Here is a 144,179-nt window from a genome sequence, read left to right on the forward strand (position 1 = left end):
CCCTATCTAAAACGGATAAATAAATGTCATCCTCATAGAAGACCTCAGTGAGTAAAGTGAAACCATATCATTTGTGGTATACCCAACACAAGTGTGGAGGGTCACCTGCTTGTGAGAATCACCAAAGTTTAACTGCTTGGATTTCACTGGTGAAATTGAAAGTTGCGCCCCTGAGTTCTCTGGAAAGTCAATATGCACGATGATCTCCTCTTTCCGCAGATTCTCTTTTAATTCTCTCAGTTTGGAGTATTGGTGTAGAGTGTTGTACACGTGTTTCCCTAACTTCTCTTTCAATACTTTGGAGAAGTCCTCCAGTAGAATATGCAGTGTGCCACACACCTTTTCTTACACTGTCAAATGTACAGTGAACTTTCCCTCTTTGTTTTTCCTTTTCGCTCTCTTCAGCTTTGCTTTTCCACTCAAACCACCATGTCTGCTCACTAGCATCAAAGTCAGATGTTTAAGCTCTTTTGCTTGGCGAAGGGAGCACTCTGTGTACATGCACTCTTTCTTCAGGTTCTCACAGCACAAAGACTCAATAAGGTTCTCATTGTTGCTGCAGCTGATCACTCTGTGATGCTGTAGTTTGTCCACCGTGAACTGGAGGTTGGCGTGGGTTTTGCAGAGTCATGTGTCCCTATCCTGGACTGTTGGCTTGACAACCCAAAAGGACGTATTTTGCAGAATTCATAGTAGGACATCTTAATCTCTGAATATTCCCTCTTAAAAGTCTGATACAGTTTCTGAATTGTGCCACACAAGAAGCGCTTCTGCTTCTTTCCCTTGTGTGTCCTTTTTCCCTGTTGTTGCTCCACTGTTGACATCACGTTCATATAATCTAGTGATTTTCTCTTCTTTGACTGTGCTAATTATGTTACACTGCTTTTTCCTGGAGTATTGAAGACTTGTTGGCCTGTTTTCATTTGCCCTCATTGCTTTTGCTGAAAATGAAAATTCTCGGTTTACAGCTTTGACCAGGCCATACTTTCTCAGGATGTTGCCAATGAGCATGTTTGACCTTTGCACTGCACATTTATGGATACTTTTGCTTTAACTCTGCAATGATGGCATTTTGAAATAATAAAATTCTTCTCAAGTTCTTCGGAGTTCCCTTCATTTTCTGTTTTTTTTGTCTTACTACCTTGTCTCTTCATTTTCATCATCAATAAGTCTACCTTTTTTGTATTCCTCAGTTTTCCATTAAGCTTTATCAAGTTTGACATTTGTCATGCAATACACAACCCAACCAAGCCGCACTGCTTCTTAACACAGCGCGCATCCAACCCGGAAGCCAGCCTCACCAATGTGTCGGAGGAAACACTGTGCACCTGGCAACCTTGGTTAGCGCACACTGCGCCCGGCCCGTCACAGGAGTCGCTGGTGCACGATGAGACAAGGATATCCCTACCGGCCAACCCCTCCCTAACCCGGATGACGACACTAGGCCAATTGTGCGTCGCCCCACGGACCTCCCGGTCGCGGCCGGTTACGACAGAGCCTGGGGGCGAACCCAGAGCCCTTAACCACTGCGCCACTAGGGAGGCTAGATCTTTATGTTTTTGAGCGACCTCTTCCAACCTTTTTCCTTCCAGCAAGTATTCGACTTCTCATTCCTGTTGCAGATGGTGAGGAAGGGGTATCAGGGCGTGCATCAGGGGCAGGTATGATGGCCTCATGTTCTGCCGGCAAGTCAACTGGTGACTAAGGTGTTGTGTTGCCTGATAGGTAGGTCTCAATTGCAACTGTTCTCTTTAAAGTCTGTCTTCTATTACGTTGGTTGCATTTCCATTGCCATCTCTTGCTTCTTTGTTCTCGCTTTGTAAGCTCAGAGATAGTGAAATCTATCTTCTCTTTTTTTCTTCCAGTATCTCTCTCTGTCTTTTTGCAGATGTTCTTTGTATCGTGTAGGATAATTTATTTTGTTTCTATGTCTGTGACATCTGTGCTGTTTTATGTGGCATCTTCTAAAAACAAATAAAATACTACTTAAGTCTTCCAATTGTGCACATCTTGGAGCATTTAAAGATTAAAACATGATTAAATAAGTCTAAAGTTTAAAAAAAAGTCACAACAATGGATTTTTTTTATTTCCACCACGTTCTGTTATTTCCACCACGTTCTGTTATTTCCACCACAGTTAAGTTTGTGATGGAAATGACGATTCTACTATTTCTGGAGAAAAATTACAGACTTCTTAGCATGCTTTGGCTAGTATTACAGAAACCGCACACTGCTCTTGATAGTATCACTGATATTTAATAAGCTTACGTATCGGCCTCACGGCCTTCGTCAGAGCTTATGTGATAAAAAAAAATGTTTCACCCTTATGTAGACCTAGCCCCACCCACATCCGTTCCACACGTCGAAAGGGGTTGGAGTTAAAGGAAAAACAAATAGTATTATTAGTATATGCTAGTATTACAGCTAGCATATAGTTTACACTAAATACAGTGCCTTGCGAAAGTAATCATCCCCCTTGGAGTATTTCCTATTTTGTTGCATTACAACCTGTAATTTAAATTGATTTTGATTTTGGATTTCATGTAAGGACATACACAAAATAGTCCAAATTGGTTAAGTGAAATGTAAAAAATTACTTGTTTACATTTTTATTTTTATTTTTTTACGGAAAAGTTGTGCGTGCATTCAGTGGGGCAAAAAAGTATTTAGTCAGCCACCAATTGTGCAAGTTCTCCCACTTAAAAAGATGAGCGAGGCCTGTAATTTTCATCATAGATACACTTCAACTATGACAGACAAAACGAGAAGAAAAAAAATCCAGAAAATCACATTGTAGGATTTTTAATGAATTTATTTGCAAATTATGGTGGAAAACTTTTGTTATTGAGCAAATACTTGTTTATCTCAATACTTTGTTATATACCCTTTGTTGGCAATGACAGAGGTCAAACGTTTTCTGTAAGTCTTCACAAGGTTTTCACACACTGTTGCTGGTATTTTGGCCCATTCCTCCATGCAGATCTGTGATGTTTTGGGGCTGTTGCTGGGCAACACAGACTTTCAACTCCCTCCAAAGATTTTCTATGGGGTTGAGATCTGGAGACTGGCTAGGCCACTCCAGGACCTTGAAATGCTTCTTACGAAGCCACTCCTTCGTTGCCCGGGCGGTGTGTTTGGGATCATTGTCATGCTGAAAGACCCAGCCACGTTTCATCTTCAATGCCCTTGCTGATGGAAGGAGGTTTTCACTCAAAATCTCACAATACATGGCCCCATTCATTCTTTCCTTTACACGGATCAGTCGTCCTGGTTCCTTTGCAGAAAAACAGCCCCAAAGCATGATGTTTCCACCCCCATGCTTCACAGTAGGTATGGTGTTCTTTGGCTGCAAGTCAGCATTCTTTGTCCTCCAAACACGACGAGTTGAGTTTTTACCAAAAAGTTATATTTTGGTTTCATCTGACCATCTGACATTCTCCCAATCTTCTTCTGGATCATCCAAATGCTCTCTAGCAAACTTCAGACGGGTCTGGACATGTACTGGCTTAAGCAGGGGGACACGTCTGGCACTGCAGGATTTGAGTCCCTGGCGGCGTAGTGTGTTACTGATGGTAGGCTTTGTTACTTTGGTCCCAGCTCTCTGCAGGTCATTCACTAGGTCCCCCTGTGTGGTTCTGGGATTTTTGCTCACCGTTCTTGTGATCATTTTGACCCCACGAGGGAGATTATCAGTGGTCTTGTATGTCTTCCATTTCTTAATAATTGCTCCCACAGTTGATTTCTTCAAACCAAGCTGCTTACCTATTGCAGATTCAGTCTTCCCAGCCTGGTGCAGGTCTACAATTTTGTTTCTGTGTCCTTTGACAGCTCTTTGGTCTTGGCCATAGTGGAGTTTGGAGTGTGACTGTTTGAGGTTGTGGACAGGTGTCTTTTATACTGATAACAAGTTCAAACAGGAGCCATTAATACAGGTAACGAGGGGAGGACAGGGGAGCCTCTTAAAGAAGAAGTTACAGGTCTGTGAGAGCCAGACATCTTGCTTGTTTGTAGGTGACCAAATACTTATTTTCCACCATATTTTGCTAATAAATTCATTAAAAATCCTACAATGTGATTTTCTGGATTTTTTAAATAATTTTGTCTGTCATAGTTGAAGTGTACCTATGATGAAAATTACAGGCCTCTCTCATCTTTTTAAGTGGGAGAACTTGCACAATTGGTGGCTGACTAAATACTTTTCTGCCCCACTGTATGTATTCACCCCCTTTGCTATGAAGCTCCTAAATAAGATCTGGTGCCACCAATTACCTTCAGAAGTCACACAATTAGTTAAATCAATTCCATCTGTGTGCAATCTAAGTGTCACATGATCTTTCACATGGTCTCACTATACACCTTTTTCTGAAAGGCCCCAAAGTCTGCAACACCACTAAGCAAGGGGCACCACCAATCAAGCGGCACCATGAAGACCAAGGAGCTCTCCAAACAGGTCAGGGACAGCGTTTTGGAGAAGTACAGATCAGGGTTGGGTTATAAAAAATATCTGAAACTTTGAACATCCCATTTAAAAGAATATGGCACCACAACAAACCTGCCAAGTGACGGCCGCCCACCAAAACCCACGGACCAGGCAAGGAGAGCATTAATCAGATAGTCAACAAAGAGACCAAAGATAATCCTGAAGGAGCTGCAAAGATCCACAGCGGAGATTGGATTATCTGTCCATAGGACCACTTCAAGCCATACCCTTCACAGAGCTGGGCTTTATGGAAGAGTGGCCAGAAAAAAGCCATTGCTTAAAGAAAAAAACAGCTTTTGGTGTTCACCAAAGGGCCTCTGGGAGACTCCCCAAACATATGGAAGAAGGTACTCTGGTCAGATGAGACTAAAATTGAGCTTTTTGGCCATCAAGGAAAATGGTATGTCTCATCACCCCGAGAATACCATCCCCACAGTGAAGCATGGTGGTGGCAGCACCATGCTGTGGAGATGTTTTTCATCAGCAGGGACTGGGAAACTGGTCAGAATTGGGTGAATAGTTATGCACGCTTAAGTTTTCCATTTTTTCATCTTATTTCTTGTTTGTTAACCTGTTAGAGCTCTAGGGGCGCTATTTCATTTTTGGATAAAAAACGTTCCCGTTTTAAGCGCGATATTTTGTCACGAAAAGATGCTCGACTATGCATATTCTTGACAGTTTTGGAAAGAAAACACTCTGAAGTTTCAGAATCTGCAACGATTTTGTCTGTAAGTGCCCCAGAACTCATTCTACAGGCGAAACCAAGATGATGCATCACCCAGGAATTAGCAGAATTTCTGAAGCTCTGTTTTCCATTCTCTCCTTATATGGCTGTGATTGCGCAACGAATGAGCCTACACTTTCTGTCGTTCGCCCAAGGTCTTAGCAGCATTGTGACGTATTTGTAGGCATATCATTGGAAGATTGACCATAAGAGACTACATTTTCCAAGTGTCCGCCTGGTGTCCTGCGTCGAATTCGGTGCGCAATTGCCAGCTGCTTCTACTTTACCATTTGATTCAGGGGAGAAAGCATGTGTCCAAGAACGATGTATCAATGAAGAGATATGTGAAAAACACCTTGATGATTGATTCTAAACAACGTTTGCCATGTTTTCAGTCGATATTATGGAGTTAATTTGGAAAAAAGTTCGCGTTTTGAGGACTGAATTTTCGGATTTTTTTTGGTAGCCAAATGTGATGTATAAAACGGAGCTATTTCTAATACACAAGGAATCTTTTTGGAAAAACTGAGCATCTGCTATCTAACTGAGAGTATCCTCATTGAAAACATCAGAAGTTCTTCAAAGGTAAATTATTTTATTTGAAGGCTTTTATGTTTTTGTTAATGTTGCGTGCTGGATGCTAACGCTAATGCTAACGCTAAATGCTAACGCGAAATGCTAACGCTAGCTAGCTACTTTTACACAAATGATTGTTTTCCTATGGTTGAGAAGCATATTTTGAAAATCTGAGATGACAGTGTTGTTTACAAAAGGCTAAGCTTGAGAGATGGCATATTTATTTCATTTCATTTGCGATTTTCATAAATAGTTAACGTTGTGTTATGCTAATGAGCTTGCTGATAGATTTACACAATCCTGGATACAGGGGTTTTTTCATAGCTAAACGTGACGCAGAAAACGGAGCGATTTGTCCTAAACAAATAATCTTTCAGGAAAAACTGAACATTTGCTATCTGAGAGTCTCCTCATTGAAAACATCTGAAGTTCTTCAAAGGTAAATGATTTTATTTGAATGCTTTTCTGTTTTTTTGTGTAAATGTTGCCAGCTGAATGCTAATGCTAAATGCTACGTTAGCCATCAATACTGTTACACAAATGCTTGTTTTGCAATGGTTGAGAAGCATATTTTGAAAATCTGAGATGACAGTGTTGTTAACAAAAGGCTAAGCTTGAGAGCTAGCATATTTATTTCATTTCATTTGCGATTTTCATGAATAGTTAACGTTGCGTTATGGTAATGAGCTTGAGTCTGTATTCACGATCCCGGATCCGGGATGGGGAGATCAGAAAGGTTAAATAAATTATAAATTATAAAATAAATTATAGCCTGTTTGGTAATGACTGACAATAACAATATTCTATGCACAAGCAATATTTACCTAGATTTTTCTTCAACTTCTGTACATCACTTCTGGAACAACTGTCTGCTGCAGCCATGTGCTTCAGTGTCACAATAAGTTTCCATGGTAACTAAGTTAACATTCTCTTTACAAAACTTGAATTTGCCCTCAGTGGTGGCAATGACACCACTACCAAAGGAAAGGTATGTTTTGTGTAAATAACATAAAGGGCATACTCACAGTACATATTGATATAGATTTGATTGAATTGACTCTTTCTCTAAAAGGTAACATTTCATAATGTGTAGTTATTAATGTTTTCTCATCGTAGTAGCTCAAACGTCTGGGTCAGGGACAAGGGCGAAAGAGTGAAATGAAGGTATAAAATGCATCTGAAAAGTAGCTAAAATACATGATAGAGAGGTGATAAAGAAATATGGGGTGATTGTTGTGTGAACTTAACATATAAAGAATAAAATCATAAAAAATATTTAAAAAATCCCCAAAATTGACTCTGAGGACATAAGTTCCCGCAGTTGCAGAATCACCCAACTATGCAATATTGCTCTTTCATGTTTGGACATTTTCTGACATTTCCAGAGGCCTGGAAATTGTGTTGAGGCAGGATAAAAGACAAAACTGAGGATGTCTTTTACTTTTGGCAAGAAGAATATTTATTTGTATTTCCCCAAGAGAGTGACACACATTTCAAGATAACTGGATGTTTGAGAGAGGCTTGTATACATGCGACTGTACATAAGGGTTCCTATTCATTCAAAACCAGTAACCAAGTTTACAGGATAAGTTTATATAATACATTATTTTTGTATCACATGAATGCATGTTTGTGTGTTTATTTCTGTAAACACAGTCAATTCTCAGATTGTCATTTCAAACATACTTTGTTACAGGGCAAAGATAATATATTTTAGACTCATCCCAGAAACCAGGTTGGGAATCTTGACTGTACAGGATCTATTGTTTCCAGACACCAGTTGAGGCAATTAGGGACCTCAGAAAAGGGACCGCTTTTATTCAGATTCCACTGAGACGGTTAAATTAAACTACTTATGTAATGCTGTTTATCAAGTCCATCACCATGACACAAGCCAGCATAAACCAAAAACATTCTCAAACAGACTGCGAATATTGTGGGTAGCCAAGAAACTTCAGATGAAAGCAATACATTATTCGTAGTGAGATTTGATTGCTACTAGGGCAAAGCTAGAGAGCGATAGAGAGAGATAGAGAGGTTTATGTATATATATATGTATAGAAGAGCTTTTAGAAAGGCATGCTTGGGATCTACACATAAAGATATATTATTCTACGTTCATAGCGACAGACTTAAAGCGAAAGAGATACAGTATAGAGAAAGTTAGATTAGCACAGAGAGGACAGTTGCAAGGCAAGATTAGCATGCTTGCTGACCGAGAAGCTAACTTTGTACAGGACGTCAACGATACATAAAGCAGCTGTTAAAGGCTAGCGACAGTGCACACTATAGTATAAGATAAGCTATTAATTTGACGCTAAAGCTATTAAGAGGGACTACATGGTTGTCACTAGTTACCACAGCCCAAAATACATAAACCCTGCCTATTTCTTAAATGTATCTTCATAAAATGTGGTTTTAAACCTTAACCCTAACTTTAAACACACTGCTAAACGTATGCCTAACCCTATCCTTAAATACATTTTTACGAAAAAGCCAATTTTGACTTGTGGCTATGGTAACTAGTGGAAACCGGACTACACATACCGTAGATTGTATTTCACAAGCTGGAAAGGCAAGGCGTTTCATGCACATGCAAAGGAAGTAAATCTAGTAGCAGCAGCAAGAGAAACAAAATGGCTGACTTTCCGACTACCACAGTGAGATTCCTATTTTTGTTTCTATGATTCAATACCCAATGTTGCTTGTGTCACAGTGTGCTTGACAATTTAAATAAGGCATGGAAAGATAGAATCACTTCAGAAAATAGATTTAAGGATGCAGCATTTTTTTGTATTATTTTTTAAATATTTAAACTTCCATTGTTGAAGACAGTTGATGGACTTCATAATATCTAAAGATCACTCCAACTACAAAACAACGGAACAATAAAAGCAAGCATTTTCCAATCAAACCCGGTACTTCCAACAGACCCTTAAGTCGCCACACATTCAGACTATTGACAGTTTCCATTTTTTGTGTATGTCTTTTAACATCGAACTATGAACAACCATTGGACATTGCACATTATTAAGTCATCTTATGCGTTTAGTCTAAAGTGCACAATCTTCCCTTTGAGGAGAACTAGACAATACTGGCGATTGATACTAAGGCAACACAGTTACAAACACACAAAAGTACACATTGGCACATACTGTCAAGTACTGTATCACTTGTACACAAAAACCACAGGGCTTGAGTTTTGAAATGGCTTTGCGTACTCATTTGAAATCTACACTGTACCATAGTCGTAATCTGAAATGGTTTCCAAGATGAATTCGGAAAATTTCCTTTGAAAGCCAGTCCCTGAACACATTTATCTTTGAAGTAGCTATCATACACTAATCAAGTCAAGTATTTTGACATAAAAACACAGGAAGAAGCAATATCAACTAACAGGGATGAAAATACTGTTCTTTCAATAGAGAAAATATGAATATTTTTTACCTCACAAATAGTCTCTGATTATATGCCTTTTGTATACACAAATGCATACACATAGATATGTACTACAGTTATGGTATCTAAAAATTCTATTTACAACCTATGATTAAAAGGGATTGTACACTGACAAACCATGTTGAGGAAATTGTGCTTTTCTAACTTGTGTTCTAATGACAATGCTACAAAACCCCTGCTTATAGTGAAGCAGTGCTTGCCCTCTGCTGACCTATGCAATTGTCCATAACTTTTAACAATGTTTTTGCAAGTTATACATTTTTTTTACACTTGCATATGATCATCTAATTTTGTAGACTATTGAGTTGACCAAAACGATGCTTGTTAACTTTGTTTATTGGCCAGATAAATACGTAATTGCTTGAGAATTAATACACAGTAGATGCCTCAACCACAATGATAAGGGAGGCACCTCTCTTCCCTATGCTTTTGTGCAAGTGATGTCAAGTATAGCTGCAAGCCTGGTGAAGTGCCTATACTCAAAACAAAATTCTATCAGTTTCTACATGTAATTAATCGCTCATTGGCCCCATGAATAAGCAGTATATTGACCCAATCTCTTCACTCCACTTCAAATACAGGTTCTCTCCAATGAAGACTGCTCTAAAAGGTCTGATGTCTATCCCAAGAAGGTGACACTGCCACAGAATTACACTGAGTGTACAAGACATTACGAATACCTGATCTTTCAATGACATAGACTGACCAGGTGAACGCTATGATCCCTTGATAAATCCACTTCAATCTGTGTAGATGAAGGGGAGGAGACAGGTTAAAACTCCATATTAAGAAGGTGTTCCTAATGTTTGGTATATTCAGTGTATATCAATTTACTGAGAGGTACAAACAACATGGCTGACTATACAACTTGGCCTGAATTACTCCCCGTCATGTGTTTCGGTCACACACACCTAAACTCAGCAAAAAAAGAAACGTACCTTTTTCAGGACCCTGTCTTTCAAAGATAGTTCGTAAAAATCCAAATAATTTCACAGATCTACATTGTAAAGGGTTTAAACACTGTTTCCCATGCTTGTTCAATGAAACATAAACAATTAATGAACATGCACCTGTGGAACGGTTGTTAAGACACTAACAGCTTACAGACAGTAGGCAATTAAGGTCACAGTTATGACAACTTAGGACACTAAAGAGGCCTTTCTACTGACTCTGAAAAACACCAAAAGAAAGATGCCTAGGGTCCCTGCTCATCTGCGTGAATGTGCCTTAGGCATGCTGCAAGGAGGCATAAGGACTGCAGATGTGGCCAGGGCAATAAGTTGCAATGTCCGTACTGTGAGACGCCTAAGACAGCGCTACAGGGAGACAGGATGGACAGCTGATCGTCCTCGCAGTGGTAGACCACGTGTAACAACAGCTGCACGGGATTGGTACATCCAAACATCACACCTGCGGGACAGGTACAGGATGGAAACAACAACAACTGGAAATGCACAATCCCTCCATCAGTGCTCAGACTGTCCGCTATAGGCTGAGAGGCTGGACTGAGGGCTTGTAGGCCTGTTGTAAGCCAAGTCCTCACCAGACATCACCGGCAACAACGTCGCCTATGGGCACGAACCCACCGTCGCTGGACCAGACAGGACTGGGAAAAAGTGCTCTTCACTGACGTCAAAGGAATGAGCGTTACACCGAGGCCTGTACTCTGGAGCGGGATCGTTTTGGAGGTGGAGGGTCCGTCATGGTCTGGGGTGGTGTGTCACAGCATCATCGGACTGAGCTTGTTGTTATTGCAGGCAATCTCAACGCTGTGCGTTACAGGGAAGACATCCTCCTCCCTTGTGTGGTACCCTTCCTGCAGGCTCATCCTGACATGACCCTCCAGCATGACAATGCCACCAGCCATACTGCTGGTCAGCAAGAACTGACAAATCTGGTGCAGTCCACGAGGAGGAGATGCCCTGCAGTACTTAATGCAGCTGGTGGCCACACCAGATACAGACTGTTACTTTTGATTTTGACCCCCCCCCCCTGATCAGTTTGTCTCAGTTGTTGAATCTTGTTCTGTTCATGCAAATATTTACACATGTTACGTTTGCTGAAAATAAACGCAGTTGAAGTGAGAGGACGTTTCTTTTTTTGCTGAGTTGATATCATCTTGCACCCACTACACACCAGAGAGAGAATTGAAAGTGACATTAAATGAAAAGTGCTTTTGCTGTTGAGCATAAACATGGCTGCTTTGAAGAGCATTACTGTGGCGCTACTCTTAGAGCTGCTTGGTGTTAGTCGATTGACATTGTCTTTCTCCTTCACTGCTATGAGGCACGACTCTTTTCATCCTTCAGATTCTTTGGAAATGTGTTTAAATTCAGATACTACAGTTATGGGATGTGTTGGATTTGGAGACTTTGTCATTGTTTTCTAATACAAGTAGAAGTGAGTCAACCAACATTTGACCAAAACCACTGCTTGAAGTATGCAAATGTTAAGGCAGTGGACTGAGTTGAGATAAGTCGGAAGTGTTCTTTTAAACATGAGTGAGACTAGAATGTAGCTTACAATGGAATGTAACCACGTCTGGCACTTCCAATGTACCTTGCAAATGAGAAAACAATTAGAAAATAAACTCTTCCTCATCAACCTATTGCACTAGCATTTCATATCACAAAAAATACATATAAAGTTACATCAATTACACTACTCTACACTAGGAAAAACTTTTACAGAACCCCAGACCAAGGAGGTCCACGACAAAGCTGCGATACATAAATATGGATATATCTATAGATTATTTTTTTCTTCTCAAACATACCTTGTTATAATATATGACTTTGGAAGAAAGAAAAATGGATTACCAATACATTCACAACAAACATTTCATCCGTTTAGGGAAAAGGAGAGGGATATTTGGGTGACACAAGTCTTATAGATCCTGACCGAGCCGCTCGATTTCCTCGATAAGAAAGTCGATGTCCTCAAAGGTGGCCGCGGGGTTGGAGATGACCATGCGGAAGAAGTTGACCTTGTCCCCCTGTGGTTGGTAGCTGACCATGGTTGTCCCATACTCCATCATCCTGGCCTTGATCACTGGAGCCACCTAGACAACAAGACACATACAGTTGGGTTAAGAAGAAAAAGTGTTAAGTGCTTTTCGACTATTACGAGGAAATACTATTGTAAAACAAGGTCACATGTATTTATTTAAAAATGTCAAGCCCCTTTTTGTGAAGCCTGGATAAATTGACAATTTCCTTTGACAAACAAATGGACACGAATCAACGTTTTATTCCCTAAAAAAAGGAAACTTCCAGTATTAAATGCTGTTCACTTTATCAAACCTCTGTGTTTTCAATGTGCGACACATCCCTGTAGTCAAGCTATAGTATCTACAGATGCACAAATTACATTCACTCAGTGGACAGGCCGAAAAGACAGCTACAGACAGCTGGGGTGACAAATAAATCTAACACCAACAAGGTTCACAAGAGTTCAGCAGAAACTGTGATGTTGAGAGGCTATCTTGCAATAAAACTTGGTAAAAGTCATTTATTTGTTGTTCAGTACAGTCTGTCTGGCTTTGTGGATTACATTCTCTGATGTGCAGAGGCAGATTCAATTACATGTTCTGGAGGAGATAGTGAGAGTGACACAGGCATAGCCGTGGGAAGTAGGGGCGCTGAGGGTGCTGCAGCACCCCCTGAAATATATATATATACAGTTGAAGTCGGAAGTTTACATACACCTTAGCCAAATACATTTAAACTCAGTTTTTCACAATTCCTGACATTTAATCCTAGTACAAATTCCCTGTCTTAGGTCAGTTAGGATCACCACTTTATTTTAAGAATGTGAAATGTCAGAATAATAGTAGAGATAATTATTTATTTCAGCTTTTATTTCTTCTATCACATTCCCAGTTGGTCAGAAGTTTACATACACTTAATTAGTATTTGGTAGCATAGCCTTTAAATTGTTTATCTTGGGTCACATGTTTTGGGTAGCCTTCCACAAGCTTCCCACAATAAATTGGGTGAATTTTGGCCCATTCCTCCTGACAGAGCTGGTGTAACTGAGTCAGGTTTGTAGGCCTCCTTGCTCACACATGCTTTTTCAGTTCTGCTCACAAATTTTCTACAGGATTGAGGTCAGGGCTTTGCAATGGCCACTCCAATACCTTGACTTTGTTGTCCTTAAGCCATTTTGCCACAACTTTGGAAGTATGCTTGGGGTCATTGTCCATTTGGAAGACCTATTTGCAACCAAGCTGTAACTTCCTGACTGATGTCTTGAGATGTTGCTTCAGTATATCCACATAATTTTCCTGCCTCATGATGCCATCTAATTTGCAAAGTGCACCAGTCCCTCCTGCCGCAAAGCACCCCCACAACATGATGCTGCCACCCCCCCACTTTTCGCGCCAAAGTACGTTCATCTCTAGAAGAAAGAACGCGTCTCCTTCACAAGCAGTATGGCGGCTTGGGAAGTGCTCAAGAGAAATACAAAGGATAAAAGGCTATTTTACATGGGTGTACAGTATTTTTGTAATTCACATTTGGCTTAAAGGGGCAAGGAGGTACTACCAAGAGGTAATGCTAGGTGACAGTTTGTGAAGCTCAACTTTTCAGCTTAGAGCTTTACAGTAGCAGTGCTTTACAGATTCAAATCACCTGCAGGTCCACAGTAATCTTCAATTGACTTAGAATATATCTGGGGTATTAAGTTACACAAGGCGAATGGAACTTTGGAAACTTCTGCAAGTTTAGGCTTAATAAGGGAAATGGATATTGTCTTTAAAGGGAAAATCCACCAAAAAAACGATATTTTGGTATTTGTTTCGTTAGTGCACTGTTGATACGTTGAATGTTTTTGCATGTCAGCAGTCGAGTTTTCACCAGCCACTTCCTCATGCAACATGCTAGTTAGCTTTTAATGTTTGATCGCTTAATTTGTTTTAAGTCTATATGTTGAATCAGCAGGTCATGTTTTGATGTATTGTGGTCATTGTTTCTCCTTACTGATGTATTGATGCTGTTTTTTGTTTTTGCTTTCTACCTTATGCGCATTGAGCATGGGAAATGCGCTCTACAAATGTCATATTATTATTATTATTATTACTATTATTACTACAGTCATTCCACACAAATCTGTTGCAGGTGTCCTGTTGTCATTGGCAACCCTGCAAATAACAATAAATAATCAACTCTGAATTGTGCCTCACTTGAATCAGTCCTTTGGCAAAGGATTTTGTGTCCAATTGTTTCAAAGCACTGTTGAAAAACACTGGTGGTTGAAAAAAAGCTAGTCAACATGGATTCAGAATATCATGTCTTCCAGCACAGTCCAGCATTGTCCCTAATCACCTCTGTCTGCGGGAAACGCAGAATATCAGTCCTGCTAAATATCTATACCCATAACGGATGAGGCATGTCAACACTGTTTTAATCGGGATGTTATCATGCATGTGTGAATGAGACAATGGCATAGATTCAATCAGATCAAGCGTTAACCGGGCGATAACAGACACCCCATAGCGCAATGTTTCGGCGGGTCAGAGGTGGAACTGCATTGGAGCCTTCAAACCAGTGAGCAGCTGCTCTTGCGATCATTGTCACAAAGCCACACCAGCCCCACTCACTTTAGAAGTTCACCGTGAGAAAGTGAAGGCTATATAAAAATAATTACGCTAAAATGTAAAAATCGTCAAATAAAATAATGAGAATTTCTATCAGCCTAATCGAGGTGTAGATTACATCTCACATTACAGAGTTTGAACTTGTAAACAAGGCTGGATGGGATTCCTGCAGCCAATGGCAATGTCCACTTTAGGTGTAATGCCACTTGTGGATTTGACAGCTCTAACTCAGTCCCACCTCTGACACTGCCAAAAGTATATCACGGCTAAAGTATATCAGATTTAATAGAGCCCCATGTGTGTTTGAGAGAGAGAGAGAGAGGTCTCTATATATGGCTGGCACGTACATCATCTGTTCATCCTAATTGCAGATTAGAGGACCCCTGCTGCTGAGTGGCTGCCACAGTAACAACCCACGGCCAATGATTGAACTCATGGACAGTAGCCCCTCCCCCCCATATTCACTCCCTCCCTCCTCTCACATTCCACAGAAACATGTCTGTCATTTAAGATTCTCTCATTCCAATTGTGCTATCGAGGTTGAGCGATTGAACTCTATTTACATGCTTAATGACTTCCCAAACGCCTTCCATTTTTAGGCACAGGGGCTTTTCTACAAATGACATCAGAGGACTGCCATTTTGTTTCGGGTGAAGGAGACATGATGTGGACAAACGTGAGGCGTTTGAGGCTCGGACAATAAGGACCGGACTAGTCCTTTACGTCTTACTGCTCACCTTGTGCAGGCGCTTCTTTTTCTCCTCTTTGTCCTCCATGTACCGCATGCCAGGAGGGAGGTACCAGAAGCACACGTTGGTGTGTTGAGGCTGGGACAATGCAAGATGGGAAGACGAAATGATTCATCAGTCAATCATTATGCTTTACACATGGACGCACACACACACACTCGCTCGCACGCGCGCACACACACGCTGGTGCACACATCAAATTGAGCTGGAAAGACAGGCGGGAAAAAAATCCATTAGAGAAACCATGGAATATTGGAATCCACTCAGGTTGTACAAAATAGAAAGCTCTCAAAGCAATCATGGCTGTCAATTTATCAAGCCAGCGCAGTGTATACTGAGCAATTCACACCCTGACAAAAGAACTCTGCTGTGAGTTCTGCTGTGTCGGGTGGTGCTGTCGGTGGCAGTGGTCTGAATAGTAAGCAGGTAGAGAGGCTCTCATTCATAGACCCTCTAGCTATGTCTGAGTGTCTCACATGTCGATCTCCTAGTACCAGATGTGATGGGAGAAAAAAATTCTGTCTGCTCACTGGTGTAAAGCATTCATTACCAATGGTTGACTGACCATGCATACCAGACTCATTTATTTAGCGGCAGTGTTGAGTCCCCGACTGCACTGATGTGGTGCTATGGTTCCAAGTTAACACCTGGACCAATGCCCAGGGGATTTGGACTATTCCTGCCTGTCACTCTATTGTGTTATAGTGGTTTCTGTCTTTTATATGGCTGTAATTATAAGCATAGCTAAATAAAAGTCATTTAAATGCCAGGGTGTCCATACTCTACCGCAGGGGTATTCAACTCTGACCCTACGAGGTCCGGAATCTGCTGGTTTTCTGTTCTACCTGATAATTCATTGCAACCACTTGGTGTCCCAGGTCTACATCCGTCCGTCATTAGAGGGGAACAATGAAAAAACACACAGAGTGGAAATGGCTTCGAGGTTGAGTGTTGAGGGCTCTATGGCATGGCTCAGCCCTACTCTATAGTATAAAATACATTCCAATTAGATTTGAGCCATTCACAACATCCTCACATATTTGGTTTGTTTTTTTGTGTTATCATTCATGTCGTTCAGTGTCTAACCATACAGCACATTTAATATGAACATACCTTTCCATTGAAGACCATCTCATATCCTTCCCGGTCCTTGATCTTGTTGTACAGGTACTCCGAAAGCTCCAGACACTTGTCAATCTGAGCCTCGAACCCGATGGTGCCCTATCGGTGAAGAGGAAAATGCTGTCAACAACACAGTAAAGGTAACAACAAAGATGGAAAAAAAGAGAGCTTATTTTAAAATCATACTAACGATAGCTAATATTTTTAAGTCCCAATAACTGATAGCAGGAACAAATAATGCTGTTTTCCTGTGGTGATTGACATTTTCCAAGAATGTTTCATAAATGTCTTAATTAAATTAAAGAAGACACTTGGTACACTAAAACCCATAGTCCAAATGCAACACGAGCAAAAACAACTCCCTCCACACATCGCTGTCTTTGCAATGCAGGTTGATGTCAGTTCCCATTGTAGCACTGTGATAAGCAATTACCCCACTAGTCCTCAACTGTCAAGCTGCAGGGGTCAAACTAACTACTTGAAGACCAGGACAATCTTTACATCCCAGCCACATGGTGAGAGGGAATCTATTTGTCTGGGATGTCCAGCATCACAAAGCTCACTATATTATACTTAACAGGACCATTTGTTGACTGAAGAAACAGAAGGCTACTAAAGGTTTGGAATTCATACTGCACACAATGTAGTCAAACAGACGTCACCAATGCAATCAAAAAAGCAATACACTGTACATTGTACTAGGCTGTAAAAGGCTTTTGGAATATATATTTTGAAATATACATGAGATAGTCCCTGGCAAAGAGAACTATAATATCATTTTTTTTAAATACCAAAAATATCACCATCAATGTTATCTAAAACAATCTGTTTTACAATTAATCAAGGCATGATGAAAATCTCTAGAGGGGATCTTTATTGAACTAAATGATCGAAAGAGAACTACATTTGCAATCAGTACTCTACCAACCTTAGCTCTCCACATGAGCCAGAGCTTGAAGATGTCCACATGACGTCCACACTGCAAGGCCTTGTCCCCAGTGTCGTAGGACAGGTCGTAGTGCTTGTCCTGCTGGAACAGGTAGCAGGCGTGCATCTGGTTGCAGTTTTGCATCAGCCCCTGGAGAAGAGAAAATAATCACTTAAACAATAAGGCCTGAGGGGGTGTAGTATATGGCCAATATACCACGGCTAAGGGCTGTTCTGAGTGGTAGGACTCAACCCTTAGCCGTAGTGTATTGGCCATATACCACAAACCCCCGAGGTGCCTTATTGCTATTATAAACTGGTTTCCAACATAATTAGTAGTACAAATAGATGTTTTGTCATACCCATAGTATACGGTCTGATATACCACGGCTTTCAGCCAATCAGCATTCAGGGCTTGACCCACCCAGTTTATAATTCCGATTATACAACAGTGACAATAGCTAGTTAATACATATCCTATAATCTAATTCGCTACAAGGTCATTTAGGATGGATGTGTAACTTAGTAATGACCTTAGTCATGTAGGAAAATACAGTAGGCCTTTTATTCTGAAATGTAACAAAAGAAGACATTGTGATGAATATATATGTAAAGGGGACTTTGACCCCTTACCTCCTCCCGGACCAGCAGGGCTGAGCATTGCAGTGGGACTGCCATCATCTTGTGAGGGTTCCATGTCACTGAATTGGCCCTGTGAATTGAAACAACAATGAGTACTTTTTCTGAATATTGATTTAAAAGATGAAAATTCATCATTTTAGTACATTTCAGTACGGACCTCTCAACTCCATCTAGCTTCCACTTGTGCATCCTGGACATGATGAGACTGCCTCCCCACGCACCCTGAGTAGAGAGAGAGATAGTGAGATGACCAAACTACAGAACACTTTGTAGCATGAGACTGAGTCTCAACATGAAGAGCCCCATTACACCACAGCATGTCTGAACTCAACCAGCCATATGTAATAACATACAGTTCATATTCCCGGAGTGACCGGAGTTTCCTGCAAATACTGACGACTAGTCTCTATTTCATATTTTGTGGAAAGGGAGCTCCTAAACCTAAACCTCACCCTCACAGTTCTATGTTCGAAAATACAAGAATTCAACGTAAAAAGGCCCTAAACAAATCTAGCATGTCTGCAGTTTGACACTGATGGATCTCCTTTCTTGGTCTTAATAGAGGTGTCTCTATGTCATGCCTCAATCACCTCCATTACACAGAGTCCTTCGGTGAGAGAGGCCATGATGGGGAAGTCAGGGGAAAGGATGATTTACAGCCCCTGCTCCAGTTTCCTTAATCTCCAGTGTTACAGAGGAAACTGGCTGAGTGGCTGTCTCCTATCTAGGTCAGCTGAAAGCAGCAGAGGGGACTCAGATATATTACATGAATCAAACTCTGACTGGTGAGCTCTGTGTGCCCCTGTCCCTGAAACACCCAAAGCTAAATGTTATGGACTTACCATCTGATGAGGTAACAACAAAGGTATTCACCTAAAGTAACTTGAGTGTGTAATAGCCACTTGTATAGTGTAACTTAATGTAATTTTCCACCATAACAGGATTCTTGCTCTGTATATCAGTTGGGACGATTCTTATCAGTCAGCTATTACAAAATCAGCATGTAAAAAAAATAATGTTTTTTTAAGAGATAAAGTACACGTGTTTCTACTTACATCCACGTGGAACCAGACTTGGTACTTCTTACAAATATCTGAGATGGCAATGAGGGGGTCAAAGGCTCCGTAGACTGTGGTGCCAGCCGTCGCACTCACAAAGAATGGCACAAATCCCTAAACATAAAACATGAAAAGAAATAATTCGCATGTACAGTGTCACATACCAACATTATAACTATTTCCCATTATACACATGACATTACCGATGATATATTCTAGATAATAGCACAACACATTCCTGATCATCGTTGGGGTAAATTTCCATATGGTTGCACAGTATGAAGGGAAAAAATGACTTAATAGCCATTGCTCTTCAACAGGGATATGGATGGATGTGTCATGTGTGTATGAAATTACCTTCTGCTTGGCTTCCAGTATTTTCCTTTCAAGGTCAGCTGGTATCATTTTACCACTGTGAAGAAAGAAAAAAACAGGATTTCATTGCTTGAATGCTTTTGCCATTAAATGACATGTTCTGTTTTATTCTGCACCTGAGGCCTACTGTGTAGTTAAAACACTACAGTACCTCTCATCAGCTTTGATGCAGATGACACTCTCTGTACCAATGCCAAGGGCTGCTGCTCCTTTCTTGATTGAGAAATGACTCTAAAAGACACAGAAGTAGAGAAATCCCTCGCACAAGCTCTTCTCTTAACCTGATTACATTTCCTGTTTGATGCATTTCATTGAATGCTGCTATAAAGGGAATTCAAGACCAAGGAAAGAACAAAAAGAGGTGAGCTGTAGTAACGTTGGAATGTTGCTGTCCAAGGCAAAGCAACGGCTTTTGGGAGTGTTCTATTTGAGCTGTTGTTTGCCCGAATTATTTAAATGTCCTGGGCCACTGCAGGGGAGAGGAGATAACAGCAAGTGTCCCTGTGTGCTGTACTGTCATGCAGAATGTCAGCAAATCAGCCTCACATTAGCTGTGGCTGCATGTGAAGGTGATGTCAGTCCCTTTTCTACAACATGAATGCATCAGTGTTGGAAAATGTGACCTGGCTTTATATGGAACAGCTGGCCCAGCAGTATGCCAAAGGGATTTCATTGGGAATCTGACGCCCACTTTGCCAAACATTACCCTCTTTAAGTAGTGAACGCTGGATCCTTGTAATTTGACGTAATCTAAGAACAAAGCATACAAATTATACTCCCTCACCAAGACATTGGGGTAACATCACTATGAAGCAGCTAAATGAAATGCACAATAAATAAACACACACAAAAAAGGAAGTCAAAGCAAGAAATGTATAAAACGATAAATGAACGAATTAACAAATTAAATAAAGTGAAAATGAAAGATAGGAGTAAGGGGAGGGAGGCCTACATGCTCGGATGTGAAGGCTGCCAGTCTGGGGACTGATGACATTCCTTTCTCCTTCACTTCAGGAAACATCTTGAAGCGAGCCAGCAGCATGGCATACATATTGGAAATGGCACCACCTAGGGGAGAGAGGCGACGCACACCACTCAATCACTTGTGTTGTGTCACGATCATTTGGTACAGCCATCAGATGTCAAAACTCACATGAAGATAATGCTTTGGCTATTCAATAACACAGGACTAAAAGTAAATGCAATGGTTATGTATTGGTAACATACATGTCTCGGGAGAATCTGTCTTAAATGTTTTGAGGAAATAATCAAAAAATACAATGTTTCAATGATGATAACATATATTTATTTACATGTCGATGTAATTGTGAAAAAGCATCAGTTTGCCTCGGTTATTATAACCTCCTATGTTTTTTTGTTTTTGTTATATGTCAACCAAGAGTCCAGAGGAGAAATGAAAGCAACCGTTATGTTGTAAGGGAGGAAGTGGTTTTATGCTAATTGACTGTGGAAAGTGTTCCATTTTAGTCATCAAAATGCTAATTTACACATAGCTGGAGATGGGCCAACCAATTTTCTGTGAATCTGATGGGGGGGTTATAATTGGCGTCACCTACGCACCGGGAGAGAAGATTCCATCCCCTCGGCCATCCTCCCAGCCAATGATCTCCCTCATTTTCTTCAAAGTGACGTATTCCAGCAGCACGAACACTGGAGCCACCTCGTAGGTGAACCTGGATTGCACAAGAGAGATCACATGACTGAGTTACACAAAATATGTAATGGCAGACAAATGATTGAGCATCTGTCTTTTCTCCCCTCTGGAGGTTCACAACCGATTTGGCTTGAGAAACAGTTTATCATGGGCTCAGGTTTAGCATGAGGGATGGGGTTATATAGCTCATAGAAGCTGACAACGTATTTCAAAGTCAAGACAGACAAAGCAAAACTTTGGGTTTATTGGAATGCACATAGCAGTAGATGTCAATGTACAACGTTGCAATTCAACCACAAACACAGTGGAATTTACAAAGGTCATTGCAGGTTATGTAGGTTAAATGCATTACTCTATGTATGACTCTTTTCTCTACATTACAAAACAGTTCAACATTCTCTGCATCATACAAACGCTACACTGCAGCATGTCTGACTCCAAATTGATTACAAATGTATTCATTTTGGGGATTCAGTGCATTTAATTGTGCTAGCAGAACCCTTATTTCACTGAGCCATGACTCTCAGTATATATCATCCCCCACTCAGCCAGAAATTAACTTCCGATTAGCCTGAATCAAGCCAAAATGCTAATTTTTTCCTCTTGAATTGCCATGGGGATAGCGAAGGAGGGAAGGCGGCGAGGGGTGGGGTTAAATTAATACGGGATTGAATTATGTGCTGCCTTTCCTTTCAACCTTTCACATGCTCTCTTTGAGTGAGACTCCACTATCAGTGTGAGAAGTCGCAGCAGAGAATGCCCATGGATGGACCGGAAATGGAAATGATTGTTATTCTGTTTTATCATACTAGTCATACTCACATGTTGGTGTTTGCGGTGGACGTTAGCCAATCAGCTGCAAGACCAACCATATCTAATCCTGTTGAGAGCTGATTGAAGTATCTGGGGTGGGCTAGAAGCAGAGGAAATTGTGTGAGATTACAGAATTTAGTTGTGGTCTTTTTGGAAATGTCAGGCATATTTTCCTGTATTTCTGTTTTCCATACTATGCTTTTTATGTGATTCTGGTGCCTATGCCACTTGGCACAGCTTGGCATGTAAGGCTGTATGTAGCTCCTTCATAGTTGAATTCAGTTGTGGTGTGTTCTTGGAGTGACAACTATTAAGCTTGTATGGTCATGCTAGAACATTTTAGAGAGAAGGTGATTTCAAAACGTTTCCGTATTTTTTGACATTTTACCAGCCCTGAGGGGTATTCGTTTTAGTTTTGAAATTGAACATGGTGAGGATAATAGCATGGCATATATGGAACATGTTAGTGATTTTAGCATTGATACTGTCAAATTCGTTTGGAAATTGTATTTTGGGGAAGGACATCATGTCATTTCCATTTTGCTCCATATATTATGCCTTTCTTCATCCCGAATAGTGCGGCACGGGGGGAAATGACCTAGCACATTTAACAGATTATGATCTCAAAAACATTAGATTTCCACCATCTATACATACCATCTACAGTCATTTGCTAAATAAAAACATGTAACGAAAACACACATGTAGGTCTGTTTTCTTGGATATGCCGCTGGATAGGCCTGGTTTATATTTTAATCTAAAACCATTAATGTATCTTTTTAAAACAATCTGCCTGCTGTACTTTAATTTTCGTCTGGGTAGCCCCAGGCCTAATTTATGAACAGGAACAACTCTTCAGAAGAAAACATTTAGCAATTAATTTCGTGTATATTGACCCAAAACGAATTTACAAAAAAAACATATAGATAGCTGAGTAAAACAGCAGACAGACAGGCAATATTGATTTTGAATTGTCCATTTCCTCTCATAAAAAAATCTGCGACATTAGCATTTTGTTGCAATAAATATATATCTTATAATACCTGTTTTGATAGCGTATTTCAGAGTTGCACGACAGCTTATCAAAATATCATCCAGTGTTTCTGGCTCATCCTGCAGTTCCCAGTTGTTTCTCTGGAGCAATTCATTTGGATAGTGGAAATCAATGACTTTCGTTTCCCTATCAAACGATTCCGTGATATATGCCAGCAAAATATCCACAACTTCTTGGAGAAAAGTCATTGTCTTCAAGTCACCATCCAACGCAGGTAGTAGATCTGTGAATCAATGTAAAAATGCAGGCAATTTGAATTTGAACTCTAAAGTGTCATTTTAACCTTGAAAATGAAGGACAGAGAGGCCTAGATTTAAGTATGGAGAAAATGCGTATAAAGTGTAGATTTATTGGGAAATAATAGGCTACATATTTACACCAGATACATAAGGCCATCGACTATTTTATTATTTGTTTCGAAGTGATAATGACTAACCTAAATTAATTATATGTAAATCAGAAAACATAACACATTTTTCAGTTCAAAATAATAGGTCTATACGTCAGTATGCCTACGTGGGTTTTAAATGGGCTTCTTGTTGAATTAGTTGAAGGTTACGCTGTTTTTCATATGAACGATGCATCATGCGGGTAGGCCACTCATATCACGATTTCGTATGTGAAAAATGTATCAATATAGGCCTGTCATGTTTATAGGCCTACCTGTTGAATATAGATCTGAGAAACCAACAGTCGCCTCAGTCGCCTTTAGACAATTGCACGGTTTGTTGCATCCGCAGGTTCCAACCGTTGTCTCATCCAGTTTGGTAGATGTCGGCTCGGATGTTTTCTCGCCCTCTCCAGCAACACTGAGTAGAGCTTTAAATGTTTGTTTCAGTTCATACAAATCAGAAAAGGAGGAAACAATTCAATGCACGATAAGCAATGAATATGTTGCGACACTGTTATATTGCTTCATATAGGCTATGCTAATATGCAAATTGGAGCTGTTTTTTCCAGAACCAACCTACCACACAGTTTCGATCCAATGCCTCCAGGTAGTTTTTGGGCCGCCGCCTGGCACCATGCCCTGGCTGGAGAGAGCAAGTCAAAGACGGATGAATAATGGGCTATATTCAGGCTGTGTAACTTACAAATATTCAGGAAAAAACGTGCTGAAACAGGGTGAACACAACCTCACATGAACATAATACGCTGTATTGGGCTACCAAATTCACAATAATAGGGCTACTAGCAATTTATATAATCAACATTTTTTAAGTCGTCTTAACCTTGACTAAGCCCATTTTGTCTAGGGGCTATATGCATGACATAAAAACAATATGTGACATCTTCTACCGGTCATTGTTAAGCCACATTTATCCTGGTAGCCTGAATACATTGTTTATGCGAGTTAGGGGTTGCAAGCGTTAAACGTTGATTTATCCAACCAAATAGGTTATTTCATTTTCCCTTTAGGGGCTCAAGCCGATAATACTCACGCGTAGTGGGGCTTTGGTTGCTGGTATTATCACCAGCATTCTCTGGCGCGCCAAGACCCCAAAATCCGTGTGATGCCATTGCAAACAGTCAGTCGCCAGCAGTTAAGAGCTATATGAAAGACGGACAAATAGCGCCCATTCAACCCGGGGGAAATGTGCGGAAGGGAAACGGGAGCTGTTCAGAGACGTGGTGCTGAAGCTGTCTGTCGACTCTTTTCCAGCTGCACAAAATCAAACTGTGCATTCAACAGAGACACAAACGAAACTGCAAAAGTGCTCAAAACGTAGCGCTCTCTTCACCGAGACTCTTCTCTGTACGCAGGCGACCACAGGTATACAGATGGAATGCCAGGCATTGTCTTCTCAGAGAATTCGGTAACAGTTACCCAGAGCCCCTCGCGATTCAGTGTAAAGCGCAACCTCTCACCACTGGGTAAAATACAAGGCTATGTAGTATGGCAGAGTGTAAGAGTATGAATATATCCGTATTGTGAAAAAAGGCGATAAAAAGGCGATTTCACTAAGGCCACTTTCAGGAATAAGCACTACTATGCAGAGTATAATCCAGCGGTGAAAAGTAGAGCGCAGGGTTTGCTATATTAATGGTATAAGCAACTTAATAAAACAAACGTGTCCCACCGTAGTGTTAACCTGGTTTCACGTCACGAAATAAATTCCAATGTGATTCAGTTCATGACGAACTGGGTTGCGTCATGAGTCGTGACCACACATCTTTGTCCCCCTCCTGCTGTGTGCGTGGAACTCAACATCAGAAACAGTCTCATTTAAACTGTTTTACTCCAGCTTGGCTGCCCTGATAATTCATTGATCCCAAACTTTTTTATGCCTTGGCGCCTCCTATCATTGCCCCCCTCCGGTCAAGGAAACGTAACGCGGTGTGGAGTGGGAACGCGTGGGTCCCTCTCGCTCCGCTAGAGTTCAAACCGAGTGCTCCATGGAGAGTGGCGTTCAAATCCGCGGTCCGTTTATTGTGCCTGGCTCTACGTCGGTCATGGCTAGAAGGGCTCCAGCTTTTGTCGAAAGTTGAAATGTTTTGAATTTTAGCTAACCCTAACCCTTTTCCTAAACTTAACATAATTCCCCTAACTTGCTACGTTAATTCTGCTGCATAAGTTCTCCTAACTTGCTATGAAAAGTCAAATCTGACGTTTTAACTTGACAAAAGATGTAGCCCTTCAAGCCATGACTGTCAGTGCTGTTCAAAAGCCATGCATCCAGATCCCAGATCCCAGATGGCTTTACTATATAGTAAAGCCCCAGTGCACTACTTATGTAAAAAAATTATAATAATACCGTAACAATAATAATATATATATATATATATATATATATATTGTATTAATATTTTTTTATAATTCAGATTTTTCAGCATCCCTACTTCCTGTGGCTATGCACAGACCTACAACAAGAAGAAACATAGCTATGAGGTCATCTGGGAAAATAGGGATGTGTTTTGTTTTGGGGCAGACTACATTCTGTTGGATGCTATCATCAATCAGTTGTGCTGCTAGTGTGACCACTGAGAACACATCACAAGTGAATCAGTAACAAACCCTGTGGGCTTTTCTGCTTTAAATGTCACACTTAAAGGTTACGGATTCACTCAACAACAAAAAATGCTAAGTTAACATAAGGGAAATACGTAGGAAAGTTGAATAACACTGCAGCTCCGTGGTTTGCATTTACGTAAGTGGTAATATATTTGGACAATTTATTAAACAGCGTTCAAATTATTTCCACATTATTCAACCTGAGCATGGGAAGTAGAGTGTGTAAAGTCAAAACAATTCACAGTGAATGTAGGCAGACCTGAACACAACAGTAATGTTGAAAGCCATTCTCAATCTACATTAGGCAATACAATCTACACTGTTAAAATTAAGTGCTTTGTAACACCAAAACGAGTGGCAACTGAGCTGCCACCAACACGAAGGAGATAAAACCTTAAAGTTTCTGGAGTATTGAAACACATCATCCTGAGAAGTGTTGAAGCAATACATGGTGTCAGTGGTGACCCTATTCAGGACTGCCCCACCTGTTTTGAGCCCCACCTGTTTAGCAAAAAAAAAAAGAAGCCTGTTTTGCATGTTATTTTGGCATTAATACGCATAACATATCATTTTGCAAACAATGTAAAAAAAATAATAAAAATGTAATTAATAAAGCCGCATACAAACATGGTCTCCTTTTTTGCTTTCTAAGGCAGCTACAAAATGCAGGTGTTTCAGCCAAGCTCAGTGCTTTCTGTGGTGGTGGGGCAGCCAGCGGAACAGACAAAACATAGGGGTTGGTAATGCTCTCTAGCTGTGCCATGATTAGTTCAGTGTTCTGTCACTCATGGGGACACTTCGTCTCTGCAAAATCTACAGGGAGAGCTAGAAAGTTCAAGCCCCGTAGGTGCTGCCATAGATTTACAGTAGAAGTACCCATCCAAGAAGGCTCAAGGTCATTGGCCACAGATAAAATTACATCGGTTCACGGTTTATGTACCGAAGCTTTGATTAGACTGATCATGTCAACATCATACTTTCAAAATCTTAGCTAGCCAGCTAGACAAGCAGTCATCATCATGAATCAAGTTGACAATCTACTGGCAAATCCTTTTCAGTCCTTGTCATATGACGAGAAATTATAGATAAAACGTATTGTGCTCATCGGCCATTGGACATAAACATTACACAACAAGTTGGAAATCGCAAATTCACCAATGAGTGGCTTGGAAGCTAACTGCAAGCGTTGCAAAGTAATTACTAGCCTGCTATTAGCTAGTAATTTAGCTAGTAATTACTAGCCTGCTATTCACTGCTATTCAGTGGAGTGGGTGTGTGGTCCAAGTCTGGGTTTAAGGGTCTCTTTTCCAAACTTAAAAGGATAAACATTCACATGTAACATGGGCCGGAAACGGTTGAATACATTGAATACATTGGCCATGCTGTCAATCCTGCATGACTTCTGCCGCGTTCAAAACAACTGGAAACTCTGAACTGGGAAATCTCAGATTTCAGTGAGTTCATGACAACTGGGAACTTCGAAAAAACAAGCTCAGACTGGGAAAATACTTTTTGAACGGTCATCCAATTTGGAATTCCAAACCGGGAACACATGACACTATCTAGAGCTCCGACCTGAAGATCACTGATGCCATGATTCAACCTTGTATTTTTCACAGTTCCCAGTTGCCTTAAAAGCACTATAAATCCAGAGAATGCCAGACTTTGATTTTAAAAAATGATGACAAAATTTGCACAAGAAGGACCCCCACACCACCTTCCTGTTCAAGTGAGCACAGCACAACAAGATGAGTCCAAAAATGTCTTGTATGCTGCTGCATAAATTATGTAATCTGCCAGGGAGATATGTATACTGTAGCTAAGAAAGTAATACTATGTGTATATTATGTAGTAAGCTGTTAGTAGCCAATGTGTCTCACCCTAATAATTGGGTCCCTTCCCCACTCATAATTTAGCTTACTGTTCTGACTTGGTGGTGCACATGTAGCCTATAGCCTGTATTTGAGAAATGTAATCATCGAATATTGTAAGAGCTTTCATTGTCTGCTTATATGCCCCCCTTTATTTTTCCTACGGTTCTGACTTGGTGTAACAGGGAGAATACTGTAAGATCGACCCATGTTCTGAATTTTGTCACTGTACATTTCAAAAGTGCTTAACAAATAGTTATATTGTCTACGTTCGTCTTAGCTCGCTCATTAAGGTCTCAATCGAATTTACGGATTGCCTCTTTTCCGCTCATCGTTCCCTTATGCCATAGTATGTACATCTCAATTGCCAGTAGAAACCACATTTGTTGAAGAAAGTCAGCCATATCAACTTTTTTTTAAATATAAAGGCAGTAAATAAGGCTGAATGAACTGTTTCGGTGCCAGACAAGTCTTCTCTGATAGCCAGGTGTAGCAGTGGTAAGGATTCATTCCATGGTTCTGAAAAGAAAACTGCTGTTGGGACAGCAGGCCCTAACCATTTGCAGGCCCTAACCATTTGTGGGCACCGTTTGTCACCGTTATAGTGCAATTCATGTATTGTTTAGTATCGTGTTGTGTAGTGGCTTCCCTGTCATGCATCCCCATGACATTTCTTTTGTTGATGTTTTCCCCACCAAGATTTACATGCTAAAATCACCACTGCATGGTGTGTTGTAACACCACTTAATAAAGTGTTGCACAACACCTTGCCAAGGACTGGGAGCCCTACCAAAAAAGGTTGAACAAACTATATTGGTATTTCGTATTCTGTTTAGTGCAGAATTAGATAACTTCTCTTTTGGTGCCGTTTCCTCTCTCTATAGTTTCTAAACACTATAGAAACTATAGAGGGAGGAAACGGCACCAAAAGAACACTATTATGGTTTTTCAAATCCTGTCTAGAGCAGAGTATTTTATTGTTTAGCATTCATTAATGTGTCTGTTCATTTGCCTGTTTAACCCATTTTGGCAACAGTAACTCCAGGTTTTGCAACATGTTTTGCAATTTCCTCTTCCATCAAAAGTTAGAAATGTGGGAATGGGTTTTCTCATCATTGAACATTAAAAATGCCGTTTTGGATATCCGTTCATCATGATCCATTACACCTTATGGTGCATCAAGCTGCTTAATACTAAACTATACTGTAAATATACTTTTCTTTCTTCAAACATTCATACACCATTGTGTAAAATAAGAATACATTCTAAACACTTTTGAATTACCCATAATCCTCTAAAAACAGAGCCATGTGGCACGATAGGATTCAAACCAATTAGTTAAATATCTCAAATTTCTCAGGCTTTGGATCTCCTCATAAAATATCTTAACTTTTAAGCCACATGTTAAGTTGGATTTATTTTTAAATTGTTGGGTAAAATTAAATGAACAAATCATTGAAATGACTTGCAATCATTTTTAGTAAGTATACTGTATGTTTTTAGTTTTTTTATTATACATTTCAATTCACCCTAGAATCTTTTTGTGGCGGGGTGGTTGAGTTTGTAAAACTTCAATAAAATTCAAATGAAATGTACCATTTTACTGCCCCAGAATTCGAGGGTTCAATTCTTACTTCTGCCTGTCCCACTTTCACTCCTTCTCTATCTCCTCCTGTTTCCAGTCTAAATAAAGCATTGAAAAAAGGTAGATTCCACAAAAAATATTCTCCACGGGTCCTCATCAATCAATATTTAGGCTATAAATAATTTGCATTTCTTAACTGTTTTGATTGTGTATTTTTTTATGCTGCCTTTTACATGCACTAAAACCCCCAAAACTGTTTTCACAACACCAATATTCAGATTAAAATAACCACTTTGGGTGTTTCAGAGTACTTCTAGTCTGTTTTAAAACCCTTTCTGTGTATCAGAACACTTACATTGGGGTCGACATTCAAACCCCCTCCTAACATCAGATCCCAGGTAAGGTGCACTACTTTTCACAACTCTCCCCAAAAATGTCCATGTCAGGGCAAGCTGTCAACATCCCCAAGGGCTCTCTTAATTAATAAACGGTTAGAGCCACATGGAAGGTAAACCGAAGGATGGGGCTTGGCAGACGGACGGACAGTTACTCTTAAAGACGAAAAAAATATGGACAGGAAATGCAGAAAGTGACTGATAGTTTATCAGGAAGTACAGCAGCCTATCTGCCCTTCAGAGGTTTCTGTATGTCACACCAAGGAGAGCAATGACATATGCACACACTATTTGATCAATTATAAATGATGTATTTTAAAAGACCCAAATATGTAGACAGCCACTTAATTAAAGTTAAACAAGATAAAGTACTAAGCGTGGTTGGTAATCAACTGTAATAACACACATTGCAATTGAAAGACAGATCATTGCAACCTCAAATCGTGCAGTCATTGTGTTAAAAACCGATATGACATTACATTTGGTCTGATGGTACGACATACACTACGGTCTACAGGTCAATTTATGTATTCAAATTAGCGTTGACCTTTTACATGTATCTGTATTGCTTTGTATATTTACACTTCACAACAGTAATAAAATGATGTTTGAGTTGATAATATTGACCATTCAAGCAGCAAAGAAGCATTCATATCAACATACTGTACATCACAAACCCATACACTAATAAACAGTGGTAGTGCCAATGCAGTGAATTTCAGGAACGTAAGCTGCCTACAGCCAATGATCACCACGAACCCTTGTTTGATAACCCACTGTGCATCACCATAAATGACATAGGACCACATTTTCCTTCCAACTTTATATTCATGGACATCAATAGTGGTAACCCTGTTTTAAATCGATCACAATACACTGAAACAGATCCTAGAGGTAGAGCCTTCATGGCTTGCACCACATACCACTCCATTTCTATTCTCTATCTCTTTTGACATTCAATTCCTTTCATATACATTTTGAAGGATAAAGAACACATTATCAGCTCACACTAAGCAGCGAATGAAGCTTACCAGCATTGTTTAAAGTAGATACAACAAATCTGCTTCTTAGAAGAGCCTGACACAAGTATTTACAGACTGACAAAGTTAACTCGTTCGTGACGCCATCTGCTATGTATAGGCCCCAAACTCAACGTGGTAACTACAGGGAAGTGGCTTGGCGCAACACCGTCATAACAATGCCATAAGCAAAACATACCAGCTGTCATGACATTTTATGAAAACCAATGTTAGTTTATAACAGCTGACACAGCACTATCATAGAACGCAACTCATTAGACATTCAAATAGGGTTTGTCAGATGTTAACAAAAGTCAACAGTAATGAACTATCATGTCGCATTATGTCAGATGTTATGGCATGCTTCTGGCGGTGTCACATACAGGGAGGTATTATGCCATTTTGCTTTAAATGGAGTATGCCGTTGAGAAGAGCACTGCTCAGTCTCTGTACTGTTTGATGAGCCTTCTTCTCTGGGAGGTCTTTCTCAGGAGCTTTCTGTAGTCATAAGGGTTGTCGTCCTGGCCCTCTGCAGAGGGCAGTCTGGGAACGGAGTGCCTGTCAACACAGCAACACAGGAGATAAAGTGAGACAGGGCCAGGCAGGAAATGAACAGAGGACCAAATAGTGAAAGAGGGAAAGAGATGCAGTACAGTGAGAGATGAGCAGAGGGATAAAGATGGAATGATAGATGGTAATAGATGAGAAAAGATCAAGACTCATGGTGGAATATTTAGGATTTGTTTGTTTTCTCTCTGCAGTCTCTCTGCGTCATCATAGACGTTCATGCTATGGACATACACTATGTATCAGTGTCTTGTGTCTGTGTATTCACACGTATTCCCAGGCGTATTAACAATAGATATGTGAGTATATGCATTTGTCTGTAGTGAATGGATTACACACCTTTTATCTGCTGGCTCGGAGACTGCCCTCTCTCTAGACTGTCTCCTGTCTGGAGTTTGTCTTCTTGTCTGTGGACTTCTGTCTGCAGCTGTTGACTGCCTCCTGTCAGAAGACTGTCTCCTCGCAGAAGACTGTCTCCTCTCTATAGAGCGCCTCTGTTCGATAGACTGCCTCCTCTCGAGAGATGCTCGTCTGGTGAGAGAGGTGCGTCTGTCTCCGGCTATGGCACCGGTGGACTTACTGGTGGGGAGGCCCTGGTAGTACTGGTCATCTACGTCCAGCAGCTTCCCAGGACTGGAGCACAGACAGGAGAAGGCAGTTATGGTCAGTCACTTACTATTTGACAATAAGTCAAAGTGGACATTTCATATGCCATACATAATTTGGCTCTCCGAATATGGCAAACCGATCAAATCAAATCAAATCAAACTTTATTTGCCACATGCACCAAATACAACAAGTATAGACTTTACTGTGAAATGCTTACTTACAAGCGCTTAACCAACAGTGCAGTTCAAGAAGAAGAAATTATTTACCAAGTAGGCTAAAATAAAAAGTAATAATAAAAAGTAACACAAGAATAACAATAACGTGCTTCTACACCTGCATTGCTTGCTGTTTGGGGTTTTAGGCTGGGTTTCTGTACAGCACTTTGTGACATCAGCTGATATAAGAAGGGCTTTATAAATACATTTGATTGATTGATTGATATACATGAGCAACCGGTACCAAGTCAGTGTGCAGGGGTACAGGCTAGTTGAGGTAATCTGTACTTGTAGGTGGGGGTGAATTGACTATGCATAGGTAACAAAAACAAACAAACAGCGAGTAGCAACAGTGTACAAGTAAATTGTCCGGTGGCGATTTTTATGAATTGTTCAGCAGACTAATGGGGGTAGAAGGTGTTGTATTGCTGTATTGTGTCATGGCGAGGAAATATCAACGATACATTTGCTCGGCCATTGATTGGCATTGAGGAAGTTTCTCTAGCCAGCCACGCTGTTCACCCGATGGCTACAGTAGCCTTAACAGAGTATATTATTTCATAGCAGGATGAGCATCAATATGAACTCCATTACTCCACTTCCTCATTACACCAGCCTTGTGATGAGCTAGCTGGAGCTGTGCATAATGTGAACCCAGGACCTTTAGTTCTACAGCCGAGGCGGAAGGGCCTTCCTAGTTCCTGATTAATCACTGCCTCCCCTCCTCTTCTATTGACAGACTCAAATGGAAATTTCCCCTCTGTGGGTTTTCATATCCCCCCTCTTCTTTCCGGCTTATTGGTTGAGTTATGTAATAGAAACAGTAATCTATGTCACAGGCAGAGGCTGTGGCAAGCCTCAATGCCTACGGACTCTCTAACTAACAGGATTCTGCCGCTATTATATCGTTCAGTTAGACCGGCCACACAATGGGTGCTTTTCAGTCAAAACCGCATAACGGGTTTCCAGGTTAAAACTAAAAAAGGTGTTCCTCCAGCACTGAAAGTTGAGTTTTAGTTGGGTTTGCATTTTCATTAACACAGGAAACACGTTTTATTGTTGAATCCGAATGCTTATTCTCACAGCGCAAGGGGAATCGTTTGTGTCATTCTCTGGAGACTTGATTACCAGTATTAATTGAATAGGACCTGCGTCTCAGGAGCCAAATGGGATTTATTGAACCTGAATGGGATCTACTTTGCAGTGGTATAGGGCTTATCTCTTTCACTCTTTCCATATCCCTCCATCATTACCAGCCCAATCGTTCTACACCAGGCTTGGAGTCTCTCTCTCTCTCTCTCTCTCTCTCTCTCTCTCTCTCTCTCTCTCTCTCTCTCTCTCTCTCTCTCTCTCTCTCTCTCTCTCTCTCTCTCTCTCTCTCTCTCTCTCTCTCTCTCTCTCTCTCTCTCTCTCTCTCTCTCTCTCTCTCTCTCTCTCTCTCTCTCTCTCTCTCTCTCTCTCTCTCTCTCTCTCTCTCTCTCTCTCTCTCTCTCTCTCTCTCTCTCTCTCACACATTCTTCTGTTCATTGGTTCCTTCCACTTCTCTGTGAACCTCTCTTCTTTCTTCTTTGCTTTTCTAGTATTCACACCCCTTGAATTTTTCCATATTTTGTTGTGTTCCAGCCTGAATTAAAAGTGGATTCAATTGTAATCTTTTTTTTGTCACTGGCCTGTACCACTTCACCACATAATGTCAAAAAATGAAATTATGTTTAGCAATTTTCTTACCAACTAAAAAAAACAAACATCTGAAATGTCTTGAGTCAATAAGTATTCAATCCCTTTGATATGGCTAGCCTAAATAAGTTCAGGGGAAATGTATTTCTTAACAAGTCATGTTTAACATGATTTTTGAATGACTACCTCATCTCTGTGCCCCACAGAGGAAGGAAACCGCGGGTTACTGGTGACATTAAAACAGTTACTGAGTTGAATGACTGTGACAGGAGAAAACTACGGATGGATCAACAACCTTACAGTTACTGAGTTGAATGGCTGTGACAGGAGAAAACTACGGATGGATCAACAACGTTACAGTTACTGAGTTGAATGGCTGTGACAGGAGAAAACTACGGATGGATCAACAACGTTACAGTTACTGAGTTGAACGGCTGTGACAGGAGAAAACTACGGATGGATCAACAACGTTACAGTTACTGAGTTGAACGGCTGTGACAGGAGAAAACTACGGATGGATCAACAACGTTACAGTTACTGAGTTGAATGGCTGTGACAGGAGAAAACTACGGATGGATCAACAACGTTACAGTTACTGAGTTGAACGGCTGTGACAGGAGAAAACTACGGATGGATCAACAACGTTACAGTTACTGAGTTGAACGGCTGTGACAGGAGAAAACTACGGATGGATCAACAACGTTACAGTTACTGAGTTGAATGGCTGTGACAGGAGAAAACTACGGATGGATCAACAACGTTACAGTTACTGAGTTGAACGGCTGTGACAGGAGAAAACTACGGATGGATCAACAACGTTACAGTTACTGAGTTGAATGGCTGTGACAGGAGAAAACTACGGATGGATCAACAACGTTACAGTTACTGAGTTGAATGACTGTGACAGGAGAAAACTACGGATGGATCAACAACGTTACAGTTACTGAGTTGAATGGCTGTGACAGGAGAAAACTACGGATGGATCAACAACGTTACAGTTACTGAGTTGAATGACTGTGACAGGAGAAAACTACGGATGGATCAACAACGTTACAGTTACTGAGTTGAACGGCTGTGACAGGAGAAAACTACGGATGGATCAACAACGTTACAGTTACTGAGTTGAATGGCTGTGACAGGAGAAAACTACGGATGGATCAACAACGTTACAGTTACTGAGTTGAACGGCTGTGACAGGAGAAAACTACGGATGGATCAACAACGTTACAGTTACTGAGTTGAATGGCTGTGACAGGAGAAAACTACGGATGGATCAACAACGTTACAGTTACTGAGTTGAATGGCTGTGACAGGAGAAAACTACGGATGGATCAACAACGTTACAGTTACTGAGTTGAATGGCTGTGACAGGAGAAAACTACGGATGGATCAACAACGTTACAGTTACTGAGTTGAATGACTGTGACAGGAGAAAACTACGGATGGATCAACAACGTTACAGTTACTGAGTTGAATGGCTGTGACAGGAGAAAACTACGGATGGATCAACAACGTTACAGTTACTGAGTTGAATGGCTGTGACAGGAGAAAACTACGGATGGATCAACAACCTTACAGTTACTGAGTTGAACGGCTGTGACAGGAGAAAACTACGGATGGATCAACAACGTTACAGTTACTGAGTTGAATGGCTGTGACAGGAGAAAACTACGGATGGATCAACAACGTTACAGTTACTGAGTTGAATGGCTGTGACAGGAGAAAACTACGGATGGATCAACAACGTTACAGTTACTGAGTTGAACGGCTGTGACAGGAGAAAACTACGGATGGATCAACAACGTTACAGTTACTGAGTTGAACGGCTGTGACAGGAGAAAACTACGGATGGATCAACAACGTTACAGTTACTCCACCACACTAATCTAATTGACAAGAGTGAAAAGAAGGAAGCCTGTACAGAATAAAAAGATTCCATAAAGTAATGCTGAAGAGGCAAAACCTGGTTCAGTCTGCTTTCCAACAGATAGAATGATGAATTCACCTTTCAGCAGGAAAATAATCTAAAACACAAGGCCAAATCTACACTGGAGTTGCTTACCAAGAAACCTTTCAGCAGGACAATAATCTAAAACAGAAGGCCAAATCTACACTAGAGTTGCTTACCAAGAAGACGGTGAACGTTCCTAAGTGGCCATGTGGCCGTGTTACAGTTTTGACTCATTCGGAAAGTATTCAGACCCCTCAAGTTTTCCCACATTTTGTTACATTACAGCCTTATTCTAAAATGGATTAAATCTTGGTTTCATCAGACCAGAGAATCTTGTTTCTCATGGTCAGAGTCCTTTAGGTGCCTTTTGGCAAACTACAAGTGGGCTGTCATGTGCCTTTTACTGAGGAGTGGCTTCCGTCTGGCCACATAAAGGTCTGATTGGTGGAGTGTTGCAGAGACGGTTGTCCTTCTGGAAGGTTCTCCCATCTCCACAGAGGAACTCTGGAGCTCTTTCAGAGTGACCATCGGGTTCTTGCTCACCTCCCTGACCAAGGCCCTTCTCCCCTGATTGCTCAGTTTGCCCTGGCGGCCAACTCTAGGAAGAGTCTTGGTGGTTCCAAACTTCTTCCATTTAAGAATGCTGGAGACCACTGTTTTCTTGGGGACCTTAAATGCTACAGAATGTTTTTGCCACCCTTGCCCACATCTGTGCATCGACACAATCTTGTCTCGGAGCTCTATAGACAATTCCTTCGACCTCATGGCTTGTTTTTTTTTCTCTGACCTGCACTGTCAACTGTGGGACCTTATTATAGACAGGTGTGTGACTTTCCAAGTCATGTTCAATCAATTGACTTTACCACAGGTGGACTCCAGTCAAGTTGTATAAATATCGAAAGGATGATCAATGGAAAACACGATGCACCTGAGTCTCATAGCAAAGGGTCTGAACACCTATGTAAATACGTTTTTTTCTTATTTTCTTATTTTATTATACATTTGTAAACATGACGAGAATGACGAGGGTTTAAAAAAAACAACATTTTAGAATAAGGCTGTAACGTAAGAAAATGTGGAAAAAGTCAAGGGGTCTGAATACTTTCAGAATGCACTGTACTTGAAAATCTATGGCAAGACCTGAAAATGGTTGAGTAGCAATGATCAACAACCAATTTGATGGAGCTTGGATGAATTTTGAAAAGAATAATGGGTAAATGTTGCACAATCCAGGTGTGGAAAGTTCTTAGAGACTTACCCAGAAAGATACAGCTGTAATCAATGCCAAATGGGCTTCTACAAAGTATTGACTCAGGGTGTGAATACTTATGTAAATCAGATATTTCTGTATTACATTTTCAACACATTAGTTAAAATTTCTATAAACATATTTTCACTTTGTCATTATGGGGTATTGTGTGTATATGGATGAGAAACATTTTTATTTATTCAATTTTGAATTCAGGCTGTAACACAACGAAATGTGGAATAAGTCAAGGGGTATGAATACTTTCTAAAGGCACTGTATCTATCTGTCTTCCTTCATTTTTTCACTGTGCTGTTTCACCACTGCTTTTCCTCACTGACACAATCCACCTCTCTCTATCACTCTCTCCCCTCCTATTTCACTCCCTCTCCCCACCCCTGTCCCTCTCCCCCCTCTCTCTCAGCTGTCAGCGACAGTTGGAGATGCTATCTTTCCTCCTGACCTTCTCGTTCTTAATGATGCATGTAAACTGTTCCTGTCCATAGCTGGCTTTATTTATCTGCTAACAAATTATTACCCTTGATGTGTACAGTCTCGTCGTCTCACAGCCCAGTGTGTGTGTGTGTGTGTGCGTGTGCGTGTGCGTGTGTGTGTGTGTGTGTGTCCAGATTATTTTGATAAAGTACCATACCCCTTCCTTGTTCATCCAGACCTATCTGTCTGTCTGCCAGCCTAGGGGAACCTCTATCATCACCTTTCTGGGAGCTACACGCACCTCGTGGCCCACACACACAGACACACTGGGAAACACACACAGACACACTGGGACACACACAGATTCACATCAAACAAAAAACAGACACGAAGCAAAGGAGGCTCACATGGTCTGTCTATCATGTATTGCAACATATTAGGTTTATTGTAGATCCTAAATAATTGATCACTGCATCTTTCATTAAATACTCAACAAACACACAGTAAAAATACTGATGTTACTATGAGTGCATTATATTGGACTTTGTCCACATGGCACTTGTCATATAGTTAGATTTCATTAAGTAAAACCATTGTATAAGGAGGATGAAGGATAAGGCCAATTAAGTCCATTGTAAATGTGTAAGGCTACAGGCCGTTAAGTTTGGACCCACACCCTGGCCTTACAGTTGGCACTGTCCCATATTCATTACTCACAAGCAGAGGTCCAAGATCTAACCTCTTAAAGGCCTGCCAGTAGCTACAAGTGGCTAGTTAAAACAGGGTGAATGATGGGCCGTTGACTTACCCTTGTTTCCGTGGCCTGCGTTTGTCATCCTGGACAGACCTCTGAATGTGAAAGACACAGGAAGTCGTGTTACATGGAAATAAACTAGGATTCAAATCTGTGAATATGTTTAGCTCTATAGCCTACTTACAAGATGTATTGCCTCCAATATAGCCTTCGAGACTATGTAAAAACTTAGAACTTAAAGCCGGCAGGTGATTAGTCCAGTAATCAATCGATCTGTTGGTTGACTAACAATTAAGGTCAGCTAGCTTGAGATCAGCTGAAGCTGAAGGGATGAGGTTGGAACAAACCTGCAGGGACTCTCCAGCCCCTACTTTGTGCCTTTCTAGTGCATACTGAAATTATTAGACAGAAATATTTCAACAATATAACACATAATGGAGTGCATCAAGGCTTAACTTCTTTGGGACAGGGGGCTGTATTGAGGAACTTGGATAAAAAGGTGCCCAGAGTAAACTGCCTGCTACTCAGTCCTAAAAGAATATACATATAGTTAGTAGATTTGGATAGGAAACACTCTGAAGTTTCTACTCTTTGCCTATCCAAGATACAGTGTCTATGGGGTCATATTGCACTTCCTAAGGCTTCCACTAGATGTCAACAGTCTTTAGAACGTTGTTTGATGCTTCTACTGTGAAGGAGGGGGGAATGGGAGCTGAATGATGAGCTGACCACGCACGTGAGAGTTAGCTTGCAGTCCATTGCATTTCTGAAGACAAAGGAATTCTCCGGTTGGAAAATTATTGAAGATTAATGATAAAAACACCCTAAAGATTGATTCTATACATTGTTTGACATGTTTCTATGGACTGTAAACGGAATTGTTTGACTTTCGCCTGCTCGCGCCGCATGCATTTGGACTGGGCTAAACGCGCGAACAAAAAGGAGGTATTTGGACATAAATGATGGACTTTATCGAACAGTTCAAACATTTATAGTGGAACTGGGATTCCTGGGGGTGCATTCTGATGAAGATCATCAAAGGTAAATGAATATTGATAATGCTCTTTCTGACTTTGTTGACTCCACAAAATGGCGGATATCTGTATGGCTTGCTTTGTTGTTTTAGTGCTGTACTCAGATTATTGCATGTTGTGCTTTTTCGGTAAAGATTTTTTGAAATCTGACACAGCAGTTGCATTAGGGAGAAGTGGATCTAAAATTCCATGCATAACACTTGTATCTTTTAGCAATGTTTATTATGAGTATTTCTGTAAATTGATGTGGCTCTCTGCAAAATCACTGGATGTTTTGGAACTACTGAACGTAACGAGCCAATGTAAACTGAGATTTTTGGATATAAATATGAACTTTATCGAACAAAACATACATGTATTGTGTAACATGAAGTCCTATGAGTGTCATCTGATGAAGATCAGCAAAGGTTAGTGATTCATTTTCTCTATTTCTGCTTTTTGTGACTCCACTCTTTGGCTGGAAAAATGGCTGTGTTTTTCTGTGACTAGGTACTGACCTAACATAATAGTTTGGTGTGCTTTCATCGTAAAGCCTTTTTGAAATCGGACACTGTGGCTGGATTTACAACCAGTTTATCTTTAAAATGGTGTGAAATACTTGTATGTTTGAGGAATTTTAATTATGGGATTTCTGTTGTTTTGAATTTGGCGTCCTGCACTTTCACTGGCTGTTGTTGAGGTGGGACGCTACCGTCCTGAATATCCCAGAGAGGTTAATAGCATACCCAATAGGATTCAAGTTGAATCTATGCCAGTTGAAAGACTTGTACGGTTTTGTAATATGCTTTCCTGCTTTCCATCGAAGCACTTGAAGTTGTCATGGACAGACCTTGGCAAAACTACATTAATGGAAAACTTTAAGGTTGGAAAACTTCTAACAACAGAGATTGTTACATTCCCTTTGATCTTGTGTCTTAATCACTCTTGGAGAAAAATGGCCACATCAATAATGTAGTGCGAATGCCAATAGATAAAAATGCAATTATTACAGTGCTGTAAAGGTGACAGAGAATGTATCACTACTGTATGGATGTAGTCAGACTCACATGGATGAGGTTGTAGTACGTAGAGTCCTCAGGGGTGTTGAGCGTCTTTGGCTGCTGGGTTCTGCGAGGCGTCCGACACACTTTCAAATCGACTGAAACATCACAACAACAAAAAGACCCAGATCAGCAATAATGCTTTGATTTCCAAGTAGCTAGAGAAAGTAGACATAGGTGTATTGTTATCCAGGTTTTTCATTTTTTCTACAGTATTTATCAATTGTGACTTGACAAATCCCTGGTTCATCATTTTTAAAAGAGTGCTATGTAATAAACAGAGACATTTTGTGTCCTTGTGTTTTTTTTTACACAGGAACTGAGTGAAAACAGTTTTTTCATGTTATGCTTGAGAAAATGGCTTCCAAAAGACTAGCATGAGGAGGCGATTGACCCCCTGAGGGCAGCGAGAACACACAATGACTCCCCTGCTGGTTAACTCTACTCCACTTCACACTATTCTGCACTATTCTGCACGCTCTAATATTTTAATCACTGCCTTTAAACATAGCTTCCGAGAGGACAAACATTGCTACAATTGTAGCAATACCTGAAGAGAATATTACCTGGAAATAATTTTGAAATGGGAGGGTGTTTTAATAATGGTGGCTTCAGGAGATTCTATTCTACCAAAGACTTAAAGATTTTGTTGAAAATCATTATCCTAAGTATAAATATGGTAAAGTACACACATTAAAGGGTAAACATTTTTTTTTTACACAACTGCAAACTGCAAACTTCAAGGAGAAGGGCATTCAAGGAGTTAGTTTGATGGTAATTTGTGATGTCATCGCCAACCTCACTATTGATGAACAATAGAGGAACAATGGAGAACAAAAGAGGAAAGGTCCACCTGCCCACTTGTTTCATGTCATGAGACACCTGGACTACCTATTGAGATGGGTCTTTTGTTAAGTAAATCAGGTGATAAATGAGCTGAAAAGGAGACTGGAGTAGGACTTTAAGTTTTGAGAATTTTACAAACTTAAATGTCCCCAAAAATCGTAAGCCTTTATTATTCAGTTAAACTAACCTCATGGGCTTAGGGTTTGGATGCTATGTAGCCTACTTGAAGCTGATATTTGGCCTACAGAGCTGTATGGAAAATTTACTTAGGCCGTTATGTTAGACCCTTTTTTTCTAATGACTTACTTAAGAGGCTTTGTGACTGGGCGTATGATCACTGGAGAGGCTATCGGGGGTGAACACATGGTTTCCAGGTGCCATTCCATACACTCTGTTCCATAAATGATTATGAGCTGCGCTCCCCTCAGCAGCCTCTACTGTGTTCCATATTATGGTGACCTATAGGTCTCAGTAATGTATTGAATAACATGTGTATGTGTGCATATGGATGCAGTATGTAAGGTAAAGGCTGTATTTCATGCATGGGTTGGCATAGTTTTTCATATTATTGAACCTGTCTATTGAAAGGTCGTCGGTGATTCTGTATTGCTCAAAGGAGAAAAGCTCATTTGAAATCCCCATATTAATGGTTGTTGTAATTGCCACAGCGGTGCCTTATGAAACGTGATTAGCATTTAATGACCTTTTCCATGAAGTGAAATATGATTGGCATTCTAAGAAATGTCCCCAACTTTCTTTCTGCATATAAAAATTTGTATTTTAATTGAAATGTAGCGAGGTATGAGGACAGCTTATTATTGGATCAAATCGAAGACATTTTGGAGGATATAATGTCTCTGGAAATGAATTCTGCTCCTCAGGCAATGTGTTGCTGTTAAGAACACCTTGTAAAGGGCACATAGCAGGCATCTCAAGAGATTGCAGTTTGGATTTTATTGTTGTGGTGAGTTGTTATTGTACTAATATAGTGTATATCTCACATTCAGAAAATGCAGGTCTGATACCAGGTTACCAATTGTGTTGAGCCGCCGCTTATACACAGCACTGCAAGCAGCCACACATAGTCCCCAAATTCTAGGCTTGGCTCTCACAATCCAATATGAGAAAGTCACCCATGACACCAATAAAACTAATCATGGATGACACAATAATTATATTTCTTCCCGACACCTGGTAAACTTATGATGATAATAACATTTCAGCTGCCAGACGGATTTGACACACCAAGCACTGAGATGCTGAACTTTCACTCTGCCAGCTCCCTTGCTCATCCTTTCAAAGCAATTGCACATATCACCGGTGGGAATCAAATTCATTTTCTGATGACGCATCGCGCCGAGAACCGCTTTCCGGTTTTGGCACTTGACATCCCCAGTTTTTTTTTAGATACAATCTAGCCTTAATGAGAGAGAAAACAGAGCTTTGTCCGCTGATAAAATCATCAGCTAGTGCGAACCGGAGACATAACAAAAGCTGTGCCTTCTTTTCCCCATCTTGTTTCGCACCTGAGGCAGGGATGACTGAGCATAGGCTGAAAGTAGCACCTGAAATAGGAGAATGATTTCACAAAAAGGGGGAAATGACATAAGACATACAAAAAAAAACGCGATAATATCTGTGCACTTCACACATTGAGAAAGCTGCTTCGAAAAATGTAAATACTAGGAATGTGTTTGACATATTGTCTATAGGGCCAACCTGACACTCAAAGAAACACTGGTCATAAGTTCTCTTTACAAATGAAGGAGTTGGTTATGGAAGTAAAGGCTATTTGCAAGTGCACTCTGTCTTATTTCAATGAGTGTCAGTGAACTCTATTCAGCTCTCTGTCTGCGAGGGATAGTCTTGGAGCTGTTTGACCAAGCAGACGAGTCAGGAGCCCACTGGAATGATGGATAGACCAGAAAAGAAGGATTTGATTGCTTCTTCAGACAGGAAATCATACGCAACACTGCCAGAGTGACTCGGGATCACCATTAGTACTTCCAGTTGTTTTTTGTATAAAATCAGTCTACAATATTTAAATTTACTTATTCTCAAATGTATTGAATTTCATCCATGTCTGTACTCTTGTGTCTTGTCGTTTTCACAAAAGTCAGACTTACCTGATTGCTGATGGTTGGCAGCAAAGCCATTGACTGCCTGCCCTTTGACAAACATGCCGTTATTGGCTGGGTTTATCTGGTGGGCCAGGATGATCTCATTCAGCTTCTGCTGGAGGCTCATGTAGTTCTGGGAAGACGTCGTGACCTGTTGTATAGACAATGGACAATTGATACATATAATCAAAAAGTTGGGGGTTCAGAACCCCAAGAAAAGCTGTTGGCAGACGTATAAAGTGGGTTATAGTGGGTTAGTACTAGATTACCTCTTTAGAAAAGACCTCCAATTCCTCCATATCTCTCTGGGCTGTGGCCTTGGTGGCCTTCAGGTTCTTCCTGTCCTTGTAGCCCCTGAACTGGCTCTGGATCTTCACCGCTGCCTGCTCCTCGTCATACCTATCCCCTCCCTGAGACTCTGTCTCCTCTGTCTCCTCTATGCGAACCAGCTCTACATCGGTGAGGTCCACAACCCTGTCCTCAACCTTCAATCCTTCCTCCTGTTCCTCAACCATGGGTTCCTCCTTGCTCCTTTTGACCCGTTCTCTCTCCTCCTTGAATTTCTTTCTATCCCGGTGTCCTCTGAAATTGCTCTGCAGAACGGTGGCAGCTTTTTCCTCGTCTGGCTCCGACTGGCTTGCGGTGGACGGCTCTGGTTGGGGTTCTAGCGTTGGCTCCTGTGGCTGGACTAGTTCTTGTTTGGGTTGTTCTTTGGCCTCTTTCGCCTTCTTTTTCTTGGGGATTTTTCCTTCCTCCTGCAGGCGTTTGCGCTCCTTGTGGCCACGGAAGTTACTTTGAATGACCGTTGCTGCCTTGGCCTCATCTACTTCCTCCTTCTCTTCCACTCCTGCAGACACGGCTGCTGTCTCTGGAACCTTTGACATTCCTTCTGGTTTTGACATACCTTCTACCTTTGCGGTCTCGTCTTCAGTTGGGCTCATCACTCTCTGTTTCCTTGCTGGGATCTTGCCTTCTTCAACCAGCCTCTTCCTCTCTTTGTGGCCCCTGAAGTTGCTCTGGAGAACTGTAGCTGCCTTAGCTTCCTGTTCCGGGTTAACCTCCTCCCCTTCTGCTCGCTCTGCATTCTGTTGCTCGTCAATTTCTGTGTCTTCCTCGTCCACCAGCTCTTCACCCACTTCAGTGTGTTCATCGTCGTCGTCCTCTTCCGCCTTGGCCGTGTCTTCATCCTCTTCCTCCTCCTCCGCAACTTCGGTCAACCCATTCTCCTCTTCCTTTTCCACTGCAAACTCCTGCTCCTCCTCTTCATCCTCCTCGATAATAGCAGACTCCAACTCCACAGGTGAGGGTGACCTTAGTCTCAAATCGTCTCCGGACAGTGTCTTGTGGCGCTCCCTGAGTTTCTTTCTCTCCTTATAGCCTCTGTAATTACTCTGGAGGACCACGGCGGATTTGGCCATCTCTTCCTCCTCCAGTTTGGCAGCTTCAATCCTCTCTTTCTCTACCCTGTCTTTCTCAATGGCCTCCCTAAAGAGAATGCAGTTGATTTTTCTCTGAACAGAATCAAACTCAATGTCAAATGTTTATGATCTGGAACAACTATAGGGGGTATACTCCACATATACGTTGATATGAAGAGTTGTTCCTGCCTTGTCAGCAGCTAATGGAGATCCTTATAAATACTGAAATACTAATTATGAACTGGGTGTTTCGAGCCCTGAATGCTGATTTGTTGAAAGCAGTGGTATATCAGACAATATACCACGGATATGACAAAAAAATACTTTTTAATGTTCTAATTACGTTGGTAACCAGTTTATTATAGCATTAAGGCACATCGGGGGTTTGTGGTATATGGCCAATATACCACGGCTAGGGGATGTGTCCAGGCACTCCACGTTACGTTGCGCATAAGAACAGCCCATATCTGTGGTATATTGACCATATACCACACCACCTTGGGCCTTAGTGCTTAAATATAAAATGTATACTAAATAAAACATTAACTTCACAATGCTTAAAAAGTTCTGGATCTACTGTCCTACATTTGACTATGACTCTGTTTTTTGCGTAGTGCAGATCCATCGACATGGTTTTCCCTACCTTTTCTTTTTAAAACTCTTCCTCTCCCGGTGTCCTCTGTAATGGGCCTGAATCTTGGCTGCTGCTTTATTTTTTTCCTCCACCAACTCCTTGTACTTCCTCTTGGCGAGGTGACCTCGGCAAACTGCAGAATAGGAGGGTACAAGTTGAAGCTACACTAAACGTACCACGTATCCCTCTGAACACGAGCAAACCGATCTTAGAAAACAAAATCGTCTCCTCACCAGCCTGTAACTGGGTGATGAAGGTCTCAAACTTGGCTTTGCTTAATTTATCATCAGCACATCTCCTCCGTACTTTATGTCCTCTGTACGCTGGTGGACAATATATTAGAGACAAATCATTAACATACAGATATTAACTATTGTTTATGATAATAATGACGTTAACAGTATTTGCACACGTTTAAAAGGAACTGGGACAGTTTTGGTTCCACTATGGTCATGAGGTCAAAGTGACCACGTACTGACCTGATTGTATGGCCACAGCGCTCTGTGCTCTCTTCTCCAGTATTTTGCGGTAACGTTTGGCCCCCAGCCAGCCCCGGACGTAGGCCTGGACCAGAACGATGCGGTCTATGGTCTGCCTCACCATCAGGTTTAGGGTCTCCACATGGTAGTACTTCAGAAACACCTGAGACACCACATCGAAACACAATCGAAGGGTGTAGACTCAGTCATACTCTCCATGAGATTTGTCTAATCATTTACATTTGACTACAAAATACTCCATGAATGTGACCTTACTTTCGTTTTGCCCAGGACCCAATTTTCCAGTTTGGTTTTTTCCAATATAGCTGCACAAGTCTCTGGGCTCGCATCTGGCTCTTTGTGCGCATGGAAAGCTAGTATGTAGTACCTGCAACAACCAATACTAGACTTACCAAACCATTCCTGCACACTATTAGCCTAAAACCCACAACATGAGTTGTCTATTCTTCTAGTCATTCACAAGCAATAAGTGGGAGCCTATGGAGTCTTTTCTATGATTAGGATCACCAACCTGTTGACGAAGTTGGTGTAGAGGATGCGGTGAGAGTAGCCCTGCCGGCGGATCTTAGCTGTCTCCAGGACACCCGTGTAACGCAGCTGCACCAGCACCTTCTCCCGGTCAAACTTACTGGCCTGCCGGTCATTGTTGGGCTTGATGCAGCGCACAAAGTGGGGCTGTCCCGCCACCATCTTGGACAGCAGGTCCATTAGGGAATACTGGTGAATGAAGAGGCAGGAAGTGAGTAGTTTACCTAAAGCATCCAATCAAAACTAGTGTCCAGGTAAAGACCTGAATAAGACGAAAATGCCTATTCATGAATTCCTGTATGAGAAGACATATTTAGTTGCTTTCTTTTCCCGTGTAAACCAGTATTTATAATCTAATTTTCCAGGGGTACTGGTACAACGCCAAGGAGCTAAATAGGTACACATTACATGTCACAGTATGCAAATGTGCTGTACTACCAGTCAGTTTATCAACAGAGATGTACTACCATTCAGAGCTATACTACCAGGCTTGGGGATAATCTATCCACTCAGTAATGTAGGAAGTGATCAAGTGAGACATTCTTACTCTGAAGTAGGAGGCTACTGTCTGTGTTCTCATGTTGGTGGACTCTCTAGGATGGTGGGTGGTCTCTCCAGTTCCAGTATCACCCTGGACACACAAAACACTGAGTTTATCAAAAAGGATTCACCACAGGTTGATGGTAGGTGTATTTGTTGAGTTATATCAGTGAATATTGAAAAACAGTATTATATGTATTATATATAGTGTAAAATACTATGGGCCAGTTTCCCGGACACTGATCAACTTCAGTCTTGGACTTAAACGCCATGTCGTTGGAGATTCTGCATTGAGATTGATGTTAAAACCAAGGCTTAATCTCAGTCTAGGGAAAACTGGCCCTAAAAGATGTTGTAGAATATTACGTTTATTTTTTATTGACTGAACGGTACGAGTATAAAATCATTATGGATTGGAAGTTATTCATCAATATGTAATTAACATGAAAAGCAATGATGTGTTAGATGAGGGCTCTGAACCCCAAAATACTTTCCTGTGAATAACAAATAGGTAACAGCCTAAAATGGGTATCAACATTCAGAAGCCTTATTACCCCAATCATCTGCGTATCATATTTTTTCATGGAATTGTCTCTCATTTTTGTTGTTGTGTGAAAATCACAAAATTTTGAAAATCACCAATCACCGTTTGAATATGTACTGTGTGATCGAGAAGCAAGAAAGGCTTGTGTTTTTTTTCTGGGGTGAGAGTTAATTTCCGAGAAGAAGGCTGCAAGAGATGCATAAAGAGGAAGGAAGCGTAAACAAACACGAGCCAAGTTAGGAATCAAGTTTGCATAATGACAACTTGTTTTAAATGTTTAATGCTGAGTATTGACTTCAGAGGTACGAAATTAGATATTTGTGACAAAGGACAGTGACCACTTGATCATAAGAGAATGTATGTGTTAAGTCAGTTTGTTTCAACTGGCATTGCTAGATATGGCATGGATTATAAGGATTTTACCACAGAGGAACTAGCTATTTTCCTGCTTATGATCATTGGTAAAACTGACATTTAAAATAAATCCAGACACTTGAAAATCAGTGGGACTTTTCTTATTCCATAAAACGCCCTCTGAGAATTTCCAACAATGTTCTCAATAGCAGAGTAATAAGGAGAGTGCATACTATAAATGCAAAGATATGCTAATCTGGGACATGGCCAAATACGAACCTTGAAACATTGCACATGAGTTAAATTGCTCACTAAAAAGCAACAGCACTGACAAAACATACCTTTACAACATGAGTCTAAAACATTTCTAAAATTACACTTTCACTCTCATGACTACAGGAGGAGTCTCTGATGTGCTTTCTTAGGCAGAAATGTAAAATATGCAGATGAATGGAAATACATTCATGTACTCATCAAAGACAGTTAATTGCCTGGTTTAGCCTCTGCCGATGGCCCTCAGGTATACAAATTGGTTTGACAAAGTGTGAATTGTGACTTCAAAAAATGCAATTTTCCTCTTCCCCTAACAATCAGATTAGTATGGGGTACTGGAAAGTAAAGGGTTGTGCCCTTTCTGTGGGGAAGATACGTTCTAGGGGTAACTTTAGGTTGTTATGCAGAAATACAACAAACAACTTGAAGTTGATAATGTTATGACTTCAATCTCTTACTAGTGTGTGAAGGGCACATCCTCAAAACTAGTCGATATCATGCGGCGTGGTGTCATAAACAGAAATAACCCCATTAAAGCAAGGTAAATGAGAAAAGATCCAAATTACCAGTCATACGCACATGAAAGCCTCTCCTTTAACATCTAATCAGACAATCAATTCACTCTGAGGTTCTAAGGAAAATCAAAAAGACTGCTTTTGCAGCCAAACTTAATAGATTCTCACTCTCATCTATTGAAAGGGAAATACGAAAGGATAGGAATTGGACGAGCCATGAAGAAAAACAAATGTAAAACGACTAGTCTTATTGTTTCCTAGGGGTGGGTAGATGGCTTGCCACACAACATAGATACAACATAGATACAACATAGACAGAGAGATTGCCATTACCTCACAGAGTGACATACTAGAACTGTATAACTTAAGCACTCCCATCTTTACAAGGATAAAAGCAGAGAGAGAGAGAGACAGGGGAGACAGAGAGAGAGAGAGAGAGAGAGAGAGAGAGGGGAGAGTCAGAGAGGACACACAAGGTTAGTTTATCTGAAAGAGAAAGCGAGACTGGAAAAAAAGACAGCATTATTTTCCCAAAGATTTTTGACATGGAATTACAATGAGGACACTTAGCGTTACTGTATTGGAAAAGGGAAGCAAGAAAGGCAATGCGACAGAACTATAAACTTTGTTTGAGTGTGTACAAAGGAAAATCTTATACCCGTACCTTGGCAAAGTTCATGGTGCGGTGAGGGTGTGCTGGGGTGCGAGGCATGCTCATGAGTGTGTTCATTCCTTTACCCTTTGTGTGGGCCAAATTACCTAGAGGATAGAGAGATAGCGGGAGAGAAGTTGAGAACAAATGGACATGCTACACCACACTTTCAAAAGAGGAAAGAGTTAGTGCGGTATCTGGCAATCAGCGCCTTCACGGAAAAACAAAACGGCAGTAGTTAGACATGCCAGTGGACATTTAGATGTAATATAACCAAATCAAGTTGTACTAAAACGGAAGAAGGTGGAGGGAATATGTGGGAGAAATAAATGAAACAAGCTTGACCCCATAGAGCAAGTTACTCTAAAGAGGGAAAATTCCAAGTTAGCAAAAGAAGGAAATCTGAAAATCAAAATTAGTGATGCAACATCAGCCATGCAAATTCATCAACAAACATAGACAGAATGTCCATGTTACTTGATAATGTCAGGTGTATAGCTATAGGCCGATGCTATTTCAGTAGCACACAGCTATAGAGAAGTGGACTCGCTCTCTGCTAATCTCTCCAGTAGCGTGCTAGCATGTCATCGTGTTAGCTTTCGTGAGGGCAGTAGCGGTGACAGTACAAAGGGGGAGGAGAGGTTGCCGTAGCTCAATAAAACAGCTTCAGGGGTATATTAAAGAGTGATTATGGGATTGCTGATTGGATTTGGGCTCAGTTGGCCTCGTCCTCTGCCTATGAAGGGTACTCACGCTGCAAAGACCAGCTTGTCACAACAAAAGCCCTGCCTCCAACAACAACAGGCCGCACTGAAAAAAGTGACATGGACCGGTTTTCTTTGGTTCTTTGGCATTTAGCATTTCAATTTAGACCAATAAACACATTTGTTTACATCGGCATTCATTTCTTATAAATATTGAGGTTGTTACGATATAATATTTGAATAATCACCACAAGGCAAGTCTGGAGAGAGTCAGATGGGAATAAAAGCAATGCCTCGCTTGACAAGAAAACTGACAATTTGAGAGACTACCTCAATTATGACATACAAAGTGAAAACATAGGTTAGATGATTGTGCTAAAAGACAGAGTTGCTATTAGACCATGTGTGTTTACCTGTCTTGGTGAGTGGGTGGGTGACCAGTTTGCGAATCAGCTGATTTTCTGACGACCTCAGTAGAAGAACAATATCTGCCGGTAGTGTATCTCTGTTCTTAGAGAGGAAGCCTGCAGCGTTGTAGATCACCTAAACATGATCAACAGAGGAGGTAAGAAGACCTGTATGCACAAACACGGTTTTTACAGCAAACTCAGCTTATTACACCTGCTACTGTTATTCACATTTCGGGTTGGGGTTTCCCCATATCCTGTCTTTTTTTTCATTATTATTGCCAACTCTAAATATTTGACCTAAAACACATATTTGATGTATTAGACAGGAGGCCTTATAACCTTTCCAGCATAGTGATGAATTCCAAAGCCAAGGTCCACCCTTTTTGGTCTCCAAAAGTTTTTGGATTTCAGGTTGTCTTCAAACTTTTCTACAATGGACAAAGTTCACACAGGTTAATTAACTAGCAGTCCAAGCTGGATGGCTGAGCATGTAAACAAAATTGATTGACAGAATAAACAAGAATGCATACACATAACATACTCGCGAGGCTGCTAATTATTTAAAAAGCAATGTTTAAACTACTTTTAGGTCCTCCTAAATGAACCTACTGAATAATTCATGACTTGAGTGGGGGAGTGGCTTAGCTAACAGGATAAAACTGGTGTACACGTCCTAATAATAATGATAATATGAATAATCATTCATTGGACTTATATAGCGCTTTTCTAGACACCCAAAGCGCTTTACATAGTATTGGAGGGAGCTCACCTCATCCACCACCAATGTGAAGCAGCGACCTGGGTAATGCACGACAACCAGTTTGTGCCAGAACACCCATTGGGGAGCCAAGATGAAAATGGGGCCAAGTTGGACACTTAACCAGGACACCGATCACTGCCCTGAGGCATTTGGGATTAGATCTTAGTAGCTACACGAGGACTGAGTGAAGACTCTGTGGGGACTTGCCTACAAGGGTTTGGTCGGTGGCTTGGGGAAAACGGCTCTCCTCGTCCAGCAGTGACAGCATGCCCATGGGCTTCTGCAGAAACAGGTCCAGGAGAGGACGGTTGTCCTCATACTCAATCACCCTGGCGTCCACATCCTCATTCAGGTACTCGTCCTATAGGAGAGGGTAAGGGACAGAAAGATTTCAATTGGAACGGTGAAGCTGGTTTTGAATGAAACCAAAACCATGTCTGACAGATAACATCACCCTGGGTAGGTTTAGTTTAGTTCTTCACGTTTGGCTCACCTGATAAAGTCAAGGCCCAACTATGAGTCAGAAACGTCACAGAACATACAGTATATGTCTCTCTAGAGGTGAAGGACAAAATTGAAATACAACGTCAAAGCTTTTAGGTAGAGCTGGGATGACAAACCGAAAATTAGCGACACCGACCATACCGGTCACTTATCGCAAGTTCATTATGATAAGTAGCCTATAACTAGAGAAAATGTGAAACTTTAAATTAAATAAGTTTGCTAATATGGGTGATTGTTAATGGGACAACCATCAAACTACTAGTAGTAGTAAAAGACAATAAAAAAACTGTGGTGCACAAACATATCGTTCTGTTTATCGTTATGGCATCAATCCAGGAAATGTATCGCAATATGGATTTTTGTCGATGCTGCCCTGCTCTACTTTTATGTACCCGTGTTCACAATGGGTACAGACGCACAGACAAACACGCTCACGCATGCACACAAGGCATCTAATATCTGGAACAGAACACAGCATTAGCCTCAGGCAAAGTCATTCTGAATCTGCAACCTCTTCTCAGGACAGTAGGACAACGCTGCTGGAATAACATCCTGAGGAAACAAAACAAAGCCTTCCAGAACAACAGAGGGACACGGACAAGCATCAGAAGAGCTTGTTCCTCTGGGCTTTGCTCTTATTGTTTGTCTGATAAAAACAAGTAAATATCCGTACTCTCTTCAGGAAGGATGTAGTCTATCAAGAGCCTGATGTTACAATACCGGTATGATGGTTCAGAGGAGATATACGTTGTTCTACAGATGTCTTACTGTGCAGAATTTAGTCAGGACAGTCGAGACAAATATATTGTAAACTTAGCACGGTAGAAAAAGTATTGCGTTTTGTACATACAGTACATCTATGTATCGGGGCCTTATGCCAGACTTTGCCCTGGTGTGTCCTACACTGACTGTGTTGAACTCCTAATTGACCCTCCTTTGCAATGATTTATGGAACCTCTCTATGGGGTTAGACTAAAGCATTTAACAAGAGCAAACCATTCTCTGCCCGAGGCAAAAGCGCACCCCAGTAACGACGGCTGGGGAATTGTCATCCCTTTCCCCATCGTAAATACAAGCGGAAGGATATTTCACCCTTACGCACTCTGTTAAAGAGCCAGCTGGACAAACGACGATGCGTTATTACCATTTAAATGGAAATCAAGTCGTATCCAAAGGTGAAAAGTGCTTTGAAATGCTTCCCTGGAGGCATAGGCACACTCAGATGAGTATTCATACTATTTCCGAGAGAGACGACAGTGTTAGCGACAAGGAGGAATGGGCTACCTGCTCCCAGGCGAATATGTGTTGGTTGAAGTAGAACTGGATCTGTTCGTTGGCGATGTTGATGCAGAGCTGCTCAAACGAGTTCCTCTTGAAGTTCTCAAAGCCAAAGATGTCCAGGATGCCAATGTTCAGGCCCTTGTCATCCTCTCTGTCAGGGGAGATGATTAGATATTAAGGAAGAGTATTAGAGACGATGAGGTAGGAGAGAGACAGATCAGGAAGGTTTTATAATGATGACAGTCGTTACGATTAGCACCTACTAGTGAGGTTTATGTTCATTTTCAGGGCATCCGCACGCAGGCACGCACTTACACACGCACGCACGCACGCACGCACAAGCACAAGCACACACACACGCACGCACGCACGCACAAGCACACACACGCACAAGCACGCACGCACGCACGCATGAACGCACAAGCACACACGCACGCACGCACGCACAAGCACACGCACACACACACACACACACACACACACACACATACACACACACGCGCCCTCTTACCCTAGGTGTGTGTCGGGTCGGAGCAGGGTGTTGATGCGGTTGACGATCCAGCTGAAGAGTCTGCCGTATAAGGCCTTGCCCATGGCATCCCTCACCTCCGTGGCCTTGTCCACCGTGTTGGGCCTGACGATGGTCTCGCCCCGGGCCACTACGCAGTGGGACGTCAGGGCCTCCTGGAGCTCGTCTGGACGGATACACAGCAGCAACGCCGCTGTGGGGAGAAACCCAGGGATGGAAAGAATGTATAGGTACTGGATGTTGTCACCATAGAAACGGCCCTGCGGTATTGACGTTTGCATGTAGATTTGCAGCGACAACACAGAAAACATGCACATGAACATGGATATAGACATGGATATAGACATGCGGTGTGGGTAGACAGGCAGCAGGGAGGACATTGTTGGGACGATATACTGTATGTGTATGCAAACATGATGAAAATGTACACATTCAGAGAGATATCCTGTACACGTACTTTACACATAAACCAGATATAGTCAAACACAAAAAGAGGACCTATTAAAAAAGATGCAGATATCCCACATGCGCGCATCAGCAAAACAAAACCATACATGACACGCCACATCAACAAGGACACAAATCTCAACATACACACAGACATGAATACAGCCACACTGACACAGACACGCACATTCATATTTATCAAAACGAGATAACACTTCTTCAAACTGCAGTTGGTAAAATACGATAACTGGCTCTCACACCATGATACAGATGCTAGACCACACTCTTAGGAAAAAAATGGTTCCAAAATGTCATTCGGCTGTCCCCATAGGTGAACCCTTTTTGAGTTGCATGTAGAACCCTCTGTGGAAAGGGTTTTACATGGAACCCAAAAGGGGTCTACTTGGAACCAAAACGGTTATACCTGGAACCAAAGAGGGTTATTCAAAGGGTTCTCATAAATTAAATTAAAATCATCAAACACAACTTAGTCCCCATGTCAGGCGTGTCAAGCTGAATTTAAAGGGACTGCATGTAAACAGGCTTGGGATACTGTAGTGCTTTATATCTCCAGTGTTCACGCTAGGCTGGCCTCTCTGGAGAGGTAATGGGCATTAGCGGGGAAAGAGGTGAGAGTCATGTTAGCTTTACATCACACCAGGTGCTGAACTGTGCGTCTGTGTCTCACCATTCTCCAGAACTGCTATGTTGGAGATGTTGCTTTTGTCGGTTTGGTGCTCGGAGGCCACAGAGGTAAACTCAATGTCGCCTGAGTTTAGGATAGCAGCCAGAGTACTGTACACACTGCCCAGCTCCTAAGGGTTCAAAATGTGTGATTAAACTTGACCTTATTGTTCAGAATATAACACATTCATACTTTGATACAAAGTTATGGAATAATCATTTGGAGATTTCATCTGCAGGCTTTTTCATAGATTCAGTGGTTCTATTGGAACTACCTAGTTAATAGCCTTGGGGCTTGGTAGCCTACAATCTGACAGAATTCCTACATCACACAAACACAAGTCTGTTTGATGGCTTTGGCATCACTGTCACATGCCGTGTCCTAATGTCACTATACTCAGACTGACATGACACCGACAAGCTCGTGTTAACTCTGCTCTCTCTTGATGGGGAGCTGCTATCCAACAGCTAGCACGGTTTAAAACACCTCTCCCCCAATGTGAACTTCTTGTTTGTGTGTATGTACTGACATGTATGTGTAACACACACACACACACACACACACACACACACACACACACACACACACACACACACACACACACACACACACACACACACACACACACACACACACACACACACACACACACACACACACACACACACACACTTCATGTTAATGTTTTTAAGTGTCTGTAAATTCTAAACTATTTTGTCTGTAATGTCTTCTCCGTCTTGTGCCGGACCTCAGTAAGACTAGCTATCGCAATAGGCGTCGGCTAATGGGGATCCTAATGAAATGAAATCAGAATCCATTTAATCCAAATCAGAGATGCACTTTAGATGCACCCTGTCTTTATGTGCAAGGTAGACAGGGGAATGGGAGGTAGCCGGACTAGCAGAGTGGTTAGCGATTATAGTGATTATAAAGTACATACGATAAGTACTATTGACTTGTGGAACCCAGAGGCAATCAGTTATTTACGACACTTCCTTGGGCTTCATCAGTGTCCATGTTGCTAATTGCAAACTGTACAAGGCATCATGCCACAGTCCACACTGGCTCATATGACAGCCTATATCAACACTGGAAATCATTGTCTTGACCGTTCACCCAGAATGGGCCTCTTTTCCTGGAACTGTTTCATGGTCATTTGCAAATTTCACATCGGTTATTGCACATGAATACTTTTTTTTCTCCTTTGAATTCCTCATTTACTATAATTTCCCCTTTTCACAGCCGAGGCAATAAAATAGGAGCCATTTGTGAAAAAAACAGTTTTTCACATTTTTTTTAATAAAGCATCATAACATGGCAAAGACACTCCACATTGAGAGCAACCTAGTAAAAAATCCTCCAGGCTTTAACTGAGAACGGTTATGTCTGTAACCTTTGGACAGGAGGTTGGTTTTCTTTGCTATAGGAATCAGCAATGAACCCAATGTACTATAGTGTATGTACCTCCAGGGTAAAGCCGATGACTTTGAAACACTGCTCCACCGAGTCAAACTGCTCCTTGTAGAAGGTGTTGTTCACTATGTCAGGGCCCAATTTAATGTGCTCGTTGAACAGATACCTGGGACAGAAGACAGGAAAATAAACCACAAATAAGGACATGATTGGTGGGGTAACGGCAGAAAAGCAGGGTATTTGGGAAAGTATAGGGTTCCGAGAGATAGGAAGGTTAATTGTGGGACCTACTTTGGGGTTTTGCTGTCTGATAGCTTGTAGTGGGCAAGTTTCTTCCGCTCAGCTAAACCAGCGTAGATGTAGTAGAATATGTGGAAGTTCTTCTCACCTCTGTCGGGACAGTCACAGGACAGGTATATATGTCTTCACATATGAATATGTTTGATGATTGAAACACAAAGACTATTAATCCCATCCAAGTCTGTCAGCTATGGTTGCCTAAGATTACCAGAAGCCTATTTACAATCTCATAAAAAGCCAAAGACATAGTAAGATGTACTCCGAAAACACATAATTGGCAAGCAACCAAGCTAATCTAGACTGCTGTGTTAAGTCAGTTGTGATAGACTGTCATCAGTTTTAAAGCTATTTGTCATGCAATACTTATCACATCCGATTATAGGCTTCATGATGGTTGCATTTAAACCTCTCATTTTAATATAATTTTACCCCCCCCCTTTTGGCACCAAAGACAATATAACCCCATGGGAGAAGTGACACTTTGAATCTAGGCAGTAGGTGCATAGTTAACTGACAGACAACATTACTCTCAGAGAATGCACCGATCCTTCACCCTCAGTCTGAATTTATTTACCAAGAGCAAAAAGTCACCCTTTGAAGCCCCAATGAGGAGACGTCGGCAGCTAGAATCTTTGATCAAACAGGAAATAAGCTATCCACTCTCACTCTACCCTCTGCACTCCCTGGTCATGGGATATTACAACAGGAGCAATAAGCTGCAGTGGGAAGGCACTTCCACCAGCTTCAGAGGGACAGAGGAAAAAAATCTTCCAATTATCCCTTGCCCTTCTTGACCAGAGGCTGCTAAAAAAATTATAGAAGTAATGCCTTTTGAGCCAAATAGATGGACCCACACATTAATTGGCCATTGGCCACAATCGTAATGTTGTTGTCGTGTGAAAGTCACAAGAATGCCTTATACGTATTACATGACGGCTATGTGCCAGTCAGATGAGGGCCATATGAATGCCTTAGTGAAGCTGTCTGAGGGGTCTTACGTGGCCTGATGGACGACGCGGGATTTCTCCAGGAGGTATTCTGAGATTTGCGCTCCGACAACGGTCCCCCCGCAGGTAAACTTCATCTCCAGGTATTTCCCGAAGCGGCTGGAGTTGTCGTTGATGGCGGTGCATGCGTTCCCAAAAGCCTCCACCAAGTTATTGACCAATAGGATCTTCTCTTGGAGTGATCGATTATTGGCCTGCAAAGATGTGGACGATCAGCATAAAAACGTATCATTTTAAGCGATGAGTAACAATGAAAGCATGATCTGCAATGGTGCACTGTAACAGGCAGAGTATCATGTTTGCCGTCACAAGTGAACATGAAGTGCCGTAATTACATTCTATGTCATTCTTACGACCGTATCTCACCTTTCCAAGCACCGTGAGCTGCTCGACCAATAGATGGGCGCTCTCTGTCTTCCCTGCACCACTCTCTCCACTGATTACAATGCACTGCACAGAAACAACCAATCCCCAGTTACTATGGTATTCTGGTCTACTGACATGTTGCTATGCTCGTACAGCACATAGTGGAACGTACTGTATCATTCATACATTACAGTTGACACGGACTTGTGTACCTGGTCTGCGTTGTATGACACCATGGACTGGTAGGCTATGTCAGCGACAGCAAAGATGTGCGGCGGGTTCGCGGTGCGTTTCGCTCCTATGTACATCTTTGTGTACTGTGCAAGGAAAAGGATGAGGCACATGTAAGGGGATTTCATTTGAATTTGATACCAACAAGTAAGTTAGCTACACTATATGCAGCTAAAATGGGCTGACTCAAATACAACAACCTTCTAGCTGCCTTCTAGTATAGCAAAAAGACAAAGAGATTAAAGACGTGCTCTGGAACTTTGCAGCGTAATATGTTTTTTATTTATTTTATTTTTTTAAACCTCCCTCTTTGAGCTGGATGTGTCATTGTGTAGTTCATACATGCCTAATCTACGAGCATAATTACGATCTTACACCAATTAGCCACGAAATCCCTAGTTTGAAAGCGACTGTTTTCTGGAAGATATGCCATTTTCTTTCGATTTTCCCACACATGGGCCAGCCCCCTAGCAACTCGAGTTCAACCAATGAGCTTCAGCCCCTCGCCAATTGAGGGACAGCTAGCAAGAGGCACATCATGCACACACAGCAGAGCGAGAGTGAGCCATTTACTTTATGTTCATATTCCTTTTATTCATTCTAATTGTTGTTGCATTGTTGAGAAGGAACCCGCAAGTAAGCATTTTGTTGGACGGTGTATACCCCACATATGACTAATAAAACTTGAAACTTGAGAGCGATGACGTGGTACCACTTTTGGCTCGTGAGTGCTACTTTCAGAACTATTTTCAGAACGACTGGCTAGAAAGTACACAAAAGTACCGGAGAATCTCTTCAAGCAATTTTCAAAAATGTAATGACTAGTTATGACTAGTATCATGGCATTTTGTCTTGAAGGGTTCAGTTACAAAAACATCAGCAGTTCAGTAAGACAAGCACCATTTTTACAGAACAGCATAAACTCTAAAAAAGAGAGGCAGTGAAGAAATCGTGTGATAAATGGAAAAGTGTGACCAGTGAAGAGAGAAAGAGAGAGAGAGAGAAAGAGAGAGAGAGAGAGAGAGAGAGAGAGAGGGAGAGAGAGAGAGAGAGAGAGAGAGAGAGAGAGAGAGAGAGAGAGAGAGAGATTAAGAGAGTGAGAGACAACGGGAGCTTGGAAGGGAAAGAGGAAATGGGGCACTGGGGCCCTAATGAGATACGGTTGGGTACATTCAGTAGTGTCTGTTTGGCCACATTAACACACACGCTCGCAGGAATACACACAGACAGACAAACACACATCGCACACACAAATACACACACCTGTGGGCTATACAGCTCCATCTTGTGAAATGGGTTAACTGCAATGAGGATGTCTCCAACGTAGGTATAGATCTGGTCCTTGGCATAGCGCCTCTGAAGCTGCTCTGTGACTGAATTCTGGGAAGAGATCAAACATGCACACTCAATATTGTGACATTCAAAGGTAATAATTGATGTTTGAAGAGACGTCATCACAGTGTTTCAGTATCATTTGACGAGGGCCTCGGTGCAGAGCAGTGATTACCGAGGAAACATTGCAGTAAGATGAAACACTTATTAGGATTGCTTACAGTATGCTGGCAAATTGGCAATATATCTGTCAGCGTAAATAAGCATTATGCAACATAATAAATGTACACTGTCGTTGATCACATGAATATGAGAATCTGGACTCAGTTCCGTTCATCATCTCCACCTTGATTCCATTAGGCATTGTGCTTAGATCATACATGCTGTTTCCACCCCCTCTCTCGGGCCAGACTAGGATATAAACAAAACCAGCCATCTAGAAGAATGGGCAAAAATATCCCGAGGCGACTGAGCAATTTGTATGTTTCAATATGTCAATGGAGCACTCAGCTTTGATAAATCACCCTAAATGTGTTTGGTACAAATATTGCTATTTTGCTTCTATATTCATTTAATACCGGTGTAGAGACTAGAGGGAAGTAATTCTGAGAGGAAACACTGTCCTAACTTAAACTGTGGGTGGTTATCAATAACCTACACTCATAGAAAAAATGGTGCTATCTAGAACCTGAAAGGGCTCTTTGGCTGTGCCCATAGGATAACCATTTAGAGAAAACATTTGGGTTGAAGGTAGAACTCTTTTGGGTTCCAGGTAAATCCCTTTCCACAGAAACCCAAAAGGAACACAAAAGGGTTCTATCTGGATCCAAAAAAGGTTCTCCTATGGGGACAGTCGAAGAACCCTTTTGGGAACCTTTTTTTTTACAAGAGTGTTGGTCAGGTATGGCAGCTTTGATGGGGATGGAGGCAACAAAAAATCTGAACTCATCATGAGGGGCTGCAGTGGCTCATGGGTCTGTGTACCCACATCCATACCCACACATGCAGTCAGAGCTAGCCCTAGCCCTTTGGGGGCCCTAAGCGGTAAAAAATAAAAGTTGCTTTCGTTTTGGGAAATTTATCCGTGGGCCTACAAAATGGGAAGTCAGCCACCAGTTGCCCCTCCCTGACCTAGGTTATTAATACCAAGTGAGAATAAATAAAACCACCTTGACACTGATTAACACAAAGCCGATTCAATTGTATGTGTGGATCTGAAAGGATTGGCTAGATTTGAACAATATGGCTAAGAATTCCACCTATCGGCTAAGGGGAAGCTATTACCGTGTTGATAATACATATCCGATATCTTCAGCCAATTGAATCTCTTACCTCATCAAGTACTTCCAGGGTGACAAGGTCATCCACTTCGTCGGGGGTGGGGCTTGATGACATAATTTGACCACCTTTCTTGGTGTGGATGCGTTCATGCCTACAACACAGGATGCAATATAAAGTCTAAAGCAACTAGTTGCATCTAAACAACTAACTTATAACAGCAACATAGCTGATAACAATGGCTTCACATTACATTCCTCTATGAAGTTATTTTCTTAAAACTGCAACGCCTTGACTCCTTTTTCTCTTTTTACTCTCTATCTACTTAAATTAAACACATCTCCCACATCCACACATCTCCCACATAAAAATACTACAGTTTACTATGGAATACTACAGAACTTAGCATAGAATTCTGTAGTAAACTGTAGTATACTGTAGAATACTATACTACACACTTTAGTATTCCTCGATCGTGTGTAGTACTTACTATATCATTTTGTAGTATACTGTAGAATACTATAGTAAATACCACAGTATACTAGTTTGCAAAAACACTACAGTCCGCAAAAACAATAACGTTTAAAAAAAACTATATTACAGTATTTAATTTTCATACCTACAGGACATTAGCTCTCCAGGAACAGGGTAGGAGAGCCCTGATCTAGATCTATTCAAGCTGTGCTTCTACACAAGCTTTTTGCCCACGATGACAATTTAGCTGCATGACTGTCCAGACACTCCTCTCCCAGTTGTCCTTTCAACCCCTCTTGAGTGCGACTCCAATCAAGCGTTTACCTCCCCAGGCGGATAAAGGTTGAGGCTGACCACAACCAACTCTTAAACAAATAAATTGTTGGTCCCCACTGTTTTTTTGTAATTAATTTTTTGTATTTTTTTGTATTTTATTTTGTATTTTTTTACCCCCCTTTTTCATGGTGTCCAATTGTTGTAGTAGCTACTATCTTGTCTCATTGCTACAACTCCCGTACGGGCTCGGGAGAGACGAAGGTTGAAAGTCATGCGTCCTCCGATGGCTCTGCAGTACAGCGCCCTTAACCACTGCGCCACCCGGGAGGCCCTGATCCTATTGTTATTGTGTCTAACTGTCTAGGAGCTCCTTTCCCTGTTTTTTCCCTCCTTGCCTTGAATGGTGCCATGACATATCTTAATCCACGCTATCTGACTCTACTGGCTGATTGTGCTAAACCTGATTGTAAAATGATGCTGAACATTTTTTTTTACTGAACCTTTATTTAACTGGGAAAGTCAGTTAAGAACAAATTCTTATTTTCAATAGGAACAGTGGGTTAACTGCCTTGTTCAGGGGCAGAATGACACATTTTTATCCTCAGCTCGAGGATTAGATCTTGCAACCTTTCAGTTACTCGTTCAACCACTAAGCTACCTGCCACCCCTTGGCTGGTGTTTTTACAAACATTTTCTAATCCTCGCTTGACCAGCAACACGTGCCAGTATTGTGAAAAAACTCAATAATTATACCCATTCCTAAAGCATCTAATCCCTCTGTGCTGAATGACTTGACATCCTTAGTAATGAAGTGCCTTGAGAAAATTGTGAAAAGTCATGTGTTCTCAGCGCCACCCAGAAACTCCTCGACCCGTTTCAGTTTGCTTATCAGCCCAGCAGAGGAGTTGATGATGCCATTCTTATACTCCTCAACTTGGTCTATAGACATCTAGAGGGTGCCAAATCCCATGTCAGGGTTTTGTTTGTTGACTTTTCTTCTGCCTTCAACACAATCCAGCCTTACATTCTGGCACAGAGACTCATTCGGCACTTCCCCTTAGATTTGTGGCTGGTTTTGTGGCTGTTGGACTTCCTGAGCCAACGGTCACAGCGGGTCAAAATAGGTCCCCAAGTGTCAGACATACGCACCACCAACACAGGCTCTCCTTGTACACTAATAGTTGTACAGTTCCCATCCTGACAGACACCTCGTTAAGTTCGCTAATGACCCTGCCTTGATCAGCCTGTTGCATGGTGACGAGGAACACCATGGCCCGGTCCTAAATGACTTTGTAGAGTGGTGTGACCAATCACACTTAGTCCTCAATACCAACAAGACCAAAGAGATGTGCATAGACTTCAGGAAGTGCACAACACCTACCTCTGCAACATCTATCAGAGGTCAGAACATAGAGATTGTAGAGAAATACAAATATCTGGGTGTCCTCTTGGACAATAAACTTCACTGGAGTAAATGTACAGACCTGATCTACTAAAAGAGTCACAGAGACTGTACTTTCTCAAAAGGCTGGGATCTTTTAATGTTGACTGTACTATACTGACTCTGTTTTACAAATCTTTCATTGAGAGTATTTCAACTGCTTGTCTTGTTTGTTGGTTTGACAATGCCACTGTCAGTCAGAGAAATATGCTGACAAGGATTATAACCACAGCAAGTAAGGTACTTGGAGTCAAGCAGACAGGCCTGGATGAGATCTTTAAGGCCAGGGCCCTCTGCAAGGCTCACAAAATCATTTTAGACCCCAGCCACCCCCTGTACCCGGACTTTGAACTAGTCCCCTCTGGGTGCAGGTATAGGGCACCCCTCGGCAGCAAAAACAGAACTAGACAATCATTTGTGCCAGGTGTGATTTCCCTCCTAAATAGCTCGGGCTAATGTTCCTATCCACCCAGTAAGGCCAGCAGGCTAGTCTCTTTTCATTGCTATGTAACTGTTAGGAAAATTGTTTTGTCAATTTGTTTTGTAATTAAACGCCACTTTACATGACAGTGCAACAAAATGTCCCTATGGGGACAATAAAGTCAGTAAATCTGTGACAATGTCATTTTTCACGCTATTTGATGGGTCATACATTGTTTGATTTGTTAAAACATGGGTGTAGGTTGTAAAAACTACAGTCAAAGTTAGACATGAAACAGAAGACGGAGAAACGAACAACACATCTACACTCAAAAGGGTCTAGCCTGACTAAAACAAATCTGGAACACAAGGATGACAGTGTCATCCTTTGATGTCGACAACAATCATCTAGACACAGCACAATGACTTGATTTCAGCAAAGTGCTCGGTTGTGGGTAGGCTACAAACTATAGTCTACAGTTAGGGCTTTGATTAAACAAAATAAGTGGGCAGGTAACTAGCTACCCCTACAACCCCTACCAGGGCATTCATATCCCCTACCTGTCGTTACTGTCTGTGCTTCTGTCTGTCTTTCCATGACGGCTTAAATGACAGAAATAACATTACAGTTCATAAGCAGGATATGACATCGTTGCAGTGGTTGAACTTGATATCTGGGCTTCAGGGGCCCAACATTCAGTCACTGGTGAAGCTTTGAGCCTGAAGGTGACCCAATATCCAGCTGATGTGCAATTTGGATTACTGTCTACATCCAAGTAAAAATAATGCCTATCTCCTCCAATGGCAGACAGTTGTGCAACCAGTAGGAACGTAATAGAATGTAATAGAACATAAAGTACTGTGTGGAGTAGGTGAAGCTTGGGTTTGAAAGTTTAGATGAAATAAATCCACTACATTTTCACATTGGATCCCGGCATGGGTCCCTTTCGTAGATAACAAGTGACATGACTGTATAATAACATGTAAAACATGCAAGGTTATATAAGAATAGGTCTACATGACCAACAGAGAGATGTTATGAAATATATTATGACATTCATATGGAAGGAGTTTCTAGAATGTTCCATATGTTGTTGTTTTTTTCTTATTTTATTTCACCTTTATTTAACCAGGTAGGCCAGTTGAGAACAAGTTCTCATTTACAACTGCGACCTGGCCAAGATAAAGCAAAGCAGTGTGACAAAAACAACAACACAGAGTTACACAAAAACAAATGTACAGTCAATAACACAATACAAATCAATGTACAGTGTGTGCAAATGTAGAAGAGTAGGGAGGTAAGGCAATAAATAGGCCATAGAGGCCAAATAATTCAAATGTAGCATTAACACTGGAGTAATAGATGTGCAGATGATGATGTGCAAGTAGAGATACTGGGGTGCAAAAGAGAAAGAGGATAAATAACAATATGGGGATGAGGTAGTTGGCTGTGCTATTTACAGATTGGCTGTGTACAGGTACAGTGATCGGTAAGCTGCTCTGACAGCTGATGCTTAAAGTTATAGAGGGAGATGTAAGACTCCAGCTTCAGTGATTTTTGCAATTCGTTCCAGTAATTGGCAGCAGAGAACTGAAAAGAAAAGCGGCCAAAGGAAGTGTTGGCTTTGGGGTGACCAGTGAAATATACCTGCTGGAGCGTGTGCTACGGGTGGCATTTAAAAGCAGTTGGAGGCCACGGAAGGAGTGTCGGATGGCACTGAAGCTCGTTTGTTAACACAGTGTCCAAAGAAGGGCAAGATATATACAGAATGGTGTCGTCTGCGTAGAGGTAGATCAGAGAATCACCAGCAGCAAGAGCGGCATCATTGATATATACAGAGAAAAGAGTCGGCCCGAGAATTGAACCCTGTGGCACCTCCATAGAGGCTGCCAGAGGTCCGAACAAGAGGCCCTCCAATTTTACAAACTGAACTCTATCTGAGAAGCAGTTGGTGAACAAGGCGAGACTGTCATTTAATGCAAAAGTCAGTTGAATCCTGAATACATAGTGCTATGTGGGGCCTTTTTAGCTTTTATCTTTCTACCATTGGCTAACAGAGGTCATCTGCATCATGACGGTACCTTGTCTTCCCAGTGGTTCCTATCTGCTGGTTGAGGTCTATGAGTTCCATCAGCTGTTTCTGCAGGATCCTCTCTCTGCCTACAATCTGTCTGATGAACACATGCTGGAGCAGGTCTAGAACGTTAGGCCTCAGCTCAAAGTCCTTGATCAGACATCTGTGGGTGAGACAGTTGGACAGGGAGAATGTTACTTATGCTCTGGGCCTTGCAATCAGCAAGTGAACATTGTGATATTCTGATTCATGCTTCTGTTTTAGGGGGTGAATGGTTTATGAAGAGCAAATCTGAAGAGGATAATAAACCAAGTATTTTGGCCTGTAAATGAGAGGGAATGTTTACACGTTTGTGCTCTGTAATTAGCAACGACACACACACACACACACACACACACACACACACACACACACACACACACACACACACACACACGCACACACGCACACACGCACACACGCACACACGCACACACGCACACACGCACACACACACACCAACAGACACATAACATACACACACACCCAGCTCCCATTATACTCACTTGCAGATGAAGTCGTTAAAGTGGTCCGACCACAGCTCCGGCTGGTACAGGGTAGGGGGAGGGTTTCTGTATGGGGGAAATAATCAAAAGATAAGATAAAATGTGAATTACACAGACTGGGAGGAGAACAGAGGCTACGGCTGGGAGCAGGATGATGGAATGATCATCACACTGTGCTTCATTTCAGATACCAAGAGAAATCTCAACGTTAAGCCTGACACTCACATAGGGAAACTTTAAGGCCACTTGGATCTAAGCATTATGGTGAAAAACACCAACAAATGATTTCGAAGCTAAACAGCACCAGGTTGTACTTGCAGAATGCTGACATAAACTTGTCATGGGACCATCAAAATGTTGACAGGTGTTATGCCAATTGGAAATAACACAGTTATAAGACATTATACCCATTATGCAGACTTTCTCCTCCAATCTCAAAGTATCCATAATGAATACAAAAAAGTGGTCCTTTAACAAGCAAATACAGCCAGAGACTGTAGTTAGCTCCCCAACCCCGACAAGACCACACCCACTAAGGAACAATAACGCTAATTTGTATAATTCCCTGTCCTGTTTAAAGTGGTTCTTTAGGAGAGGGTGCTTGGCACAGGTTGTAAGAGTTGATATTGCATTGGGCCCTTTTCACGTCCGCACTGACAGCGATTCATTGCTGTAATGGGAGGGCATACATCTCCTGGTTATCACACTTAGTTCACACCCCATATAGACAGAGTGTGTGTCAGACATTTAAATGGACTCTGTTCTGCCAACACTCCCACTATTAAAATGAATTCTTATCTGGAAGACAAACAGGTCTGGAGAAGCTGTGGGGAGGGGAGAGTCAACCATCTGCTATCTAGACCTGGATACTGGAGCTGAATGTGGAATCAAGGAGCTGAGAGGAAACAAGGACGCCTACTGTAGCGATATACTGGTGAGAGACGAAAGGGTTTTGACCATAGTAAAAGGACGCAGCCATCAGTACTATTGAGTCAAGATAATAGCAGTGGTCAAACAAGCTCACACTTCTCATCAAATTCTCATGCAACTAATTCATCTGTGTGATTAGTACAACCTACTCAATGTGTTTAAAATGTGTAATTCCGGGAAATATTTAGACCATTCCTATACACTCCTGTATCTTTCTACTCCTTTACCAAGAACCGTTTTGATCTGAAGAACCCTTTATGGAAGACAGCGGTTCTTTGTAATGTACAGGGTTCCACCTAGAGCCTTTTTCATCCTAAGAACCGTTTTTGGAAGAAAGGGCTCTTTGATGATTCTTTACTAGGCAAGAAGGACTCTTTGGAAGGCAAGAATGGTTCTACATAGAAACATATATCATATTTCCCAGCATGCTCTTTTGCAGGGTGGTTTTCAAAATTGTTTGTTTAATGTCTGTGTTTTTGCATGTACACTGATTTATAGATACATTTTATGCTACACACAGAAAAATAGCATACATTATTCTAAACTAATCCAATCTGTTAGTGGTTGGACTTATTGCACCTGTTACTGAGATGGTTGTTCTAGATGGTTGTTCTAGATGGTTGTTCCAGTTAAGATGATTTATTGAGGTATTCTCAATATTCCATCTTCCCTACAAAATTCCACTTGTTCCACTAATTCCAAAACTAATTAAACATCACTTTGCAAGCCAGCATAATGTGACTCGCAGGCTTGATGTGGCCTGTAAACCAGGAGTTTCCTAACACCACTGTGTTAATAAAAAAAACATATTTTTATCTTTATTTAACTAGGAAAGTGTTAGGGTATAATTAGGTGCTCAAATAAAGGCCTTATGATATATGTAATGTATTGTCATAAATAATGACATTTTAAAGGCTAATAAGGCTGGTGGAACCATTCATAGAGGGTACTAGGAAGAAGATAAAAGGGTTTCTCGGTTAAACAATTCATAGAGAGTTCTAGGTATAACCATTTACAGGGGGTTTTATGAGAACCCTACATAGTGGGTTCAGGTAGAACCCTCTGTAAAGGCTTTTACCTAGCATCAACAAGGGTTCCCCTATGGGGACAAACTGAAGTGTTTTTGTGTTTTTACCCTTTTTTTTTACCCTTCCTAAATTCATGTATTTTGGACATGTACTGTATGCTGGGACATATTTTGTGTGTGTATGCTTTCCTGGCTGTGTAGTGTGTATTTTCGACTTGACCTGGGGTCTGTTCCCGTCCCTTATCTGTCTGGGTGACTGCTAGGCAGTGCCAGGCCAGAGGGAGTGTTGGCAGAACTGCTCTCTCTGGGATCAAACCGGGATAATCCTGAACACAGGTTCCCTAGCCATAATCCAGTGGAGGAACAGCTTCCGGACATCTTGGGTGATGTCATCGTGGCTATTAAAAGGGGACAGCACTTCAAGCAAAAACACAGCGTGTGCCTTCGCTGGTCACTAGTGTGTGAGTAAGAGAATGAAATGAATCACTGTTGAACTCAAGACCCATTTGAATGCATTAGTGAAATGCATTTACAAACCTGCTCAATGTGTTTGATTACTTGTATACTAGCATGTCTGCTGGCATGACAGGACAGTGTTGGATGTAGAGTGTTGGCAAAACAAAGGATAAGGGAATTTTGGCAACCAAAAATACAAAAGTCAGTGGCAATCATCCCACTGAATCTATTGAATTTTGTTCATTTAACATGGTTTCTCAATGGAGATCCTGGCCAGCATAGTGAAAGAGGAGTGTGAGGGAAGTGTGTGGAGAGAGCCTGCAGCTCTTGTAACAGCAGTCACAAAGATTCAGAGATAGCTGTGTGATGATGACTGCTCTGGAACAAAAACCCCCAAGCAAAGAGTACACTAACAACAGAGGGGAGAGCTGAGAGAATGGCCTTTGTGTGTGTATGTGTGTGTGTGTGTGTGTGTGTGTGTGTGTGTGTGTGTGTGTGTGTGTGTGTGTGTGTGTGTGTGTGTTTAGACAGAGGGTCATAGCAAGAACGAGAGAGAGAAAGAGAGAGAGAGACGCACACACAGAGAGAGAGAGAGAGACACAGAGAGAGAGAGAGAGAGAGAGAGAGAGAGAGAGAGAGAGAGATAGATAGATAGATAGAAAGACAAAGAGAGAGAGAGAGAAAGACAAAGAGAGAGAGAGAGAGACAGAGAGACAAAGAGAGAGAAAGACAAAGAGAGAGAGAGAGAGAGAGAGAGAGGTGAAAGAAAGAAGGGAGAGGAAGCTACTCTTTTGTCATTTACCATTTGCAATTTTTCCAGTCTAGTGAGGCATGTGTGTGTGCCTCTGTGTCGGTGCACACAGTGGTGGGGTGGAGATGGACAAAATGTTGTGGCGTCAAGATGACAGCGGTGATGAGCGCTTGTGCACCCGCCTCACAGCCTGAAGACCAACGACAGTAATCAATAACCATTCACCTCCTCCTCCCCCAACACAGTGAGGGCAGAGGAGGAAAAAGATGATCTAGACTCCCCTCCCTAAGATGATCTCGACACCCCTCCCTATTTATCCACAGAAAGAGGAGGATCGCAGTAAATAGCAGAGAGAGGTGGTACGTCTAAGCTGCTGTAATGCAAAAGAAAGCTATCTATTCATTTTGCCTTCTGACAGATCCAAGCCCCACAGACAGTTGTATGGAAGGACAATTCATCTCGCTGGCTACAGAACTGTAGAGTGCAAATGGTTTTGTAAATTGCAGTCCAAACTGCCTGCACTGCCCTACTTTGACGTTCTATTCTACCAACTGAAAAGCGCAGTAATAAAACCTAGTTGTGATGATTGTGTTGCTCTTTTGTGTATGAAGGGCCCTCACAGTGTTCTACAGGAGCACCATCGAGAGCATACTGTCAGGCTGCGTCACAGCCTGGTACGGCAACTCCACCGCCGCTGACCTCATGGCTCTTCAGAGGGTGGTATGCTCAGCCGAATGCACCATTGTGTGCACACTGCCTGCCCTCCAGGACACCTACAACACCAGGTGTCGCAGGAAAGGCCAAGAAGATCATCAGGGACCTCAGCCTCGCCACGGACTGTTCTCCCCATTTTCATCACTCAAATGTGGGCAGTACACAAGCATTATGGCTAAAACTAAGACTGGCCAATAGCTTTTACCCCCAGACCATCAGGCTGCTGAATAGCCACTACTAGTTAGCTACCTGCTACCCCTGCCCCCCACTGACTTTCTACCACCCCTCAACAGACATCTACCCTACCCAATGGACATTTATCATTATGAATAGCCACCACGGCTGCCATCTGTGTAGCAGTTAGATTGCAAGGCTGATGTTAGTTGTTGCAATAACGTCTTGTTGTCTGATATCTAACAACAGATGTTAGACATAGCTAACGCCTAGCCTTTAGCTCAGTGATTTAGGAAAATACTTCCTTCTCTGTTGGATATCTTGCACTGAAAACCCCGGTTCAATCCCCAGATGGTTAAATGTGCAGTTATAGGAGCCTGACCTGGGGATTTTGAAGAGAGCTCTCATTGGATGGAGGTCGGAGAGGGGCGGGTCTCCATCTCCCAGCTCTATGGCAGTAATGCCCAGGGACCAGACATCACAGCGAGCGTCATACGTGGAGTCCAACTGCTGCTCACACGCTATAACCTGTAGACGGAGACACGCGCACACACCCTCATTACGATTAGCAGCAGGAAAATGCAGTCTGTCTTTCTAATAGTTTCAAAAAGCTTGTCTAAGGAGAATATTATTGAGAGTGTCTTGGGAGTTACGGGCACACCTTTATCAACAACTGCTGCAGGCGTCTACAGGGAATATTGTACAGATAGGGCACGCACGCACGTACAAACACACACACACACACACACAGATAGACCATCATCAAGAGTGCACGCACGCACGCGCACGCACACACACACACACACACACACACACACACACACACACACACACACACACACACACACACACACACACACACACACACACACACACACACACACACACACACACACACACACACACACACACACACACACAAACCGCCATCAACAATATCCTTAGGCCAAAATGGCATCCCACTAACAAAATATATCTCCCCATAGGAGACACATACGGTACGTACACAGACAGAGCATCGATACACACAGTTAAATCCACACCCAGACACCTCAATCACCTGCAGGGAAACAACAGTAATCATTCCCAAGGTACATACTTTAGTAGCGTACTCAAAAAATGCATAATATTGTCCAAACATAACAATTACAACATCATTAAGACACCTTTATCGACAAGGGTCCCAAAATGAAATATTCTAAATGACAAAACGTCACATGAACATAATGAAGTACACATTAACGTGCAGAATGCACACCATAGCACAGTACACACGCACAAACATAGATGAAGAGTAGTGTCATGAACATGTCACAACTCACATGAATAACAAGAAACCATAAGCAATACGGAATCTTCATCTCAACAGTCATGAAGAATATTCAGCATTTACGACAACAAGAAAAGCCAAGCAGATACATTAGAATCCATCTTGCCTTACCCTCAACTCAAATCCACTAAATTTGAGGTACTCTTATCTTTTTCCAACAAAGCACAGAAGGTACCATCCAACCCTTCGTAAAAGACTTCCAAAACTGGCAGAGAAACCTTACGATAGCCTATCGACTATCTGCCGCACTCCTCTCTCTGTTTCTGTTCGGTGTTCTGTACGTTGTTGCTTTTAAAAAAGTATTTTTTTTACTCAAATGGTCCACCTGAAAGGACATCCACCTCCGAATCTAATGTCATTAGTTATACTCTATGTAAACGTTATGTAAAATGCCATTTCTCCGCGTAAGTTAACACCAAATACATTTGCAAAGTGGATGTAAAAGTCATGTAAAAAAAGAAGGACGGCCGTTTTAACCAGGTCACCTTCAGCATCGTGTTGTAGTGTGAGCCAGCCAAGCGCTAGTGTCTTGTGACAGACAAGAACATTGAGTAGCTGGTCAGAGGCCAACACTCAGGTGAGATTTGGTTCTTATTCGGGGCTCCCGAGTGGCGCAGCGGTCTAAGGCAGTTTATCTAAGTGCTAGAGGTGTCACTACAGACAACCTGGTTCAAATCCAGGCTGTATCACAACCGGCTGTGATTGGGAGTCTCAAAGCGGAGCACAATTGACCCAGTGTCGTCCGGGTTTGGCCGGGGTAGGCCGTCATTGTAAACAAGAATATGTTCTTAACTGACTTGCCTAGTTAAACAAAAGTCAAATAAATCAATTCTACTTATCAAGGTCAACAAAAGTCAGCATTCTTTCTACAGGTCCAGTGTTGGGTGCTATGTAAGTGTCTAGCGAGGTAAAGGGAATGAGGCCTACCTCCGGCGCCATCCAGAAAGGTGTTCCCACCGAGGTGTTCCTACGGAGACGAGTGTTCGTCAACTGGGCCGAAACACCTGCACAAAGACACAAGGACAACATAGCTCAATTAAATAGGAACCACAGTATGAACGGCTGTATGCATTGGGACATCACAGTTCAGTTACATAGGACATCTATAGATTTATTTTCATCTCATGTCCATCAGACAGAAACCAGAGCAGCTGGTTCCGATGATGAGCTGTCATAGGGTCAAAGAGTGAAGTTCTATTCATATTCCAGCTGGGATGGATGAAGTAAACGAAATTCCTGACCCACTCTGTTAGCCATGATGGTGCCGTCACTGGTGACATTGAACGAAAACAGACTTGTGCACGCACGCACGCACGCACACACACACACACACACACACACACACACACACACACACACACACACACACACACACACACACATAGCCTCAAACATAGCCTAAACACACGCCAACTTGTGATTGCTCTCAAGCAAATGATGGATTGCTTTGCATTACAAATACCCCCAGGTGATTTAGCAGTGCATTTGACTAGAAATCCCATCATGAACAAACCTCAGAACGACTATATTAGCACTTGCTTTCTAATCTACACAATACTGACTAACCCATTCAAACCATGACATGATTTAATTGGGATTATTTGGTAAGTGTTCCCGTTATCTTCTGGTCATTTTGAAAGGAGACTGTATACAATTCAAACGGCTATGTCTACGGTGGATATTTAACTAAGAATAATTCTAAAGGTCCAGTCAATCTGAATAGGACCATGGGTCGTCTCTTCATGGCCATAGCCATTAGCAGAAGGCTGCTTTCTCTTCCTACCTTCACAGTTATGAGGCTAGGAAGATGTTACACACATGATGTGGGTGCAGTGGTGTAAAGTACTTTAGTAAAAATACTTTAATGTAATACTTAAGTCTTTTTTTTTGGGGGGGGGGGGGGGGGGGTATCTGTACTTTACTGTACCGTTTGACTTTTACTTCACTACGTTCCTAAAGATAGTAATATACTTTTTACTCCATACATTTCCATACAGTACTCGTTATATTTTGTATGCTTAGCAGGACAGAAAAATGGTCAAATTCACGCACTCATCCAGAGACCATCCCTTGTCATCCCTACTGCCTGATCTGGCAGACTCACTAAACACACGTTTCATTTGTAAATGATGTCTGAGTGTTGGAGTGTGCTACTGGCTATCTGTCAATTTAAAAAACAAGAAAATGATGCCGTCTGGTTTGCTTAAAATAAGGACTTTGAAATGATTTATACTTTTACCTTTGATACTTAAGTAGATTTTAGCATTTACATTTCATTTTGATACTTAAATATATTTCAAAACCAAATACTTTTACTCAAGTAGAATTTTACTGGGTGATTTTCACTTTCACTTTCGTCATTTTCGATTAAGGTATCTTTACTTTTACTCAAGTATGAAAATTGGGTACTTTTTCCACCACTGCTCATGTGTTCATATCAAAATGTCTGGACAATCAGCGACAGGCCGAGCCACAGTCGTGAACCAGACTCCAGTCCAGACAAATCAGTGTGAAGCTGCAGTAGGTGGTAGAGGAGCAGCCTGAACTGAATCCACCACTAGGTTATCAACAGAATGCAGCGAGACTACTATGGACTGAGAGAGAAGCTGTGCATCAACAACTAGCTGTGTGGTTACTATGTGCTTATATGTTTAAACAGACAACTGGAGAATTCCAAAGTGTTTTACAATACAGTATATGAAATGTTGCTAGCATAGATGAATATACAGTATACAGTACACTCCATCTGAGTCAACAAATCACACATGTGTAAAACAATGTTAATGTTGGCTTTTATCTATGCTGTATGTAACTGTATAGTGAATATGAATGAACTAGAGTATAAGACGATGTTATTTGTAAAGAGTATATAATGGATATCTCTCAGAGGCCCTCCTTGTTGAATGGGTTAAACTGCATTCTGGATGGAATGAATAGGCAGGAGAAGGACTGCAGTAAGCAGCAGATTCTCAACGGTGCTGTAGCAAACATCAAAAGGGATTAGGATTATATGCAGGAGGGGATATACACAGGGCTGACACACTGTGCTGCACGTGCACGTGCACATGCACACATGCTCATGCATGCACACACACGCTCATGCATGCACACACACTTGCTCATGCATGCACACACACACGCTCATGCATGCACACACACACAAAAGATGAATGCACGAACACATGCATGTTACTAGCAGAATTTTTTTTGCACAGATAGTCAGTACACAGACACATTTGAGTCATTTATCAGAGCGACTTGGGTTAAGTGCCTTGCTCAAGGGCACATCGACATACTTTTCACCTAGTCGGGATTGGGATTCAAACCAGCAACCATTCGGTTACCGGCCCAATGCTCTGAATCTCTAGGCTACCTGCTTACACACACGCACACACACAGAAAACCTACACCCAATCAAACACACACGTCCTACACACATATGTTCACACATATTAACCCGTATTTAACCATTTCATGGTTGGTGTGATGAAATGGTTATGAGGCCCTGACACGTATGCACAAAGACAGCCCTATAAAAAGCCCCCGTGGCCATTCTTTTTCTACAACATTACCCAGAGGCAGGGCCCGGCGGAACACCCTTAATAATCATCAGAGAGATAACACTGTCAATTAGCATATTCATTAAGAAACTGAAAAGATGGCCTCCATCCATATTCTTCTTCTCTTTTTCAGGGCTTTTTTTTTCTCAGAGTGGTGATGAGTCACTGCAGGGGTTTTATCTTTTCAGCTGCTTAGTGTAGCGTGGGACGTGCCAGTCCCCCACATGGAAAACTATTAGCCTCGGCGTGACGCAGGACACGCGTGGAGCACGTGTCCCTGCTATCTTCCTCTCTCTCGCTCTCTCTGTCCCCCATCTCTCCTAGCCACCTATGTCCAGCCCCCTGTATCACCACTGTCTGTCTATTTTGTCGCTCTGGGCCGTCTGTCTGTCTGTCTGTCTGTCTGTCTATTTCGTCGCTCTGGGCCGTCTGTCTGTCTGTCTGTCTGTCTGTCTGTCTGTCTGTCTGTCTGTCTGCCGCTCCACGTATCAATGTGCCCATTGATATATTCCCCAACCTTTCTCTTATCAAAATCAGTTACCAGGATTCAGGAGAGAAGCAAAATACAATTTTTCCTGCACAGCATGACAGCCTATTGGAATAAATGTGCAGTTGAGTGTCTTTTAGTTTTCACAGTGGGTGGGATACCATGGGTCGCCAACCCCAACAAGAGTAGACTACATTAATTCAGTGGAAGAGGATTTGGGTGATATTCACCATAATGACAGCACATTTGAAGCTAAATGAAGAAACATAAACTCTTCTCTGTTCCCATGACAATCTTTGTTTTTGTCATAGCAACACATATTTATGCGGCAAGTAGCCTAGCGGTTGAGAGCGTTTGGTCAATAACCAAAAGGTCGCTGCTGGAATCCCTGCGCTGACTAGGTGACAAATCCCTTTGAACAAGGCTTCTTCCTGTAAGTCGCTCGTACCCCCCCCCCCCCCCTTTCAAATCAGTGATATTTATAATAGTTTACAGCCTCAGAAACACTGATGAAACCAACATAACACCACACTATAAAACACAGATCTCTGTACCTCTGTACAAACGTACGGGGTGTTATGTATTTCTGATCAAAATAAAGGCATGCTTGATCAAATGAATCTGACCATGGGATATTCAGACAGCCTCAAACACTCCTAGTTGTTTATAGGTCACCTCCTAACTCCATATTCATCATGAAGAGTGTAGCACTGGTATTTGTGTGGAGGACTTCGCTAAATCAGATCATACAGAAGGGTCATTTGAAAGGGAGGGGGTACAGTGTTTCCTGGAGTGCAGGTTTGATTGAATCCTGCCCTCATTTGAATGAAGTATTCATGGGGAATGTGGTGAGTGAAATATTAAACAACAGAGTGGAAGGAGAACATTGTGTGTCCAAATGACAGCTTCTCTGTAATAACATCAAAGCTTTTCTATAGTCTACCATGACTTTACTATCCTGACCAAACAATGCTTTCCTGTTGACTGACTTTGACAGAGCCAGGGGAACTTTGAAGCATAAGTCATTACTATCTCCCTCTCGCTTTCTCTCTGTGGGGTCGTGAGTCATCACTATCTCCCTCTCGCTTTCTTTCTGTGGGGTCATGAGTCATCACTATCTCCATCTTTCTTTTTCTCTGTGGGATCGTGAGTCATCACTATCTCCCTCTCGCTTTCTCTCTGTGGGGTCGTGAGACATCACTATCTCCCTCTCGCTTTCTCTCTGTGGGGTTGTGAGTCATCACTATCTCCCTTTCGCTTTCTCTCTGTGGGGTCGTGAGTCATCACTGTCTCCCTCTCTCTTTCTGTCTGTGGGGTCGTGAGTCATCACTATCTCCCTCTCTCTTTCTCTCTGTGGGGTCATGAGTCATCACCATCTCCCTCTCTCTTTATCTCTGTGGGGTCATGAGTCATAACCATCTCCCTCTCTCTTTCTCACTGTGGGGTCATGAGTCATCACCATCTCCCTCTCTCTTTCTCACTGTGGGGTCATGAGTCATCACCATCTCCCTCTCTCTTTCTCACTGTGGGGTCATTAGTCATCACTATCTTCCTCTCTTTCACTCTGCAGGGTCATGAGTCATCACTGTCTCCCTCTCTGTGGGGTTATGAGTCATCACCATCTCCCTCTCTCTTTCTCTCTATGGGGTCTTGAGTCATCCCTATTTCCCTCTCTCTTTCCCTCTGTGGGGTCTGCTCCTCCTATCTGCTCATTTCATATGTCCGGGTTCACCCTCCTCCTCCTAACCCCCTTCCTACCCTGATTGCGTGAATGCCAAGCTTCCCCGTTATCTCTCCGCTACCCAGAATTCCCCCAAAGTAATTAGCATCTTCACATTGCCTCTGCACTGGGGCTGACACGGACTGAAGCCAGGGTGGCGACCATCTATCTGAGGGATTGGGCGAGCACGGCGAGCCATGAGAGTATCACTTGAGAGTAGCTTATAGCTAAAGTGGAGCCTCCTCAGAAGTGAATACCTCGTTAATGGAAGTGTTAAACAGACGAGCGGCAACAAAGAGCGCAAATGGGCGAAGTGTGTTATTCGTGGAATTTCTATGGTGCCGACAAAAATTCACAAGACCCATTACTCATTGGTTTAAGTGAGGGAAGAGAGGGAGGCAGCGACATGCGCAGGTTGATGCTTTTAAGAGAAGCTTCGCTTAACAGGCTGAATGAAGAGGAGATTCAGCTGTAATGGAAAGAGGCATGCTGCTTTTCAGGCCCCAAAGGAGCTTCGCTGAGTCACTGCTGGAAATGGCCTGAATCATTTCTCCTTATTCAGACTCTGGCTAGCGCACAGAGAGCTTCATTTGGTTGAGAACAACAGGCAACAAATCAGCGCTGCATCGCTAACACAACGAATAAAAACAATGTCCTCTGCGGTGAGGCCAAATGCAGGAGACACTGCGTCTCATGGAAGTGTATTTGCGGCTACCCACCTACCACCTTCCCACCACGTATTCCACCCTGGATAAGAAAATACATGTACGCCAATTAAGGTGGCAAACAATTTGGGGTAATGGATTTGATCCATCGGCAGTATCACAGACACGTAGGCACACATAGACCGCTGACAAATTAACACAATATACTGAGCCATACAGACACACACACACACACACACACACCGTACCAAAGTCCACCAGCTTCACCCCTCCTTGTGTGGTCAGTAGGATGTTGTTGCCTTTGACATCCCGGTGGATGGTCTTGTTGATGTGCAGGTGATGGAGACCCTGTAACAGCAGAGATAGTAGTAATATAGTAAGTCATCGGAAAGAGGGTCTTTCAATTCATAGTTGGGAAAAGTATTTTTCAGGCTCTCTCTCTCTCTCTCTCTCTCTCTCTCTCTCTCTCTCTCTCTCTCTCTCTCTCCATCCACCGTTCAAAGAGCAGGCTTACCGTGAGGGCCTCGTGTATGATATAGGCAATGATCGCCTCATCCATTCTGTCCCCTCTCTTCAGCATGCCTTTGGCCAGGTCTGTCACCGAACCTCCATTGCAGAGCTACAGGCACATAAGAAAGAGAGAAGACAATGGCTTTCCTTTGCTAAACCGTAGCGTGAGTCAGCATATTCTGGCCAAAGCCGAGACAATGAGCTTAAATCTAGATATGCCACATCTAGATGTGCATACTGTAGCTTCGCATTGTGTAACACCCTTCTGATAAAAGCGCTGGGTACAAAATTAAGATTTCAGAAGGAATCTTCAAAGCTCTGAAGACCATGGTGGTGATAGTTGATTATTTTGTTCAATCTCTCTACGCTTATCTATTTGAAACAGCTTAGGGGGAGGTAGGAATCGTGTGTATAGAGAAAATGCAGATTCTCCTAAGAGGGGTATAATCGGCTTTGTGATGACTAAACTGTAATTATTAAAGATGTGCGAATCGAGGTCCTCGAATCAAGCACCTCCGCCTACTTTGGAGACTATTTCTGACAGGAAGATTAAAATCCATGCATATGCATATGCCATGATGAAAACCCATGAAAAGTGTTTTAAAGTATACATTTGGCAGAGAGCTTTACTGAGCGGCATGTCAAGGGAAAACAGACTTGTTTTCATTACCAAGTAATCAGTGCCCATTTTACACTACAAAAAAAAAAATAATAACCTAAGCTTGATTACACAACAAATCTCTCGTATGAAGAAATGTGACTTTCTGCATACTACATAAGGTTACAGTGCGAGCAGCAGAATCTATCTCCTTAAAGTGAGATGTGGCTCTATTATCAATGTCAACGCCTGCCTGAAAATCACAGAAAATCACAGAGAATCACAGAGAATTGCCCTAGGTGTTGCCAAGGCAACAATAATACCCCATTATTTTGGGCTGTCATCACCTGACCTCCAGATAAAGAGAAAACGCCCTTGAGTGCCGACTGAGACGTGGAGGAAACAGAGTGGCGCATAATAGTACAATCTAAGTAGCTGTGTCTAAGTACTTTATAGACGGATACAATGGCCCCTCATCTGCATCAGTGGGAAGCTTGAATCAAGCAATAAATATTTTGTCTATGCACTCTCAGAAATGCTACTTGTTTTGCCTGCATTTTTCATGAGGAACTGCATGCATAAAAGCATTTTTTTTTGCATTCTAAAAGGGAAATGTCTATTTGTCTAATTATGCGTAGAACACTTATACTCCTATAATCAGAGACGTCTCTGTCTCACTTGTGCATTGAAGGGATAATGAGGGAAGAAACCTCAGGGGTTACAGATAATTAGAAGCACCCTCTTGTGGAGGACAACCGAAAAATGCTTCACATTCATTCTCAGAGTGAGTCACAAAACGCAAAGTGTAATCATCAATGCAATCATGTCTCCTACGATGTAATGGTAACCAGTTAGAGAGTTTAACCGTTTTTTGGTGATGTTTGTTTCCATGATCATTCACACGTCACGGGAAAAGCAAGCAAAAACAACTTTTTAATGCTAAATTCCCCAAATAAAGGAGGATGGGAAATGGATGGAGGAAAGATGCAGTAACACAACCAGGTTTTTATTGAGAGCTTCTCTGTTGGTGACTTGGTAAGGAGTTCCCAAAAAGACAGATCCATTTTCTGATCTCATTAACATTCTGTCCACATGGCCCAAAGCCATTGTGCACTGTGTCTCTGCCCTCATGTTTCTCTGCCAGTTACATGCACTCATTGAGCTAACCACAGGGAGTTGTAATTTGCCTGTTCCACTTAGCCTGCAGTTTACAGTACACAGTGTGCACTTTTGAAATGGGAGAAAGGAAAGGAAATGGTTGGAATACACAGTCCTGTATAAAATGAATAATACAAATACTGAGCTATGTTGTATGCTCCAAAACATTTGAAAGTTGTGTTATTTTAAACTAATAAAATGACTCGTGGAAAATTAAATAACTATAAAAAAGATAGGTGTCAAAATGATTGCTGCCCGTTTTCAACCACTGGTGTGTGTGGCCAAAGAACCCCAAAACAATTTGTCATCGAAAGAAGGATGCATAATCAGAAAAGAAGCCCGTACTTACAGTGAAATATGGCGGCCGAGATTGAAGTTATGGGGCTATTTTGCTTCCACTGGTCGTGGGGCCCTTGATGAGGTCAACGACACAATGAACTTTACCCAGTACCAGGACATTTTAGCCAAAAAACCTGGTTGCCTCTGCCAGGAGGCTGAAACATAACCGCAAGTGGATCTTCCAGCAAGACAATAACACCAAGAACTAATAAAAATCCACAAAGAAATGGTTATTTGACCGCAAAATCAACATTTGCCTTTGGCCCTCTCCGTCTCCAGACTTGAAACCCATTGAAAACCCGTGGTTTGAATTGAAGAGGGCAGTCCGTAAAAACAGATGAAGGACATCAAGGATCTGGTAAGATGAATTGGTCAAACGGCTCAGTGTTATCATACTTCCGTAGTAATACAAACAGTGGTGCCAATCATTTTGACACGTAAAAATCTACAAAAATAGAAAGACACCTTGTTAAATCAAATCTGAGCAGTTGTGTTAGCAGAAAATAATAGCATTTCTGAATTTTTTTGGAGCACACAATATAGCTCAGTATTTGTCTTTTTTGCTGATCTTTATCAAGGGTGCCAGTCATTTTGGTCATGACTGTAGGTGGACGTGATGCTTTGACATGCTTAACTTCTCCTATTGTCTTATGTTTCCTTCAACACTTAGATACGGACGTCAAGACGTGTGATGACGACAGACAAGATGAGTGGCAGCCAGGTGGTGTATTGTTAGGGACGTCAGATGATGTCAAGCACCCTTCACATGTGAGAGCTTCACACAGACCCCTAGAGGGCTGAACATGGGCGAATTGATTTGCCCTCGCAAGGACTAAACCATGGTATGTTGTCTCTGCATGTCTGTCTGTCTGTCTGTCCTGGTGATACGGAAACACATTGTTATATAGAAGCTCAGTCAAAACCCCAGTATTCCAGAAACTGTAACAGTAATACTTCACTTCCCTTCCTGCAAGCCCCGGCTATTTACTATCAGCCTTTGCAGACAGACTGCAGTCGAGCAGAGCGTATCAGAAGCCTCTGCAGACAGGAGCGTCTCAGTGAGCCGGCTGAGCCTGACGTCAGAGTCCACATCACTGCCGAGATCACCTGTCATCATTAAATTACACAGGGCAAGGCAGACCGATCCATTTTAATGAGCTAGCTAGGCTCCAGTGCCATGGTATTAGCCAAGCTAAACGTTAGCACTCACTCTCCCGGCCGCACTGTTTGGTCTTTTAGAGTGCCCCATTTCACGCCAACATGAATTATTTTGGACATGTTGAAAGAGGCAGTCGCACCAGCTGGCTGACTAAAGACGACGTGTGAAATTTCACACTCAGCTACATTGTTTTCTATTTGGGATTACCTAGATGTAGCATATTATCTTATGAAGTTATTGCATTTGAGTCACTTCAAGTCATGTTGCCAACTACTGTTACAGGTACACATCCAGAAATAGCTAATTCCATCAATACCCACATTTGGCCCTAAACCAGAACCCATCCAATCAGATAGAACTGGCTCTTCTGTCAACATTGGTCAAATATCCCCAGAGTTCAGACTACACGAAGAACATATACTTTATTGGCTTCGTTTTGAAACCTCATGGTTATCTCCCCGCGAGAGACGGTGGGCACATTATTGCAGCTTTGGACAAGACATCAACATAATTCCTCACATGTTGTATGGAAATGACTTGAGACTTAGGGGCTAATACTGTTAGCTGCCATCACCGGCTCCATCCCCCTACCTTCTGCTAGACTAGCTGTTGGATTTAAAAGTCTTAGCCTGCTATTTATACCCACAATAAAAATGGAGGGATGGTATGAAATACTGTACACAAACTAATTACCACAACCATAAAGTCATAAACACCAGCTATTTCAATCTATTTTCTTCAAATCAGATTTTAAACCTAACCTTAACCCTAACCACGCTGCTAACCTTATGCCTAACTCTAATCTTAAATGAAGACAAAAGCAAATTTTTGTTTTATTACATTTTTACGATATTGCCTTTTAGACTTTGTGGTTGTGGTGGCTAGTGGAAACCCGATGACGATAGCTAACTAGTAGTAGAGATGTGAAGCTTTCTGAGCTCCATACTGGGTCATCATCATTGCTATACCGGGTCCTGTCAATCATTAGCTGAGAGCTGTCTGTGGGTACTGTGAGTCATCACATGATGATCCCGCCTATAGGATATGTGGACCTTAACCAATCACCCCAATGCAACAAGACAGCTTCAAAAGAAATGCATTTGTGAATCACCATAGTTCTTCTTTGTCAGCTCAAAGGTTTGGCCAGTAAAGCCTCGAAACAGAACAGGACATGATCCAATACAGATCAGGTGCTGCTTTTGTCATGTAAATGAAGTGAATGGATCAAAGACCATGAAAAGGAAGAAGAAACGATGATGAGGATGTCACAAATATGTATGCCCCCCCCTCCCCATACCAGCCCTTTTGATTGGGCATTCCATTTTAAGCTTGGGGATGTTTTCTCTACAGGTGCAGCTAGTTATATTGAGCAGTATAATTGTGTAGATCTATGTTTACTGCAGCACAAAGAGATGTCTCCATAAAAGGACACAAAGATTTCTTGAAAGAAGAGCTACGCAAGGTTATCTCATGTTCTCCTTTGTTACTTTTCAACTTGTAACAAAAATGATGTTTTATCATTGTGTGTGTGTGTGTGTGTGTGTGTGTGTGTGTGTGTGTGTGTGTGTGTGTGTGTGTGTGTGTGTGTACGTGTGTGTACGTGTGCGTGTTCGGTCCTCAGGCCAAGGTCTCTTATTTCTGACTGTGTTTAATGTAAAGCCCTAACAAACAAAGCCATTATAAACCTCATTGTCAATTAATAACGGCCAGAGTTGGCGACGACCTGGAGTCGGGGAGAATAAGGGCAGTGTTTTTAAGGGAGTAAAATGGAGGCTTGTGAAGACAACAGAGCTGAAAGACAAATGGTGTGTTTCAAAAAACATTAACTGAAACATGATTAGATGCATGTTATTAGCACCTTATATGAAATGATTTCACAACTTAAAGCGTAGAACAAAACACTTGATTGCTGTTCAGATGAAGGTATTGGGGACACAAGAAGCAGAGTGGCCGAGGGTTTGAAGCAGCGGCACACTATGATTGATATATGTGAGTAAAAAAGCAAAGTGCCGGTCTATTTAAACGTCAGACCCCGGATCCATCTTCTCAGCTCATTTCACAGACGGAACAATTATCTACCCCTATCACAGGGATCGCTGTCTCAATATTTATGTCTCCCGGTGTATAATGAACGCAATCTCTCCCCTGTTAGTTTATCTGCATTAAACATGCCATCGCTGCAATGATCCTTCATTATTATGGTGGGATGGTGGTCATAGAATTGATAGTTGCAGTGTGCTCCAATACTAATCATGCCAACGTGCTTCACGGTAATTGTTTGGTTGTTTTGGATCATTTTCATTGGTTTAAAAATAAGTCTGTACCATATTTAGCCATGTATGTAGCAATATGTAAAAGCTGACGACAACTGCCATAACACTGTGACAACGGCACTACTGATGACACTAACCGTTGTTTGGGCGTATTGCCGTTCAACTAGCTTACCTACATAAGAGTTTGCATTACAGTTTAAGTCTGGTGTTATCAGCTCAGAGGTTCTCCTTTGAGCTTTGATACTGAATGACATGGCTACAAGTATTTTTACATCGGCTTACCTTCACTCATTTCGCTACACCCGCAATAACATCTGCTAAACACGTGTGTGTGACAAATAAAATGTGATTTGATTCGATCACTTCCAAAAGCACACACTGTAAGTGTAAGACAGGGTGTCATTAGGCACCGTATCTCTGTGAGGAACTGGAACCTCGACATTGTGTAGCAACTCAGTGAGGGGAAACAGTAGTAGTCAGGCATAGGTATCGCTAGCCCTGCACATAGGAAGTCACTCATATCAGACAAACCATTACACAGTTGTTGAGTAGCTGACCAGCCTGCACGCATGATTTGATTCTGGATGCAGAGATTAAAAAACATATGTGAAGCCAGAACTACCCAAGATGCTAGCTTTATCCTGCCAACCACTTTACTCCCTGGCACTCAAGGCCTTATTTCTTCTAATACAACAGGTGGGTGTAATCCTGGATGCTGATTGGTTCAAACTTAATTCCAGCCGGTGTCTATTCCACAAGTTACCTTGGCTAAGACCATGACGTTAAAATTCCTACTGTTCCATCTCACTGCGCAATCCACTGTCTTATCAGCCCAAAAAGGACATTTATAAACTTGATCTCCACCACATTTTTTTTTTAGATTTGTATAAATGTTGCTGTCTATCTCTCCGACATTTGCAACATTGTTTCAATATCACAACTCAATTTTCAGCTGTCCCACCTGTCCTGGCGAGAGAGCAAATGTTCTATGCCAGGCAAAATCGCACATAATTAGCTCATTGTTATGGATGTTTCGAAATAAATGTCACTAGAAAACAGCTTAAACAAACACAAATGCTGCACTTTGCTGTTATTCTGGATGCACCGTTTGACGTGACTGTGTTAGCCGAAGTTGGCTAGCTAGCAAGCAAGGGATAAGAATGTTGCTAGCCATCACGGCAGCAAAACTTTTAGAACGAAGGTCCATAGGTTGAGAACAGAAAGACTTAACGACTGGGTCTCGTCTCTGGCTACCTAACCGATAGAATGAACAACCAGCCGGCTTAGGTAGCAACCCTAGATTTGTGTCAGGACTATATCTCATGGAAGGATTAAATAGTATGAATACATTAATCAAATTAACATCTTTAATGAAAATATGTCAATCATTATTTGAATATAATGGTACACAACACCTGTCCCAATTTATCCTTCGAACACTGGCTTCTCAGGCAGTATCATTTAATTAGCCATGTGTTATGTGCTGTTAGTGAGGAGAAGACTAATGTCCACTGAATAAAATAAAAATCATAAATACAGCATGGGCACAGAATAGACAGCAATATCAAATTATGACTTATACGATGCTGGAAGAGCTATTAGTACCACAAAGATAATAATACAAATTGTAACATTGGGCTGAAATTATAGAGGTTGTTTGCATAATTGATAATAAGGGACTGAAATACTGCTTTGTGTGTTTTGCTATCACAGACTGGAACAGGTTCCGGGATTCATCCGATGGCATTGAGGAGTACACCACATCAGTCACTGGCTTTATCATCAGTCAATGGCTTAATCAATAAGTGCATCGAGGTCGTCGTCCCCACAGTGACTGTACGTACATACCCCAACCAGAAGCCATGGATTACAGGCAACATTTGCACTGAGCAAAATGGTAGAGCTGCCGCTTTCAAGGTGCGGGACTCTAAGACGGAAGCTTATAAGAAATCCTGCTATGCCCGCCGACGAAGTGTCAAACAGGCAAAGCGTCAATACAGGGCTAAGATTGAATCGTACTACACCGGCAAAGATGCTCATTTTATGTGGCAGGGCTTGCAAACTATTACAGACGACAAAGGGAAGCACAGCCGCGAGCTGCCCAGTGACACGAGCCTACCCGACGAGCTAAATCACTTCTATGCTCGCTTCGAGGCAAGCAACACTGAGGCATACATGAGAGCATTAGCTGTTCCGGATGACTGTGTGAGCACGCTCTCTGAAGCTGACGTGAGTAAGACTTTTAAACAGGTCAACATTCACAAGGATGCGGGGCCAGACGGATTACCAGGACGTGTGCTCCGGGCATGTGCTGACCAACTGGCAGGTGTCTTCACTGACATTTTCAACATGTCACTGATTGAGTCTGTAATACCAACATGTTTCAAGCAGACCAGCATAGTCCCTGTGCCCAAGAACATGAAGGCAACCTGCCTAAATGACTACAGACCCGTAGCACTCACGTCCGTAGCCATGAAGTGCTTTGAAAGGCTGGTAATGGCTCACATCAACACCATTATCCCAGAAACCTTAGACCCACTCCAATTTGCATACCGCCCAAACAGGTCCACAGATGATGAAATCTCTATTGCACTCCACACTGTCCTTTCCCACCTGGACAAAAGGAACACCTATGTGAGAATGCTGTTCATTGACGACAGCTCAGAGTTCAACACCATAGTACCCTCAAAGCTCATCACTAAGCTAAGGATCCTGGGACTAAACATCTCCCTCTGCAACTGGATCTTGCACTTCCTGATGGGCAGCCCCCGGTGGTGAGGGTTGGTAGCAACACATCTGCCACGCTGATCCTCAACACTGGAGCCCCTCAGGGGTGCGTGCTCAGTGCCCTCCTGTACTCCCTGTTCACCCACGGCTGCATGGCCAGCCACAACTCCAACACCATCATTAAGTTTGCAGACGACGCAACAGTGGTAGGCCTGAGCACCGACAACTACGAGACAGTCTATAGGGAGGAGGTCAGAGACCTGGCCGGGTGGTGCCAGAATAACAACCTATCCCTCAACGTAACCAAGACTAAGGAGATGATTGTGGACTACAGGAAAGGAGCACGCCCCCCCCCCTTATCATCGATGGGGCTGTAGTGGAGCAGGTTGAGAGCTGCAAGTACCTTGGTGTCCACTTCACCAACAAACTGGAATGGTACTAACACACCAAGACAGTCGGGCACAAGGGCACGAGAAAGCCTATTCCCCCTCGGGAAACTAAAAATATTTGGCATGGGTCCTCAGATCCTCAAAAGGTTCTACAGCTGGAACATCGAGAGCACTGGTCGCATCACTGCCTGGTACGGCAATTGCTCGGCCTCCGACCGCAAGGCACTACAGAGGGTAGTGCGTACGACCCAGTACATCACTGGGGCTAAGCTGCCTGCCATCCAGGACCTCTACAGCAGGCGGTGTCAGAGGAAGGCCCTACAAATTGTCAAAGACGCCAGCCACCCTAGTCATAGACTATTCTCTCTGCTACTGCATGGCAAGCGGTACCGGAGTGCCAAGTCTAGGACCAAAAGGCTTCTCAACAGCTTTTACCCCCAAGCCATAAGACTCCTGAACAGGTAATCAAATGGCTACCTGGACTATTTGCATTGTGTGCCCCCCCAACCCTTCTTTTACGCTGCTGCTAATCTCTGTTTATCTTATATGCATAGTCACTTTAACTATACATTCATGTACATACTACCTCAATTGGCTCGACCAACCAGTGCCCCCGCACATTGGCTAACCGGACTATCTGCATTGTTTCCCGCCACCCACCACCCGCCAGCCCCTCTTTTACGCTACTGCTTCTCTCTGTTCATCATATATGCATAGTCAGTCGAACCATATCTACATGTACATCCTACCTCAATCAGCCCGACTAACCGGTGCCTGTATGTAGCCTCGCTACTGTATATAGCCTCGCTACTGTTATAGCCTCGCTACTGTATATAGCCACTCCACTGTTATTTTTTAACTGTCTTTTTACTGTTGTTTTTATTTCTTTACTTACCTATTGTTCACCTAATATTTTTTTTTTAAATTGCACTTTTGGTTAGAGCCTGTAAGTAAGCATTTCACTGTAAGGTGAACCTGTTGTACTCTGCGCACGTGACAAATAAAATTTGATTTGATTTGATTTCAAAGATAGGAGGACATTAAAGTTTAATTAAAGTTACTCCTAACTAAACTCCTAATTATGTTAGTTCGTGGCTTTTTCATCATAAAGTACCAAGTAAATTTAAAAAGTCATGTGAAATACGATCTTGAGAATTACATTTTCTTTTATTTAACTAGGCAAGAACAAATTCTTATTTACAATGACGGCCTAGGAACAGTGGGTTAACTGTCTTGTTAGGGGCAGAACGACAAATTTTAACCTTGAGGATTCGATCTAGCAACCTTTCGGTTACTGGCCCAACGCTTGGCTACTTGCCGCCCCAAAATAGCACAGCTCCTTGGGTTTACCATTCAACCATGAGAACCAAAAATATCAAGGTATACAATTTAGGTCGACAATATTCCCAATTAGAGAATCAAATTGGTCCCTTTATTGGTATCTTTGAAGTTTTGATAGGGTTGAGGTCTCAAACCTTCAATGGACCCAGATTGGGAGCAAAAGATGAAAGATCCCTCATCTCCCCACATCCGCTATCTATCATAAAGGAGTCCACTAGAGAGACTGAGTTATAAGCGCAAGAGCAGAGCCCAATGAGGCCCAATGAGGAAGCAACAAAGTGAAGGATGCAATTTGTGCAGATCGTCGTCATAATGAGCAGCGTGGCATGAGGAGAGGGGATCCTCTGATCCACAATGAACCACGGAAAATTACAGTTCAGAAGGAAGGACTGTAACCATGGTGATTGCATCCTCTATCACCCATCTTCGCCCCTTTGTATTTTCCCCTCTCCCTTTGTATAAATACACACACATGCACACACTCTCATACACGCACGCACACACACACACACACACACACACACACACACGCACACGCACACACACACACACACACACACACACACACACGCACGCACAGACACACGCACGCACACACGCACAGACACACACACGCACGCACAGACGTGTAGTAACGTGACTGGCAGTGATTTCAGCCCCGTGGATTAGTCCCTCAGATTTGGGCTGTTGGCTTGAGGTTTTTGCCTGAGGAAAGAGTTTGCATACAGATATGCAAAACACAGTGGGGATAGAGAGTAAACAAAGTTGCAAAGCTGACTGAACTCGCCCAAACACTGGCTTTGCTTTTCTAACCCGCGGTAATTGTGCTCCACTGAAATACCTCAGGGAGCCCTAGCGAGGACTTAAAACAAAGGCACAATTGGTACATATCAACACCTGCCTTGTGACAGAATAGGATTTACTCTAACTAAGACTGCGGCCCTTGATTGGTATGCTTTGGAAGTCTGAATGGTGTGGTAACATTGTATTCAGAGTATGCTTATGCTAATTATGCTAACAGAAAACCTCTGTCCTCCTGCTGGTCACATTATGGGTTTGAAATCCGACTTTCATTCAGAGAGGAGCCTGACATCTAAAGTCAGACAGGTGATTAAACGACCCTTCCACCAAGAAGGAAACTGAGGACAGCCAGGCAGAAACATAAGCTGGCGATGTGAAAACGATCTACTGGGCTAGCATTACACCGAGAGGGGATAGATGATAATGTTCAAGCCACTCTGAACTTGGATAACAGAAATGTGTGAGCTTTGTTCAAGCTTGGCTACTTTACCTTGGATTACAGACTTGTAAAAGAGGCTAGGGTAATGGAAACAGGCTGAAGCATCACACAGAACACAGCGCCACGGAGGACAACATCAGTTAAGAAGCAGGCCAACAAATAACCTTCCCTGAGGCACAGCAGAGAGGCCGCTTGTCCTACATGCTTCGATAGGGGCTCACAAACAAATGCCGGGGATACACGTGCACTCACAATCGCCTGCACACGCACGCACATATGCACGCAGGTGCACATTTACATTCACAATCACACAACTCAAAAACGCACACACGTACACTGGCAAACACTGTTCGGTAACATACAGAAAATATCCTACATCTAGCCCTACATACAAATATATTATGTGTTTTGACACAAACAAACACACAATCTGAACATCCAACACAGACAGCATGTGTGACTTTTGGCACTATGAGCTTTCTCACCAGAGCCTCTTGGGTCAGCTAACCATTATTACCAGCCATTCATATTATATTTGAAATAGTTTCTCTCGATCTTCACACCAGGAACTCAAATTAGAGGGTCAAATTTCAGACAGCACAAAGCTCAGCTAGTGGCGCATCGCTAACACTTTCCTCAGACGCAGGCTGACCTCGGTAACACGTTTGTCTGGAGCTTGGCATTCTGGGGGAAATACAACATAAAGGATGCAGAGCTACGGGCCACATTGCCTCTCACAATCATAACATCAACCAGGTCCCCTTGAATTTCTCTCTCAAATACCACCGTTTTCATAATTGAGTCATGAAATTCACACTCAGTACGTTCAGAAGGATGAGGTTGTTTTTCATTGGGTGAATAAAAATGCAGCCTGGCAAAAAGTCTCAGCCTTCACTGCGGTTATTCTTCCTCTTGAGCCAGTCAAATAGTGCGCTTGACTTGACATGTTGAAATGAGGAAATCCTTTCTAATCGAGGCATTACACTGTACTTACAGTAGAATAGTTAGTAACACTGACAAGCTTACTGGACTGCGGACATTGTGCCTTTGTATTGCCCTAAAAACTCACTACTATAAACTGTAACAATACATGCTTCAGTTTGAACAGTATTTATACATGTTGCTATTTAAATGTTCATGTTTATGTGCGTTGTATGAAAGGGTCACCTGGGGATACCTGCTATAATCCTGAGGCACATTGCTCAGCTAAATCCTTTACCTGAGGTTGAGTCTTACCCACACCAATACTGAACATAAGCTTCCCATGATGGGGCCTCCAGGGAAGGTATCCCCAACTCAGGTCCTTCAGAGCAGTTATGTTTTCTGGTTTTCCATCCACACCTTTGAATCAACGTGTGGGCAGAAAATGTGTGGGCAGAACTGAAAAAGGGTGTGCGAGCAAGGAGGCCTACAAACCTGACTCAGTTACACCAGCTCTGTCAGGAGGAATGGGCCAAAATTCACCCAACTTATTGTGGGAAGCTCGTAGAAGGCTACCTGAAACGTTTGACCCAAGTTAAACAATTTAAAGGCAATGCTACCAAATACTAATTGAGTGTATGTAAACTTCTGACCCACTGGGAATGTGATGAAAGAAATAAAAGCTGAAATAAATCATTCTCTCTACTATTATTCTGACATTTCACATTCTTAAAATAAAGTGTTGATCCCAACTGACCTAAGACAGGGAATTTTTGCTAGGATCAAATGTCAGGAATTGTGAAAAACTGAGTTTAAATGTATTTGGCTTAGGTGTATGTAAACGTCCGACTTCAACTGTATATACTTTTGTACCTGTTTCCTCCAGCATCTTCACAAGGTCCTTTGCTGTTGTTCTGGGATTGATTTGCACTTTTCACACCGAAGTACGTGTCTCCTTCCTGAGTGGTATGATGGCTGCGTGGTCCCATGGTGTTAATACTTGCGTACTATTGTTTGTACAGATGAATGTGGTACCTTCAGACGTTTGGAAATTGCTCCCAAGGATGAACCAGACTTGTGGAGGTCTACAATAATTTTAGGCTGATTTCTTTTGATTTTCCCATGATGTCAAGCAAAGAGGCACTGAGTTTGAAGGTATGACTTGAAATATATCCACAGGTACACCTCCAATTGGCTCAAATTATGTCAATAAGCCTATCAGAAGCTTCTAAAGCCATGACATAGTTTTCTGGAATTTTCCAAGCTGTTTAAAGGCACAGTCAACTTAGTATTTGTAAACTTCTGACCCACTGGAATTGTGATACAGTGAATTAAAAGTGAAATAATCTGTCTGTAAACAATTGTTGGAAAAATTACTTGTGTCATGCATAAAGTAGATGTCCTAACCGGCTTGCCAAAACTATAGTTTGTTAACAAGAAATTTGTGGAGTGGTTGAAAAAATTATAACCTAAGTGTATGTAAACTTCCGACTTCAACTGTATGTTGGCGATTGCAAGGTGGTATAAAAAAGTGTAATGCATTTATATTTGCAGTCGTGAAACAACCCCATGACACCCAGAATATACTGCACTCAGCCAGACAAGAGCAAAATCAGCTGTCCACACTGATTCGTGGAGACGGCCCAGGAAATGCAAATCCCCCCTCTGCTTCTCTCAGCACGACACAGGTTGAGCCAATGACACGAGAGCCTATATGGCCTTCTATGGGAAAGCTGTATGTCCAGACCTCCTGCTGGATCTTATACTGTTACATAATACCTTCCCCCGCCTCGGCTCTTCACCACTGTGCTGTCTACCTTGTATAGAGCCGACTAGTTGAACAAATCTATCATTGACCAAGGCACTTAACCCTAATTGCTTCTGTAAGTCACTCTGGATAAGAGTGTCTTATAATTGACTAAAATGTAAATAGTTAGTCACATTGATGTACAGCAAAAAAACATTACCTCAAGAACTAGCCACAACTGGTCCCCGTTTTTGACATCCTTCTGGTAGTACATCCCAAAGAATTTAACCACATTGGAGTGGTCAGAGAGAGCCTTGAGGATATTGTATTCTGCTTCAATCTCCTCATCGATATCCTGGAAAACAATAACCAACATGGGGTCAACCACGTAAAATGACAGAAGACTTACCATGAATCCTCAATGACCGATCTGTAACAATTTGGTGTTCTGCAGCCAAATCGTATGATACATTGTTTTTGGTCATGTTATGTATTCAATCATATGCCAAATCACAGTACATGCTCGCATCACAAAGAGGAATTAAACAGTCATAACGGAACCAACAGCTGTGGTTACTAAAATGTCATCTCAATGCTTACGAATCTGATCATCTTTAATGAGTGATTTGTGCTTGTGTTCTCTGCTGGAACCTATCAACCGATTGATTAAAAGGATGCTCCTCTCAGAGAACGGTCTATAGATAATTATTCTTCATTAATGAAAAACAGTAACAAACTCTCTACAGACTAATGAGACAGTGATTAAGATGATGTGAGAGTTTAATGGATAAAAACAACTGTTCATTTCGCTTTCACTTGATATTGCCATTCATTGTACCTGGAAAAGGAAACGAACAGAACAAGAGTTGTATAATCTACTTAAACCTTGTCCACGTATAGTGTTGAGTATCTGCTTTTGAAAGAAACCGTTGTTAGGAATTGTAAACACTTCTACTGCTTACTGAACTACATGGCCAATAATAAAAACATTTTACAGTCAAGTAGCTACTGTAGTTGATCATTTTCAAATTGTCTTTCAGCATAACAATGTGCCGTTTTGTGTCCTATTTCTCCAGCATCTCACCAGATTTAACTTCTCAAAACTGAGTGAGAGGAAGAAAATGTTAGCTGGGTTTTATAACCATAGCAACCATGTACATTTCAAACGTGTATTGTCTCTAGATCAGTAATTAAATATACGTTTCATGAATGAACAATGAAACATTTCCCTCTTTCGTGTAATTGTAGGGCCTTGAAAGCACAACCCAGGTAAATCTACAGTCGATGCTTTGTGTTGTTAACAAAAGAAGGGGAGGCTTGATATTAAGCTATACAGAGAGAGATAGATGGAGATAGATTAAAATGTATAAATTGATTAAGAGAAAGAAAGAGAAAGAATAATTCTAATGAGGAGGTTGGGGAAGTGTTGTGGAGACAGAAGACTGAGAGCGAGAGAGACATAGAGAAGATGAAATAAAGAAAGAGAGAAAAGATTTGATAACGTGACAAAGTGTGACCAAACAGAAGACAGAGCCTCAGAAGAGAACAGAAGCCAGTAAGATAGACTTTCAATTTGCAGTTTAACATGTGAAAATCGGATTTTCACATTTGAAATGGCTGTTTTCACGACACCATATGTTCACATGTATTAAATGTACAGTTCACGTGTTAACACCACCTTTTCTCGTGTGACGAAAATAACATGTTTTCACGTCACGTGAATTGCAGTTTATATATCCACATCATTTTCCTGCCTCATGGTGCCATCTATTTTGTGAAGTGCACCAGTCCCTCCTGCAGCAAAGCACCACCACAACAGGCTTGCAAGCCTCCCCCTTTTTCCTCCAAAGATAATGATGGTCATTATGGCGAAACAGTTCTGTTTTTGTTTCATCAGAACAGAGGACATTTCTCCAAAAAGTACGATCTTTGTCCCCATGTGCAGTTGCAAACCGTAGTCTGGCTATTTTATGGCGGTTTTAGAGCAGTGGCTTCTTCCTTGCTGAGCGGCCATTCAGGTTATGTCGATATAGGACTCGTTTTACTTCAATCCCATAGAAAATATGTGGGCAGAACTGAAAAAGCGTGTGCGAGCAAGGAGGCCTACAAACCTGACTCAGTTACACCAGCTCTGTCAGGAGGAATGGGCCAAAATTCACCCAACTTATTGTGGGAAGCTTGTGGAATGCTCCCCAAAATGTTTGACCGACGTTAAACAATTTAAAGGCAATGCCACAAAATAGTAATTGAGTGTCTGTAAACTTCTGACCCACTGGGAATGTGATGAAAGAAATAAAAGCTGAAAGAAATCATTCGCTCTACTATTATTCTGACATTTCACATTCCTAAAATAACGTGGTGATCCTAACTGACCTAAGACAGGGAATTTTTGCTAGGATTAAATATCAGGAATTGTGAAAAACTGAGTTTAAATGTATTTGGCTTAGGTGTATGTAAACGTCTGACTTCAACTGTAGATACTTTTGTACCTGTTTCCTCCAGCATCTTCACAAGGTCCTTTGCTGTTGTTTTGGGATTGATTTGCACTTTTCGCACCACAGTACGTTCATCTCTAGGAAACAGAATGCATCTCCTTCCTGAGCGGTATGACGGCTTTGTGGTCCCATGGTGTTTATACTTGCGTACTATTGTTTGTACAGATGATCGTGGTACCTTCAGGCGTTTGGAAATTGCTCCCAAGGATGAACCAGACTTGTGGAGGTCTACAATCATTTTAGGCTGATTTCTTTTGATTTTCCCATGATGTCAAGCAAAGAGGCACTGAGTTTGAAGGTACAGTGCCTTGCGAAAGTATTCGGCCCCCTTGAACTTTGCGACCTTTTGCCACATTTCAGGCTTCAAACATAAAGATATAAAACTGTATTTTTTTGTGAAGAATCAACAACAAGTGGGACACAATCATGAAGTGGAGCGACATTTATTGGATATTTCAAACTTTTTTAACAAATCAAAAACTGAAAAATTGGGCGTGCAAAATTATTCAGCCCCTTTACTTTCAGTGCAGCAAACTCTCTCCAGAAGTTCAGTGAGGATCTCTGAATGATCCAATGTTGACCTAAATGACTAATGATGATAAATACAATCCACCTGTGTGTAATCAAGTCTCCGTATAAATGCACTTGCACCGTGATAGTCTCAGAGGTCCGTTAAAAGCGCAGAGAGCATCATGAAGAACAAGGAACACACCAGGCAGGTCCGAGATACTGTTGTGAAGAAGTTTAAAGCCGGATTTGGATACAAAAAGATTTCCCAAACTTTAAACATCCCAAGGAGCACTGTGCAAGCGATAATATTGAAATGGAAGGAGTATCAGACCACTGCAAATCTACCAAGACCTGGCCGTCCCTCTAAACTTTCAGCTCATACAAGGAGAAGACTGATCAGTGATGCAGCCAAGAGGCCCATGATCACTCTGGATGAACTGCAGCGATCTACAGCTGAGGTGGGAGAATCTGTCCATAGGACAACAATCAGTCGTATATTGCACAAATCTGGCCTTTATGGAAGAGTGGCAAGAAGAAAGCCATTTCTTAAAGATATCCATAAAAAGTGTTGTTTAAAGTTTGCCACAAGCCACCTGGGAGACACACCAAACATGTGGAAGAAGGTGCTCTGGTCAGATGAAACCAAAATTGAACTTTTTGGCAACAATGCAAAACGTTATGTTTGGCGTAAAAGCAACACAGCTCATCACCCTGAACATACCATCCCCACTGTCAAACATGGTGGTGGCAGCATCATGGTTTGGGCCTGCTTTTCTTCAGCAGGGACAGGGAAGATGGTTAAAATTGATGGGAAGATGGATGGAGCCAAATACAGGACCATTCTGGAAGAAAACCTGATGGAGTCTGCAAAAGACCTAAGACTGGGACGGAGATTTGTCTTCGTCCCAGTTCAAGGGGGCCGAATAGTTCAAGGGGGCCGAATACTTTCGCAAGGCACTGTATGACTTGAAATATATCCACAGGTACACCTCCAATTGGTTCAAATGATGTCAATAAGCCTTTCAGAAGCTTCTAAAGCCATGACAAAGTTTTCTGGAATTTTCCAAGCTGTTTAAAGGCAATTGCATGTTCACATGTGAAAAACAATCATGTGAAAATCACATTTGCCATTTCACATGAAGAAAACTATTCATGTGAAAATATCACTTTCACATGTGGAATTGCAAGTTCACATGTGGGGGTGAAATAATGTTAATCTCCTCATATGTGAAAAGGTGGTGTTAACCTGTTGCAGTAGCAATGTTTCCTACCTGTGTATAATAGTTCAAGTGCGTAAAAAAAGAATGATTTATTTTTCCTGAGTCATCCACTCCATTTTTATTGTAGTGCTCCATGGGGTATATTTATATTATATTTATATTATATTTGAGATTCATCAAAGTAGCCGCCCTTTGCCTTGATGATAGCTTTGCTAAATCTTACATTTACCTGATTTTGCTAACTGTTACCTTGGACAATATCAAGACGTTAATATTCTTTATGTAAAAAAGCTTAAATGACAGCTCAATTCGAAAAAAATCTGAAATTGCTATTAATCGTGATTAATCACAGCAAATCCTACGATTAACTCATTTTTAAAAAAATGTATCATTTGACAGCCCTATTTTTTATTGAAGAGTCAATATTCGGAGATTGAGAGAAATTTATAATGAATATACTGTAACGTCTGTTTCCAACTCACACGCTCAAACACATAGATCCCCTGAACGCAGCTTACTTTCCAGCCCACTTTCCAGCTCACACTCTCAAACACGTAGATCTCTTGAACGCAGCTCACTCTCCAGATCCCAATCACTTGAATTCTGATAACCTGTTCACACACCTGTATGTCATTATCACACACTATTTAGTTAAGTTCTTTGCACCCCGTCATTGTGAGATATTGTTTGTTTTTTTGACGTGTGACACACGTCTATTTGGAGCGCTGGGTTCCCTGCAATTTAATCCTCCCGTGTATGATAGTTTTGGCCTGCCTCACTAACAACTCCTTTTCCCTCTTGATCAAACAGTCAAGACATTGGCTTCTCCTGTGGGAGACATGGACTCCAATCCCACCGGTTCCAAAAGCACACATGTGAAACTTAGAATAGCACATGTGAAATGTTGGAAAGTGAAGTCGTGAAAAATATATGTGAAAAATCTTTGTCTGAGAATGTGCAATTTATTTTCCTCACGTGACATTTTTCTAATATGTGAAAAATAAACGGGAAAATCCATGTGAAACTTGTCCGAAAACCACGTGCCTGACCAATGTGTAGTTTCTATTCATCATGGATGGCAGCCCAGGACCTGAAGCTCCCTGAAACTCCCCACATGACAGTTCTGGGGCTACAGGTAATGTGATGTGTCCTCACTATGGCTCCCCAGGATCATAAACATACCGAAGGCTACTGCCAGCCAGTCACACTAATGCATAATAACAACAACACCTGCATGGCATGAAAGGACATTCCTATTATTGGCCTACTTAAAAACCAAACCCCAACATGCTCATTTCAAAAGCATGCACCTCGACATGCAGACACACATACTTCAGAACCTCAGAAAGTAAGGAAACATTACTCACATGGATGGGGTCCAGTATCTTGACAGCCGCTTTGCTGCCATCGATCTTGTTGAGTACTTTATAGACTTTGCCATAAGTCCCTTTCCCGATGGTCTCGATGATCTCCCAGGTATCTGTCGGATCAGGAAATGTGTCGAAGATAATCGATTTCCCTGATTGTGGAAACATCTTCATGAGAGATCTCCTGGGAAAGAGAGGGGTAAAGGAATAACATGGCCATTGTGAATGAACAGTTCTTGTTAAAGACCCAACTTTTCATTCCGTGAATGAAATAATCAAAAGGGCTACCAATCTTGGCACATCAAATCAAATGATTCACATCTTTGCATATAAGCACTATGTCTCCAGTCTTGGCAGTTCGTTCTACATATCTCCTTCCAATTGTGGTTACCATGGTTGCATGCTTCCATTTGTGTGTCTTGTATCTTCCTTAACCCCTCCCCACATGCCAGTTCAAATGACGAAGAAGGTACTGGATGGATGGATGGATGGATGGATGAATTGATGGATGGATGGGAAACCTTGTTAGCCAGGCTTGTTATTTGTGTCTTTATAAGTCCATGGTCTATTTTTGATAGTCAAAACAATAGTGTAGTCCTGGGCCTTCTCAAATATTGGGTTCATGTAAAGAAAAGTTATTGTAAAGGATCTGTAGCTTTATCTCTCATTAGATTTGTTACCGCAGTGTTTACCCTTGTTGGAATTCCAGAGATGATTGTAATTGTAAGGGTTGTTCACAATGTCCTGAGAACATTACTCAAGGATACTTGATTACCTCAGATGCACAGCGTGCATAGGTCTTGCACATTGAACACTGGAGTGGATCTAATTGGGTTGAAACAGAGCCAATGTTTTAGGTTTTATTCATTTGCACCAAAGAAAAGACGCGAAAGACAGAATAGATTTGGGGAAAATTTGGGATTTGGGTAAAAACATTGTGCAAGTGAGGTGTTTTTTCAATCAGTTAATCAAAGCATATTAATTATAATTGTACATGATATACTCAGTATACAAGAAAAAACGTGTGTGTGCGTGTGTGTGTGTGTGTGTGTGTGTGTGTGTGTGAGAGAGTTAGGCTATATGGAGGGGATTATTATGTAGTTTCAGGCTGACCCCCAGTCTTTGCTTTAGGTTATTGAGGGATGATGAGGTTTTGGCAATGTGAAGATAAGAATTCCAGAGTATGGTACCTCTGTATCTGATGCAGAATTGACTATGTGAGGTGCGGCAGTGGGGAGGATGAAGGTTTTCGCAGTGTCTTGTGTTATATAGATCGATTTCAGAATGACCATGGAAGAATCCATTGAAGGGTTAGGTAAACTATCTGGGAGGTATGAGTATTTGTAGATGAAAGTGCATAACTGGCGTACATTAATGTTGTAAATAGACAAGATATTGAGTTCCTTAAACAAAGGTGCAGATGGAGCCAGGTAATTAAATGTAATTTGTATGACGAGTAATTTGTGTAGGTAGGAGGCATATGTACTGGCCCAGACAATATTACAGTTAATTAAGCTATAGTATAGAGTTAGGAAGCAAGCCTGATGAACCAAACCACTAATCTTTCTGATGATATCAACAGATTTCATCACTTTGCTATAAACAAATTTAATATGATCTTTCCAGGATAACTTTTCATCAATTTGAACTCTGAGGAATCTAGTGGATGTGACCTGTTCCATTTCATTCCTACCAATTGAGATTCTGGCTCTTTTTTATTTTCATTTTTTAACTATATTTCTTATGCTTACTAGTGAATAAAATAAAGTTGTATTTAGTTTTTTACATTTAGAGATTATTTGTTTATCTGGAACCATTCAGAAAATGTGCCAATACCTGAGTTGGCTTCATTAATATGTGAATCAAAATTATTGTGTGTATCATCAGCAAAGAGAATAGGAAGTACGATAGAAGACACACCAGCAAAGTCATTGACATAGATTAGGAATAAAGAAGGTCCAATTATTGAACCCTGTGGCAAACCACAGGATATCTTGGTCCTGGTAGATGCACAGCCGTTTGCATAAACAAATTGTTCTCTATCATACATATTGCTACATTATATCACCCGCTATCTGAGCAGCTAACCGATCGCTGCAGCTGTACATAGTCCATCTGTAAATAGCCCTCATCCCCATATTGTTTTTATTTACTTTTCTGCTCTTTTGCACACCAGTATCTCTACTTGCACATCATCATCTGCTCATTTATCACTCCAGTGTTAATCTGCTAAATTGTAATTACTTCGCTACTATGGCCTATTTATCTCCTCACGCCATTTGCACACACTGTGTATAGACTTAATTTTCTATTGTGTTATTGACTGTACGCTTGTTTATTCCATGTGTAACTCTGTGTTGTTGTTTGTGTCACACTGCTTTGCTTTATCTTGGCCAGGTCGCAGTTGTAAATGAGAACTTGTTCTCAACTAGCTTACCTGGTTAAATAAAGGTGAAATAAATATATATATATTTTTTAAATGTATAATCATGAAAACTGTAATAATGCAATTTAGAAAATAATATTTCATGATCAACTGTGTGAAAAGCTTTGGATAAATCTAAAAAGATGCCAAGAGCATATTCATTGTTGTTAAAGGCTGTAAAGATTTTATCCACGAAAACCATATTGGTGCGAGTATAGAATACAATGTTGATTTACATGTTTCAATATTGTCTTATACACCAATTTCTGTAGGATTTTAGAAAAACATGGCAGTACAGATATTGGTCGATCTTTTGTAAAATATATTGGATCCCCAGATTAATAGAGGGGGATAACTTTGTCAATTTTCAAATCTTTAGGAACAAGACCAGTTTGCATAGATTTGATGAAGATATACAGTACCAGTCAAAAGTTTGGAAACACATTACTTATGTATGGGTTTTTCTTTATTTGTACTATTTTCTACATTGCAGAATAATACTGAATACATCAAAACTATGAAATAACACATACGGAAACAAAAAAGTGTTAAACAAATCCAAATATATTTTATATTTCATACACTTGAAGGTGTGTTTTGGGTCATTGTCCAGTTGAAAAACAAATGATGGTTCCACTAAGCATAAGCGGGATGGGATGGCGTATCGCTGCAGAATGCTGTGGTAGCCACGCTGGTTAAGTGTGCCTTGAATTCTAAATGAATCACATACAGTGTCACCAGCAAAGAACCCCAACACCATCACACCTCCTCCTCCATGCTTCGCGGTGGGAACCACACATGCTGAGATCTTCCGTTCTTTGCAGCAATTGGACCAAAGGACAGATTTTGACCAGTCTAATGTCCATTGCTCGTGTTTCTTGTCCCAATCAAGTCTCTTCTTTCTATTGATGTCATTTAGTTGTGGTTTCTTTGCAGCAATTGGACCATGAAGGCCTGATTCACACAGTCTCCTCTGAACAGTTAATGTTGAGATGAGTCTGTTATTTGAACTCTGTGAAGCATTTATTTGGGCTGCAATCTGAGGTGCAGGTAATTGCCGATTTCTGAGGATGGTAACTCAAATGAACTTATCCTCTGCAGCAGAGGTAACTCTGGGTCTTCCGTTCCTGTGGCGGTCCTCATCAGGGCCAGTTTCATCATAGAGCTTGATGGTTTTTGTGACTGCACTTGAAAAAATATTCAAAGTTCTTGAAATTTTCTTCATATCTTAAAGTAATGATGGACTGTGGTTTCTCTTTGCTTATTTGAACGGTTGTTGCCATAATATGGACTTGTTCTTTTTACATCTAGGCTGTATCAGAACTGGCCGTCCCATAGGGGGGGTAGCACAATTGGTCCAGTGTCTTCTGGGTTAGGCTGCCATTCTAAGTAAGAATTTGTTCTTAACTGACTTACCTAGTTAAATAAACTTTAAACAAAATGTTTTAAAAATAACAAAATTAATTTACCAAATAGGGCTATCTTCTGTATACCAACCCTACCTTGTCACAACACAACTGATTGGCTCAAATGCATTAAGAAGGAAAGAAATTCCACAAATTAACTTTAAACAAGGCACACCTTGTTAATTGAAATACATTTCATGTGACTACCTCATGAAGGTGGTTGAGAGAGATCAAACTGAACTACAGATGGGAAATGTCCCTTAATGTAATCTAAGAGATTTCCATCAGTTTTCTACATTTTCTTTGACAGAGAGGAACCCATATTCACAAAAAAGTGTATTGAATTCACATTAAATAATATCAGGATCACTATATGTCTTATTTCCAACAATAGATTGAGATTGAATACTTGTTGATGCCTTTTCCTTATTCAATAGCTGATGATTTTCCAAGTTGACGTTATATTATTTAAGGATACTTGGAATTTGTTTGTAAAATATATTTTCTTGGGATATCCAAAGTAGATGAGTAAATGTGTTCTTATACTTTTTGTATTTTGCAGAATTCAGGGGAGAGGTGTCACAGCTTCTGTTTTATTTGATTGTTGATTCCTTAGGTTACTGCTGGAGGGCACCCTTACCTTGTTTTCTAGTTTCCAGGTTACCCTGATTATTACTTATTGGATTCACCTGTGTTTAATTACCTTCTCTGTTCACCTGGTTGCCTTGTTTATTTAGGTTCCTCAGTTGGTCTGGATATTTGCTTAGGTCTCATGTTTTATTAGTGTGCTCTTGTGCGGTTGACTTGTTTATGTTAAGACACTAAGCAAAAGATCTGGATTTACCCTTACCTCTGCTTGCTGTGTTTCTCTGCACCTGGGTTCGAGTTCGTTCAAGCATTATTGTGACAGTAGACCTAAGTCAACAATGGACCCAGCAGAGATTTCTCAGTCGTGCGAGGAACATTCCGAACTCCACCATTTACGGTCGGCTCTCACCCACCATGAAGCTGTGATTGGCTGCCAGGAGGCGCGGCTGCAGACATTGTCGGATGATTTAAGAACTCTTGTGTTCGTTCTGCAGACAGGACAAACGGCTGCTGCACCTGTGGCTGTTCCTAATCCTCCACTCCCTACCAGCTCAGCGTCTTCATCCATTTGGGAGCCTCATCTCCCGGCACCAGAGCACTATGAGGTGCATCCTGGGAGGTGTCGTGGGTTCCTACTCCAATGCTCGCTGGCCTTCGAGCTGCAGGCATCAACGTTTCCCACCGAGCGTTCCAGAGTGGCATACGTCATCTCCTTGCTCTCAGGACGGGCTCTGGCCTGGGCCATGGCCATATGGGAGCAGCAATCGGACGTTTGTTTTAATTGGTATAGCTTCACCCAGGAGATTATTTGGGTTTTTGATCACCCCATCAGTGGCATGAATGCTGCTCAAAGATTCATTGCGCTTTGGCAGGGCAGCCAGAGCGTAGCTGATTACGCTATTGACTTTCGGACACACGCCGCTGAGAGCGGTATACAGAGGCACTTCACCCAGCCTTTCGGAACAGACTCAGCGAGGTTCTCAACTGGCTTCCCGGTACAACCCTGACACTCTGTATGAGCTTATCATTCTGGCCACACAGATTGACAACCGGCTTCGGGAACGTTGTTGTAAGAGGACGGAGGGGTTCTGAGTGGATTCAAGTGTTTCGGGTTCCGCTGAGGGAGTCAATTCTTAATTTGTTCCACTGCCTTATGCTGCGTCTGCTTGTCCTATACCCCGTCAGAGTTCTCAATTCGGCTCTGGTTCTCTTTCAGAGGTGCCAATACAATTGGGATGCACCAGACTTTCCGGTCTGGAGAGAAGACGCAGGATTAACGAGCAACGTTGCCTTTACTGTGGACAGTCTGGACATTTCCGTGCCTCCTGTCCCGAGCTGATGGGAAACGGGAGGACTCGTCAGTAGATGAGAGAATACTGGCGAGTCAGATGCTTCCTGCGGTGGGACAATGGGCAGTTGGACATTCCTGCTTTCATAGAATCTGGGGCTGCCGGGTGCCCCTCACTAAGCTGGACATTCCGCTGTCGGTCACTGCTCTGGATGGGGTGCCCGTAGGGTCTGGGAAGGTGAAGCAACTCCCCATGCCTATTCAGCTACGAGTTCTGGATTATCATGTGGATTTTATCCAGTGAAATTTGGTGGACTTGCCTGAGCTACCCCTGGTTCTTGGACATCCGTGGATTTCTATCCATAATCTTCAAATTGACTGGCCCTCGGAAAGAGTTCTGGGATGGAATCCTTCATGCCAGTCCACCTGCCAGCAACGCTTTCCACATCTTTCTGGCCCTGCTCGTCTGGAGGCTTTCGATTCTCCTGTTCCCCCAGCTGGGGATGACAAGCCTGAACTTTACCACATACCTTCGGGATTATGGGGTTCTGAATCAGGTCTTCAGCAAACGAAGGGCCAGCCGGCTGCCTCCTCACAGGTCATACGATTGTGCCATTGACCTCCTGCTCAGCACCACTCCTCCGAGAGGAGGGCTGTATTCTCTCTCAGGTCCAGAGACTCAGCCATGAAAAGTTATATTAAGGAGGCGCTGGGGGCGGGTTTTATTTGGCCGTCCAATTCACTTGCAGGAGCAGGTTTTTTCTTTGTTGGAAAGAGGGATGGGGGATTACGTCCCTGTATCGATTGGACTATTTTCCTGTCAAAAAAGTAATTTTGGGTGTCCGGGAAAATGTATGGAGTAAAAAGTACATTATTTTATTTAGGAATGTAGTAAAGTAAAAGTTAAATAGTAAAGTACAGATACCCCAAAAAACAACTTAAGTAGTACTTTAAAGTATTTTTACTTAAGTACTTTGTCACTGTTCGTGTGTGAGTGGGAATGAGTCCTAACACTTTAGACATTGAGTACACCAGACACACCAGTACTGAACGAATGACTGCCCTGTTAGCGTGGGCCAAGAACTCAGGGGGATGTTTCTCTGGGTCCATTACACAATCAAAGGCTTCCAAAACAAAACCTAATGGATGATCCCTTAAACATCAGAGACAACAATGGGATAGAACAGGAAGGCGTAAATAAGCCTACTGTCTTGGTGTAAGGTGAAAGACCAAAAGGTGAGTGTATCATTCCACCTGGAAGAACTCTGTTCTTTGACGGTGCACTTTGATGATAGCTGCAGGCCAGCAACGTTCAACAAATTGTATAATACTGTGTTAGTGAATGGATGGGTGTACTATAGTTTGGGTATCTGAAAAGGAAACTAGACATACTAGGAAAGCTCTAAAAGACTAACAACAACAAACATTTTACGAATTCAGACCGATTGACTTCTTCCACATTTTGTTACATTACAGCCTTATGCCAAAATTGATTAAATAGTTTTTTCCCAACACCAATCTACTCACAATACCCCATAATGACAAAGCAAAGCCAGGTTTTTAGAATTTCTTACAAATGTATAAAAAAATATTTAAAAAATATCACATTTACATAAGTATTCACACCCAATTGTATAATAAGGCTATAACGTAACAAGCAGGCAGTTAACCCACTGTTCATAGGCCGTCATTGAAAATAAGAATGTGTTCTTAACTGACTTGCCTAGTTAAATAAAGGTAAAATAAAAATAAATAAAAATCCCACTGTGAGTTTCCTTAACATGGTTTGTAATTCTGACACACATTCTATAGATTCACACAGCAGGGGTGTATGTTCCCATTTCCAACGGCATCCAGAACAAGAGTCAGTCAGCAGTGATATCAGTCCCAATCTCTAGAGCAGAGGACTAATCATTTTACCTGCAGGTCTTCCATCTCTGACCTACAATCAGAGGAAGATAATAGGAGCAAGATAACCCTCCACCATCCCAAGAAAACAAACGATAGTAACCAAAGAAAAAGATCCAACCAACATTCAAAGAGCCATGTCTACATGTAAGTGCATATAAAATGTGGTTTAGAAAAAAATAAAAATGTTATATGCACTTTGGCTCTTTGAGTGTTGATTGGATCTTTTTATTTGGTTACTATCGTTTGTTTTCTGGGATGGGGGAAGGCCATTTTGCCCTATTATCTTCCAGTAAGTTACAGCTCCACTAATACCTGACAACCACACACAGTACACCTCCATGAGGCCAAATTTCAGTCAGGCCAAGGTTATCCCCTGGTCACACTCACACAACTTTGTCTATCTAATCCACAACAACACCAAAACCAACAACAGAAAAAAAAACTTACATCGTTTTGTCATTGTGCCTGGGGACATATTTTGGAGGAGGATTAATCCATTTTCGGTGAATTCGGTTAGCTTCGAGGGAGTGAGAGAGGGAAAGCAACTATGAGTGTAAACAGCAGAGGAGGAGCTAACCAGCGCTAATCTCGCTAGCAATCCCCTCGCTCCTTCCATTGGAAACAATCTCTAAGTAGTAGGAGATATGTCAGGATTAAGAGGAATTAGCCAGTTGCAACATGAGCCTTTCCCCATATAGATGCTCATTCATACACAAAGCAAAGCTGATTAGTGCAACCTTACAATATGGTGCTTGCTAAAGACACAGTGCCATCCCTTTCTCTTCTTGGTGGTCGTGTACATAATTTAGTACTGAGCATTGTATTAACTCTATTGTATTTAATCCCTGTTATCCATGTACAGTGTTTTGTTAGGATAACATATACAGTACCAGTCAAATGTTGGTACACACCTACTCATTCCAGGGTTTTTTAACTTACCTATTTTTACAAATTTCTACATTATAGAATAATAATGAAGACTAAGAAGTAACACATATGGAATCATGTAGTAACCTTTTTTTAACAAATCAAAATATATTTTATATTTGAAATACTTTAAAGTAGCCACACTTTGCCTTTCCTTCTTAATGCATTTGAGCCAATCAGTTGTGTTGTGACTAGGTAGGGGGGATATACAGAAGACAGCCATATTTGGTAAAAGACCAAGTCCATAATATGGCAAGAACAGCTCAAATGAGCAAAGAGAAATGACAGTCCATCATTACTTTAAGACTTGAAGGTCAGTCAATGTGGAAATTTTCAAGAACTTTGAAAGTTTCTTCAAGCGCAGTAGCAAAAACCATCAAGCGCTATGATGAAACTGGCTCTCATGAGGATCACCCCAGTAAAGGAAGACCCAGAGTTACCTCTGCTGCAGAGGATAAGTTCATTAGAGTTAATTAACTGCACCTCAGATTGCAGCCCAAATAAATGCTTCACAGTGTTCAAATAACAGACTCATCTCAACATCAACTGTTCAGAGGAGACTGTGTGAATCAGGCATTCGTGGTCCAATTGCTGCAAAGAAACCACAACTAAATGACATCAATAGAAAGAAGAGACTTGATTGGGACAAGAAACACGAGCAATGGACATTAGACTGGTCAAAATCGGTCCTTTGGTCTGATGAGTCCTAGGGCCATGCCCCAGGAATACCTGACATGATGACTCCTTGCTGTCCCCAGTCCACCTGACTGTGCTGCTGCTCCAGTTTCAACTATTCTGCCTTATTATTATTCGACCATGCTGGTCATTTATGAACATTTGAACATCTTGACCATGTTTTGTTATAATCTCCACCCGGCACAGCCAGAAGAGGACTGGCCACCCCACATAGCCTGGTTCCTCTCTAGGTTTCTTCCTAGGTTTTGGCCTTTCTAGGGAGTTTTTCCTAGCCACCGTGCTTCTTCACCTGCATTGCTTGCTGTTTGGGGTTTTAGGCTGGGTTTCTGTACAGCACTTTGAGATATCAGCTGATGTACGAAGGGCTATATAAAATAAATTTGATTGATTGATTGATGAGTCCAAATTTGAGATTTTTGGTTCCAATCGCCTTGTCTTTGTGAGACGCAGAGTAGGTGAACGGATGATCTTTGCATGTGTGGTTCCCACCGTGAAGCATGGAGGAGGAGGTGTGATGGTGTGGGGGTGCTTTGCTGGTGAGACTGTCGGCGATTAATTTAGAATTCAAGGCAGACTTAACCAGGGTGGCTACCACAGCATTCTGCAGCGATACGCCATCCCATCTCGTTTGCGCTTAATGGGATTATCATTTATTTTTCAACAGGACAATAACCCAACACACCTCCAGGCTGTGTAAAGGCTATTTGACCAATAAGGAGAGTGATGGAGTGCTGCATCAGATGACCTGGCCTCCACAATCACCCAACCTCAACCCAATTGAGGGTATTTGGGATGAGTTTGATCGCAGAGTGAAGGAAAAACAGCCAACAAGTACTGTAATCAGCATATGTGAGAACTCCTTCAAAACTCCTTCAAAAAGCATTCCAGGTGAAGCTGGTTGAGAGAATACCAAGAGTGTGCAAAGCTGTTGTCAAGTCAAGGCGTGGCAACTTTGAAGAATCTTAAAGATAAAATATATTTGGATGTGTTTAACACTTTTTGGTTACTACATATGTGTTATTTCATAGTTGTGATGTCTTCACTATTATTATACAGTGTAGAAAATCGTAAAAATAAAGAAAAACCCTGGAATGAGTAGGTGAATATGTAAGCTCAGCAAAAATAGAACCATCCTCTCACTGTCAACTGCATTCATTTTCAGCAAACTTAACATGTGTAAATATTTTTATGAACGTAACAAGATTCAACAACTGAGACATAAACTGAACAAGTTCCACAGACATGTGACTAACAGAAATGGAATAATGCGTCCCTGAACAAAGGGGGGGGGGGTCAAAATCAAAAGTAACAGTCAGTATCTGGTGTGCCCACCAGCTGCATTAACTACTGCAGTGCATCTCCTCCTCATGGACTGTACCAGATTTGCCAGATCTTGCTGTGAGATGTCACCCCACTCTTCCACCAAGGCACCTGCAAGTTCCCAGACATTTTTGGGGGAATGGCCCTAGCTCTCACCCTCCGATCGAACAGGTCCCAGACGTGCTCAATGGGATTGAGATCAGGGCTCTTCGCTGGCCATGGCAGAACACTGACATTCCTGTCTTGCAGGAAATCACGCACAGAACGAGCAGTATGGCTGGTGGCATTGTCATGCTGGAGGGTCAGGTCAGGATGAGCCTGCAGGAAGGGTACCACATGAGGGAGGAGGATGTCTTCCCTGTAACGCGCAGCATTGAGATTGCCTGCAATGACAACAAGCTCAGTCCGATGATGATGTGACACACCACCCAAGACCATGACGGACCCTCCACCTCCAAATTGATCCCGCTCCAGAGTACAGGCCTCGGTGTAACGCTCATTCCTTCTACGATAAACGCAAATCCGACCATCACCCCTGGTGAGACAAAACCGCGACTCGTCAGTGAAGAGCACTTTTTCTCAGTCCTGTCTGGTTCAGCAACGGTGTGTTTGTGGCCATAGGCGAAGTTGTTGCCGGTGATGTCTTGCCTGCCTTACAACAGGCCTACAAGCCCTCAGTCCAGCCTCTCTCAGCCTATTGCGAACAGTCTGAGCACTGATGGAGGGATTGTGCGTTCCTGGTGTAACTCAGGTAGTTGTTGTTGCCATCCTGTACCTGTCCCGCAGGTGTGATGTTTGGATGTACCGATCCTGTGCAGGTGTTGTTAAACATGGTCTGCTACTACGAGTATGATCAGCTGTCCGTCCTGTCTCCCTGTAGTGCTGTCTTAGGCGTCTCACAGTACGGACATTGCAATTTATTTCCATGGCCACATCTGCAGTCCTCATGCCTCCTTGCAGCATGCCTAAGGCACGTTCACGCAGTTGAGCAGGGTAACCTGGGCATCTTTCTTTTGGTGTTTTTCAGAGTCAGTAGAAAGGCCTCTTGAGTATCCTAAGTTTTCATAACTGTGACCTTAATTGCCTACCGTTTGTAAGCTGTTAGTGTCTTAACGACCGTTCCACAGGTGCCTGTTCATTAATTGTTTATGGTTCATTGAACAAGCATGGGAAACGGTGTTTAAACCCTTTACAATGAAGATCTGTGAAGTTATTTGAATTTTTGCTAATTATCTTTGAAAGACAGGGTCCTGAAAAGGTATGTTTCTTTTTTTGCTGAGTTTATATGTACTGAACAAAAATATAAATGCAGCATGCAACAACAACGATTTTACTGAGTTACAATTCATATAAGGAAATCAAGTCAATTTAAATAAATTTATTAGGAGGGCATAGGAGGGCATAGGCCCACCCACTGGGGAGCCAGGCCCACCCACTGGGGAGCCAGGACCAGCCAATCAGAATTTGTTTTTCCCCCCACAAAGGCCTTTCCTATAGACAGAAATACTCCTCAGTTTCATCGGATGTCCAGGGGGCTGGTCTCAGACGATCCTACAGGTGAAGAAGCTGAATGTAGAGGTCCTGGGCGGGTGTGGTTACACTTGGTCTGCAGTTGTGAGGTCGGTTGCACGTACTGCTAAATTATCTAAAACAACGTTAGAGGCGGTTTATAGTAGAGAAATTCATATTAAATTCTCTGGCAACAGCTCTGGTGCACATTTCTGCAGTCAGCATGCCAATTGCACACATTAAGGGCAACATTTTCTAAGCGCAAAATAATTGTGCAAAGTGCTAAAAATACTCTAAACCTCATTGAAATCTCGCAGTGTGAGTTAATTTTGTAACTTGTCTTCAACAATATGCAATATAGAGGAAGCGAGTTTTGAAATAAAAGTTTAGTAAACAGCGATGCGGAAATAGTCACAGCTTTATCGTGCACATTACTGAAGAAAAGTTGAAATATAAATCACAATGCCAGACTCTAATGAGATTTATGGTATTTTTTTGCACTTGGCACATTGGTTTTGCAGTCTGAAAATGTTGGTTGTTTAAATGTTTGTGTAAAAAATGAACATGAACAAATCAGTTCAAACAAAGTTCGAGGTTTGTGACTAAACCTGACTACATACATCATTCTACGGAGACATTTATCAGCAATTACCTATGCAGCGCAATTAGGCTTCTATACAGGCATTCAACTCTGCTATAATAGAGCTGCTTGTTAGTGTAATGTACAGGACCTAAGTAACCCACAGAAATGGTGAATAATATATTACAACTCTAGATGTGATGACATATTGTAACACAGAAGACATGGGCGAGATCTAACAATTGGCTGGCTCACCTCAATACTAACACATGCCGTGGGGACTTAACCCTAGGAGGAGATGTGTGTGTGTGTGTGTGTGCCTGCTCACTCAGACAGAAATTGATGAAGTGTTCAGGTAGAAGGATTAGCTGCAAAGAGCAGAGAAGATAAACAATAAAGAAGAGAAGTACCTCTCAGTACCTCTTCTGAGATTCCATCTAACTTTCTGCACCAATTACAATTGGACAAGACCCAAAATACAAAACAAACGGCTACAAACGTGATGCACGGGTCAACCTGATTAGTGTTTCAATAAGACACAAGTTTGGCCGGTTGAGGCCCTTAAGAGAAACAGGAGATCCTATCTGATCACCACAAGGGGTAATGAGACCTGGTTAATCTGTGTCTGATGAGTTGGTTAAAGTTTCGGGTTAACCTTGGCATCGGAAGATAAACTTTCTCATTTGGGTATATCCAAGTCAACTGGTCTTGGCCATTACAGTCTGTATTTACATTATTGGTCATTCATAGGGAAGCATGTGCTTTAATATTTAAAGTGTAAACCAAATGTAACAGTATAATTTATTGCTCTCCTGTTGATAAGCCTTCACTGAATCTAGCACAATATTCACAGTAAGTACAGTATATTGTTAAATCCATATGAACTATTGCCTGCTAGCATTTTTGGATCTAACGTTTGGTTGTTAATAATACACCTCAGATATGTATTTCCATAAATACATTACATTTTCAACCATTGCTACTGTCATTTTGTATTCACACAGAGAAAGGAGATTGACCCACTTCACAATATACTTATAGATCTATTATTGTATCAATTACCTTTAGCTCCAGAGAGACTTACAGAAACAAGCCTGTTGACAAGTGCCATCACTTACGTAAAAAGTTAATACAACATAAAGATTCACTGACCTTAGAGAGGGAAGAAGCCTGGTTCTACCCAGAGACACACCGTGTTCACATGTAGTCACTCCCAATGGCTTGCAAATAAGACATGCTCCAACTACACAAACACTCTGTTTTGCATGCATTGACAATAAACTTTAGTTTGCATCTTCAAAAGGCCAAAGACTGAGACCTACTGTGCAGTCCATTTCAAATAATTCTCATAACCATCGAAGGCATGCGTTTAATGGCCAGACCTGAAATCAAATTATCATTTCGATATACTTACTGCTCTGAGATGCGTCTACATGTTTGAGTATCAGTCCTTGATATCAGTGTTAATCAGCAAGAGCGGTCTGTAGTCACTCACGGCTGGGTTCAACTTATTCAACAATCTATTATTCATCCAGAATAAGTAACACTATATTGCAGAGTATGTTAAAGTTATCACGCTCTGACAATCAGTTTAATGGTCCTTCCTATGGAGGTGTTTGGAAGTCCAATAGATGAATCAATAAATAAGACTAGAGACGGCAGGTTCAAAACAGGCTTCAGCATGGGCACCTAGAGGTCCATGTCAGGTGAGACGGGGCATGACTTCATCAAAGTCTCCTCAGAATCACTTGATGGTGGTATCGGCTTACAATGCACTGGTGTTTTGTTTAGCCCTTACAGGAGAGGAGTTAAGATAGAGCAAGGATGTAAGTTCAACTGTAGCTTGAGAACTTGGATGTAAGACTATTTTTGGGGACTTATTTTGACCAGTTGTAAAATAACATTTGGTTACCCCAGTCATAAGTAAAAAAAATGATTAAAAAAAATAATATTCAGACATAACAAATCATGTCAATATGTCATGATCTATTCTTGTCACGTTGTAAGCAGTAACATGTAACACAAGGCTCCATACTGCAACCACACATGAAGCGACCCTTTGACTCGGCTTTGCAAGTAAAAAAAATGTATTGGTCGCACTGGTGCGAACTGCACATTCTACCCGGTCACCTCAATCAAAATGTCCAAATTTTGGGGCAGATAAAACCATTAATTTGTTAAACAATAAAGTACATTATCCTCATGATTCCTGTAATAAAAGTATTTGTCCTGCCAGTGCCTGCCTGTTTCGTTGGGGCGGGCTGCTGTAAAAAAACAACAACTAGTTGTCCATATTAAAGAGAGTAGGGTCTAAGCTTTCGGTAAGTATACTGTGTATTTCTCACTGATCATAATTGAGGTCAAAGCACACTGTTTAACAATCAAGATACCTTTGTATGACTTGAAATACGTAGCTCGCGAAATTGCACATTGGCCATCGCGAGTGCACTTTTTTTACTCTTTTCTTTTTTTTCATTTACTCTTAGATGAATACATGGCTATTAGCAGTAGGTGTTATATTTAGAGTTAGAAATCTCGCCTTTTTTGACAGTAACATTTTTACAAAATAGGTCACACTTATTTAGATAGTGCCACATAGATGATGTACAGATTGTCATACTGTAACGGTTTTCTTGGTGAGAAGGAGAGTCGGACCAAAATGCAGCGTGTAGATTGCGATCCATGTTTATTCAACAAACGAAACACGAATCTAAATACAAACACTACAAAACAATAAACGTAACGAAAACCGAAACAGCCTATACTAGTGAAAACTAACGCATAGACAGGAATAACGACACTAAGGACAATCGCCCACGACAAACAAAGAATATGGCTGCCTAAATATGGTTCTCAATCAGAGACAACAATAAACACCTGCCTCTGATTGAGAACCACTCCAGACAGCCATAGACTTAGCTAGAACACCCCACTAGCTACAATCCCCATACATACACACCACATACAAAACCCCATGCCACACCCTGGCCTGACCCAATACATGAAGAAAACACAAAATACTTAGACCAGGGCGTGACACATACTATCAACAACGTCATTGTTGACATGCAAATGCTTGCTATGGTTAGGTTCAGAATAAGGGTTAGGCTAAGGGCAAAGATTAGGGCTAGGGTAAGTGTTCAGTTTAGGGTTAGGATAAGGGTTAAGGTTAGGGTCAGGGTTATGGTTCGAGGATAGTTAGTTGAAATGTTGTTGACAGTTATTGAACATCTACTGAACATCTACAAAACACCTACTTGAGATTTTCCAAGTAAAGTGTTACCTAAAAATAGTCTTATTGTCAACCCAAAACGCATATCAAAATATCATGCGTTCCTGCATGGACATGTTAGATGTAACAACGTGTTTATTGAATACCATATCATTAGTCTATTACACTTCTTAATAAAACATTGTGAATAACTTTCTAAATCATGGGCTGGTGTCACCAACTGAAAAACGTTAGTGCCACCAGGGGAAAATGTTAGTCTGGAGCCCTGCAGTCAATGTCATTTTCTGCAACCATGTTGGTTGTCATAAACTAACATTAGTTGTTATGACTGGTTACGACACTGTGCTTGTAATTTATTGTGCTCATACTGGCAAGAACAGCTTGCTGTAGAAATGGAACTGGTAATGGCTGATGCAGGGGAACAGATGGGTCCCTGATTGTTTTCTCTACAGAGTTTGTGACCCACAAACTCACTGGCATTTATCCATCATAAAAACACAATATGGTATTGTTTTGATGCCCACTCCATATGTGTTTTTCTGTCTACAACTGTTCTACTCTATTTCGATCCATGAGCCATGATTTTGGGGAGCAAACTTCCATTGGCAACTTGGCCGTAGTAAAAGGTAATGAAGCCTAAAATTAGATATTGATTGTGAAGTTATCCCTTAGACTTTCTGATTTGATCACAACAAGGTGTACAACTGTTAACCGTATCGGTCCCGAGACCCCAGCGAAAATCGTCTTTTCAATTATCTGACTTGCATTTATCCGCATGTCCAGCCCTTATACAGTATTTAGCCTCAAAATGAAGTGTTTTTCTATTTTATTTTCAGGACAGCCAGCGCTACAAGTAGAACATCATTTGACTCTACTGAGGTTTTTGTAAAAGACCCGGCCCCTGGGACCCCTTCGGGATCCACCCTTGTCTCACAAACACCACTCTGGCTCAGCCCCCATTAATCACACAGACTACTGATTGGTACCAACCGGTGCAGAAGAAATAGACAAATCCAATGGTGCAGAAGTCTGTAGCTCAAAAAGTCCACAATGTGCATGTATCACAGTGGGATTGCAGGAGTTAATAGATTTTTAAAGCCCCTATGCAGTCTTTTTAATTGTATTAAATCATCACTGTATGTTTAATAAATATGTGTTCATTTCATGGAAATAACTCCAAATATATTATTCATAATTTATTTCCCTGAGCCTCCTTTTGTAATTGAAATGCTCAGGCTGATCGTATGGGCATGTTGATACAAATGTTTAGATATTTACATACACAGCCCTGATTGGCAGATAGGATTCTAGACTCTAGAGCCTACCCCACTTACCCCTTCAGAGTAGGAGGATATATATGCAAATAAAATATTACTGGTTATTGGTCAAAATAATCAGATCAGATTGTGATCATTTTTTTCAAATAGCTCTCACACAAAAAACAAACATTTCAGTGTTATTTTGAACTCATAGTGTGGATATATACTTTTTTTTAAAGCAGGAAATTCACGTTTTTGACTGCACTGGCCCTTTAAGGAAAGTTACAGAGAATTGGGATTTTATTCCAACTGGGTTTAACTACACACTTATACCTCTGGGGCTGTGATTTGGTCATATTAATATGAAATCAATAAAATATATGCCTGAATGAACCATCCACTGTCTATTGCTTTACTGTATAGTCATGTGCAACACTGAGAATGTGTAACACTGAGTATGTGCAACACTGAGCTACTGGGGTTAAGGATACTCTATCCAATCAATAACCACCAATGGCCTTTTACACTAACGTGTCCACCTACTATCAGCCCAACATAGAATTGTACTGTATTGGACTGGACTTCTAGAGTCAAACCAGTATTATCTATGTAATCCAATCACTTTAATAGGCTTGTACTGGGTGTCCAGTTGACTCAATCTCTGAGTTATGCCTTGTCATATGCCAACCAGTCCTACTCATTTTCCACACCCACCGCTGCTCTATGGAACGCTGTGTAATGGAGTCTCGTGTTTTATGGGTGCGTGGCCATGATAGGTTCCGCCTGATGGGACAGTACAATAGCTAAAGGCATCCAGAAAGTTGCAATATTAATGACAGCTTCTCCGTTTTCACAGCCATTATTACGAGGATACTGTGGTGCTCCTCCCCTCGCTTCCCCTTCTCTTGCCTCTGGGTTAGGGTTACAAAGTGGAGGAAAGGAAGTGGTGCGTTTGTCCACTTAACCGCTCGGCGTGTATGTCAGACAAATACTATAGATCAACTGGATGAGGCAAGGATCCCATTCCTCACAGAGCACCGAGGAGGAATTCGACATGGAACCACATCCATCAGTGGACTGGGAGTACCATAGTCTGTCAACAATAGTGAGTTTGAAGCCGTTGATGTCGTCGTCAACGAGCAGTAGGGCCGTGAATCACAATGTCACTTCCGCCCACTAATCCCGCACTCTCGGTCTAGAAGGGACCTAGTTTGATCAACGTCTCGTCTTAAGTGGCGCTCCCTCAACCAGATCCTCCAGGCTTGGGTTACTGGCCGAAAACCTGGGTCATTTCCTGCTCCGTTGGTTAACAAATGGCTCTTGGATGCAGAGTGGAGAGAGACACTGGTGGCCATAATGACCTTGTGATTAGTGTGGGCACAGGTCCAGCACGCTGGGTGGATAAACCTCTAAGTCTTATTGTCGGACTGATCTAAGGTCAGACTGATTAACCCCTCACAACATTAAGGAAATGTGCGAGAAAATTGCCCCTTCTGGCCCTGACTCAGTATAATTAGCCCCCTTTTTCATTAAATCCATTTGGACAACAACAACATGACATCATTTTGGGATGGAGAGTTTTGACTGAACAACGCCATCCATATTGGCAAATTATGATAATATTAGGGTCAGTGCTAACAGGGATGCTTGGGACGTCCGTACCGTACCCTAAACTTAACCCCTACCCTTCCCCTACCCTAATCATAACCATAACTCGTACCCTTACCTAACACTAACCCTTACCTTAACCATTTAAATGTAAACTTCACTGGGGTAGGGACATCCCAAGGATCCCCGATAGAACGGACCATAACATTAGCATCGTTGTCACAAGATGTATTTTGCCTAACCAAGGCATCAAAAATAACATACCGCTATGCCAAAGGACCTAAGAGTGAGCTGAAGCCACAAACTACTTGACACTAATGGCGGCCCACTTTCATTGAGACCATCTTACATAAGACGCAAGTAAGCTTTATTCCCTGACAGGTAACCTAGAAACGTATCCCTCTCTGTGTAATTGGCAGCTTCCACACTGATGGAGTCATCAGACACAATGCAATGAATAATGACTTGTCAATGATTCACCAGGAAACTGTCAGAGAATATTAAGATGATAATATGTAACGTGAATGATGGCCAGTAATTGAACAATGTCCCTTGCATAAATCACTCTGGTGTGTTGAATCTTTGGATTATTGTGGTTTTCAGTCACCTAGTTTTTACATCTTTACTTTGATCGAAATTGAAATGGAGAATGACATATCATGCTTCTCTTTTGATCAAAGACCATATTCAGAAAGGGAAAAGTATGATAGAATGTTATGCATAATCGACGGAACACCAGGTAAACGTTACATGTGATTCTAGCCGTTTCCATGAGAAAGTATGAACCCCTTTGTGTTAAATGATCATATACACCACCGTTCAAACGTTTGCGGTCACTTAGAAATGTCCTTGTTTTTGAAAGAAAAGCTCATTTTTTGTCCATTAAAATAACATCAAATTGATCAGAAATACAGTGTAGACATTGTTAATGTTGTAAATGACTATTATCAGAAACCATCACTCCTGTGTTCCAATGGCACGTTGTGTTAGCTAATCCAAGTTTATAATTTTAAAGGGCTAATTGATCATTAGAAAACCCTTTTCAATTATGTTAGCACAGCTGAAAACTGTTTTCCTGATTAAAGAAGCAAGAAAACTGGCCTTCTTTAGACTTGTCTAGTATCTGGAGCATCAGCATTTGTGGGTTCGATTACAGGCTCAAATGGCCAGAAACAAAGATCTTTCTTCTGAAACTCGTCAGTCTATTCACTGCTATGCGGATGACACACAGCTGTACATTTCAATTAAACATGGTGAAGCCCCAAAATTGCCCTTGCTAGAAGAATGTGTTTCAGACATAAGGAAGTGGATGGCTGCAAACTTTCTACTTTTAAACTCGGACAAAACAGAGATGCTTGTTCTAGGTCCCAAGAAACAAAGAGATCTTCTGTTGAATCTGACAATTAATCTTAATGGTTGTACAGTCGTCTCAAATAAAACTGTGAAGGACCTCGGCGTTACTCTGGACCCTGATCTCTCTTTTGAAGAACATATCAAGACCATTTCAAGGACAGCTTTTTTCCATCTACGTAACATTGCAAAAATCAGGAACTTTCTGTCCAAAAATGATGCAGAAAAATTAATCCATGCTTTTGTCACTTCCAGGTTAGACTACTGCAATGCTCTACTTTCCGGCTACCCGGATAAAGCACTAAATAAACTTCAGTTAGTGCTAAATACGGCTGCTAGAATCCTGACTAGAACCAAAAAATTTGATCATATTACTCCAGTGCTAGCCTCTCTACACTGGCTTCCTGTCAAAGCAAGGGCTGATTTCAAGGTTTTACTGCTAACCTACAAAGCATTACATGGGCTTGCTCCTATCTATCTCTCTGATTTGGTCCTGCCGTACATACCTACACGTACGCTACGGTCACAAGACGCAGGCCTCCTAATTGTCCCTAGAATTTTTAAGCAAACAGCTGGAGGCAGGGCTTTCTCCTATAGAGCTCCATTTTTATGGAACGGTCTGCCTACCCATGTCAGAGACGCAAACTCGGTCTCAACCTTTAAGTCTCTACTGAAGACTCATCTCTTCAGTGGGTCATATGATTGAGTGTAGTCTGGCCCAGGAGTGGGAGGGTGAACGGAAAGGCTCTGGAGCAACGAACCACCCTTGCTGTCTCTGCCTGGCCGGTTCCCCTCTTTCCACTGGGATTCTCTGCCTCTAACCCTATTACAGGGGCTGAGTCACTGGCTTTACTGGGGCTCTCTCATGCCGTCCCTGGAGGAGGTGCGTCACCTGAGTGGGTTGAGTCACTGATGTGGTCATCCTGTCCCCCCCCCCTAAGTTGTGCCGTGGCGGAGGTCTTTGTGGGCTATACTCAGCCTTGTCTCAGGATGGTAAGTTGGTGGTTGAAGATATCCCTCTAGTGGTGTGGGGGCTGTGCTCCGGCAAAGTGGGTGGGGTTATATCCTTCCTGTTTGGCCCTGTCCGGGGGTGTCCTCGGAGTGGGCCACAGTGTCTCCTGACCCCTCCTGTCTCAGCCTCCAGTATTTATGCTGCAGTAGTTTATGTGTCGGGGGGCTAGGGTCAGTTTGTTATATCTGGAGTACTTCTCCTGTCCTATTCGGTGTCCTGTGTGAATCTAAGTGTGCGTTCTCTAATTCTCTCCTTCTCTCTTTCTCTCTCTCGGAGGACCTGAGCCCTAGGACCATGCCCCAGGACTACCTGACATGATGACTCCTTGCTGTCCCCAGTCCACCTGGCTGTGCTGCTGCTCCAGTTTCAACTGTTCTGCCTTATTATTATTCGACCATGCTGGTCATTTATTAACATTTGAACATCTTGGCCATGTTCTGTTATAATCTCCACCCGGCACAGCCAGAAGAGGACTGGCCATCCCACATATGCTCTCTCTAATTCTCTCTTTCTTTCTCTCTCTCGGAGGACCTGAGCCCTAGGACCATGCCCCAGGAATACCTGACATGATGACTCCTTGCTGTCCCCAGTCCACCTGACTGTGCTGCTGCTCCAGTTTCAACTATTCTGGCCTTATTATTATTCGACCATGCTGGTCATTAATGAACATTTAAACATCTTGACCATGTTTTGTTATAATCTCCACCCGGCACAGCCAGAAGAGGACTGGCCACCCCACATAGCCTGGTTCCTCTCTAGGTTTCTTCCTAGGTTTTGGCCTTTCTAGGGAGTTTTTCCTAGCCACCGTGCTTCTTCACCTGCATTGCTTGCTGTTTGGGGTTTTAGGCTGGGTTTCTGTACAGCACTTTGAGATATCAGCTGATGTACGAAGGGCTATATAAAATAAATTTGATTGAATTTGATTGATATTCTTGTTTTGAGAAATTAAGGCTATTCCATGCGAGAAATTGCAAAGAAACTGAAGATCTCGTACAACGCTGTGTACTACCCTTCACAGAACAGTGCAAACTGGCTCTAACCAAAATAGAAAGAGGAGTTTTCAGCTGTGCTAACATAATTGCAAAAGGGTTTTCTAATGATCAATTTGCCTTTTAAAATGCTAAGCATGGATTAGCTAACACAACGTGCCATTGGAACACAGGAGTGATGGTTGCTGATAATGGGCCTCTGTACGGCTATGTAGATATTCCGTTAAAAATCAGCCATTTCCAGCTACAATAGTCATTTACAACATTAACAATGTCTACACCGTATTTCTGATCAATTTTATGTTATTTTAATGGACAAACAATTTGCTTTTCTTTCAAAAACAAGGAAATGTATTTTGAACGGTAGTGTACATTTTTTAAGTGATTCATTCAGATGGCGTTTTGATTTTCAGTTTTGTCTGAGTGTTGTTAAGTACATCAATGATTCCAATCGCTGAAAGAAACATCGTCCTTGCTCCAGTAACGTGTTTCATTACACTCACCCAGCAGATAATACATAGCCAAATGATTACACCCCCATCTCCCTATCTTTCGGTTTCTCTCTGCAATCAGCTGGAGTCTCTTCGATTTACATAGAAGCCATTTTCATTGCTCCGTAAACGTGCAAATAGGATCGATGCTGAAGCAGGTGTTTGATCCAAGCCATTTCCCCCTCTGTGACAGCGAATCAAAAGCAACTCCATAAGAGGTGGGTCAAGGGTTTGGTCAAAGGTACCAGACTGAATTACAAAAACAGATATTTGATCACACATTGGTGGGGGGGGGGGGGGGGGGGCTAATGAATAGCTAATGGTAGATTGAAGATTACAACTTCTAAATTAGGGTACAGAATACAATGCCTTATGTCAATACACAAATTAAGCAACAGACAAAACAAATACTATAGCATAGCTACTCCAGTAAGAAACATATAAGGATATTTCTGACAATTATAAAGACTGGTTTGCATGCATGTGATGAACAAGAGTGAGAATCTTACCAGAAGTTGGCACGGCTGTCATCTGACATGTATGTTCAATTTTAGAAAGTAGCACTGTGTTGTGATTCAGAACTGTATGGCTGGTTTTATCCCATTGAGAATGAAGTGCCTTTTATGGGAGATATCTGTGCTTTCGTTCAGCCCAGTCTCTTGCCCACACACTAAACTCAGCTTTCATTGTAATAATTGATATTTTCATGTGCCATATGGCGTGAAATAGCTGCTTGTGCCTTTAATGGTAAGGGAAAAACAACAGCTTTATGCATAGAAATATAACCAAGCAATGTCAGCCAAAACAAATATATTGTGACCTTGCTTTACATTGCAGCAGAGAAGGCATAGCAGATTACATTGTTTTGTAATTTAAACAGCAGACATTTTAGTTTTTTGCAACATAAAAAAAAGTTTACAAAATAATCTATTCACACCTCGAAAAAGTGTTAATTTTACTCCAATCTATTTGAATTGGCCTCTTTGGGGCAGTGAAGTGTAAGTTCAGCTGGGGTTTGTGACACATTGGTCTGAAGGACAAATAACAATGTAAAGGTTGCTAGATTTGTAGAGACATTGATTGACACACATCACGTCTGTGCGTGCGTGTGTGTGTGTGTGTGTGTGTGTGTCTGTGTGTGTGTGTGTCTGTGTGTGTGTGTGTGTGCGCGTGTGTGTGGTTTGACTTTGAATCAATCAACCGATCCTCATTCAATTGTGCAGGGTGTTTGTTTTGCATCAACTGATAAAAGAGCCCACTGGATTACGTAACTCATTGATTTGATCTATGATTTTTGTTGATCTACGTGGTGTTGTTCCTTCTGGAATTAGTTACCATTCAATGATTTACTACACAAGAAAGGTTCAGAAAAAGTAGTTTAACTGTCACAACACAATAACTGTGCGAGCTCTGAAACATTATTGCAAAGATGCATTTATTGATCACTCGAGGAAAGTTAATTGGAACCCGGTACTTACATGTCTATATATGGATAAAGCATGGGACTGTTTTAACTGTATTTTTAAGCATTGTGGATATAGTGGCTCTATGGAAATCCTAAATAATTAAACAAAGACCTGAACCTTGGATGAATCAGGAAATCCTTGAGGCCATTAAATACTGCATTTTTAGAATATAACAGAACCTAAGAGGAAGATACACTAGACACAGAACCCTAAGGAACAAATCTAATCAGATGATTGAAGATGATTCAAAATCAGTGAGGGTAGGAATAATCCTAGGAAGTTGTGGCAGTCACTAAAACTGTTGGGATATGGTGAGGAACAGAAAACAAATAGCAAAAGCTTGGGTTTTGAGGTCAATGGAGAAATCCCCTTTGACAAAGAGGTGGTAGCTGACAATCTCAATACCTTTTTCACAACAGTTGCCTCAAATCTGGTTGAGAAGCTACCTGGTTGTAGTCGAGAGTATGGGGAGGGTCAGGTCTTAGGTTATTACTCCAATATGGATGTACAATTCCATGCCTTTTCCTTTACAGCAGAGTCTCAGGCTGAATTGTCAAGAGACTGTCTGAACCCTGCTCCAAGGCTTAAAGCCTCGAAAATATCGCTGCCAGGTTTTTGAGAGATGGTTGCTGAACTTATTGCTCCCTTGTGTCACCCATTTAATCAACATCTATACGGATATGAAACACGCTACAGTAATCCCTATCCACAAGAAGGGCATCAAAACAGACAAGGGCAACTATAGACCTGTATCCGTTTTGAGTGTGCTGTCTAAAGTGCTGGAAAAAAGTAATGAATTAACAGATAGAGGAAAATACTAGCAAGAATAATATTTTATACAAACTACAGTCTGTTTTTAAAAAATCCCACTCAACTCACACGTCTATTGTTTTTAACTGACATTATCAGCAAAGAAGTTGACCCGGAGACATTTCTGTGGAATGGTAATGCTGGATCTGCAGAAGGCATGTGACATGGTTGATCATAGTATCATGCTCTACAAGTTTAAAGCCCTTGGTTTTATTAGCAGGGCCATGGCCATTGAGGTATACACCAAAAGGTGGATGTTAATGGGAAACATTCTAGTGCAAAGGATATTAGCTGTGGGGTCCCGCAGGGGAGCATCCTTGGCCCACTTCTCTTCCAACAATATGAAATCAGTCTGCTCTCATAATTAGTGTTTGCCTGTGGAGGACTCTGCTCTACTGGTGTCCCGTAAGAACAAAGCCTCAGTAGAAGAGATATCCAATATCTGTAAATGGCTTTCAGATACAGTGCCTTGCGAAAGTATTCGGCCCCCTTGAACTTTGCGACCTTTTGCCACATTTCAGGCTTCAAACATAAAGATATAAAACTGTATTTTTTTGTGAAGAATCAACACCAAGTGGGACACAATCATGAAGTGGAACGACATTTATTGGATATTTCAAACTTTTTTAACAAATCAAAAACTGAATAATTGGGCGTGCAAAATTATTCAGCCCCCTTAAGTTAATACTTTGTAGCGCCACCTTTTGCGGCGATTGCAGCTGTAAGTCGCTTGTGGTATGTCTCTATCAGTTTTGCACATCGAGAGACTGAAATGTTTTCCCATTCCTCCTTGCAAAACAGCTCGAGCTCAGTGAGGTTGGATGGAGAGCATTTGTGAACAGCAGTTTTCAGTTCTTTCCACAGATTCTCGATTGGATTCAGGTCTGGACTTTGACTTGGCCATTCTAACACCTGGATATGTTTATTTTTGAACCATTCCATTGTAGATTTTGCTTTATGTTTTGGATCATTGTCTTGTTGGAAGACAAATCTCCTTCCCAGTCTCAGGTCTTTTGCAGACTCCATCAGGTTTTCTTCCAGAATGGTCCTGTATTTGGCTCCATCCATCTTCCCATCAATTTTAACCATCTTCCCTGTCCCTGCTGAAGAAAAGCAGGCCCAAACCATGATGCTGCCACCACCATGTTTGACAGTGGGGATGGTGTGTTCAGCTGTGTTGCTTTTACGCCAAACATAACGTTTTGCATTGTTGCCAAAAAGTTCAATTTTGGTTTCATCTGACCAGAGCACCTTCTTCCACATGTTTGGTGTGTCTCCCAGGTGGCTTGTGGCAAACTTTAAACTACACTTTTTATGGATATCTTTAAGAAATGGCTATCTTCTTGCCACTCTTCCATAAAGGCCAGATTTGTGCAATATACGACTGATTGTTGTCCTATGGACAGAGTCTCCCACCTCAGCTGTAGATCTCTGCAGTTCATCCAGAGTGATCATGGGCCTCTTGGCTGCATCTCTGATCAGTCTTCTCCTTGTATGAGCTGAAAGTTTAGAGGGACGGCCAGGTCTTGGTAGATTTGCAGTGGTCTGATACTCCTTCCATTTCAATATTATCGCTTGCATAGTGCTCCTTGGGATGTTTAAAGCTTGGGAAATCTTTTTGTATCCAAATCCGGCTTTAAACTTCTTCACAACAGTATCTCGGACCTGCCTGGTGTGTTCCTTGTTCTTCATGATGCTCTCTGCGCTTTTAACGGACCTCTGAGACTATCACAGTGCAGGTGCATTTATACGGAGACTTGATTACACACAGGTGGATTGTATTTATCATCATTAGTCATTTAGGTCAACATTGGATCATTCAGAGATCCTCACTGAACTTCTGGAGAGAGTTTGCTGCACTGAAAGTAAAGGGGCTGAATAATTTTGCACGCCCAATTTTTCAGTTTTTGATTTGTTAAAAAAGTTTGAAATATCCAATAAATGTCGTTCCACTTCATGATTGTGTCCCACTTGTTGTTGATTCTTCACAAAAAAATACAGTTTTATATCAAATGTGGCAAAAGGTCGCAAAGTTCAAGGGGGCCAAATACTTTCGCAAGGCACTGTAACAAACTTTCTCTTCATCTTGGAAAAACAGAATCCATCTTCTTTGGTTTCAGAGTAAAGCTTGCAAGGTCTCCTGGTTTAATTGTCAAAGTGGGCAACTCAGTGGTTACACCAAAAACCCCAGTCAGCTACCTTTGGTGTGAATTGGATGGGTACTTGACTGGTGTGACTATGGCCCTAAATGTTTGAACAAAGATAATTCAAAAAAAATATATTCCTAGCTCCGACCTCAAAATATCTTGATAGTGACACCCTAAAGACTCTGGCAGGTGCGCTAGTTCAGTGTCACTTTGATTACGCGTGCACATCATGGTTCACCAGCATCCCTAAACATCTACAGAATAGCCCAAACAAGCTGGTGAGAGTTGTACTTAAACCACCCACCCGTACTCATCTGATGTCATGCTGGCATGAATGGATCAGGAGACAGACGCAGGAATGCGTAATATTTTTTTTTATTACACCCCAAATTACGGGCACGAAGAACAAGCAAACACGTAACAAAAACACAGGGTTGAAACCCAAACAAAAGAGCGAGGAGTACTTCGAATAAATACACACGCGCACAATGATTAACGCACAGGACGAGACCTGTAATCATCTGCGCAATCCACAATGGCACAAAAACCCAAAACACACAGCATAGGTACTCGTACGCACCAATGGACATTGTAACAATAATCGACAGCCCAATGGAAACCAAAGGGCACACTTATACAAGTACTAATTAGTGGCAATAGGGGACAGGTGTTTGTAATGAAAGTTCTGGAGGGATCCGTGACATCTGGAGGTCGAGCATTTTAATCAGCTATGCTGGCTATCAGTAGAGAAAACAATCATTTTAATTCAACTTGCTCTGGTCCATAGAATTACTACTGACTCAGCCCCCAGGTACCTATCGAATAATTTTACTTATTTTAGAGATGTCTACCAATAAAACACCAGAGCAAGAGACTCTGGTAATGCCTGTTTTAAAATTGAGTCTATCTGGTAAGAACACCTTTTTATACAACGGTTCTGTTGAGTGGAACAAACTACCATAGCAGCTCAAATCCATGCCGATCAAAAGCAGGCTAATAATCGGACAATATGATTATTTTTTTTGTATCTGTATGTAATGCTCTAGGCTATGACAATGTCGTCCTGTCCTTTGTTTAATTATTCTTTATAAACTACCGTTCAAAAGTTTGCAGTCACTTAGAAATGTATTTTTTTCTTTTTAAGAAAAGCACATTTTCTAACCATTAAAATAACATAAAATTGATCAGAAATACAGTGTAGACATTGTTAATGTTGTAAATGACTATTGTAGTTGGAAACGGCAGATTTTTTATGGAATATCTACGTAGGAGTACAGAGGCCCATTATCAGCAACCATCACTACTGTGCCAGCATCCCGGAGTCGCCTCTCCACTGTTGATGTTGAGACTGGTGTTTGCGGTTACTATTTAATGAACCTGCCAGTTGAGGACTTGTGAGGCATCTGTTTCTCAAACTAGACACTCTAATGTACTTGTCCTCTTGCTCAGTTGTGCACCGGGGCCTCCCACTACTCTTTCTATTCTGGTTAGAGCCAGTTTGTGCTGTTCTGTGAAAGGAGTAGTACACAGCATTGTATGAGATCTTCAGTTTCTTGGCAATTTCTCGCATGGAATAGCCTTAATTTCTCAGAACAAGAATAGACTGACATGTTTCAGAAGAAAGTTCTTTGTTTCTGGCCATTTTGAGTCTGTAATCGAACCCACAAATGCTGATGCTCCAGATACTCAACTCATCTAAAGAAGGCCAGTTGTATTGCTTCTTAAATCAGGACAACAGTTTTCAGCTGTGCTAACATAATTGCAAAATCAATCAATTGATCAATTAGCCTTTTAAAATTAGAAACTTGGATTAGCTAACACAACGTGCCATTGGAACACATGGGTGATGGTTGCTGATAATGGGCCTCTGTACGCCTATGTAGATATTCAATTAAAAATCAGCCGTTTCCAGCTACAATGGTCATTTAAAACATTAACCGTGTCTACACTGTATTTCTGATCAATTTGATTTTAATGGACAAAAAAATTTGCTTTTCTTTTAAAAACAAGGACATTTCTAAGCGACCCCAAACTTTTGAACGGTAGTGTATGTGTAAACAAAGTATGTGTCATGTACTGTCATGTTGTGTCTTGTCTCTGTCCTTTCCCTTCACCCTGTCTCCCTCTGCTGGTCGTTGTTAGGTTACCTTTTCTCCCCCGCTTTCCCCCAGCTGTTCCTTGTCTCCTCTTGACTACCTCGTCACCCCTTCTCCCACCTGTTCCCCTTTTCCCTCTGATTAGTCCCCTATATCTCTCTCTGTTTTTGCTCCTGTCTTTGTCGGATTCTTGTTTGTTGTGTTTCATGCCTGAACCAGACTGTCGTCATGTTTGCAGTAACCTTGTCTTGTCCTGTCGGAATCTGCCGGTCCGTCTGAGCCTACCTATGTTTGGTAATTAAAGAAGCTCTGTTTAAGTTAATTCGCTTTTGGGTCCTCATTCACGCACCGTAACAGAAGAATCCGACCAAGAATGGACCCAGCGACTTCGGATCCTCTCCACTCAGCCGTCGGGATCCAGGGAGCGATGCTAGGCAGACACGAGCAGGAAGTGTCTGCTGCTCGACATGCCGTTGAGACCCTGGCCACCCAAGTCTCCAACCTCACAGAACAGGTTCACCATCTCCGCCTCGATCCACCGGCCACTTCCAGGGCTTTCGAATCTCCGGAGCCCAGAATCAATAACCCGCCGTGTTACTCTGGGGAGCCCACTGAATGCCGCTCGTTCCTCACCCAGTGTGATATTGTGTTTTCTCTCCAGCCCAACACTTACTCCAGGAGCACTGCTCGTGTCGCCTACGTCATATCTCTCCTTATTGGACGGGCTCGTGAGTGGGGCACGGCAATCTGGGAGGCAAGGGCTGAGTGTACTAACCAGTATCAGGACTTTAAGGAGGAGATGATACGGGTTTTTGATCAATCTGTTTTTGGGGAGGAGGCTTCCAGGGCCCTGTCTTCCCTATGTCAAGGCAATCGATCCATAACAGACTACTCTATTGAGTTTCGCACTCTTGCTGTCTCCAGTGGCTGGAACGAGCCGGCCTTGCTCGCTCGTCTTCTGGAGGGTCTCCGCGCAGAGGTAAAGGATGAGATTCTCTCCCGGGAGGTTCCTTCCAGCGTGGATTCCTTGATTGAACTCGCTATTCGCATTGAGCGACGGGTTGATCTTCGTCACCGAGCTCGTGGAAAGGAGCTCGCGCTCTCCGTCGCCCCCCTCTCCGCATCACTACCATCTTCCTCTGCCGGCTCGGGTGCTGAGCCCATGCAGCTGGGAGGTATCCGCATCTCGACTAAGGAGAGGGAACGGAGAATCACCAACCGCCTCTGTCTCTATTGCGGTTCCGCTGGTCATTTTGTCACTTCATGTCCAGTAAAAGGCCAGAGCTCGTCAGTAAGTGGAGGGCTACTGGTGAGCGCTACTACTCCTGTCTCTCCTTCAAGATCCTGCACTACCTTGTCGGTCCATCTACGCTGGACCGGTTCGTCAGCTTCCTGCAGTGCCTTAATAGACTCTGGGGCGGAGGGCTGTTTTATGGACGAGACCTGGGCTCGGGAACATGACATTCCTCTCAGACAGTTAAGGGAGCCCACGGCCTTGTTCGCCCTGGATGGTAGTCCTCTCCCCAGGATTCAGCGTGAGACGCTACCTTTAACCCTCACTGTTTCTGGTAATCATAGTGAAACCATTTCTTTTTTAATTTTTCGTTCACCTTTTACACCTGTTGTTTTGGGCCATCCCTGGCTAGTTTGTCATAATCCTTCCATTAATTGGTCTAGTAATTCTATCCTCTCCTGGAACGTCTCTTGTCATGTGAAATGTTTAATGTCTGCTATCCCTCCTGTTTCCTCTGTCTCTTCTTCACAGGAGGAGCCTGGTGATTTGACAGGGGTGCCGGAGGAATATCACGATCTGCGCACGGTGTTCAGTCGGTCCAGGGCCACCTCTCTTCCTCCACACCGGTCGTATGATTGTAGTATTGATCTCCTTCCGGGAACCACCCCCCCCCCGGGGTAGACTATACTCTCTGTCGGCTCCCGAACGTAAGGCTCTCGAAGATTATTTGTCTGTAGCTCTTGACGCCGGTACCATAGTCCCCTCCTCCTCTCCCGCCGGAGCGGGGTTTTTTTTTGTCAAGAAGAAGGACGGGTCTCTGCGCCCCTGCATAGATTATCGAGGGCTGAATGACATAACAGTGAAGAATCGTTATCCGCTTCCTCTTATGTCTTCAGCCTTCGAGATCCTGCAGGGAGCCAGGTTTTTCACTAAGTTGGACCTTCGTAACGCTTACCATCTCGTGCGCATCAGGGAGGGGGACGAGTGGAAGACGGCGTTTAACACTCCGTTAGGGCACTTTGAATACCGGGTTCTTCCTTTCGGCCTCGCTAACGCTCCAGCTGTCTTTCAGGCATTAGTCAATGATGTCCTGAGAGACATGCTGAACATCTTTGTTTTCGTTTACCTTGACGATATCCTGATTTTTTCACCGTCACTCCAGATTCATGTTCAGCACGTTCGTCGCGTCCACCCGGTCTTCCATGTCTCCTGTATCAAGCCCGTTCTTCGCGCCCCCGCTCGTCTTCCCCCCCCCCCCCCCATCCTTGTCGAGGGCGCACCCATCTACAGGGTCCGTAGGATTTTGGACATGCGTCCTCGGGGCCGTGGTCATCAGTACCTAGTAGATTGGGAGGGGTACGGTCCTGAGGAGAGGAGTTGGGTTCCCTCTCGGGACGTGCTGGACCGTGCGCTGATCGAGGATTTCCTCCGTTGCCGCCAGGTTTCCTCCTCGAGTGCGCCAGGAGGCGCTCGGTGAGTGGGGGGGTACTGTCATGTACTGTCATGTTGTGTCTTGTCTCTGTCCTTTCCCTTCACCCTGTCTCCCTCTGCTGGTCGTTGTTAGGTTACCTTTTCTCCCCCGCTTTCCCCCAGCTGTTCCTTGTCTCCTCTTGACTACCTCGTCACCCCTTCTCCCACCTGTTCCCCTTTTCCCTCTGATTAGTCCCCTATATCTCTCTCTGTTTTTGCTCCTGTCTTTGTCGGATTCTTGTTTGTTGTGTTTCATGCCTGAACCAGACTGTCGTCATGTTTGCTGTAACCTTGTCTTGTCCTGTCGGAATCTGCCGGTCCGTCTGAGCCTACCTATGTTTGGTAATTAAAGAAGCTCTGTTTAAGTTAATTCGCTTTTGGGTCCTCATTCACGCACCGTAACAGTATGGCTAGTAGGCTAGCTCTAATGTGTAGCCTAGAAATACTATGTTAATATTTGTTCATTTTTTAACCATTTATTTAAGAGGACCACAATGGAAATACTTTCAAACTTTTTGTATCATCATCGATGATTGTAAATGCATTATCCATGTGTGTGGTTGTATTGTGTTATAAACTGTCAAACAAATCTATCTATCTATCTATCTATCTATCCATCTATCGATCTATACCCCCTGACCTCTTTGGGGCAATTCCAGTTTTAATGTGATGACGTACCAATCAACCTTCAAAGCCAAGCAGCAAACCCACTTATTGCAACTTTAAGAGAACGCTCTATAAAAGCACACTCTGTCTGTGCCACTACTGAAGTAATCCCACCCGATTGGTGGAACACCTGCATTAACCTATCCAATCATGTCTAATCAGTGGTCACCTACACTGAGAAAACCTGTTGCACTTAATATATAATATATAAATATATATTTGGGTACAGTTACTTAAAGTGATTTTGTAGTCATTACTCAAACCGATAGAGTCAATATGACCCTGTAGGGGGTCCAGATTTGAGTTTTATCAGCTTGAACATTTTGAGTAAGCCATGCCGCTAATATAATTTCCCAGTGTGCCTGGCCTTTGCGAGTAAATTGTAGCGTTACCACCCTTGACTGTATTTGTTAGTGAAATGGTTGTTGAATTCGTTCCGTGAGTTCCTAGGCGAATGTTATCATTATGGTAAATGTATTTATGACAAAACATTACATATCTCATAAGGCCTTATTTTGAGGCCTAGTTTTACATTAATACAGCGGCCTGAAACTCATGGTTTACAGACCACATCAGGCCTGCATGTAGGTTTGCAAAATGTTGATAACTTCCCCAAAAATTCCCACATTTTCAAAAAATCTTCCAACTGGGATTTCTGGATAACCTGGGAAATGAATCAGAAATGTGCAACCCTACCTGAAAGTCACATTATCCTGGCTTGCAAAGTGATGTGTAATACTGGAACCAGCCACAATTAGGATATCCAACAGTTGAAATTTGTATTCACCTGCACTCCTGCATTCATAATGACTGCCAGGGTTAGGAACCGTGTGAGGAGACTTCTTAAGCCATTTCAATTGGAACAAGCATTTCACTACTTTGTAAGAACAATCTAACTAAATGTTTGGATTAGTTTTAGAAACATTTATGTTATTTATCTTTGTGTAGCATTTAGATTGATCAATCAATCACTCAATGTACATGCAAAAACACAGATATTGACAACAATTCCAAAACATCTACTTGCAGTAGAACATGCTGGGGAAAAGTTAATTTGTTATCATAACTAAACAAATAGAGTTGATGTGACTTCTCATTTAGTTTTGAGTCAGTACCATAAACATTTTAAGTAAGAATGACTTTTCATTGACTTTGAGTTCAATTTACTGGAAGTATTTGAGTAGAAAATGCCTTGGGGTTTACGGTGTATTCATTTCAACGTTAGAACATAGCCACAGTAATGGATGCCACTGAGATATGCTGGATTGTGGATGGCTGAATAGCTGGTGCTTGTCTGCATTGCATCGGAAGGTTGATTGAAATGAAGCCACTGATGAGGTCGTTGTGGTCATAGGTACGTGGTCGGAATGTCTGACTGCTCCTGCGTTGACATCACCGCCTGCCTGGCCATTATTGTGGAAAGCTATTGAGTAATGACTAACCCAGCTGTGGCAGATTGCAAAGATGAGCCACTTATAAACAGAGACGTGGAGTGTATTGGTGCACACTATTCTCAACAAAGTCGTCATAAGGCTATCATAGCCATGTCATATGAAGTTCAATTTATGATGGCCAGCCATACAATAATGCTGTGAAGTATGAATACTGTAGAGATGGGGGCAGTGTTTAACCTAATTTAGACCTCATGTATCCATATTTATGCTAATACAACTCAGAATCACAAAACCATATTTATTTCCATAAACTATTTTGCTATTAAGGCCTAGATTCATTCAGATCTAGTGTTAACCCGTGCTACCCGACACCCGCATACCTGGTGTTTGGGTGGTGTTGGAAGTGTAACTGCATTAGAGCTTTCAATGGCTGCTCTTGTGGTCATTGTCACGAAGCCATACCTGTTGCACCTGCGTTTGAAGTTCAGAACGAGAAAACGTATGCTATATATAAATAATGATCCTTAAACTGAAAATCATTGATAATTATCATTAACAAAATTATTAGGATTCATATCAGGCTAATCGAGGTATAGATTACATCACACATGCCGGTGTTCAAACTTGTAACATGGCTGGATGGGATTTCTACTAATGCGACTCGGTGCAACCAATGGCAATGTCTGTGATAGGTATAACACCGGGTGCCACTTGTGGATTTGACAGCTCTCTCAGTATGAGGGTGTCGGGAAGCACGGATTTGATTGAATCTAGTCCTAATTATTAGAACTGTTATTGGTAGCCTGTATCATAGGGTAAATTAACTTTCAAAACTGCAGTGTACAGTGAGATAAGAAAGGGAAACACAGTATTTACCTAAATATTTCAGTTTGTTAGTTATTGGCAAATTATGATAATTATGATAATATTGTCACATGTAGGCATCAAAAGAACATACTGCTATGCCAAAGGACCTAAGAGTGAGCTGAAGCCACAAACTACTTGACACTAACGGCCGGCCCACTTTCATTGAGACCAAACTACTAGTGTGACATCTTACATAAGATGTAAATAAGCTTGATTCCCTGACAGGTAACCTTGAAACTGCTCTCTTTCTGTGTAATTGGAAGCGTATTTTCGCCCACTGCTGGAGCCTGTAGTATAAGCTAAGATAGGGGGCGGAAGGTAGCCTAACGGTTAAGTGCGTTGGGCCAGTAACCAAAAGGTTGCTAGTTCGAATTCCTGAGACGACTAGGTGGAAAGTCTGTCGATGTGCCCTTAAGCAAGGAACCTAACCCTAGTTACTCTGGATAAGAGCGTCTGCTTAATGACTAAAATGTAATAAGAGGGACGCACAGTATTTAGCTAGTTAATTCAGTTTGTTGGTTATGGTTAATGAACTTAAAAGCCTTTAGGTAAAAATACAATTTAATATGGCGCAATGGAGAATGCACATCTTAAACATACACTGTACAAAAATATAAATGGAAAATGCAACAATTTCACCTTTACACCACACACAGAGACGAATACAAAGCTCTCCCTCGCCCTCCATTTGGAAAATCAGACCATAACTCTATCCCCCTGATTCCTGCTTACAAGCAAAAATTAAAGCAGGAAGCACCAGTGACTCGGTCAATAAAAAAGTGGTCAGATGAAGCAGATGCTAAGCTACAGGACTGTTTTGCTATCACAGACTGGAAAATGTTCCTGGATTCTTACGATGACATTGAGGAATACACCACATCAGTCACTGGCTTCATCAATAAGTGCATCGACGACGTCGTCCCCTCAGTGACTGTACGTACATACCCTAACCAGAAGCCATGGATTACAGGCAACAGCCGCACTGAGCTAAAGGCTAGAGCTGCCACTTTCAAGGAGTGGGAATCTAACCCGGAAGCTTATAAGAAATCCCGTTATGCCCTCCGACAAACCATCAAACAGGCAAAGCGTCAATACAGACCTAAGATCGAATTGTACTACACCGGCTCTGATGCTCGACGGGTGTGGAAGGGCTTTCAAACTATTACAGACTACAAAGGGAAGCACAGCCGAGAGCTGCCCAGTGACACGAGAACACTAAGATAACCTGCCTAAATGACTACCGACCCATAGCACTCACGTCTGTAGCGATGAAGTGCTTTGAAAGGCTTGTCATGGCTCACATCAACACCATCAACACCATTATCCCAGAAACCCTAGACCCACTCCAATTTGCATAGAGCACCAACAGATTCACAGATGCAAACTCTATTGAACTCCACACTGCTCTCAAAAGGAACACATCCAGATAAAAGGAACACTTATGTGAGAACACCATAGTGCCCTCAAATCCCTAACCTAAGCACCCTGGGACTAAACACCTCTCTCTGCAACTGGATCGTGGACTTCCTCATGGGCTGCCCCCAGGTGGTAAGGGTAGGTAACAACACACCCGCCACGCTGATCCTCAACACTTTGGCCCCTCAGGGGTGCGTGCTCAGTCCCCTCCTGTACTCCCTGTTCACTCATGACTGCATGGCCAGGCACAACTCCATCACCATCATTAAGTTTGCCTAAAGGGAGGAGATCAGGGACCTGACCGTGTGGTGCAAGGACAACAACTTCTCCCTCAACGTGATCAAGACAAAGGAGATGTTTGTGGACTACAGGAAAAGGAGGACCATAAACGGGATTGTAGTGGAGCAGGTTGAGAGCTTCAAGTTCCTTGTCATCCACAACACCAACAAACTAACATGGTCCAAGCACAACAAAACAGTCATGAAGAGGGCACAACAAAACCTTTCCACCTCAGGAGACTGAAAAGATATGTCATGGGTCCTCAGATCCTCAAAAGGTTCTACAACTGCACCATCGAGAGCATCCTGACGGGTTGCATCACTGCCTAGTTTGACAACGACCACAAGGCACTACAGAGGGTAGTGTATACGGCCCAATACATCAAGGGGGGGGGCCAAGCTTCCTGCCATCCAGGACCTCGATACCAGGCGGTGTCAGAGGAAGGCCCTAAAAATTTTCAAAGACTCCAGCCACCCAAGCCATAGACTGTTCTCTCTGCTACTGCACGGTAAGTGGTACCGGAGCACCAAGTCTAGGTCCAAGAGGTTTCTAAACAGCTTCTACCCCCAAGACAAAAGACGCCTGAACATCTAATCAAATGGCTATCTAGACTATTTGCATTGCTCCCCGCCCCCCCCCCCCCCTTTTACACTGCTGCCACTCTTTGTTATTATGTATGCATAGTCACTTTAATAACTCTACCTACATGTACATATTACCTCAATTACATCGACTAACCGGTACCCCCGCACATTGACTGCCAGTACCCCCTGTATACAGCCTCGCTATTGTTATTTTACTGCTGCTGTTTAATTATTTGTTTGTTTTCTTTTCTTTTTTTGTGTATTTTTCTTAAAACTGCATTGTTGGTTAAGGGCTTGTAAGTAAGCATTTCACTGTAATACACCTGTTGTATTTGGCGCATGTGACAAATACAATTTGACTTGATTTGATACAACCACTGTCACTATCTTTGGTCCCTAAGACTGAAAAGCTCTGTGGGTGTAAACAAACCCAATGCTGCTGAATCATTCAGTACATGAATCACATAATGAGGACTACAGATACAGAACCGTCGTTGATATCCTCTGCCCACTCCTCTCCCATCCCACATAAACACAACTAGAGGTCTACTTGATGTGGTAGCTAGAGGCCCTCAAAAATGTAATTCAATGACTCATAGAGAAATTTTTGCCCTCCTCAGTTGCATAAAAGTTCTATAGACTTGCAGTGCCCTCCCCTTGAGTGTGTGTGTGTTTGTGTGAGAGTGTGTATGTGTGTGTACATGTGTGTGCTATGGCCTGTAGAGTATCATATGCCGCATGCATCAGTAAGCATGGTTGGTGTAAGGGTTTGCACCATAAATTAAACTATTTTGGTACCAATTACTCTTGACCTAGGACAACACTGTATATCATTGAAATTCCGGCTTCTGTATTGAGTGCCCCGAATAGACAGTTGTCTATTCTAGGAAGGCCCTAGAAATTGCCAAAGACTCCAGCCACCCTAACCTGTGGGTGCCCCCTTTTATTGTTGCTTTTTAAGTTTATTTTTTACTTCAGTTAATTTTAGTAAATACTTTCTAAAACGGCCTTGTTGTTTAAGTGCTTGTAAGTAAGGATTTCACTGTAAGGTTACTGTAAGATTTGTACGATTTTTACTGTAAGATTTCACTGTAAGGTTACTCGGGGAGCAGTGACTACTTACTATCTGTTGTATTCGGCGCATGTGACAAATATAATTAGATTTTATTTGATTTGGAGTATACCACCTCAGTCACCAGCTTTATCGATAAGTGCATAGACGACGCTGTCCCCAAAGTGACCGTACGTACATATCCCAACCAGAAGCCATGGATTACAGGCAACATCCGCACCAAGCTAAAGGCTGGAGAGCTGCCGCTTTCAAGGAGCGGGACACTAATCCGGACACTTTGATGAACCATTAAAGAGGCAAAGCCTCAATACAGGTGTCATAACTGTCCTGTGAGGAACCAGATGGGTTGGAGCAGCTTTGCAGTGGATGACTTCGGCCAGACCCCCTCTCGCCCGCAGAGGGGGGGAGAAGGGAGCTGGTGGGGGGTTACCAGCTCACACCCTGTTGTAAATCAAGGACAAGAACATTCAGCTCTCTCTCTCTCTCCAATGTTCACCGCAGGAATGTGCCTTTGTTTCATAGATATTTTCTCACCGAAACTCTGACACATTCTAGAGCAAATTCTGGAACAATATTTCTGACATAGAATGTGGAGAATGGTCAGAGTGACCCAAAGACCACTAATGTAATTTTGGTTGTTGTTTTGTGATGTCATTAAAAATGTTATAAAGAAAATGCTGTAACTTGGAAAGTATACATACTATATGTGTGAAGTGTCCATCCGATGCGTTGTGAATGAAATATGAAAAAGTATGAAAGTATTTTTGTTAAGAGAGGGATGTGATTTTAGAAAGAGTGAATAAGAGTGAATAAGAATTCACTCTGAGTGAATTGTTTCACTTTGTACAACTACGTAGTCACTGCCCCCTGAGTGAGGTCAGAGAGCGTGTCAACCTCACGGAACTACCCTTTTGAAGAACTGTATATAATGATGGGTGAAGAATTAACATATCAGACCAGAGAGACGTTGAGCTGCAACTCACATCCAAAGTGGTTTGAACTCTGAATCTCAACATGAGGTAGAGACGATAAAGTCACCTCCCGCAGACAATCACTGGTACGGCTGATTAGCTGTCCTAAGTAAAGTATCTAGAAAAGCTCATTTAAGTGGGACCATTCTACTACCCTTCTCAAATCCCCATAGTACGCTACTCTCATCACCCCACTGAAAACCATCAACACAGCTGGCTAGCCTATCTTCCAATAACCATCTTCCAGGGCAAATGGAAGGAGAATAAACTCTATAGTTCTGTTCAGGACTACACGACAAGTCACCGGATACCGGACAACAGCAGAAGAGAACAACAACAACAAGAATCAACAACAATCAAAGCCTTACAAGAGTGCCGCAAAAAGGCCCAACACCCTTTCCAAGAAGGCCTGGTTCCAAGAGAAATACACGAAGAACCAAGACATTTCACATAAATACATTCATGATCTCTTACTAAAAGTGGGCGGCGGGTTTGTGTGCAAAGTATATGATTACTGTGAGAGTAGTCTCTAAATGTACCAAAGTATTGTGTCTCTGTCCCTCCTTGCCCTGTTTCTAGTGTATTAAGTGTGTATGTTTATCCTGTGTTACCATTTAGTTAGCTAGTAAATAAACAATTATATCAATTTGTGTAGTACTGAATCATAAGTAAGGCTCGGGTTTTTGCAGATTGCAGATGCAGGAAATTACGACTGTTCAGAATGATGATATGATACAAGGTTATGATTACTAAGTTGACTGTTTATGGATGTGATAGGTAAAGGAGAGATGTTTGGGAGATGGGAACTCTTTAATGAACCGCTCTCCTGGTGCCCCAAATTCTATTGAGTTAATTGTTACATTATTAATTTAATCGGGTAACAATTAAACATAGTTAGTTGGTTAGATATATAACAGTCATTAGAATAATGAAAGTAAAGTCACAACACAGGACTCAGATTAAATCCTACTACATCGGCTCTGACGCTCGTCGGATGTGGCACGGCTTTTTAAACTATTACGGACTACAAAATGAAACCCAGCCGTGAGCTGCCCAGTGAAACTAGCCTACCAGATGGGCTAAATGCATTTTATACTCGCTTCGAGGCAAGCAACACCGAAGCATGCATGAGAGCACCAGCTGTTCCAGACGACTGTGTGATCACGCTCTCCGTAGCCGATGTGAGCAAGACTGTGGGGCCAGATGGATTACCAGGATGTGAAGTCTAAGTCCAAAAGGCTCCTTAACAGTTTCTACCCCCAGGTCATAACACTGCTGAACAATTAATTAAATGGCCAACCGGACTATTGGCATTGACCCCCCCCCCCCCCCCTTTGTTTTTACACTGCTGCTACGCACTGTTTATTATCTATGCATAGTCAATTTACCCCTACCTACATGTACAAATTACCTCAACTAACCTGTACACCGCACATTGACTGGGTACTGGTACCCCCTGTATATAGCCTCGTTATTGTTATTTAATTTTCTTGTGTTACTTTTTAATTATTTTTTTTACTTTAGTTTATTTAGTAAATATTTTCTTAACTCTATTTTCTAAAAACTCCATTGTTGGTTAAGGGCTTGTAAGTAAGCATTTCACGTTAAGCTGTTGCATGTGACAAATACAATTTTTCTATTTGATTTGAGTATAGTGCAAAAGCCTCCAACATGCTACACTGTACCCTAAAACATGTGGCTGTCTCAGTGTGCTTATTGTGTGCCAGCCAGGACACCGACATTATCACAGTCACGCCGTTGCCTTTGGTTACGGCCAAACCTGTCATCTATCTGTGTTCCCCGGGTAATATGACAGCTCTGATTTGCTACTAATGGCAGCTAGAATTTAGAGGGAAAAAATCCCCCTTTTTTCGCCCGTCATTAACTCCCTCAGAGAGAGATGGTCTAGTGGGCACGATCTGAATCCCCCTGTTGTCACGCAACACAAAAGAGAATATGGTACAGAGCTGGCAGGGTCCAGTCCAACATCTGACAAAAAAAAAGAAAGAAATGAGCGAGTGACATATCGGATTTGTATTGTGTGTGTCTGGCAAGCGTACAGACGTGGGGTGCGGCTCCCAAAAACTGTCACTCTGCATTATGTGCTCCCTGAGCGTTTTCTTTTTTCCTCTCCTCAGACGTGCATTTGTGCCTCTACGTCACTCTATGGCTGGCCAACAGGATGGTTGGGGGAATGGAGGCGTTCTCCTTCTTTTCTTCGCCCCACTTTTCTTTAATACAGTATGTTGCGTAGAATCATCTTCTCTCTGTCCCCTACTGCTGAGCATATCACTCTCTAGCCTCTGAAACTGCTCTTTGTTGTTGCTGTCTAACTCACTGAATACTATCGTCAAACAGAGTTCATAGGATGCCACATGCATTCTGCATATTGGGGCCACAAATAAAACACTTTTAAACCTAGTGTGCATGCTTTTATCTTTATGCAACCATCTCCCATGAGGCACCTGTGCTGGTTTGAGGACACCTGGGGGTGTAAACAGGAGGTAGTGACCCTAAAAATAAAGGTGACTGTTTCTTTACATATTTTCTTTCTGTCCATGGAGACAGAGCAAGAGGTAAGGGTGAAGGGGCATTACACCAAGCCTCTCTAAAACAACAACAGACAAATCACATGGATCCTATCATAGGATGGTCAATCTGTAACACAGATTGTCAACTCATCCAATGAGCAATAATACACACGTGGAGCTATGATGTGGTCACTATGTACGAGGCTTTAGCCAAGCTCTATTGCTGAAGGTTGTATCTGAAAGCAGCCATCTTGTTTCTCCCAGGACAAAATTGCTCTCAGAGTGCATCATGGCTCTCTGGCAGCAAGATGGCCCTCCCTGCAGCTATATTGAAACTGCAGTCTGTGCCTGACGCTTCTCAGAGAGAGAAAGAAAGGGAGCGAGATGGAGAGTGAGAGTGAGAGTAAGAGGCAGAGCCAGCCTGCTAAGGCCCCCTACTCCCTCAGAATACATTATGCCCCCCGCTTTTAAGCTGGTGAGACTATTACCCAGAAGCCCCTTGGAAGTTCTTATCAGTGACAGCCAGATGGAAAGCACATGAGCAATGTCAATACCTACAGACTTGATGATCGAGAGGGCAAAAAATTGCCTTTAAGGCAAAATTCAGCGGCTACCGATTTGCATCCGTTTCAATCAGCAAAATAAATTACATTAATGACTATGTATTTGATCACTTTAATTTTTATACCAAGATGGTTTGGTAGCACCAATGTATGTGTGCGATTTAAATGCTAGTGCCTGAAAAGTGGGAGGCTTGTTCTTCTTTTTGAATTGTGCACAATTCCATTTGTAAGGTTTGTCTGTGTGTGAATGCCTTCCTTTGTGATAATGTCTTTGCATCTTTCTAGGTTTGTCTTCGAGACATTTAGATAATTAAAGGTGTAGGCACAACACGTTCCAAATGGAAACAGACATTGAATATCCCACATAAAACCCTCAGACAGAATCTAATAGGCTGTGGTAGGGCTGTGCATCCAGGTATGTCTATATGTGTCTGGCCAAATCAAATCAACACTGCATATTCTTCTGGATACAACAGTGCCCTCTAGTGCCACATTGATAAATAGTTGTCACATAGCCAAGTCAGTTACTACAGCAACCCTGCAGTTACCCAAGGGTGGTGTGCTCACTAGAGCGGATTCAGAGGCTGGCCATGAATCAAAAAGGTCAATGAGGATGTTGTGACCCTGACTGGAGAAGACTGATAAGGATGATGCCTAGTTTGCTAGGTACAACGCTAACCTTTTCTTTATAACGCCACCTCAATCATCAAGGGGGTAAATACCCATAATGCACCACATGGTCCTTTTGTTTTGGATTGACGTCGCCATGGTGCTCTGACCCACTTTCAGCAGTGGGCAGGTTATTTTAAGATTTCACAACGGAGAGCTGCCCACAGGGCAAAAAAAAAGGTGGATTGCCTGGCCAATGACTTACAGATATGCAAAGCAGATGTCCATGTAAGGATGATCCTAATGAATACTAATGCAAAGAATGTACAAATCCGCTTGTGCGCACTCAGTCAAGAGTAATTTGTGAAACATTCAGCATTTACATATCTCTAAGAATAGCATTAAGTTATGACAAAACATGGACATGAGGACATCTGGTGTACACAATGGCACAAAATGTCAAACTCGAGTCCCCAAATTACCTCAAAGATGTGGCGCTTCATTGTTCTATCAGGTGGCTTTAAATGGTCATTTCCAACCCACTGCTGACATGGAGATGAAATGACACGTCAGTTCAGCTCAGGGAGCTACATCATAGGGGTCAAAGGTTGATCCTGTGGGCAATTCATCTGCAAAGACATGGAGAGGCGACAGACCACGTCAGACAAATAACAGATTATCAGCTTTGAAACCCACCAAGAGAAAATAGAAAACCAATGGCAGCTACTCCATCAAAGAATGGCTGGGTGGGACTAGAAGCATTTGCATTGCTCTATTTCATCATTGCTTTACCAACTTATCATACCAAGGGCCATTTGATCTGTAAACATACTTGCAAGAGTGATATTTTACTCTACATGACTGAACAGTTATCACATTTTCACAGTTTACACAACATTATGGGAAACAAGTACAGCTGTACAGTCAGTGACAGTCCCTTTCATTTCGCAATTCTTTACATTGCCTTCACTGTAGGGCATGTATTTATAACTAGAACCAACGTCCTGTCCCGTGGTTTATCAGCCTCTCACTTCTCTTTCATAGGTTATAATAGATCAGGGACGGCTTTAACATTCAGGAATCAATACCATTATGAGGACCAACCGCGTTGAAAGTCCTAGGTATCTGTAGCTGATTTAGGTATATGTCAAAATACCACAAGCTTGGACTTCTCATTTCATTATTTTTCTTAAAGAGCATGAACAAAAAAAATCAATGCTTGGCTTTAAGAACATAACTGAAACTATAAATACGATATTATGTTGCTGCGTTGAAGTGTCAAAAAGTGCTTCTGATATCTCATTTAAAAGACCGTACTTAAAATGAAAATGTAGGGAACTGGTGTCCCATCACAGTATTGAATACAGACTATTGGAAATCATATGTATTTGGAAGAATCTTGAATTCCAACCCTATTTTGATGGTAAACATTGCAATAACCCCATTAAAGCTAGAATCCTTAGTTGCTACATCCATATTTGGACTTAAGTTAATGATATATGCCCATTGATTCTTAAAGAATATAACTTATCAATGCTTAGTTCAACTGCTGTACCAGTATCAGAACCCAAAATATAAGCCTTTTTTCCCCTCCAATGTTTGTAAACAAAAAAATGTATAGCCTCAAAACATGGTTAAAACTATAATGTTGATATCATGGATGGTCAGTCCTTGCATCCATAGCTTTGTCTATGAATGTGAGAGTGGCTACATTTCTCCAGGCTCCTCCCTCAGCTTTTACCAAACGTTTTAAATGTAACCTTTATTTAACTAGGCAGGTCAGTTAAGAACAAATTCTTATTAACAATGACCAAAAAAGAGGCGGGGTGTTCCACTTTGTTATTGTTTCAACTAAGGATTCTCCCTTTAAATTAAAGGAACATGTATCTATGTTTATTTACATGCATCCCCATTATGTGTGCTTTTAATGTGCTATGAAATACTGAAAACTCCTGAACATGTTTAAGTATCCAACTACAAGCCATGCATTAACCACTGCAGCACAACATACTATAATGAAACAGGGTTTTTGCTGTTACTCAAGTTATCTGACAGTAGAAGGCAGCAATGTCATTCAATTCTTATTTACTTGAAAGCTCCAAATCAATTGCTGAAGTGTAAACAGCTTATTTTCTCACATTTGTCTTAGAATCCTTCCATTCTCCATTAGAAGCATACTAACTCATTTACTAACAAGTAACTGGTAAATACCAAGACTATAGGATCTGTCATGTGGCTGGAATTGTAACAAATCCAAACAATTGATCCCACAGCTACAGATCTGGTAGAGGGTATTTAGAGGTCATTATCAGCTCCCCTTAGCAAGTGCATGTAAATGCTCTCTATTCAACCATTAGCTTGGATCAGAAAGGGGGTGGGGCGTCTGTCTGTTACAAAACTGGACAAGAGGAGGAATATAAACATCGCACTCATCAGGCACATGGGCCCCAGACCGTGCCATTGCACCTGCCATAAAATTCAAGTACCAAACAAACAACCACACAGCCACAAAGTGAAGTCCCAGCTGCACTCAGACCAACGTGAGTAAGAGAGCCAGAGAGAAGAGAGGGGATGCATCAGGCTCGATTAGGCCGACACCCATCACTGATCTCCTCCATTGCCCCCAGTCATTACTGCCACATACACAGCTGCCACTCTTAAAGACCGGCAGGTGGACATGTTGTTTATTTGCCTGTTTCTGGTCAATTGACCAACACCTGCAAACACATCTACAATATGGTATGAATATGTAGACATCTACAACATGGAATAAACATGTAGACATCCACAACATGGTATAAACATGTAGACATCTACAACATGGAATAAACATGTAGACATCTACAACATGGTATAAACATGTAGACATCTACAACATGGAATAAACATGTAGACATCTACAACATGGAATAAACATGTAGACATCTACAACATGGTATAAACATGTAGACATCTACAACATGGTATAAACATGTAGACATCCACAACATGGTATAAACATGTAGACATCCACAACATGGTATAAACATGTAGACATCTACAACATGGTATAAACATGTAGACATCTACAACATGGAATAAACATGTAGACATCTACAACATGGTATAAACATGTAGACATCTACAACATGGAATAAACATGTAGACATCTACAACATGGAATAAACATGTAGACATCTACAACATGGTATAAACATGTAGACATCTACAACATGGTATAAACATGTAGACATCTACAACATGGTATAAACATGTAGACATCTACAACATGGTATAAACATGTAGACACCTACAACATGGTATAAACATGTAGACATCTACAACATGGTATAAACATGTAGACATCTACAACATGGTATAAACATGTAGACATCTACAACATGGTATAAACATGTAGACATCTACAACATGGTATAAACATGTAGACATTTACAACATGGTATAAACATGTAGACATCCACAACATGGTATAAACATGTAGACATCTACAACATGGTATAAACATGTAGACATCTACAACATGGTATAAACATGTAGACATT

General features: G+C 41.9%; 2 protein-coding genes across 3 annotated transcripts; both read right to left on the bottom strand.

Moving 5' to 3' along the window:
- Positions 1-7,215: 7,215 nt before the first annotated feature.
- gad2 (glutamate decarboxylase 2) lies at positions 7,216-25,958 on the bottom strand. The gene is made up of 16 exons (XM_021562788.3): positions 24,693-25,958; positions 24,222-24,284; positions 23,914-24,069; positions 23,240-23,473; positions 22,206-22,296; positions 21,290-21,402; positions 20,661-20,776; positions 19,860-19,939; positions 19,691-19,745; positions 19,331-19,447; positions 18,433-18,497; positions 18,267-18,345; positions 17,635-17,784; positions 16,698-16,805; positions 15,573-15,662; positions 7,216-12,300 (listed from the first exon to the last, which is right to left on the bottom strand). The coding sequence occupies exons 1-16, from the start codon at positions 24,769-24,771 to the stop codon at positions 12,127-12,129; spliced, it is 1,770 nt and encodes a 589-aa protein (XP_021418463.1). The 5' UTR covers positions 24,772-25,958; the 3' UTR covers positions 7,216-12,126.
- Positions 25,959-30,306: 4,348 nt separating this feature from the next.
- Positions 30,307-106,062, bottom strand: myo3a (myosin IIIA). 2 transcript variants are annotated; one of them, XM_090199676.1, is made up of 37 exons: positions 105,937-106,062; positions 97,872-98,055; positions 92,500-92,634; positions 78,392-78,496; positions 78,126-78,225; positions 72,373-72,449; positions 70,498-70,643; positions 66,064-66,129; positions 65,526-65,681; positions 64,005-64,046; positions 60,887-60,986; positions 59,486-59,602; positions 58,204-58,308; positions 57,992-58,075; positions 57,617-57,819; positions 56,610-56,708; positions 56,370-56,484; positions 54,909-55,035; positions 53,756-53,966; positions 53,248-53,395; positions 51,667-51,820; positions 51,039-51,127; positions 50,703-50,832; positions 49,598-49,692; positions 49,267-49,311; positions 47,255-47,338; positions 46,691-46,896; positions 46,435-46,546; positions 46,159-46,321; positions 45,913-46,002; positions 45,689-45,812; positions 43,897-45,112; positions 43,634-43,778; positions 40,668-40,759; positions 38,642-38,682; positions 32,040-32,333; positions 30,307-31,691 (listed from the first exon to the last, which is right to left on the bottom strand). In XM_090199676.1, coding segments are annotated over exons 1-37 (5,520 nt in total). In that variant the 5' UTR covers positions 105,939-106,062; the 3' UTR covers positions 30,307-31,573. The 2 variants fall into 2 exon arrangements, with proteins under 2 accessions (XP_090055802.1, XP_090055801.1); XM_090199675.1 differs by lacking the exons at positions 30,307-31,691; positions 32,040-32,333; positions 38,642-38,682; ... (12 more) ...; positions 51,039-51,127; positions 64,005-64,046 and having other exon boundaries at positions 51,469-51,820.
- Positions 106,063-144,179: the final 38,117 nt, after the last annotated feature.

The sequence above is a fragment of the Oncorhynchus mykiss genome, chromosome 15, assembly GCF_057628025.1.
Source record: "Oncorhynchus mykiss isolate SJ-2025 chromosome 15, ASM5762802v1, whole genome shotgun sequence".
Lineage (NCBI taxonomy): Eukaryota > Metazoa > Chordata > Actinopteri > Salmoniformes > Salmonidae > Oncorhynchus > Oncorhynchus mykiss.

What these genes read in the sequence shown, in the direction of transcription:
- gad2 (XM_021562788.3), bottom strand. Translation starts at nt 24,771, where the DNA reads ATGGCATCACACGGATTTTGGGGTCTTGGCGCGCCAGAGAATGCTGGT. An exon ending in CTCAGATCTATATTCAACAG is followed by an intron (nt 23,474 to 23,913) that starts GTAGGCCTATAA and finishes ATTGATTCACAG; the next exon opens with ATCTACTACCTGCGTTGGAT. An exon ending in TCCACCGCAAACACCAACAT is followed by an intron (nt 21,403 to 22,205) that starts GTGAGTATGACT and finishes TGTGCAATCCAG; the next exon opens with GTTCACCTACGAGGTGGCTC.
- myo3a (XM_090199676.1), bottom strand. An exon ending in TTCATCACTATGCTGGAAAG is followed by an intron (nt 50,833 to 51,038) that starts GTTATAAGGCCT and finishes GATCATGTTTAG; the next exon opens with GTGATCTACAACGCTGCAGG. An exon ending in AAGAGTTTTAAAAAGAAAAG is followed by an intron (nt 45,113 to 45,688) that starts GTAGGGAAAACC and finishes CATTCTCTTTAG; the next exon opens with GGAGGCCATTGAGAAAGACA.